This window comes from Typopeltis vanoorti, chromosome 12 (assembly GCF_054136105.1).
Source record: "Typopeltis vanoorti isolate ZY-2024b chromosome 12, IOZ_Tvanoo_1.0, whole genome shotgun sequence".
Classification (NCBI taxonomy): domain Eukaryota; kingdom Metazoa; phylum Arthropoda; class Arachnida; order Uropygi; family Thelyphonidae; genus Typopeltis; species Typopeltis vanoorti.
Window position 1 is genome coordinate 86,417,083 of NC_143560.1, and position 124,767 is coordinate 86,541,849.

Sequence of the window (124,767 nt, forward strand, 5' to 3'; positions counted from 1 at the left end):
AAAAGAGGTGTATTCCTGTGCATCTAGATTTACGCTCTCCCGAACAAATGGTAGGACTATAACGGAACCTATAACACACTACTGCTACTTGTAGGCAGAGATTCAGGAAGGAGAAGGAACGTATTGATTATCTCCTAAAATAGTTGGGACTGTAATCTTTGGAGAACAATTATTGAGAAAAGCTGTTTCAGAAAACACAGGTGGACTGAATAAAAGCAGAGAAAGACTGGCCCGTTGGATTTGTGTTGAGACTATCGATGAATGCTCAGATGCTGATGATGTGTTATTATAGGCTTTGAGAAAAATAAAGAAATAATTTATGTCAGTTCATTGCCAACAGAAGTACTTTTAAAACCGTAAAAGGCAGAAACAAACAGTCTAGGAATCCATGAGAGATGGATCATTAAATTGACCTAATTATCTTCTGGACAGTATCAAGGATTATTTTAGGGAGATTTTTTAAACAACACTCCAAACTGAAAATGTATAAAATCGGAAAGCATCTCTATATATGTAGAACTATTCTAGGTTTCAATCCTATTCGAGATTCCGGGATGTATTACTACCACGTGTTAATGCAACAAAGAATCTAAAGACTATAACTGCAAGAGGGGCTTCAAATTACACCTTTCAAACACCATCCGGTTCACTTCCGTCTGTAACTGAAGTATATTAATTTTATGATAGGCGATGTGTATAAGCATAATATAATGATTCTTTTAGCCATATGTTTCGGTGAATTATACTGTTCATTCTAAATTCAGATGGATGAATGTTTCTTCCTTTTGAGGGTGTATTTGTGTATTCTGACTGATTTGAGAATTTCCCTGTTTATCATTCCTTTACTTTTTGGTTTAGGAAAATTCTTATGCAAGTTCAAAAAAACCAAAATGAAATTGCATTTAATTTCATGGTTATTATAGCAAAATAATTGAAAAGTTCGATATTTGTCATAAATAACGAGACTTGGAGCCTCGAAGAAAAAAGACTTGAAAATAAAACCGAGTATGATATAGGATGCAGAATGTTTGCTTAAGCATATTTTCTTGATAAGGAAAGACTGTTCATTTATTTGCAAGATGGAATTAAATTCACTGCTTGCGTATGTTTACAGTGAGACATAGCACTCCATCTGTATCATATCTTGGCAATGACAATGATATTATCAATTAATTATATTCTTTGTTTAATCCTTTATCCAAGTGCAAGCAAACAAATTTTACGCATGAAGTATCTTCACGACTGGTCTACTTGTATATAGAGGATAAAGATTTCACATTAATTGTCTTCATATAAATATTATCCATATTACCTCTTTTTTCTTTCTTTTTTTTTTTTTTTTTCACATTTGACGTCCGTAGACATTATATGGTCTCTGCCGTACCTCACATGGTTTTGGTAATGGTGTCTTCTGCTAGAATAAGGGGTAGGGTTGCAGATCCCCTTTCCACACAAAGTTTGTAGGACAATCACAAACATTCATGCCCACGGCGAGATTCGAGCCCGCAGCCTCCTGGCTACAAAGCGGACACGCTAACCACTCGGCCTATGGTACCGCCGGAATATTACCTCTTATGGGTATATATGATTTCTGCATTACTTCAACCTTAGTACCCCTCTGGGTCTGGCTTCCACTGATAAGACCTCAATAAAGGTCGAAACCGATCTGGATAGTGGCCCTTCCCATAATGCATAGCATTATACATTGAAATGAATGTGTGCTTTGCATTACGGGATACTAAAGCAATTGATGTGGTCAGTAAGTAGTTGGATGAAGCTACTAAAATACTTGGATGAAGCTACTAAAATACTTGGATAAAGGATTAAACCAAGCATATAATTTCTTAGTATCTTTAATTAATAGTATAACCAAGTGAAAAAACTTTCGAGTGGTATTATCAAGTTAGATATTAGTCTGGAAATAGTCCTGAGGTCAATCCATGTGAAATCTGCGACTATCTTCATTAGTTGTAGAAGAATCTTCTGTATAAGATGGCATAAAGTTTTATTAATACTTATGCCTATATTATCCTCTGAAATAGTTAATTTTCCACTGGGAAAATATTCATCAAAAGTGTATGAAAGATTTATTTATTGTGTTGCACATTGTTAATTGGAAGAACTAATATGACACTGATATTATTAATTCAAATGAAATATCAGATTATATGGGGGAAGTGGAAAAATTAACAGCATATTTACATAGTTTCCCTTTATTAAAAATGTAAATAAATAAATAAAACACTGCTAGGAGCAAAATGATATGCTTTTTTTTTAAATGGATGAGATAGAAGATGCTGAAAAAGTTTAAATCTGGAGTAAAAGTTTAACAATAAATCTAATAATGTTTGAATACACATATTTGTTAATTATTTATATGTTTATTTTTTCTGCTACACTTGTTTTGTTTTATTTATTTATATTTTTTGGGGGGATAATACTTTATTTTTAATTGAAAATATGTTAGGTGAATCAAACAGTGTAATATGCGACATTTTAAATATATTTATAGAATTATGTGACGAGCAAAACGCTATTAGAATAAATAATATTTAAAATTTGATTTACCGGATTGACTAACAAGTTAAAGAGATGTGATTAACGACGACAATAAACATTTGAATTTCGGCGCGTTTAATCAAGAGCGCGTGTTTGCATATTTACAACGAACGATTTTAATGCGTTCTTATTTGTAACAAGAAGCTTACAGTAGCTTTGTTCCGTTTGAAAAGATTATCATCATCGCCGTTATTAAGTGTTGTTTTTTTGTACGATTCATACATTTTCCCACATGAATCATGCAAGTAGTGGAATGGTGGCCAACAAAGGCAATAAATGTAAGTTTGATTCTTTGGTATTTAGAAGTTTTAAAAGTAAGTAACTTATATGACAACCGATATACTTAAAATGGTTCAGTTCAATATGCGTGCTCCTATTTGTTTCGATCGTGCTACTGAAATATATGCAAACCTGTTAATCAAAAAGGATGATTATGTTTATTTTTATGTGATTTTTCTTTTCGTGATTATTTATTTATATACAAGTACAAATCACAAGTAACCGTGATTTGCATTTATTAGTGTCAAGATAAACCACATAATTAAATTGTCACTTTAAATAACAATAGAATTATTTCCGAAAAAGACTCTAGTTTCAAGAATTGTATTTACTAAATAATGACTGAATGAAAAAGTATCTATTTTGTGGAATTGTTCTTATATAAGTGCAGTTATTTATTTATTGAATATTAACAAAATAAAACATTTCTGGACTTTACTTCTCTTAGTGCATTAATGTATTTTTTAAAATCACCATTGACATTCGATCATCTCAAGTTTGTAGCCATCCTAAGGATCTTGTTAGCTATGCTTCTATATCTTTGTATATGCATACATTATTTAATTCCTATTTTTTAAAAAAAAAAATTCCGCAGTCAAAAATTATTTTTGTAAGTTATACTAGAATAGTTTATAAACACTGTTAAAAGTTAAATGAATATATCATGCAACCCTGAGTGTGTTAAAGTGCTAAATCAGAAAGTAACCTCCAAAGTTAATTTAAATCCAAACAATTTAAATATCTAAAATATAATTATAGTTTTTTAGAATCGCAATGGCAGCTGGCTAAAAGGATGGCAATGTATTAGGTGCCATTTGTTGAAAGGCTATATTGTTAACAGCCATGCCCGCCATTACGATTTGTAAAACGTTTGCGTTGGTTTCTTGAGCGTTTTTTTTTTTTAAATTCTGAGCTTAAATAAATATATTAATATTGTATATTAGTATTATATTATTAGTTATTAGTATATATATATATATAATTTAAATGATGATTTTAGGTGAACTCACTCTGACAGCAGCCGATAGCAAACTTGAAGCGATTCTATGTAGACGGAAATCAGTTATTTGCAATTCGCCGTATGGCAATAGTGAGCATGAAGATGCATTTTGTTTCATAACAAAATGTGGAGGATAGTGAACCTAGTTTGCATGCTAAATAGTGCTTAATGATAATGCTTTCCGTGCAGACTTATTATATCATTTATCTTTATTATTATTTATTTCTTTATTGTTTATTTATTTATTTATTTTTGCAAGCAAAAATAAAATTGATTTTAAATTTTATTTTTATTTTTACTCGCTCAAATAAAATTAGATCGACAAATCGATTTAGATAATCGGTTAGTTGATCGAATAGAAAAGCGGGTATGAGGTTGTGTATTAGAGATGTATCTCTAAGGAAGAGAGTTCATTAGTGGAGTCCCACTGGTTCTGCCTTTGGATCTCTGCTATTAACTTGTATGTTAATGATACTGCTAGTGATTTTCAAGGGACATTCAGTTGAATGCAAAGGCGGGCAAACTTTACATTAGTGATGCTGATGAGTAGCGATTCAGTACATTTTGAACAGACTTGCTACATGAGTGGACTAGTGGGGATACCAGTTCTGCACTAAGAAACATAAGGGTTGCACATTGGAACTCAGAAAGATAACGCTGTAATATTGAATGTGTTGTACTACAGGATGGAGGAAGAAGAGAGATATTTACATAATGGTGGTGAGTGTACTAGTGGGGATACCAGTTCTGCACTAAGAAATATAAGGGTTGCACATTGGAACTCAGAAAGATAACGCTATAATATTGACTGTGTTGTACAACAGGAGGGAGGAAGAAGAGAGATATTTACATAACGGTGAAAAAAAAAGAACTGAAATTCAAAGCACATTTAGAAAGAAAAGCTGCTATAGTTCAATTGTAAAAGGCTTTGATTATATAGTTCAATTGTAAAAGGCTTTGATTATACCACATAAGAATCATTCACATCATATTATACCACATCAACATTAATGCGACAATAAAAGATGAGGGAAAAAGCATTTCGTAAGAAACCTTTTTGTAACTGTCAAGTTGATCTCAATGAAGTATTTTCAGGATTTATAGATCATTCTTTTTAACTTCAATTTATAATTTAGCACAAGTTAGTTTGCCTGTGGAAAAGCAGCTAGTAGATAAATTTACTTTAAACCACGACTATTCACTTGTACAGCAGCTAATCCTATAGAAATTTCAAATCTGCCCAACCTTAGAGTATTGTTCTTACATTTTGAGATGATGCACCATAATCCTCCCTAAAATGCTATATACTTTCCACAGGAGGGCGGCCAGTGAAATAATAAGCTCTCTCTCTTTTACACACACACACACACACACACATTCAGTCATTTTTTCACACTTTTGTGTTTCTTCCTTATATCTTTTTTACAAGCATATTTTCATAGGTACTGTTCTACTGGGTTTGCAAGATGTCCCCACTTTCTTCTAAGCCTGCACAAAAACCCAGTTGCGAGTCAACATTCATTTACACTCCAGCTTCAAACTTGTTGCGCTAACTAATCGCTTACTTCTCTTTCATTCTACCTGTGTCTGTTCTGTGGAACTGCTTTCATAACCTCGCATTTCCACCACACTACAACCTCCAGCTATTCAAGAATGACAACATAAAGAACTACGCTATCGTTTACTGAATCTATACATACTCGTATATGATGTTAATAAAAACCTTTTATAGCAAGCAAATTAAGTTGTAATACATAATGAAGATTATATCCAACAAAATCCTGTAGGCTATCCAGCTTATGCAATATAAAAAGAAAAGAATTTCGCATTCTGAAAAAAAAAATTACAGTGAAAAATTAAAAAAAAAATTATCTAAATCAAATGCGAGTCAAGTAATTACTCGTTGTGTGTGGTCTTTATATACACAGGGCTCTGTATATATAAAGATGCATAGATAAAAATCGAAAGAAGCATTTGTTTACATAATTCGTCTCGAAAATTAAGCGCCGTGCTTTGATAGACGCAAGAGGGAAATGAACAAGTTCTGTCGTGGAAGACTAGTAATCGGTTAGCAGGCAGTGAAACACAAGTACCATGTAACATATACTTGGAAAAAAATAAAATCAAACACACATACACCTTTTATCATATTTCATACTATGAATGAGTATTTTTTTTCCTGACCAGTATATTTAAAAGGTATTTCTGTAGCCCTATATATATATATATATATATAACATGACTCCACACTGAGTACTGCTATTCCACAAATGGGACAGCATTACTGATGGAACAATTTTGGCAAACAAATTTTCTAATAAGTAACAAGCGTAAATTAATTATATTTACTGATTCAACTTTACCTCTCCGTTATTCTAAATCATTAATAAAAGACATGTATATATTAAATACGGAGAGCAATATTCAGTACCCTTCCTCGTATCTAATGTACTTTGAGAGAAACTACTGTATTATACCGCATACCAAAACTACGCAGTAGAAAAGTAAAATATATAAAAAAAGAAAGAAAGCTCATTAAGTGAGAAAGTAATAAACTAGAAGCTACGAGGAGAGATAGGAAAGTAATGCCTGCTTCAGTGGCGGCTCGTACATAAGCACTGCACACCCCCAAGGAAAAAATGAAAAGATTAAATTTTGTTTGTGTTTATAAATAATAACAATGCTTACAACATTACATAAATGCAATACAACATGTTAAGGGTTACAGCTTATGTTTCGACATTGATTGAATAGTTAATAATTGGAATTGTTCAATTGACGCTTTAGATTATGAAACAAATGTACTGCGATCTAACGCAATGTCGGAATTATGACGTTCAGCCAATTGCAGCTAGACACGCCGATATTCGTTTGCGCTTGTGATTGCACGTTACAAGTGATTCCAACACTGCTCGTTTGGGCAGTGTCGCTTACGGATAAATTGTATGCTTGCGCGCGTTATTTCTGTTAGATATGAAACTTTTATTATTGGTGTTTGTTCGTGGTGAGGGTTAAATATTGTTAATAAAGCATTTTTTTAACATGTAAATTTATTTATTAATAAATTGGTCACTGATTAGGAAAAAAAAAGAATTTTTTTTTTTTTTAATTTTGTATATGCAGCACACCCCCACTTAAAATTTTCACCGGCCGCCACTGGCCTGCTTTCCTCCCCCGCTTCGAAACTCTATTTCTCACAGTAAGTAGAGCTGCAATCGTCACAAGAGCGCAATGTGCAAGTACAGTTCAGTACAGTAGTTCAAACGGTCAAGTCATAGCAAACATGTTCTGTGACGAAACCAGGATCCTGCTTGTGGAAGACAGGCACCGCAATCAATTCAGAATTGTATACGTGGAAATGTTACAAAAATCGGGTTTAAAAAAAAGCAGGAACAAAATTCTCCTTCTCCATGACAACGCTCGATCCCACACCAGTTTGCGCACAAGGGTTGCAACTGCAACATTATTACGAAGTACAGAAACGTAAGAGGAAGATATATTTACGTAGAAATTGCAACATTTGGCTGGACTGATTTTTCCCATCCCGCATAGCCTAGATCTGGTACTATCCTCTGAATGTACAGTATATCACCTGTTTGGTCCTCTGAAGGGTGTACTTCGAGTACGATATTTTGCAGCTGAAACAAGCTGTTCGTGAAGAGCTCCGACATCGGAGTTAACTCTTTCGTGAGGTGTGCTTACAGTGTCTTCATGTACCCATTTGTTAGAGAATTAAACTATTTATTTACACCGCATACCAAACTTTTGTGGCTGTTTCTTTCACATCTCATATCATATTGCTTTTCATCGAATTGCATAAAAATTCATCAATAGTTTTTGAGTTATCTTGACTTTTCTCTTTGTTTCTTAATTTAAAAAAATCAATGTAGTAGACCTTTTAATTTTTTTTGTCTTATTCTTTAACGTAATAACCTTCGGTAAGATTTAGGTGATCTTCTCTTTTTTTTTTTTTTTTGGTTTATAAATGTTTTATCCCAGGGATTCTCAACCTATGGTTCGCGTACCACTGGTGGTACGTGAGCCACTGCCTTACTGGTACATCTAATATCTTGAATTAAATATAGTGGTGCGCCACTGAAAAAGGTTGAGAACCCCTGTTCTATCCAGTTTTGTTTATATTTATCAATTATTCTACTGATTTTACTTTTAATTCTATTAATATATCTTCATTGCTCTCATAGTTGAATAATATATGTATATTCCACAGTTCTCATAAATTTCATTTCGCTTGTTTTTATTCTTTGTTTATTTTACTATGTTAATACCTATATTTCTCTTCCAAAGAATAATAATATAGATACTGCTAAGATACTGCATATTTTTAAACACGTATCCTCGTTTATTAAATTAGGATTAACACACCAATTTATTAAATTTATAACTAGTAAAAGTTTAGAGTCCGCGTGGTTAGCCTAGTGGCTTTGCGCTTCGCAACCATATGCCTGGCGAAGGAGTGTCCTAGGTTCGATTCCCGTCTACGACGTGAGGAGCTTAAGGATCTTCCTCAGCCATAGCCAAGTTAGCCGGTCTTGGGCGTGGGCAGCAGGGTTTTTTCCGCCAGTTTATCTGGGGTTTTTCATCCCGCAAGCAGGCAAACCGGCCCCGTGAACACACAGGTTACAGGTTAAGTTACTTACAGCAAGGAAGACAACGGGAAACCACTTTGCTCATAATCATCTCTCCATAGAATGATAGCATATAGCTACCCTCCCGCGGCCGTATGGCAGATTGGAACCAGAAGAAGAAAAGTTTAGATAGTAGTTAATATCCATTCATATAATATTTTGTATTCCTAGGTAAATAAAAAGTATTATCTTGTATATTGTTTAAGATAAAATTCTGTCTTACTTATTTTTAAATGAAGCAAGAAATGGAAACTACATATATTAGTACCGTAGGTGACCTTTTTTTTTTTTGTTGTTGTTAATATTTTTTAAATATATTTTTCTTTTACATATTCGGGGAACCCTATTCTAAATATAAACAGTGGATGAAATATTGGAAGCCTGAAGTGACTTTTTCAAGCCACTTCAGACCTCTAGTAAGCGGGATGTACTCTTACACCGGACTAGGAACTTCATCTGCTGTCTAAAGACAACCACAAACATCCATACCCGTAATGGGATTCGGACTCAAGGTTCCACTTTTATGAAAATGGCGAAATTGCAATTTTCATAAAAAATCGTTACGATCTCAGCTTTTCTTTTATTTTCTACACGATAATCAACAACAGAAGACAAAATCAGAACCGGCCTTATGATCCAGCAACTTAGACGATGCTTGGGACAGCTCAGGGCGTTGGACACGTCCCACTCACAGTAGCTTGACAGACACCACAACAAATGTACCACAAACTTATCGATCATTGCTGACAAAAAAGTTGATTGTCAAGGAAAGAATCTTGAGAGAGAGAGAGAGGGGGGGGGAGACGCCATTTGGTCTGTATACAAGGGAAAGGAAATGGGGAAAAGAGGAAGAAACTGTATTCCACTATACGCAAAAATGACGCAGTAGTGCTATTTGGCATGGGTTTCTTCCGAAAAACTAAAACATTATTATGGAATTCAGTTGCTACTTTAGAAAAAAAAAAAAAAACTACTAGAAAATCTATCAAATGGTTCCTTGCTCCGAGTGGCGAAACACTCCGTAAAACACGCTTTACGTACTGAAAAGCAGCTGGTTAAAATTTAGATGAGCTACGTGGCTAGACTTTTTATTGCCGGTCCGGTTAGCCTAGTGGTCGGCGTATTCCTTTTCTAACAGGCTGTGGGTTCGAATCCCGCCATGGGCATGTACGTTTGTGATTGTATTTAGGTGGGAGATGAATTTCGTTGTCCAGTGTGAGACTATAGTCATTACTGGAGGTAGGCCTAAAGTGACACAGTTCTATGTTTGGTCTCTAGAGCAGGGTTTCCGAACTGATGTAAAAAATAAATAAATAAACAAATAATGCAAAAATATATAAAACTAAAAAAAAAACCAAAACAACCTTAGCCCGCCCATGGAACTAAGGCTTAATAAAACCTTTCGTGGGTAGAAGCTACATAAATAATAATAATAATAAAAAAAAGGCATTGTTGGCTGGAATTTCTGAAAGACGTTTATTTTTCCAATAGTGAAAACCACACTATCGAAGTAAATACTTCTGAAATGCTGCCACCGTCTTGCTTGTACTTGGTTGCATTAGGAAAAGGTTAAAAATGGTATTTAATTCTTCCAGTATTTCGTTTCAGTTATAGAGACATCACCAGGGAGTACAATATTGTAATATTGGAAGAATTAAATACTATTTTTAATCCTTTCCTAGTGCTGTTTCATTTCATTAAACTTCTAACATGAGTTTTTCCCAGCACTTAAGCCTTAAAACACAGACAGAGAAGTAACCTATGTCAAATAAGACTTAAAAATAAGACTCATACAAGACTTAGGTCAGATAATTGTTTAAGTATTATATTACATTATCCTTCGAAGATGCCTTTCCGTTGGAAAGAACTGGGCTCGAATCCAGTCTGGGAGAAGAACCTTTATCAGACTTTTAGTTGAAGATGAGTTAGCCAGTCTCATACGGTGATAGCAAGGTTCCCCCCCCCCCCGCCTTCTGGAAACTGTTTTTTTTTTTTTAATCTATCGCAAAATTGTCAAACCGGTCAGAAGAAGAAGGACACACACAATATACAGACAGAAGAGATTATGGGAATAAGAATCAACCAACCAACCTATTCCGTCGAATTTAGATTCGAATTCCCACATACACAAGCATAAAACAGATTAGAGTTCATTATCTAAGAATATTTAATGTATTTTCGTCAAAAGCTGTTTTCTTTTGCTTTGATGTTTAAATGATTTTAAATGTTTTATTTTTGTACACATCTTAATATTGTTAAAACTGATATATTTAATTAACATTAATGGTATTTCGGTTCTCACACACACACACACACACACACACACACACACACACACACACACACACACACACACACACACACACACACGCACGCACGCACGCACACACTTCTTTATCGTATTATAATTTTTTTTGCAATATCTACAAATATCATACGCTTTTTCTAAATTGTTTTTAATTGTTTTCTTCAGAGAATTAGAATCTGTTTCTTTTAGTTAATTTGAGAATTATTAGTTTTCCTTTCTAATATTAGACCTTTAGCCCGTTATAATTTCTGACAATCCTCTCATATTCCCTTGTCTCTTACCGCTTAACTTATATTGAACAATTTCACGTGGATATATAATCTCTCCAATTCTCTTCAGATGGCACATTCAGTTAATTTGATGTGTTTATTAAGTCCACAGCGGGCTTCGTGTTCTCAGTTTTTTTTTTTTTTGTATGTTTGAAATTATCTTTTTATGCGGGGAAGATTTTTCTCATGAATTTCATCTTAGTTGCAATAATTGATTATTTGTTCCTTTTTCCTGTGACCGACTAATGAGGAATTCAATTTTGAGCCCTCATCTCAAACGTTGCTTAAGAGTACGTATGTTTAAATAGCATCCTATACAAATAGTTAGTATCTGTCAGTCAAGAACCACTTAAAACATTTTAGAAAGAATATATAGTTTCGTACATCATACCATGTTTTCAGATTGAATACAAATAGAAAAAGAGGTATTACCATAGATAATTCTAAATTAATAACTGTTGTACTTTGAGTAAACACAAGCCAGACCTTGAATGTAAGTAGCATGATGTCAGACGCGTGGCTCATTGTTGGGATGTGCTGTGTAAATTCTCTCATAGCCTAATTCAGGGCTGTCGAACCTTAGGTAATCCGAGGTCCGCATTAAAAAAAATTATCCGAGGGCCGCATCCCATGTGTATCTAGTAATTTAGTGAACAGCAGCGACACAACCTCGATAGTTGAACAAACGAACAACACTAATCGCGCTCTCGTTTCCCGTGAGAGCCCGGAGCATGCGCATTAGAAGAAAACACTGTAAGAATTCTACTTTGACACATCTAATATTTGAAAAACACGTGGGCATATAGTGATGTAAAAACACCAATTAAAATTACCAACATCGAGATTATCGATGAGTGATAGAATTAAAATATCTAATACGCATTCGGTTCAAATTGTTATTTTATTTTTTCGCTCGTGAAAATCAAAACCCACAGGCGGGCGGCACAGAATCTCACCGCAGGTCGCGTTTTGAACAGCTCTGACCTAATTCATAATACGTAGGTCTTTGATATATGCTGACTAAATCTGATTTGAGATGAAACCTTGGTTTTATTACATTGGATTTGATATCGTATCATTTCGCTAGTTTTATAAATCTGAGAACATAGTTGCTGAATTCTGTATGGTATTTTTGTGAGTTGCCCAAGTGCATGATTTTTTTTTTTGTGTGTGTGGGGGGGGGTTGGAATGCCTTATGTGCCCATTTCATCTTCATATCTTGAACTGTTATTACTGCAGCAACGTACCAAAATCTAGGCGGAAGCCTTTTTTTAGAAGATTGAAGGCTGTTATAGAAGCAAAGGATGGACCACTCCATATTGCTTCCATATTAGAATGAAAGTTGGGATGAACAGGCCTACGGATATTTTTGATCAGATAGTGTAGCTTGAGCTTCCTATAAGTGATGGCTGAGTCCATGACCTGCCAAGTATCCTTTGCCTTTTGGAAACATAATTCTATGATAATGCGGTTGGTGTTTTGGCTAAATATACACAATACGGGCGACTGAATTAGAAGCGTGTGTTGTATCAGTAATGTTGATCACAATGGGAAAAACAAAGGATCTTTCAGAGTTCGATAAAGAGCTTATTGTGGGTTCTCGTCTGGCCGGAGAACCCACGATTTTGAAAATAACAGGGCTGACTGTTTCTCAAAAGCTGAGATATCCGTGGTGTTTAATCAGTGTAAAAATAACATATTTTGCTTGTCTATGAGGCGTAACTGTGGTTCTAAGACAATCTGTCAGGAAGAGATCGCCGTCCTCTGAGAAGACTTCTATGGACAAACAGAACTTCTCTGTTTGATCGAAGCATTTAATGAAGGCCGTTCCCGACCCATATCTCAAGAACTATGCGCATGGAATTGAAGAGGACCGATATTGGAAGTCGAATGCTTTTACAGAAACGACTGATTTCTAAGAAGAACCAGAAAGTTTGTCTACAATGGTTTCGGGAACACCGTGACTGGACACTGAAAGACTGAAAAAAAAAAGTCAGTTGGTCCGATGAGTAACGGCACACCTTGTTCTGCACCGACGGTAGGCAGAGAGTTTGGTGGGACTGTCATGAAGCAATGAGCACAGCTTGCCTTGTAAACAAAACTCAAGGTTCTGGAGGTTGTGTCATGATGTTGGACATGATTTGTTGGTACGGAACAGCCTCCCCCCCCGATATTGCTGGAAGGTAGGATGCTCTCCAAGAAATATCTGAACATTGTTGCCGATCAATCCCATCCTGCAATGTTGACTTTTTATCCACCAGGTGACAGTTGTTTTATGGACGACAATGCTACTGTCCAACGCACAATTGTTAAGCACTGTTTCAGCGAGCATTACAGCGACTTTAATCTTTTTCCTGGCAACCACAAAGCTTGGGTATGAACCCCATTAAGAATGTATAGGACATGTTAGAAAAACAGATCCGGAACAAAGTCCCCTTGTTCAAATCTGAGCTAGTTAAAGGACTGTCTAATGAACGCCTGGTGTGTTTGGCGCAATCCAACATCTTGTGGAATCTATGCTAAACCGCATATGTGCTGTAATTTGGGCCAAACACGTATTAAATACCGGCCTGGTTGGTCGAGTGATTAGCGTATCCGCTCTCCAGCCAAAAGGCTGCGGGTTCGAATCCCGCCGTGGGCATAGATGTTTGTGATTGTCTGTGAAATTAATAGTGGTGATGATGGACAGTAGATGGCGTTGGTGTAGATGAGGCGGTTTGTGGATGAGGTTCAGTGGTGGAGACGGAGAGTTGTAAGTAGGTGCCCTCCCTCGATGAGTCTTAGGACTCCCTGGAGGTGTCAAATAATAATAATAATAATAAAAAATAATAAATAAAAGTTTCTAATTCAGTGGCTAGTATGTGTATATTTTGGATTTAAGTTGCGTATGTTCTATTAGCTATCTTGCCTGGTTGTAGAATGAAGAAACCTGAGTTTCTAAAAAAAAAAAAAGAAAAGAAAACTTTCCATATTCATATGGAACTTGCTAACTAATTTTCAATTGATAAGCACTAATAGATTCTTTGTTGCATCCTGGACTGGATTCAAACTCTGATCTTTCCAACAGGGTTTCATCAAAACCATCTGAGCTACAGAGCTCCATAAAAGGATTAAAAAATTAAATAAAATCATAAAACAAAACAAAGTAAGTATATAATCTACAGACTTTTATCAAAGTAGAGTAGATAGCTCTGTTGAAGACCAAATTTTTCAAAAATTGGCATATCGCAATGGCTTGACAACAAATCTATATCATCACAAAAACTACATTAAAACTCACAAAGGCCAAGTCTAAATCCGATTCTCAAAAGATCAAATGCAGTAAAAGCGATTCTTATTCAAAGTGCAGTCAAGCCGCTGGACTCGCCACGGCCATTAGATATAACTTTTGAACATTCATCTTCATGTTCCTACTCCACTAACAAGCTAATAGTAGTACAGAAGAGAAATCAGAAGAATCCTGAATAGCACAGACACTATGAGTCATCTAGTCCTGATGGGTATCCCTCCTGTCATGTTTAAAACCTTGCTCGCGAATCAGCACCTGTCTCATACAGAGTTTTCAGTCTTTTCTACACAACTATAATGTATCCTACAGCATGGAAAACAAATTCTATATTCAGCAGGGGGAAAAAAATTATATATATATATAATTCTACTAGAAAACCATTCTCCAATTTCTTTTACTTCTATTCTCTCAAAAATCATGGAAAGGGTTACTAGAGCCAATTTCTTCACTGCAATAAGGTTACCAGCTGATCGGTAACCAGCAGTGCTCATCTCACCACTTACGACTCAAGTCATGGAAAGGATTGGAGAAACTCACGTGATCGCTCTTGACGTTGCTAGAATATTTAATTGAGTATGAAACGGAGACAAAAATAATACCCCTTGGGATCTTAACTTATACCTTATGAAATTGGGTAGCTAGCTTCATTTGTGGTCGTTCATTACATGTCATGGTTGATAGTCTCCTCAGATTACCAATAATGCTGGAGTAGCACAGGACTGTAATTTTACCAACTCTCTTCCTTCTGTATATAAATAACGTTCTCTCAATTGCTTGAAGTCTTATCTACAGCTCAGCTGACAACATACATTCCATTCCTCTTCTGCATTTTATAAACGCTGTAGTAAATAATTATCAGAAGCTTCAAAATTGTTTATGCCTTATTCAGTGGAACAAGCATAACCCCTGTGAAACTTAGTGCTACTGAAACAGTCCTGCTTCATTTATTACAAAAAAGATCTTTCACTTAGCACTACATCAGCAGTCTTGATAATACCCAGATCTTCAAACACAACCAGATTTCCCTTCTTCAGCTGAATTTTATAACTATGCTTTTTGATATACATACAACGTAGCAATAGCTTCATCATCCTCCCAAGAGCTGTGTATACTTTTCGCACTCAAGACACTAATCCTAACCTGTGTAACTACTATGTATAAATCCCAAATCCACCCAACCTTGGAATAGTGTACACACATTAGGGGTTATACACTTATTCCCGCCCCCATTTAGATTGTTTGATACTTATTCAGAAGAGAGTAGTCTTATTAACTAATGCAATAGCGCAGTGTTTCTCAAACTTCAGATATCTGTGTACCTCTTCTTAAATTTTCATTATCATCAAGTACCCCCTTATCAAAAAAAATAATAATAATAAATACGGTAATAAATAAATAAATAAATAAATATATTTCATTGTAAAAGTGTATTTTATTTTAATTTAGGTGTACGTGTAAAAAATATGATTTATTTTTAATAGAACAAAATGTATAAAGATACTATACATTTTTACTTAATTTAAATAATTTATCATCAACGAGAGTAGTGAAATTACTTATGGTGGGATAAAATATCAACAAAATTTGACTCTATAGTTGTTAATTTCAATCTCAGATGCGGTTCGACATCTATAATATGGTTCATCTTTTTAATTTTAATATCTACAAGGGCCGAAAATCTAACTTCGCACAGATATGAACTTGGAAATGGAAAAATGAACCTTAGAGCTTTATTTGTTAATTCTGGAAATTAATTCTGTATTTGTCGCCAAAATGATGATAATATTCTCGTTGTATTTATTTTTTAGGAAACCATCAGAAGCTAGTTCTAAAAGTTGTTTTTCTCCTATTGGCGACAGACCCTTTGGAATAGATTTGTTGATATTGAAAGGGTAACTTATCCACTCAATATTAATGTCCAGTTCAGAGAAATACTTTTCTTGATTCATTTGTAAGCTTTGTAAATGTTGCATGATAGCCATTTTAATATCATCATCAATTTGTTCATTTGAACTTGCGAGCAATTCATGAAGAGATGGAAACGCGTCAAATTCTCCATTACCAACCTGCTTTCATAACTTAATTTTTGCCAATGTGGCGTTCACTTTATCTTGGACAGGAAATATAGAAATTTCCTTGCCTTGTAAAGAAAAAGTAAGATTATTTAATACAGTAAATATATCTGCCAGATATACTAATTGACTGAGCCTTTCCAATTATGTAAAGGATTTTATCAATTCAAATTTTTCATCAAGAAAAACTTGTTCATTCCGAAGTTCAAATAAATGAGTAAGGACTTTTCCACGAGAAAGCCATCGACGTTGATATGGAAAAGAAGTTGTATATGATTACTTCCCATTTCTTCGCAAAGATGAGAGAAAAGTCTGGCATTTAGAGGACAGCCTTTAATATAATTTATGATTTTTACTGCTTCATTCAGAACTTTTCTTAGGTCTGTAGATATATTATGTGTAGCCAAAGCCTTCCTGTGTATGCAGCAGTGTGTCAACTTTGCATCTGCTGCAATAGCTTGAATCCTTGAAACAAGAACTTTTTTTAGATCCGACCATGGATTTCGCTCAGTCAATGCTTATTCCAACACAACTTTTCCAATCAAGATTGTTTTGATGCATAAATGTATTTCTATTGTTGAATATTTCTTCTCCTGTTGTATGTTCTGGCTAGGATTTGCAAAATAAAAGGTCGTCATGTTGTTTTGATTTTTTTTTCGTACCTAGTGAACACTAGAAGATTTGCAAAATTTGTAATGTCGGTAGATTCATCAACCTGCGACGCATAATAACGACTCTTATGTATATCGGATAATAATATTTGTTTTATATTTTCAGTCATTTCAGTGATTTTTCGATGAACAGTACTATTTGAAAGGCAAAATCCAATAAAAAGACCTTTTTTCATTATTTCCAATCTTAATTTCTGCTTTAATAAATCCAGTCTTTAACCAATGATCCATAATTAAGAATTTGAAAGCTAAAAAAATTAAAATATTTAGTGTAGGTGTTATAATTTCCGTACATTATTAAAGAAATTATATCGCCGGCCTGGTTGGTCTAGTGGTTAGCGTGTCCGCTTTCCAGCGAAAAGGCTATGGGTTCGAATCCTGCACTGGGCATGCATGTTTGTGTGAAAATAGTGGTGACCGGCGGAAGATGGCGTTGGTAGAAATGATGAAGGTTGGTGGAAATGTAGAGTAAGTGCCCTCCCTCAATGAGTCTTCGGACACCCTGGAGGTGTTAAGTAGTTTAGTACACACCTAATAATCGTTATTTTAACTAACAACAAATTTTTAATGCTCGTATGATCAAATAATGAAGCACATTGATTACTATTTGTTTAACTGTCTTAATTACATTACATCTAATGATTCATATAATTACTTTTTTTTTATCAGTCGCTGTCGTAACCTGTTTGCGTTGTTGCAGGCTCGCAATGTACATTCATATATGAAGTTGAACGAAGATTCACGAGTGATCGCCCTCGAATTTGCAAGCCATTCAAATGAAGCCGTTATCACAATTTGATTAGGAGAATTCATACATAATATATAATTTATTGAGAAATATATACGTTTAAAATAATTCTATTTTTTTTTTCTTAATAATGATTCCATGCGTTAATGATGCATAGCCGAAAATTGCCACGTACCCCCTGAAGAGTTTCATGCACCCCCGAGGGTACGCGTACCACACTTTGAGAAACACTGCAGTAGTGGATTATGTTCTTTTGAGGCCCTAGGAGTAATTTTGTTATAAGGCCCTTTATGTAAAAGTTTTTTTTTTATATATATTAAAAAGACACTAAAACCTTAAATAATAACATGTTTTTTCTTTATTTAAAATTATTTATTTAATTTGTCTAGCTAATATTACAACTTACAATATTACCTTACGTGTTTTTAAATCTGCAAATTGATCGGTAATGTTATCATAATTTAACATATTAACTATATCATTTTCTATAACATTACAAATAAATAATTTAAACGAGTCTGCCCTAAACTATTTCTTAAATAATTTTTTATTCTTTTTAAGACCGAAAAAGAACGTTTGCCACTTTTTTGCTATGTAATTTTTGAAGCCTCCCTCGACACGACGAAGCCCTAGGCGCGCTCCTGTTAGGTAATCTGCCACTTAACTGAGCTATTTCACATTCACATTAATCGCTTTCTCACTCACGTTTTGTTTTTACCTTATTATTCTTCTATAGATATTTCCATTGGCATCGTCTTACTGAATTGGCCACCATCATTCTTTCACTCTCTTTCAAATTGTAAGAATATAACAGAACACAACCGGCTGTTGATCAGCATCTATTTACTTACATCAAACTTTCAGAATCAACTTCTCATCTTCTTGTTCTTCTTTGGAACAGCCTTCCTCACTCTGTCTTCCCCAAAAACTACAGCATTCAGCTGTTTCAAGAAGTACGACAGGAGATTCCTTTTCTTTCCCTCTTACTTTCATGCTTCTTCCCAGGCACTGATGTCCTATATGTTGACAACCTTTCATGTGGAAGCATATAATCAACTCTAAGGTTAGATGTATTCCCAGTGAGCTAGGTAAAATGCCATGTTCATATTTCTAAATAGTATTAATTTGAATGTACTTTTTGGTGTGTGTGTGTGTGTGTGTGTGTGTGTGTGTGTGTGTGTGTGTGTGTGTGTGTGTGTGTGTGTGTGTGTGTGTGTGTGTGTGTGTGTGTGTGTGTCAAAGACTAACCCTGGAATCAGCTATAAAAACAATAATAAATAATGAATACTTTTTTTGTAGTTGGTGACAGAATCCAACCTATCAGGTCCTTCTTCTTCCAAGGAACTGAAGCCCTCTACAAAAATAAATAAATCATCTAACACCCTTTTCCCCCAACGGAAGTAGGAAGAACTGCTTAAGCTATAACTAATTTTTTGAAGCCTAGTTAGCAACCAGTCTCCATCCTTCTAGCATTGAACTGATAGTGAGTCCGAACTATCAATAAATCAAAGTTTTTCAGGAGAGAGAGAGAGTGAGAAAGAGAGAGAGAGAGAGAGAGAGAGAGAGTACAGAAGACAAATGCTACCATCTCATGGTGATAAATCCCGACACCGGCATTATTCTCTGTAATAGTATGAGTGTTATGGTCAATTTTTTGAACTGCCAATTTTTAGCCTGCACCTTAAGAAAAACCCGGTTTTCTGGGAGGGGAAACACTGCCTGTCTTTGCCAGATCGACTAACTAGAGAACCTGTCTAAGAAAAGCTCAGAAAAGCCCCTCTTTACTCCGCAACTAGAATCGAACTTGTAAAGGTCTTTCATGCTGCGCTATGGATAAAAATGCTAGTTTTATAAAAATGAATTTTCTGTACGTTTTTCATATGAATAAAATATTCATTTTCATAAAACTAGTATCTTAGCAGAATCATGCTATGAAAAATGCCTAAACATTTCTATTTTTCACATTCGGAATTTTAACTCAAGTCGCTTTTTTCCTACAAAATGGTGTGAGGGACAAATTCAAATGTCTTTATGTCGCTTAATTTTATTTAATAATATGATCTTTTTTTACCAGATATATTTTAATTGTTTTTATGAAACAGTTAAACTACTTAAATCTTTTTAAATCACTATGATAAAATTCTGTTAATGCGAGATATGAGACATTAATGGGTTTCTTTGATGTCCTAGTTAAAGATTAGCGATTTTGTTTTTACATTCTAATCCTGTCACTTTCGGATATTTCAGAAGCTATCCAGATTATGATTGAATGCCCCTGAGTCCTGTCTAAGCATTGCAACGATACCGTTCGTGTCTCGCCGTTGGAAGGCAGCGCTAGCCGGAGTTGCTTTCGTACTGTTACGGCGCGATCGTTCTGGCGATGAAGCCACTAGAACGGAAGCATTATTATTATTATTATTATTATTATTATTATATATGCTTAATAGGCTACAAGATATGTTCAAAAAAGTATTGAAACTATATTTACGCAGTTCGGGATTAATTCCATTCAAACTAGGCTGTTTTCATATACGCATTGCTTTTAGCCTTACTACCACCACAATTTGCGCTTGGAGGTTCTGAAAAACATGGTCAGGGAGAGATCGAAATGGAGAGTGTATATATATATATATATATAGGAGCCGGGGGGAAAACCCTCCTTTCGAGTCATCAGAATTCAAGGAGAACAGGCCTACCAGTCCGGAACACGGGGGGAGGAGTTGCCGTAGGCCCCCCTATATAATAAAATAAAGGTTATTATACCAGTAATAAAATATCCCCACATAATAAAATAAAGGTTATTTTACCAGTAATGGACTGTTAGACAAAATTTGTACTAAGTACAAGTTAGGGTGATGTGAGGAACGTTGAGGCAATCATTCACTGGATTTTCACTTTTGGAATTGGTTCATGGGGTTGAATACTGCATCGAAAGATGTGTCAAAATGTTCACAAATATTAGTTAGTCGTGAAGAGCTTGTTATAATGTATAACCCTTTTTTTTTTCATAAAGTTTCCGTAACTCAGTCGGCAGTGACGATGCCCTATGGGTGGAAAGTCCTGAGTTGTTCGAATTCCGTCTAGGACGCGAAGAATATTTATTAATATTATTATTATTATTATTGTTATTAAGAAAGACCTCCAGGGAGTCAGGGACTCACCGAGGCAGGCCACATACTACACGCACCAGCTATCATACTTATTCTTAAATTCATTCACACTGCTTGCACTCACAACATCCAATGGCAATCCATTCCAATCACACACCACCCTTTGAGAGAAAAATCTAGCCCTCACCCCCTTCTAAACGTTTCAAATTAAGGTGCGATAATCGGTATATTATTATTATTATTATTATTATTACGGGCAACTCCAGGGAGTCATTAGACTCATCGAGGGAGGCCCCAAATCATATTCATAACAACTATTCGACATTCATACAGTATCTATCTTACCTCGCCTTAAACTCATTCACTGTCACACCATCCACCACAGACTGGCAACCCATTCCACTCATTCACACTCTAAAAGTAAAGAACCCAGCTCTAGCACCTTTACTAACCACACTTTTGCAAAGTTTCCATGGATGTCCCCTAGTCCTCCCACAACCAGCCCTGTTCTCAAAAATATCTTCTGAATTAATTTTATAGAAACCCTTCAGTAATTTGAATGTCTCAATCATATCTCGCTTCCTCCGCCTATCAACCAATTTTTGCAACCCGCAAATCCTCAACCTGTTCTCATAAGGTTCATTTCACAGACCTGCTATCATCTTGGTCACTCGCCTCTGGATCCTCTCAACCTCATCCCCATCAAGAAGAAACCTAGGTGACCAAATCTGGGCACAGTAGTCGAGATGGTCGAGTATATGTGGAGATGCAAGGCCGTACTTATGCACAGGCACACGAGGCTCTAGCCCCGACAAATCAGGGTCCAAAACAATGAGAGAGGGGCCCACAGAGCGCTCTCGTGTCTCGGGGACCACCCACCTCTGGGAAAAGTGTAAGCATAAGCACGGCCCTAGGAGATGGCAAGATTTTTCCACAATTAGCAGACAAAAAATAAAAGGCTTTATTAATCTCAAACAAGATCACCTTTCGTCATATAGCAAAATAACCACCATCACTTTGTTTTTGATGAGCACTTAGCAAGCGCCATGACGCAGAATTTTGCTTTGAAAAAAGCAGATTATGGGTTCAACTAACAATACTTTCATTATTATTATTTTTTTTTTCCTCAGGAAATTCTAGGAAATGCTATTCCCAACTTCCCAACAAATTTGTTTTAGTCAATTCCCCATCAAGTGTGGTTAATCAAAAAAAGTCGGTCGTACTTTTGATTTTTGTTATACACTCTACTTAACTGTATATACAAATATGTAACTGTATGTACAAGCATATGTGTATGGGCCGCATCGCTATTTTTCAGACTTCTTGACGTTATAATTTTTGGAATATTTTGTTCATTTTTTTCTCTTAGAAAAGTTTGTTTTCTTGAACTCTTTCTGCATTCTTTTGAGGCACGTCATGCACATTTCTTTTAGCGGGGGGGTATTTATCATATCCTTTTATTTCTTTAGTTTGTCTTATTTTGGTCAATCTTGAAAACTGCAGCTTTTCACGACAAACAGAAAAATCATATCAAGTAGCATGAGCTACAAGTGCTGTAACGAGGATGGTACAAGTGGGGAGAACGTGCACCGAGAGTAAAAATAGCAAATGCGAAAAATGTTAAAGGTCTAGATGGATAGTAGTCTGAGACGGAAAACGCTAGAAAGCAATTAACATAGATTATATCATATACTAAAAATTTATTTAATTACATATAATAGCAAGGACTAGAAGTTGCAAGAGGTTAGCAAGGACTAACCGCAAGGACTAGAAGTTGATAGTGCATGGGAGGTAGTTAAGAAGTGCTTGCATGAAGCAATGGCTGACTGTATACCTAGAGTCCGAATAATAAATCATGTAGGGGTTAAATGGATGAATAACACCATTAAGCTTGAGCTGCAAAAAAAGAAACAACTATGGAGGGAATTTAAGGAGAAAGGTGACCGGCAGGCACATGAACGGTATAAAGCGCAGGCCAGAAGGGTGACGAGTGTGGTAAGAAAAGCAAAAAAGGATTACGAAAGAACATTGGCCATGCAGGCTAAAGAGAATCCTAAACAGTTTTTAGATATGTAGCAAGTAAAAGGAAAAATGTACATGGCAGAATGATTTTAAAGAATGCCGATGGTAGGGAGGTAACTGAATCAGTTGAGATAGTTGAGTTACTGAGTGAGCACTTTGCAAGAATATATCATCCAGGTGGTGACATTGCAGAAACGAATAAACCAGTAGATTATACGGGAATTGTGGTGAATGAAGTGGAGGTGAGTAGTCTATTGCATAACCTCAATGTCAATACATCTGTGGGATTGGATGGTATACCAGCTCGTGTAGTACAAGAAGCAGCTAAAGAATTGTCAGTACCCTTGACCATTTTGTTTAATTTGAGTCTCGGGTCTGGGTTAGTCCCGAGCGGGTGGAAGGAGGGGAAAATAGTTCCACTGCATAAAGGCGGTTCCAAGACTGCTGTTGTAAATTACCGACCGATTAGCATATCAGGAATCATTGTCAAGGTCTTAGAGAAATTAGTCAAGAAAAGAATACAGGATTGGATAGATGAAAATGGGATATTGTATGGGGGACAACATGGTTTTGTGAAGGGTATATCATGCCTCAGTAACTTGCTCACGTTTTATAACACAGTGACGACTGAACTGGATAGGGGTAGTGGGTTTAGAGTGATACTACTGGACCTTGCCAAGGCCTTTGATAGGATACCACATGGAACCCTAATCAGTAAACTGGAGCAGATGGGGATGGATATAGGTTTGGTGAGATGGATAGGAGGGTGGTTGATGGAGAGATACCAAAGAGTGGTTTATTCAGGAGTGGAGTCAAAAAGACGTCTTGTGACTAGTGGAGTGACGCAGGGCTCTGTTCTTGGACCACTGCTTTTCAATTTGTTCATCAATGATATTGGAAAGGATTTGAGAGGATGTGTTCACTTGTTTGCTGATGATGCAAAGTTGGGTAGAGCAATTGTGAGTGCACAGGATGTCAAAATTTTACAGGATGATTTGGATAGTTTGGAGGACTTGGCTAGGAAAAATTGGTGTCAGTTTAATGTGGCAAAGTGTAAGGTTATGCACTTTGGGGTGAAAAGAATAGCAGCAGTATATCGCATTGGTGGAACCGTACTCCAGGAGATTGATGAGGCCAGGGATTTGGAAGTGCTGGTGGATAGGGAGTTGAAGTTTAGGGGGCACATTGCAAAAGTGACTAAAACAGCTCACCAAATCACTTGGCTTCTGAAAAATACTTTAACATGCAGAGACAAATAAGTTGTTGTTCCTCTGTATCGAGCCTTGATAAGACCCCATCTGGACTTCTGTGCCAGTTATGGGCACCAGGGTTTCTTCGTGATGGGGAGGAAGTGGAGAGGGTCCAGAGACGATTGACCAAGATGATAGCAGGTCTGTGGAATGAACCTTATGAGAATAGGTTGAAGATTTGTGGGTTGCAGAAATTGGACGATAGGCGAAGGAGGGGTGATATGATTGAGACATTCAAATTACTGAAGGGTTTTTGATAAGATTGATCCAGAAGATATTTTTGAAAATATGACTGGTGGTGGGAGGACTAGGGGACATGCATGGAATCTGGGCAAGAGCGTGGTTGACAAGGGTGTTAGAGCTAGGTTTTTTACTTGGAGAGTGGTGAATGAGTGGAATAAGCTTCCAGAGTGTGTTGTGGGTGCTACGACCGTGAATGAGTTCAAGGCAAGATATGATAGATACTGTGTGAATGTTGAATAGTTGTTCCAGACATGATGTTAGGGCCTCCCCTGATGAGTCTGTCGACTCCTTGGAGTTTCCCGGAACAATAATAATAATAATAATAATAATAATATAATAACATTCTTGGAATACAGTTAACTAAAAAAAAATACATGTTGTTATAGTATTTCAGCCACTGTAAGGATCCCAGTTCTACCAATTACGGGAACGGGGGAAGTTTTGTTTCAGAGATCGTGGGGCACTTTTTTCCCTTACTGAACATTGTCATATCCAAGTACACTTTTCTGGCAAACTACTACTTTCCTACGCAAGAGCAATAACCTCACGAAAAGACACATAAAGAAGCATTTATTGTTAACAAATCTGATGGATTGCTTTATTACCATTGTGGGAAATAGTGCTCCTGAATACTGCCCGGCAATTTTTTTTCTATCTCTCTCTCTTCTTCTTCCTGTGTGTGTGTGTGTGTGTGTGTGTGTGTGTGTGTGTGTGTGCGCGTGCGTGTGTGCGTGTGTGCAGTAGCGCACTCAGGATTTAATCTTGGGGGGGGGGAGTTGAGTAGACGATTTGAGAATACACACTACGCATTGCATACGACCGAGCATCTGCAACGATCGCTTATTCATTGCCAGCAAATGTTGGTCGATTGGTAGAGCTTCTGCTACTAATGGCTCAGGAAAAAGTTAAGCAAGTTTGAGCCTGGTTAGTAGTTGGAAGGGAAAAATCGTTTGATGCTGTTGGCACATCTCCCTTTATGAGTCGTTGGACTCCCTGGAAGTGTCACATAATAATAAGTAGTATAGAAATAGAAGACCCGACACAAATAAAAAAAAAAATCAATTTTAATTAGGAAAAGATTTTTGGAGAATTTTCTAGTGTTTTTTCCTTTTTGTTTGGGGGGAGGAAGGGCCCCGTGACCCCTCTCTGGGTGCACCACTGTGTGTGTGTGTGTGTGTGTGTGTGAGAGAGAGAGAGAGAGAGAGAGAGAGAGCGCTAGGAGGGCACTAAGCAACTAGTTCTATTTAAAGTCATGATTTCATTGGGATTATTAAATTTTCCGTTAGATATGCTTGCGCAGGCATTCTTGTTAGGTTTATACTGAAGATATCTGAAACATAGGCGAAACATTTATGCCAGATGCCAGAAAAAAAAAAAGAAAAAAAAAGTGCAGCTTTGATTGTAGTTGCCCACTAGAGCAGTGATTTTCAAAGTGTGTGGGGAACATCCCCTGGGGGAGAAAAACCATTTCTAAGATGCGCAAAGAGCTGTGCTCAGTATTATTGTTTATTTCAAAGCACAACTCCCAACATTTACTCGATATTCCATCCACTTATTTCAATACAATATAGCATTAAAAACACTTGCCATTAATATATATACTAAGCTAGCAATTTAAAAGTTCTAATTTTTAAAATAATTATCTTTGTGTGCCATTTTACTTTTAGTTTGGTTTGAAGTATAATTGTGCATTATCAAAAACTGTAAGAACATCTTAGTTTTACTAGAATTATTATTATTATTATTATTATTATTATTATTATTATTATTATTATTATTGATTACTCCATGGAGGCCTTAGATTCATTGAGGGTGGCCCTAAACATCATGCCAAGCACTATTCAACATTTGTGCAATATCTATCATACTTTGTTTCTTTGAACTCATTCACAGTCATGGCACCCATAACATACTCTGGCAACCCATTTCACTCATTCACCACTCTCCAATCAAAAATATAGGCCTGACACAATATAACCATCTTCCCACATGATCACTCTTACCGGTTGGTAGCAATATGGTCATATTGGTCATAGACAGTTTTTCTCTGATGCAATTACTAGATTTAGCACTCTGAAACCCCTAGTACATTCCATCACATGCTGACTCAGGTAATTATTTCTTAGTGACTGCATAAATTTCATTTCCATCCTCCATGTATCTTCTCCTTCTTCCAATCTATGTTCCCATAGTTGAAGTCCCCATAATCAGTACCGTCAATCAACAGGGTGTAGCATAGAGGCAGCCTGCCTCACGGCATGGCTTAATAAGGGTGCACGTTTGGCCATATTGCGGTAGGTGGGTGCTGTCGTTATGCTAACAATTCCTGTTAGCGTAGCAAGCGTGGAAAGAAGTTTTTCCAAGCTTAAACTGATTAAAAATACTCACAAACAGTAATGACCCCAAGAAAGATTGGTTGAGCTGGCAATTTAAAATTAGAAGAGCTTATAAACAGCTTTATTGTGTAATATCCCCCCCCCCCCCTAGAGCAAACATTTAATTAATATTATTATGTAATTGTATTGCATTAATGTTTCTCTTGTAATAAAAACAAAATAGCAATTAGAGATTTTCTTATATTTTTGTCTTATAATCCATCAGGGGCGATATTTAGTTGTTTGCCTCAGGGCATGATCTAATTTGGCAGTGGCCCTGCCCATAATAATTACCTGCCGTCCACTCATTGAGCTTATATGCTGATGCACACTATCTCCATCATCCTTAATGTTCCCTAGTCTATAAAAGTATCCAACTGTATGTTTTGTTCTGTTGGTCACCATCTCACACCAGATGGCCTCAAATGTGCTATTTTCACTGGTCTGCAGTTGAACTTCTAAAATTCTCTTTAGTTGCAGTTCTTTGGCTATCACCAATAATACTCCTCGCTCCTATTCTTGTCTCTCTTTATCCTCCCTGAACACACTATACCCTTCACATTCTATCCCGCTAACTTGTTCCAAATGATCCTAGCATTAGCGTACCTAAAGCGCAAACGCCCCTTAGGCCCACCACTGTCCTGAAACTTTATAGTATAAACAGGAGTGTAGTCCTAAAAGAAATAGTTCCAGGGATCTCTACCTTGGAAACAAAAATCCAGAGCACGAAGTGTGGCATTATTATTATTATTATTATTATTATTATTATTGCGACGGCTGTATCGCAGAGAGATTGCCTTGTTTTCTGAAACGAAAATGACAAGAGCAGCAAGCTGTATTTTTTGACTGAAAGCTGGAAATGCATTATAAGTCTCATTATTATAATTCTTATAATTTATTATAATGAATTTAAAAAGTTTGATAGTTTTAAAAAAGTAACAGGGTGTCGCCCTGTCACACCCTGGGCCCGACTACACCCCTGAGTATAAATGCATAAAATAATATATAATACATAAAATAGAATAAAATATATGCTAAGAAAACTTAGGTCAGTATTGTTTTATGAAAAGTTTAGGAGAGGCACAAGAATATTTTTACAAAAAAGGGGGAGTTTCTTTAAAAAAAAGTTTGAAACCATTGGACTAGAGAATTTTTTTTTTTTTTTGCCACTTTCTGCTGTTTACTAAGTTAGTTCATCCCTGATCTGAGAGACAAGTAGAGTTTTTCCCCTCCACTTAAAAACTTGAAACTTTGGTTTTTAATCTTGCATTTCAGAAACATTGACCATAGAACTTGCACTATTTCAAACAGCAGTATAAGTGTTAGGAATTAGGATCATGAGATGGCAGTAGTTGTCTACTGTTTTCTTCCCATTGTTTGGAAAATCATCAAATAGACATATTCAGCTACTGCTGATGGCTAAGGATGGAGACCAGCTGCTCACCAGTTGCTAAAAGTTAGTTAGGGCTACTTTTAGCCCTAAACAATTTTGGGAAATGAAGTGGGTTCCATCATTCCTATACTTATCTTTGGGCTGGTACATACAATACAAAAGCAACTTTGGGTCAATGTTCATTCACGATTGAACTTCAAGCTTACTGAGTCACCTTCATGTTCTTATTTTCCATCTGACTTTGTCTTCTGGAACAATCTTTTTCCTCATCCCTTCTCAGCCACTTTCTTATATACATTCTTAATGTGCAAAATCCATTGCACATTAAGAATGTATATAACAACCTCTTATTGTTATATTATTATTATTATTATTATTATTATTATTACGTGACACCTTCAAGGAGTCCAAAGACTCATTGAGGGAGGGCACCGACTCTACAACTCTCTGCCTCCACCACTCAATAAACCAAATAGAGCAAACCGCATCATCTACACCAATGCCATCTGCTGCCCACCACCACTAGTATTTTCACAGACAATCACAAACTTTCATGCCCATGGCAGGATTCAAACCCACAGCCTTTTGGCTGGAGAGCAGATATGCTAACCACTCAGCCAACCAGGCTGGTGATATTATGCAAAGTGGGAGGGTATGCTACTCCACTATACAACTCACCATCAACTCTATTTAATCCTCCTACTGCACACTCAGTGGTGTAGCTAGAGCTTCTGTTGCCCAGGGCGGTCCATGAGTTTGCCGCCCATCTCAATACACACCAAAAATACTACAAAAAGTTAAAACGACGTATAGGGAAATAAATTGAAACGCTATGTTTATTTTTGAAGTAAAACTTTAATTTCAACATTCTAAAATGTTATATTTCTTGCTTGCTGTTAGCAAAATCATCTATGACATTGGCAAAGTCTATTTCATAGTAATGTAGGTAATTCTTAATAATTTTATTTAGAAAAACTCCTCTCAACTAGCATCACTTACAGCAATTATGAGGAAAATTTGCAATATTTGGAACTGAGTTCTCGAGACTGTATTTTAGAATTAACTATAAAAGTTCAAAAAGGTTCAAAGTGCCTCCCCCTCTTCCCCCCCCAGCTACAGCTATGCCACTGTGCACACTACAACACCACTACGATCAACGCACAACTCCATCTACTGCTCACCACCACCAACAGCATTTTGTGTCTGTAAATTGCACATGTCCTGTTATTATGTAGTTAGTTATTCAGAGAAGACAATTTTGAATATTAGACTGGACATACATATTTATAAAGCACATTCAAGTAATTTGGGGTACCTTTTTAGTTGAACATGCACTCTTAAAATTGTATCATATTTTTCATCCATATATAGTAAATTCAGTTCAATGCTCCAAAGTCATTATGATGCTTTTTTTGTTTAAAACAACATGTCCTATCAGATGTTTCTGTTTTGTTCTAATAACTAAGGAAGTTGGTGGGGAAGATAAAATAAATGATAACAACAAAGAGTGGTTGATATGTCCATCTCTTGGACTATCTTGACTGTGAATGAGCAAGTTATATCAATCAGCGATGTCATGAAGAGCAGGCCAATGGAAATACCCTTTACCAATGTTCCTATGGTAGGTGTTTAAGATGATTCCGATCCTCTTTGGACATAAATGTGTATAAGCAGCTGATGACCATTTCACTGCAGTTTGTTTCTGATACTTTAACTTAGTATTGTTGTTAGTGTATACAGCACTGTAGCTTGCATATTGCTAATATTTCATGTGAAAGTATCGATTTACTTGTGTTATGTTTGATAGCATAACACAAGTAAATGTGATAACACATTCTTTAAAAGGCCTAATTTAATTTTTAAAAAAATTCAAAGTCAATGATGAAATTGGATCTTGAACCCATGAAATACTTTCAAAGCATCAAGATACTGCAGCCAGTAGCATTATAAATTGTCTGAATGGAAGCGTGACAGAATGTGTATGAGCACAACGCATCTGTAACTCTATCAAGCTTCTGAACTTCAGTGTCCCAATGAAATTGATTTCTTCTTTGATTCAAATGGTTACTGGCTACATTTATGACGATCTTTATGATGCTAAGGCTTTTTACAGCACTTCTGAACTTTCAGTCTCTCATGAAGCATTTTCGGATAGGCTTATAAGTTATCATTAGCCTAATGTTTCTAATATCACTAGGGAACTACTATGCTGTATTTACATGTGAAATATTACAGATTTAACAGGTGTGTAAAGCTCATACTTCTGGCCACTGGATCATTTTTCCAGAAAGATATCAACAAAATGAGTACAAAGAAATCATTGTACAAGAAATGCATTTTTGAAAATTATGGAGACAACTACCATGTTTGAATAAAAACTTTAGTTTAATATAACTAAAATCTATAAAATCCTAATGAAGGTAACACAGAGGATTGCTGCAATTATCAGAAGGACACTGACCTGCAGAGATAAAAGGGTTATCATTCGGTTGTATAAGTCTCTGATCAGACCACACTTGGACTATTGTTCTCAGATTTGGTCCCCAGGATTTGAAGGGGATAAATTAACTGTGGAAAGGGTACAAAGACGGATGACAAAGATGGTTTCAGGACTGTACAATTTTGGTTATGAGGATCGGCTGAGGGAATGTGGAATGCAGAGTTTGGTGGATAGCAGAAGGAGAGGTGATATGCATTGAGACTTTTAAACTGTTTAGAGGTGGTTACAGGGTTGACACTGGGGAGTTCTTTCGCTTGGTTGAACAGCGGGAAGGAGTGATGACAAGAGGCCATCCCTGGAAGTTATGAAAGGAAACTGTGAGCAAGAGAGTGAGGAGTGGTTTCTTTGCATGGAGGGTGGTTGAACCATGGAATGCATTGCCTGATGGAGTGGTGAGAGCGAGAACGGTCAATGAGTTTAAGGAGTGGTATGATAGACTTTGTGTTTCTTGGGGGGGGGGGGACCTCCCCTCGATGAGTCTTGACAGACTTTATGTTCTTAGGAAGGACCTCCCACAATGAGTCTTTTGACTCCATGGAGGTCTTAATAATAATAATAATAATAATAGTAATGATGGCTCTGTGTTTATTGATTTATTTTACTTTTGAGTTGGATCAGGAGATGTGATTGTGAAAAATTATTTGTAGTTTAGTGATAAGAATGAACAAAATTATTACTATTCAGGATCTTCATGAAGTCACAAGACTCATCCTGAGAGGCTCATCTTAACCATGTTACCGGCCAAGACGTCTATAGATGTCAAGGTTATCATGGATGCGAAGTGCATATTAAAATTTTAATACAGATGAGTCTTTGACTCAATGAGGTCTTGGGGTAATAATAATAATAATAATAGTAATATGATGGATACGAAGTGTATGCGGATGAGCATTTGATCCATAATGGCCGGTAAGGTGGTTAAACAAATCTTATACCACTACTTACATGCATTCACTGTCTGCACTCTTACCACCTTCTCAGACAATGCATTCCATGGTTCTGCCATTCTATATATAAAACGCTACTTATGACCCTCTTATTGATTACATCCTTTCACAACTTCCAGGGATGGCTCTCTTCTCTTTGTTCTGTCATACAAAAAAAAAAAAAATCTCCCTAATGTCAATCTGGTAAATACCTCTCAACAGTTTAAATGTGTAAGATGACTGTTAATTATATGTAGCCTAGCAAGAACAACTCCCTCTGTTCACTTTCTACATTGACTGGACTGCCAGTGCTTAATTTCTTAATTTAAGGCTCAATGCCAATGCTTAATCTTGTGCAGTTTGTTTGTTAGCAGGAGCGCGCCAGCCATATGTGCAATGTGTGTGACACACACAGGTGCCAGGATAGTAAAGGCGCCAAAGAGGAGGAAATACTCCTGTTTTTTTATTGGGGGGGATTGGGGTGCCAACTAAAGTTTTGCACACAGGCGCCGGACACTACTGGCATGCCCCTGTTTGTCAGCACTTCCTGTCATGATGACTGCCATCGGGTAAAGTAATCTTTGATCTTATAAACTGTATGTAGTCTGTATATGGGACTGTCAAACAGTATGTGGAAAAAGAATGAGATGATCTAGCAGCTGCGGCTGCAGTCTCATTTCCATTAATTCCAATGTGGCTGGGAATCGAGCACAACCAAGCATCAAAATTAAGGGTCTTCATTTGGTACAATAGTTGTAAAACCTCAAAAAGTTATCAACATAAATAGCATTGTCTACTCTGCGAGGAAGCTGTTCAATGAGTGACTTAACTTTGACAGCAAAAAGTGTTATACCTGAGACAGAGCCTTGAGGAACACCCTCTTCTTGAAGATATGATAGACATAACATGCTTACCACTCAGACTTTAGAAGGTTCAGTTGGACAGAAAGTTTATAATAATCCTTGAGACCAATATTAAAGAAATCATTTAATATATCATATATCCAAGTTGTGTCATAAGCATTTTCCTTGTCAAAGAAGACTGAAACCATGTTCTCCTTTCAGGGACAGTCTTTTTTACATGTTTCTAAACAAACCAAATGGTCCAAATTTGAATGGTGTCTACAAAGCCACATTGTGTGTGTGTTGGAAAGAAGTTCATTGCTTTCCAGGTGCCAAAGAAGTCTGGCATTTACCATTTTCTCCGATATTTTACAAAAACAACTTGTCTGGGTGACAGGTCAATAATTGTTTGCTTGAGTTGGATCCTTTCCTATTTTTGGAATGGCAATGACAATTGACTTATGCTAAAAATCCAGAAACTTCCTCTGTAGCATTTGTTTGTGCGTGTGTGTGTGCATATGGAGTTGATATATATATATATACTAGGGGCTCCGACCCCCTGGCTCCTACCCCCCCCCCAAGTTCTGAGCCGGTAAGGGCTCGTAAGCTGGTAAGACAAAAAACGTGACATAAAAACGTTTCAAATTTCGGCTTATCTTTTTATATATATAGAGTAGATATAAATGAGGCTATCAAAAGTGTGTCTACACTCAGTAATTGCAGTTTTAGCATATGAAACTGCAGATATCAGTGGGTACAGAACGAACGTGCATTGGAATTTGCAGTCTATATTGTGACAATAGTGAGAGCTATAATATTTGTGAAGAAATCTTGGGATATACTATTATTATTATTATTATTATTATTATTATTATTATTGCTCAAGAACCATCACAGAGTTCATTGATTCATTGTAGGAGGAGACCAACACTATCCACACGATATCTGTCATGCTTCTTATTGAACACGTTCACTGACCAAGCACTTGCAACAGCCTCTGGCAACCCATTCCACTCATTCACCACTCTCCAAGCACAAAATCTAATCTTCACACTCCCTGCTAACTACACTCTTACTCAATTTCCAGTAAGAGTGTAGTTAGCAGGTTAGTTAATTCTATAATGTCCTTTTTTTAAAAAAAAGGAAGATTTTTTTAGAAAAAACCTTCGAAATTTCTATCATATCCTCCCTCTTTTCTTCCTGTGAACCAAATTCTGCAACGCACAAACCATCAATCTGTCTTTGCAGGCAGCATCCTACAAACCATTCACCTTCTTGATCACTTACCTCTGGATCTCTCCATCAGTACTTCATCACCTAGAAACCTAGATGTGCTCTCCGAACTTTGTACAATGCGAACAAGTTTTGTATTGTAGATGTCTGTGACTGAGGCTAGTTGTCTGTGACTGAGATGAAATATTGTAAGAATTACCGTATTTTTCCGTGTATAAGACGACACTTTTTTTCTAAAATTTTTTTGACCAATCATAGGGGGTCGTCTTACACATGGGTGGGGGGGAGTAACCAGTTGAGAGCCCTGCAGTTGCCATGGCAAAACCGCTGGTACCTTGTCTCCGCGAACAAGCTTCTGACAATCACTAGCCTTTGTTAACTCTGTCAATTGATGTCATTAATGGCTGATTTTCTGAATAAACCAATCAGAACTCTGAAAGCATTCATACATCTGCAACTCATTGGCAGGGTAAGTTAATGCATGAACAATATTTTGAGCACTAGCCCATAAAAATGTCTGAAAATAAAAAAAAACGATTGTCATATTCTTCAACATTCAAGTTAAAAGTCATCAGTTATGCAAAAGAATGGAAAGAAAGCTTCAGAGAGACAGTTTGGACTTCCCCCCACTGAGTGTATGATTAGACAGTGGAAAAAACAGGAAGAACAACTACTCCAGATGATAAAAAAGAAGAGGACCTTAAGAGGAAAACCAGCAAAATGGCCAAACTTGGAGCAGAGACTTAAGACTTGGATTATGGAGCAGCGCTAGAGTGGGATGTGTGTGTGTGTGTCAACCAAGCTTATTCTATATGAGGCAAAAAGCTTTGCAAGAGAAATGAACGTTGTTGATTTCACAGGAAAGTCAAAATAGTTCTTCAACTTCATGAGGAGAGAAAGGTTGGCCATGAGAAAAATGAATCAAGTTAGTCCAGAAAATGCCTTCATGAAGTCCTTCAAGAAATGTGGAATCAGCAATGCCATGGATGGAACTGATGAATGATTTCATATATATAGACAGTGACTCAGAGTAGAGGTTGAAGAAAGTGATATGTCTGGAACTGAGAGTGATACATAATTTCTTAGTATGTATCTTAAAAATATTACCTAATTACTAAATATACTTTGAATATTTAAAAAAAATATCAAATGTGTTCTGTTTTATGTTTATCATATTGATTTCTTAATTATGGGTTCAAAAAAGTAGAGTTCGTCTTATACATGGGAGCGTCTTATACACGGAAAAATACGGTAAATATTGTGTCTAATCCTTTCCCAGTGCTGTTTTACTTCATTCAGCCTTCAACACAATAACTTATATGTGTATTAAGCACTTAAGGCTTAATACACGTATAAAAACTGATCAGCAAATATGCAGTTAATAGACAGACAATCAGAACCAGAAATCAGTATCTTTTGGCATAAATTTAACATAGCATAATTGTTATCCTATATAATAATGCATAGGATAATTATTATTAACACCAGACCTCCATGGAGTTAAAAGATTCATTGCCCACTGTTGTACACAAAGATCATCAAACTGTGCTTTAAACTTATTCAACAGATCAGCATTCACCAATCTTTCAGAAATGCATCCTATTCACCAAACATTCTCCATGCAAAGACCTAACTCATCACTTCCTTGCTCACACCTTCCTTATACTATTGCAAATTACTGCTAGATTCCAAATGCTGCAGATGGAGAATTCTAACAGATCTCTTGATTTATAAGTGCTTCCATAGTTCAATTGGAAGAACAATGGAACATTGCACCCTTCAGTTGGAAAACTATTATTATTATTAAGTGACACCTCCAAGGAGTCCAATGACTCATTGAGGGAGGGCACCTACTCTACAACTGTCTTCACCACTCGATCCACCAACTACAGTGAACTGCAAATACACCAACATCATCTACACCAACAGCATGTATTGCCCACCACAACCACTAGTATTTTCACAGACAATCACAAACATCCATGCCCATGGTGGGATTCGAACCTGCAGCCTTTTGGCTGGAGAGCAGATATGCTAACCACTCAGCCAACCAGGCTGGCTAAGTTTGGTTCTCGTAGTGATGAGATGAGTCTTTATATGGTCTTTTTTTAATTGAAAGTGAGCTAGCTGGTCTCAAGCAGGGATAGCAGGGTTTTTCTTCTGGAAACTTGTGTTTTACATTCCATGTTCAGGCAAACTGACCAAGAGAACACATGATTTACAGACAAAAATAGTGTAGGTGGTGGTGGTGGTGGTGGGCAGTAGATGGTAATGATGGTAGTATTATTATTGTGTGAAGTTGGAGAATTAAGTAGTAGGGAAGATGGTGGGATATATGTAGTGGAGTAGAGTAGAACATTGTCCCATGATGAGTCATTGGATTCCTTGGAGGTATCACATTGTAATAATAATAATAATAATAATAATAATATACAGTTTACAGGGATGGCATCTTGTTTTACACTGTTTCCCATTCTATGAAAAATTTTTCTACATTAATCCAGTAACATCCCCATACAAACTTTGCACTTAAGCTGGAAAGCTGGCCATTAGTAACAGTGCTGATGTTTTGGCATGAGAATTTGAATAAGCTGGAAAGGTAGGCAAATGAATGAGAATTTCAGTTTAATGCAACTAAATATAAGATTTTTAAAATTTGGGATCCACAAATGGAATGCTTCATCCTCCCTTATGCTGGAACAAGTAGAGGAGGCAATGGATCTTGATAAGATTGTGGATAGAGATTTGAAGCTCCAGGACATATTGCAAACATCTCAGAGAACTGAAACAATATCGAGGAGAACATTGACCATGAGACATAAAAATGTGATGCTAACCTTGTATAAAGCTTTAATCAGACCACATTTGGATTTCTGTGCTAGGATCTAGTCATTGAGATTTGAAGGAGATGAAGTAGCCTTGGAGAGACTGCAGAGACAGATAACAAAAATTATGTCAGGACTGTACAACATTGATTATGAGGATAGATTGAGGGCATGCAGACTGCCGAGTTTGGTGGAGAGGGCAAAGGGAGGGGGTGACTGAGACATTTAAGCTGTTGAAGGATTTATTATCATATTAACTCTACAAAGATTTTTTTTATATGCTAGAACTAGGGAAACGAACAAGGACAAGGGATCACCCCTGGAAGTTGCAAAAGAAAGTGGTGAGTAAAAAGGTAAGAAGTACGTTTTTAACATAGAGAGTGGTAGAAACATGGCATGCATTTCCTGAGAGAGAGAGAGAGAGTGGTGAATGTGCAGACTGTGGATGACTTTAAGGAGTGGTATGATAGACTTTATTTTGACTGGTGTTGATGACCTCACATGATGAGTCTTGTGACTCCATGGAGGTCAGGAAAATAATAATAATAATTTCAGAATAAATGATTTATCTTTCATTTTTCAGGTGATATATCAGGTCACTATTCAGGACTCCCTGCTTCAAATTCTCAACTTTCAACATCGCAAAATTATAACGAAGGCAGTCATAATGATGAAGACCAGTCAGGTATTAAAATTCGACGCCCACCAAATGCTTTCATGATATTTGCCCAGGAGTATCGTAAAAAGCTATCAAAAGAGTATCCAAATGAATCTAATAAGATGATAAGTACCCGTCTAGGAAACATGTGGCGAGAACTTTCCAAAGACTTAAAGGAGGACTACTATGTAAAATCTAAACTTGCAGATAAGGAACACAAAAGAAAATATCCAGGTATTTGAATTTATGACATAATGAATTGGAAATCAATTCTACTTTAAGCGACTTATAAACATCTTGGGGGTGGGGAAAAGAAAGAATTTATAATATATTTAAATATAAAGACCAGGAAAGGAATGATTTTTTTTTAATGTGGTTCTCACTCACGAAAGGTTATTAGTAAGCCTATAGTACCAGTCTTCTACAGCCCTTATGCAGCGGCACTATCTTATCTTCCTTCCATTCCTTGGGTACCTTTCCCGCAGCCAGACGTTTATTGAAAAGCCAGGTCAATGGAGCTGTCAGTTCTTTAGCACATTCTCTCAAAATCTGTGGTGAAATACCATCCGGTCCAACAGTTTACAGGTATCCAGAGTACTCAGTATTTGGAACACGCTCTCCTCCTGCACCTCTAAACCTTGAACCTGCCCTATCCCTCTAATATTAAAACCTCTCCCAGGATGAAATACTCCAATAAAGTGCTCATTGAACAACTCCACTATGTCCTCTGCATCAGTCACTCTATTCCCATTTTTATCCCGCAATGTCATTCTTCCACAATCGTTTCTCCACCTACTGACCACATAGCTAAAAAATTGCCTAGGATTTTCTTTGGATCTTAGTGCCAATCTCTTTTCATATTCAGAGTTTTGCCTTCCTCACTATTCTGGTCACTCTCCTGGCCTGCATCTTATATTCTTCGTGTATCTGTCCTCCACCCCTCTCCTTATATCTCTTCCACAATCTCTTTTTCAATTTCTTTAGCTTTGCTGATAATAAAGTACTGGAAAAGTTGGTTAAAAAGAGAATTTCAGAAACAGGTGGATAAGAATATAATACTCTATGCAGGGAAACATGGCTTTATGAAAAGTCAGTCAAGTAATATACTAACTTTTTTTATAGAGTGACAGCTGAGTTGGATAAAGGGAATGGCTACATGATGATAATGCTGAATTTTGCAAAGTTCTTTGGTTGTTTGATAGGATACCACACGGAATTTTATTTAATTTGTAACAAATGGGGATGGATATGAAACTAGTGATATGGATAAAAGGGTGGCTGATGGACAGACCAAAAACTAGTACATGGAAGAGCAGAATCCAGGTGAAGGCAGGTGACTAACAGTGTACTGCAGGGCTCTATTCTTGGAACTACTACTGTTTAATTTGTACATAAATGATATAGAAATAATTTGAAGGGAGATTCAGTTGTTTGCTGATGATGCAAAGTAGGGTAAGGAAATTATTCAGGGTGAACGTAGACAGCTCTCGCAGGATGATTTGGATAGGCTGACAGTATGGGCAAATGATAATCGATGTCAGTTCAATGTGGAAAAGTATCAAGTTATACAGGGTGTCCCAAAATTCATGCAAGAAGTAATTTTGATAGAAAACACAGGTTTTTAATTAAAAATTGTAATTTCTTATTGATTCATAAAGTATACAGTATAGGGTTATGCATGGAATAGCATATCAGGTAAATGGCCTCCACGGCTTTGCTGGCACATACGCAATCTTTTGTCAAAATTTTCCATGACCGTTTTGCATAAATGTGGCTGAATTTCATTGATACAGCACTCAATTTCCTCCTGCAAGGCATGGGTGGTCATGGGCTTGTTGGCATAAACCTTAGACTTCAAAAAACCCCCAAAGAAAAAAGTCCAACAGCGTTAAGTCACATGATCTGGGCGGCCAATTCTGATCACCAAAACGGGAAATTACACGACCAGGAAATGACTCATGCAGTAATTGAATTGTTTCTCGGGCTGTATGGCATGTGGCACCGTCTTGTTGAAACCACATGTCGTCCACATCCATATCTTGCAATTTAGGAACAAAAAACTGGATTATCATGTCGCGATAGCGAGCACCATTAACTGTTATTACCTTACCAGCCACATTTTCGAAGAAGAATGGACCGATGATGCCTCCAGCCCAAAATCCGCACCAAACAGTGACACGTTGTGGATGCATTTGTTTCTCAACAATCACTCGTGGATTTTCTGAACCCCAAATGCGACAATTTTGTCGATTAATGGAGCCATCAAGATGAAAATGAGCCTCATCGCTGAAGATAATTTTGTTCGAAAAATAAGCATCCACTTGTTGTTGTTCCATAATCCATTCAACAAACTCTCTTCGCTGTGTGTGTGGTCAGTAGGCTTCAGTTCTTGAGTCAATTGAACTTTGTAAGCATAAAGATTCAAATCTTTCATGAGAATACGCTGTAGAGAGCTTCTCGAAATGCCCAATTCAAGACCATGGTGCCGAATTGATGTTCCTGGATTTTCAGCAACACTCTCACAAACTGCTTCGATGTTTTCTGTTGAACAACTTGTTGAAGGACGGCTAGAGTGTATAAGATCACTAATTGATCCAGTTTCCTTGAATTTTTTAATTAATCTTTTCACAGTTGATGAAGTTAAATCACTATTCTGACCATATTTTATATGAAAATTGCGAACTGTAGCTGCCAAACCTTCATTATTTTTAAAATATTGCTCAACAATGAAAATGCATTGTTCTTTCATGTAGCGCTCCATTTTTAATAACCCTGAGCTGTCAGCTGTCACGCTGTCTTTTTTTTCTCGTTGGCACACTTTACCGCACAAATGGCGCTAAATTTAAATGTTGCGTGAATTTTAGGACACCCTGTACATTTTGCGATACAAAGATTACAAGCTGTGTACCATATTGAGCTAAATGTACTCCAGGAAATTGATGAAGCCAGGGATTTGGGAGAAGTAGTAGATAGAGAGTTGAGGTTTAGAGGATGTATTGCTACAGTAGCTAGGGTAGCTCACAGGATTACTTGGTTATTGAAGAACACACTAACAAGAAGATAACAAGGGAGTTGGAAGTTTTTTCCCACTTGGTTAGATTATAATAAATAACCAAGGTGAAGGGCCATTAAGGGAAGGGCCACAACCCAGACCGGATTTGACCTTAATAAGGTGAGACACCTTTTGGCAACTCGTATGGGTAAATATGACTTTTCCACTGCTTCCACCTTAGTATCACCGCCTCTGGGTCTGGCTCCCACTGACGAGACTTCAATAAAGGTCGAAACCAGTCTGGGTATGAGAGAGAGGTATGGGAGTGCTAGAAGAGGAGAAAATGGAAACAGTAGGAGAGAGGGAATGAGAGAGAGGTATGGGAATGAAACAAGAGGAGAGAATGAAAACAGTAGGAGAGACGGAATGAGAGAGAGGCATGGGAGTGCTAGAGGAGGAGAAAATGGAAACAGTAGGAGAGAGGGAATGAGAGAGAGGTATGGGAATGAAAGAAGAGGAGAAAATGGAAACAATAGGAGAGAGGGAATGGTAAGAGGTATAATGTATGGGGACTCAATGATCCGTGGTGTTCAAGATAGGATGCGTGAGGAGTGTTTGCCAGGAGGAACAATAGAAAGGGTGGCTTTGGCAGTTAAGAGAGAGGTGAATGGGTGGATGAGATGATTTGATGGTGGGATTAAATGACTCGAGTGGTGGTGTAAATAGGGCAGCGAGAGATATGAGATTCTTGCTTGAGATGGTACGAAAGAAGACACAGAGAGGAAAGATAGTGTGTATGTTGCCTAGGTATGATAATGACGAACTGAGCAGAAGAGTGGTAATATTGAATGACATAATAGCTAGAATGTGTGACAAGAGAGGACTGGAATATGTGGATGCTTGGAGTGCGTTTGAAGACAGAGAGGAATTGTATGCAAGAGGCCACTTACATTTGAATGAGGAAGGACGTAGGCATCTGGAGAGATTGCTGTTCTGAAAAAGTCAGTGTGTCCCAGGGAGGATGGTAGAAGGGGGTGGCCTCTTGTGGGAATGGGTATTTGGGAGAAGGGGGATGACATCAGGTAACACTGAGCCCAGTGGAGTCTAGAGAGGATAATGCTGGGTATAGAAACAACAGCATTTATATGCTATATACTAATGCCAGGAGCATCCGGAATAAGGGAGAGGAATTGGTGGCGCAGATAGCATCAGCCCGGCCAAAAATTATTGGGATCACTGAGACGTGGTTGACAGAAGAGGATATAATAACAGGAATAGAAATCGCTGGGTACAGCATTTTTTGGCAGGATAGGAAGGGAAAGCATGGTGGTGGAGTACTGCTTATGATAAGTGACAACTTATGTCCTCTAAGAGTGAAGACTATTGAAGGCAGTGACACTAATGATTTTGAAAGCATATGGTGTGAGGTAGAAATGGGCAAGACAGGATATTTAGTGGGGTGTTGCTACAGACCCAGGAGTACAGAGGGTGGGGACCAGGAAATGTTTAGACAGTTGAGTTTGGCAAGTGCAAGAAGAATGATTATTATGGGAGATTTTAACTACAGTAGTATAAACTGGGGAGAGAAAGATGCATGCAGCAATAAGGGAATGGAATTTCTAGAATTCTTGAGGGACAAATATCTTAGGCAACATGTAATAGAGGGAACAAGAGGTTCAAGAGTTTTGGATTTGGTTATAGCATCAGAAGAGTTGATAATAACTGAGATGACATCTCTCCCACCAGTTGGAGAGTGACCATATAGAAAAAGGGCATTGTGGAGGCAGCATAAGAGAAGTGGAAGTAACCAATTTCATGAGTTCTACAAAGACCAGGCAAGGAGAGTGACTTGGTTGGTGAGAGTAGCTAAAGAGAGGTATGAACAGCAGTTAGCTAATGAAGCTAAAAAGAATCCTAGGGAGTTCTTTCGATATGTAGCCAGCAAAAGAAAGAATGATTATGGAAGGATGACATTGATTGGAGGAAATGGTATAAAGACAGCTGTTGCAGAATGTGTGGTGGAGATACTTAATGAGCAGTTCATAAAGATCTTTCAATCTTGTGAATGTGACTTCATGGAGAGATTAAGAGCAGTTGATGATGGGGAGGAGAGACTGACTGTAAGTGAGCAAGAGGTGTTTGGGGAGTTGAGTAAACTAGAGGTAAATAAGGCTGTGGGACTTGATAATATATCACCGCGTATTCTGAAGGAATGTGCCAGAGAGTTGACACCTGCCTTGACATATTTTTTTAATAAGAGTCTTGCACTTGGTCAAGTCCCTAAAGAGTGGAAGGAGGGCAAGATTGTGCCACTTCATAAAGGAGGTGATCGAACTCAAGCATCAAACTATAGGCCTATCTGTGTGTCAGGTGTTGTGGTTAAGTTGTTGGAGAAGCTTGTGAGAACTAGGATCCAGAGTTGGGTTGACAACAATGGTATAATCTTTGATGGACAGCATGGATTTGCTAAAGGGAGGTCGTGTTTTAGTAATCTACTTACTTATTACAATAAAGTGACTGCTTCCTTGGACAGAGGAGAAGGATACACAGTAATATACTTGGATTTTGCAAAAGCTTTTGATAGAGTACCTCATGATAAGTTGACAGTCAAACTAGAGCAGATGGGGTTGGATATTAGATTAGTGCATTGGATTGGAGACTGGCTATCTGATAGGTATCAACAAGTTGTGTATGGGGGTGCAATATCCAGGAAAAGGAAAGTCACTAGTGGAGTGCCTCAGGGATCTGTTTTAGGGCCATTACTATTTAACTTGTATATTAATGATATTGGCGAAGATTTGGATGGAGATATTCAGTTGTTTGCAGATGATGCAAAGTTGGGACGAACCATAAAGAGTAGTGAAGATGTTGTGGCCTTGCAAGAAGACTTGAATAAATTGAGTTATTGGGCTAGCAAATGGGGATGCGAGTTCAATGTTGCAAAATGTAAGGTTTTAAAATTTGGAAAACAAAGATGGGATGCAGAATTTATGCTTGGTGAGAATATATTGTTGGAAGTAGAGGAAATAAGAGATCTGGGAGTGATAGTGGATAAGGATCTAAAATTTAGGGGACACATCTCCAAAATTGTGAAGACAACACAAAGACTTCTGGGAATGATGAGGAAGACACTGACGTGTAGAAGTAGGGAGATTCTTGTTCCATTGTATAAGGCTTTGATTAGGCCACACATGGACTATTGTGCCCAGATTTGGTCACCTGGTTTTCAGAAGGATGAAGAGATGTTGGAAAGGGTGCAAAGGCGACTGACTAAGGTAGTTTCTGACCTCTGGAATGTCGAGTATGAGGAAAGATTGAAAAGATGTAATTTGCAGAGTCTAGTGGAGAGAAGGAAGAGGGGAGATATGATAGAGACCTACAAGTTGGTAAGGGGTTGTTATAGGATCAATGGTGGAGAAGTTCTACAGAGAATAGTGGGAGATCAGGGGAGAACCAGAGGTCATACCTGGAAACTGTATAAAGAGGGTGTGAGTAGGGGAGTGAGAGGCAGGTTTTTTTCGTGCAGAGTTGTGAATGATTGGAATGCCTTACCTGAGAGTGTGGTGTCTGCAAGGAGTTTGAATGTGTTTAAGACCCGGTATGATGAGATGTGTGTTAGATAAAAGGAACCTCCTAGATGAGTCTTTGAGTCCATGAGGTCTTGTTTTAATAATAATAATAATAATAATAATATATGGTTTTGACTTGGAAAATGAATAGGCATGCAGGAGTATCAAAGAGACGGGAACGTATGTGGAATTATAAGGCAGGTGATTATAATAGTCTAAGACATCAACTTGGGGAAGTTTCATGAAGGGTGGAATTGGAAGACCGGGATATCATTAGTGTGTGGGAAATTATGAAAGAATATTTGTTAGCAGCAATGGTAAGTTGTATACCACGAGTGAACAAGAGGACACAATTTGGAGTAAAGTGGATGACAAACAATATTAAACAGGAATTTCATGCGAAAAAGAGCCTATGGAAGAGATATAAGGAGACAGGTGAAGAGAAGATGCATGAAGAATATAAGACACAGGCCAGAAGAGTGACTAGTATGGTAAGGAAGGCGAAACTGGAATATGAGAGGAGATTGGCCCTAAGATCTAAAGAAAATCCTAAGGAATTTTTAGCTATGTGGCCAGTATGAGGAGAAATGACTGTGGAAGAATGGGATAAAAATGGGAATAGAGTGACTGATGCAGACGACATAGCAGAATTGTTCAATGAACACTTTATTGGAGTATTTCATCCTGGAGGAGTCAGTTTTAATACTAGAGGGATAGGGCAGGTTCAAGGTTTAGAGGTACAGGAGGAGAGTGTGTTTCAAATACTGAGTACTCTGGATATCAGTAAAGCTGTGGGACTGGATGGTATTTCATCACGAGTTTGAGAGAATGTGCTAGGGAATTGATAGCGCCTTTGACCTGGCTTTTCAATGAAAGTCTGGCTGCTGGAAAGGTGCCCATGGAATGGAAGGAAGGTAAGATAGTGGCATTGCATAAGGGCGGTAGCAGACTGGAAGTGTCTAATTATAGACCAGTTTGTGTGTCATCAGTAGTTAGTAAGATCTTGGAGAAAGTAGTGAAGGACCATATACAGCATTGGGCAGATAAGGGTAATGTTATCTGTGAGAGTCAACATGGATTTGTGAAGGGGTGTTCTTGTTTTAGCAATATGCTTGCCTTTTATGATAAAGTTACAAGAGCATTTAGATGAGGGAAGGGCATATACTGCCATTTTCCTAGACTTGGCGAAGGCATTTGACAGGGCGCCACATGATAAGCTGATATTTAAGTTGCAGCACATGGGTCTGGATGTCAAATTGGTCAACTGGATTCAGGATTGGCTATCCGATAGGTATCAGAGAGTCGTGTATGGTGGGGCAGTTTCAAGGAAGCAGAAGGTTACAAGTGGGGTCCACAGGCCTCAGCAATGGGGCCTATATTGTTTAACCTTTATATCAATGACATTGTCAGTGGATTGCAAGGGGATATTCAGTTGTTTGCAGATGATGCAAAGCTGGGAAGGATTATTAGTAATAGCAGATGCGGTAGCCCTGCAAGAGGATTTGAATAAGCTAGACAGATGGGCAAATGAATGAAGGTGTCAGTTTAATGCAGCAAAATGTAAGGTCTCGAGGTTTGGGAAACATCGATGGGACACTGCATATTCTATGGGAGGAGTTATACTGCAGGAAGTAGGGGAGACAAGAGATCTGGGGTTGATAATTGATAGAAACACCTGAAATTTAGGGGACATATTGCAAAGGTGGTGAAGGTAACACAGAGGATTGCTGCAATAATGAGAAGGACACTGACCTGCAGAGATAAAACAGTTATCATTCCATTGTATAAGATCCTGATCAGACCACACTTGGACTATTGTTCTCAGATTTGGTCCCCAGGATTTGAAGGGGATAAATTAACTGTGGAAAGGGTACAAAGGCAGATAGCAAAGATGGTTTCAGGACTGTACAATGATAGTTATGAGGATCGGCTGAGGGAATGCGGGCTGCAGAATTTGGTGGATAGAAGATGGAGAGGTGATATGATTGAGACATTTAAACTGTTGAGAGGTGGTTACAGGGTTGACACTGGGGAGTTCTTTCGCTTGGTCGAAATGACAAGAGGCCATCCCTGGAAGTTACGAAAGGAAACTGTGAGCAAGAGGGTGAGGAGTGGTTTCTTTGCATGGAGGGTGATTGAACCATGGAATGCATTGCCTGATGGAGTGGTGAGAGTAAGAATAGTCAATGAGTTCAAGGAGTGGTATGATAGACTTTGTGTTTGGGGGAGGGGGTCCTCCCCTCGCTGAGTCTTGATAGATAGACTTTGTGTTTCTTAGGAAGGACCTCCCACGATGAGTTTTTTGACTCCATGGAGACCTGAATAATAATAATAATAATAATAATATTTTTATTGTTTATTACGTAGCTATTATTTTCATTAGATGTTTGAAAAAGCAGATGAAATGTTATAGATATTAAAGATATTGTAAGAGCTCGATGAAAATAGCAGTGGGATTTGATGAGACGTAGCTAAAGGAAAATGCAAGACAATTAACACTGCTCAAGCGAATTAGCAATCAGTGGAAAAATGGCAATTGTTCCATTACACATAGGTTGTGCCAGGACAGATTCAGGCCATTATTATAGACTAATCGGGATCCCTGAGATGATAATTAACATATTGGAGAAGCTATATCTAGAAATGAGTGAATAAGCATATGATAATCCTCTATAGAAGATAGTATACCTTTCTTAAGGATGGACCTTGCTCTATCCATTGCTCTATAGAGCAATGGATATCAACTCTCTATCTGCTACTTCCCCTAAATCCCTGATTTCATCAATTTTATTATTTATTATTATTATTATTGCACAAGCACATCCATGAAGTTCCAAGATTCATTGTAGGAGACCCAAACTATCAACACGATATCTAACATACCTCTACTTGAAACCATTAACAGACAAAGCACTTACAACTGACTCAGGCAATCTGTTCCATTCATTCACCACTCTCCAAGTGAAAAAATCTAGTCCTCTAGTCTAGCCGTTACTAATCACATTCTTACCCAACTACCACTCTGTTTACATTACTTTGTTTGCTTACACTTGGATAAAGGATGAAACCAAGAACATAGTTTCTTAGCATCTTCAATTTATAGTACAACCAAGTGAAAAAACTTTCAACATGATTATGGAAGGATGATACTGGTTGGAGAAAATGGCAGAATGATAACCACCGAGAAGGATATAGTAGAGATGTTGAATGAGCAGTTCATAAAGGTATTTCATCCTCATGAAAGTAACATTTTTTTCAGAATTTGAGAGCAGCAGGAAGGGAATTTTCATCAATTGTGGAAGTGTAAGAGTGTGGTTAACAGGGATGTGCAGACCAGATTTTTTGCATGGAGAGTGGTGAATGAGTGGAATGGATTGCCAGAATTTGATGTGAGTTCCCTGATAGTGAATGAGTTTAAGGAGAGGTAGGTTTTGTGTGTAAAATAGTTAGCTTGGGTTTCCCATGATGAGTCTACGGACTCCATAGAGATACTGTATAATAATAAAATAGGCAAACTGACTGGAACACATGCAGTTACTAGATATAATACACTGGCCTTAAAACTTTAGTTATTTTGGCTGTAAATCAAAACAACCAAACCCAAAAAGTTTTTCTAAGCTGTCATATAAAAATTCTTTTGGTTGCTTTTGGAACGATCTCTTCATCTCTGCTCTGACCTATTCATCATTTTCAAAATGGATATTGAGATGTGTCCTCAGTTTAAGAAAGTAGCCAATTTAGGAAAGTCTGATGGAGCTAAGTCCAACCTTTAGAGAGGATGTGCTACAATTTCAAATCTAGTCTTTTCAGTAGCTTTCTTGAGTGAACACATTCATGTGCAGCTTCATGGCATGTAGAAGTAATGATTGTTTCTCAGCAGGAATGCGAATTCATTCATTCTTCAAACTTTCTCAAGGTCTTTAACACACCTTTGCAATAAAATAAATGCTATCTTTTGAGACATCTTTGCTGTCTCAATAGATCATCAACATACACCTTCTAGTAGAAGGTTGCATTTTGAAATTTTTTGGCCCTCAGTGATGCAGGATAGTAGCAGTATTCCAAAAATTGAATTTGAATTTAAGGTCATAAGATGGACCTAATTTTTAAAATAAAAGAAAAGCATTGGCTTTCCTTTTTGTAATGTTGAAACAATTGGTAACAAACTTTCATTCCTGTCTGTTTCATTTTGCTAGTTAACTGCATTGCTTAATGTGCACACATTTTATTGCAGCAAAATTCTGTAATTATTTGAAACAACTTGTACTAATTCAATATTCAGTGTTTTTTTTCTCTTTCTCTCTCTCTCTCTCTCTCTCTCTCTCTTATTTACCAATTTTCTCTTATCAATTGCTCAGCTTTCTGCTAATGAAAATCATTAGTTGCAGTTTTTTGCTATTCACTTTATGATCAAGCATTAATATCTGGTTTAGAAATCTATAACATTCCTTTCTTGTTCTTCCTATCCAACAATGTGCATTACTCACATCACAAAGATGGACCTAATTTTTGTCTCCAGTCATGATTTTGTGAAGAAAAGCATTGGCTTCCCATTTGTAATGTTGAAACAATTGGTAACAAACTTTCATTCTTGTCTGTTTCATTTTGCTAGTCAACTGCAGTGCCCAATGTGCACACATTTTATTGCAGCCCATTTCTGTAATTATTTGAACAAGTAGTACTAATTCAATGTTCAGTTCTCCCCCCCCCCTTCTCTCTCTCTCTTATTTACCAATTTTCTCTCATCAGCTGTCTGCTAATGAAAATCATTGGTTGTAGTTTTTTGCTATTTACTTTATGATCAATTATTAATGTCTGGTTTAGAACTCTCTATCATTGCTGTTTCTTATTCTTCATATCCAACAATTTGCATTATTCTCATCAACAGTTACTTCATCCTAAAAAAAAACCCTTGTAATTGGTGGTGAATTTCCATAGCACTCACATATTCATATGAGAAAAATTCAATTATGATGTGCTTTTTTCACACAGCATAATTGAAAAAAGACTTGTCCATTTTGGAAGTGATAACACAAGAAGTACAACTTCGATTGCATACCACTGTATACTAAATTGTATATCTGAAGATCAAAAAACAAACCAAGACTAGACGTTGTTTCAAGGCCTCTCACACTCCATTTACAGTGCTTGAGTACAGACTACTTTCAGAATGCCCCTCATATCTTTGTTTTGTACTCTTGAATTCAGTATATTGGTAGCAGATAATTTCTGTCACTGTTGAGTTATTGAAAATTGTTGAAAAATGAAAACTGTAGTTGAAAAGTGGCGTGTGTGTACACACGCCACTTTTCAACTATAGTTTCATCGATAACTCAACAACAGATTGTATATACAGTAATCCCTCAATTAATGCGTCCTCGATTAGTGCGTCATTTTTTTTCGATACCCAAATTCGATTAGTGCGCCTCTAAAATTCGATTAGTGTGCTTTTTTACATCTTAAAATTAAAAATTAAATGTTACAGATTTTAAAAATTTTCTATCTATACATTTTTTATGGCTAACTATTTTAAGAAATCATTCACCAGAACGAAATAATTTAATTACCGATTTAAAACATTTTACAAAGTTATTTTTAATGGCATACTACACTACTTCCATGTATACTATGTTCCAAATTTTTACAATCAAATACAACTTCTCTCCTACAACCTAATGGACCAGGGAATTATCGCAACCTTTAAGGCATACTGCCTGAGAAGAACATTTAAACAGGGAATAGAAGCAACATCTGGTGAGAATTCTATGACATTAGTAGAATTCTGGAAGAAATTTAATGCTAAATCTGCTATTGAAAATATTCATCAATCTTGGAATGAAATTACTGCTAGCAATGTGCGAGCTGTTTGTAAGCACATTCTTCCACATTGTGCAAATGATTTTGGAAGCTTTTCAAATGAAATGGATAATGTTGTTGAGGAAATTGCCAACATCGAGCATGAACTGGATTTTCATGAGATTGACAATGATTATTATTATTTGTGACACCTCCAAGGAGTCCGAAGACTCATCGCAGGAGGACACCTACTGTACAACTCTCTGTCTTCACTACTACACAGAACCTCTACTACCAATCACCTATATCAATGCCATCTACTGCCCACAATCACCACAGCTAGTATTTTTTGTCTGTAAATTGCATATGTTCTGAAGGGCTGATTTGTCTGTATGCGGGATGAAAAACCTGAGTTTCCGGGAGAAAAAACCCTGCTAACGTCCAAGAGTTAATTAAATCTCTTTCTGAAGAATTGAGTAATTCCGACACCTGCTAAATTTAGATGCACAGCGGGAAGATCCTGAAGAATGTGAAGAAAATTTAACTATGACAGTTAGCCAAAAGAGATTTCACAGAAACAATTTGAAAATATTTTTCGTACAATTGAAGTTTTTAATCAGCAATGCTTAGAGGCTGACCCTGATGAAGAGAGAGAGAGAGAGAGAAGCAGTAAAATTTGCAGAAGAGTAGAAGAGGCAATAGGGCCATACCGTCAGTTGTGTGAAAAAAAGAAACAAATGCCTGCCAAACTACGTTAGCTCAATTCTTTGTTAAGAAGTAGAATAATAAAATTTATATTTTGAATACGTTTTATTGTCTTTCAGCTTCATGATTTTTTTTTAACTAGGCCCTGAGACATACCTTAATTCTTTTGTAAAAAAATTAAAGTTTTTCAAAAAAGAAATTTCAGAAACAAATTATACTTTTCTCATAGGTTATTATATTCGATTAGTGTGTTTTCAATTAATACGCCTGTTTTAAAGAATGCATTAGCCTCATTAATCGAGGGATTGTACAGCAATTAATTGTACAGCATTAATCGAGTCACATTTGGTATCTTACAAAGACATTGTCTATGTAAGAATTCCACTGACAAGCAACTGTAAGCTTCTGAAATGTATTAGCATTGGTTGAGGGAGATATAAGCCAGGAAATGGTTTATATCCTTTCTTATATCTTATATAAAGTGAAAACATGGTCTTTTTTTTTGTACCACTTTAAGCCTTCAGCAAGTGTAGTGGTAGTCACTCAGTGAACAATGAAAATCACACCTGATGACCTTCACAAATATCTGTGATGCAGAAATTTGCAAACACATCCTTGGTTGCAAAGCAGAGATACTGTCCATTTCAAAGGAACATTATAACAAAAATGAGTTATATAATATATTTCAATTCTTATTTCCACCAAATTTACATTGAGACATCATGGGAGATCTGAAATTGCTATTATTATTATTATTATTATTATTATTATTATTATTATTATGTGACACTTCCAGGGATTCCAAAGACTCATCAAGGGAGAGTGTGCCAACAGCATCAAATGATTGAACCCCTTCCAACTACTAATGGCGCTCAAACTTGCTTAACTTTTTGCGAGCCATTAGTAGCAGAGGCTCTACCAATCGACAAACCTTTGCTGGCAATTATATCTTTCATATTTGACTGCTTACATGGACAGAGGAGAAGGATACACAATAATATATACTTAGATTTTGCAGAGGCCTTGGATAGATTACCACATGATAAGTTGATAGTCAAACTGGAGTGGATGGGATTGGATATTATATTGGTGCATTGGATTGGAGACTGGCTATCTGATAGGTATCAACAAGTTGTGTATGAAGGAGTGATATCCAGGAAAAAGGAAAGTTATTAGTGGTGTGCCTCAGGGGTCTGTTTTAGGGCCATTGCTATTTAACTTGTATATTAATAATATTGGTGAAGATTTGAATGGAGATATTCAGTTGTTTGCAGATGATGCAAAGTTGGGACAAACCATGAAGAGTAGACTGGATGTTGTGGCCTTACAAGAAGACTTAAATAAATTGAGTGATTGGGCACGGGAATGAGCATGTGAGTTCAATGTTGCAAAATGTAAGGTTTTAAAATTTGGAAAACAAAAATGGGATGCAGAATTTATGCTTGGTGAGGATATATTGTCAGAAGTGGAGGAAATAACAGATCTGGGGGTGATAGTGGATAAGGATCTGAAATTTAGGGGACACAGCCAAAATTGTGAAGACAACACAAAGGCTTCTGGGAATGATGCAGAGGACACTGACTTGTAGAAGTAGGGAGATTCTTGTTCCATTGTATAGGCTTTGATTAGGCCACACATGGACTATTGTACCCAGGTGGTCACCTGGTTTTCAGAAGGATGAAGAAAGAGATGTTGGAGAGGGTCCAGAGGCAACTGACTAAGGTAGTTTCTGACTTCTGGAATGTCGAGTAGGAGGAAAGATTGAGAAGATGTAACTTGCAGAGTTTGGTGGACAGGAGGAGGGGAGATATGATAGAGACCTACAAGTTATTAAGGGGTTGTTATAGGATCAGTGCTGGAGAGGTTCTACAGAAAATAGTGGGAGATGAGGGGAGAACCAGAGGTCATCCCTGGAAGCTGTATAAGGAGGGTGTAAGTAGAGGAGTGAGAAGCAGGCTTTTTTTCATGCAGAGTTGTGAATGATTAGAATGCCTTGCCTGAGAGTGTGGTGTCTGCAGAGAATTTCAGTGTGTTTAAAGCAGGGTATGATGAGCTGTGTGTTTGATAAAAGGACCTCCTAGATGAGTCTTTGACTCCATGGGGTCTTGGGTAATAATAATAATAATAATATTATTATTATTATTATTATTATTATTTCTTCATGTTGGAGGCTTAATGGATTGTATACAGTACTCAGAAAGGATTAAAACAGAATTTAATACTTCTCATATTTTGTCTCAGTCACTGAGACATCTTCAGAGATTACAAAAAAAACTAATGTAACATATACACAAATCACATACAATATTAAGCCAATCACGTGGGTGACTCCAGAGTCCTATCTAGGTGGAGCGCCCTCTATGGGTGATTGTACATAGCCTGGAATGCAAGGCGGGATCTCTGATGATAAGTGTTTCCCAAATCTTAGGAAGCTTAATGCAACTGTATTTGTTTAGATTTGGTTGGTTCCTGAGAGCTGCAGCAGGATGGCAGTATTCCAAAGATTGACTTTTAATTTAAGGTCATAAGATGGACCTAATTTTTGTCTCCAGTCATGATTTTGTGAAAAAAAGCATAGGCTCCCCTTTTGTAATGTTGAAACAATTGGTAACAAACTTTCATTTTCCTGTCTGTTTCATTTTGCTAGTTAACTGCATTGCTCAATGTGCACACATTTTAATTCAGCAAAATTCTGTAGTTATTTGAAACAACTTGTACTAGTTCAATGTTCAGTGTGTTTTTTTTCTCTCTCTCTTATTTGCCAATTTTCTTTTATCAATTGCACAGCTTTCTGCTAATGAAAATCATTAGTTGCAGTTTTTTTGCTATTCACTTTATGATTAAAAAAGAGAGACTAAAAATAGTCTGTTTTTTCTTCTTTTTTTTTCTCTTTTTTGAATTTGCTGTGGTGGAGCATTTGGTTTTTTCTTCTCCAACATGATGTCCTCACAGCACTTAAGCCTCAACACATGTATTATTATTATTATTATTATTATTAACATCTGACCACCATGGAGTGAGAGACTAATCGTGGGAGGCATACACTATTGCACACATTGTTCATCCAACCATGCTTTAAACTGATTCAATGTGTCTACATTCACAACACACTCAAGCAATGCATTCCACTCAGCAACCACTCTCCTTCCAAAGAACCTGATACTCACCCCACTGCTCACACCCTCCTTATATAATTTCCAGGGATGGCCTCTTGTTCTATCCCCCCTCTTCCATTCTATGAAAAATCACTTCCATGTCAACCTGATAACTTCTGACTAGTTTATATGTCTCAATCATATCCCTCCCCTTCCTCCATTCATGAGGCTTTGCAATTTACATTCTCTCAATCTATCCTCATACTCCATTCCAAAGACCCCTGACCATCTTTGTGAGTCTTCTCTGGACCCTTTCCAACATATCCTCATCACCATGAAAACCTGGCAATCAAATCTATGCATAATAATCCATATGAGGCCTCATCAAGGCTTATACAATGGAATCGTAACCCCTTTATTTCTACATCTCAGGGTCTTCTGCATCATTGCCATTATCCAATGTGATGTCTTCACAACTTGTGCAATGTGGCCCATGAATTTCAGGTCCTTGTCCACCATCACTCCCCGATCTCTCATCTCCTCTACTTCCTTTAAAGTTTCCCCCACCAAGTGTATACTTTGCATCCCATCGTTACTTACCAAATTTCAAACCATACATTTACAACATCGAACTGAAAATTCAAGTTACTGCCCATTCATGCAATCTATTCAAGTCCTCTTGTAAGGCCATAACATCTGCTTGACTCTGCATTGCTCTCCCCAATTTTGCATCATCTACAAATGGCTGCAAATCACTAGTTAAACCCATCCCAATATCATTAACATACAAATTGAACAACAATGGTCCCAAAACTGATCCCTGCAGTACACCACTAGTGGCCGTCCTCTTTTCGGATACTGCACCCCCCATATATAACTCTCTGATACCTGTCTGACAGCCAGTTACTGATCCCACTCAGAAGTCTGTTATCCAATCCAATCTGTTTCAATTTTTCAAACAGCTTGTTTACAGCAGTCTGTCAAAAGCTTTTGCAAAATCCAAGTACACCACTGTATATGAATCTCATATCTTATACAAAAAATCTACTATTTGTTACATATCTTTACACACTTTCCAGAAACAAGCATCTGTCTCTTATGTGAAAAATCTCCATAGCATCTATCTGAGAAACTCCTCTTCAACATATGCATTTTAACTTCTTATATTTGTAGGAATATATGTCCTTATATTTACTAGCTATGAAAATTACATTTAATCCATCCTCATAATTCACATCCCATAATCTGATATTACAATAATATTTAATATTTGCATAAGTTAATAAATAAAACGCATGATTGCAATTTTCCAGATTATGTCTATAATCCAAAGGAAGCAAGAAAGCGCAAAGAAGAAGGAAAGATCATCAGAATGGTAGCTAAGGGTGCCAGTCATTCTAGAACTAAATCTGCTACTACTTCAAATTCTGCATCTGTTTCAGCAAGTCAACAGAAACAAAAGCAGGAACTGCAATATGAGATGCCACAAGTAGTACTTCAGATACTTCCTCACACTGGAAATTCACAATCATCAAACACCTTATTAATGAAACCTGCTGTAAGTAATGTCTTGAAACATATTATTATTATTATTATGTAATTATAATTAAATTAAACCTAAAAGACCTAATTTTTCTATTGAACATTATACTATCATAATGAAGTGCCAAGAGTTTATGAAGTGCTCTGTTCTTGTGACTTAGCTTATTATGGACAGACAGGAAGAACTGTTGACTTGTGCCTTGGTGAACATAAAAAATACATCTGATGCTATCGTTATAGCAAGTCAGGTCTAGCAGACCATGCCTTGGATACCACTTCACACAGGATCAATTGGAAGAAAATAAAAGTGCTACACAGAAGTCATTATAATTCAGAGAGATTGCTTTTGGAATCAACAGAAGCTTTAAAACATACTCCAAACCTCAATAAGTAAGACTGTATAAATTTACCAAAAATCTGGGGGACAGTCATTTTAAGATCTAATTGATATTTGTTTTCTCTCTTTTTCTAACATGGATGACACCTAATTTGGATTTTAGTTCGTTGTATTGTCCATTACAAAATTTTCTTTTTTAAACTAGTCTCAATGTTATACTAAATTGTTGTTGTTTCACATACTGCGACAAATTGTTTTTGTGCTCTGAAGATGCTGGATATAATACCAGCAAATAAGTTAATAAGTACTGGCCTAGTTGGCCGAGTGGTTAATGTATCTGCTCTCCAGCCAAAAGGCTGTGAGTTCGAATCCTGCTGTGGGCATGGATGTTGGTGATTGCCTGTGAAAATACCAGTAGTGGTGGTGGTGGTGGGCAGTAGATGGCATTGTCGTATATGATGATAGTAGTTGCAGTTCATTGTAGTTGGTGGATTGAGTGGTGGAGACACAGAGCTGTGTCTCCACCAGAACTCTGTCGTTGCTTACCAAATCTCAAAACCTTACACTTGGCAACATTGAACTGACAGGTCTGCTTACCTGCACATTCATGCAATCTATTCAAGTCCTCTTGTAAAGCATTAATATCAGCCTGACTGTGCATTGCTCTTTTGCATCATCTGCAAACAGCTGGATATCACTAGTTAAACCCAATATCATTACCATACAAATTTAACAACAATGGCCCCAAAACTGACCCCTGCAGCACACCACTGGTGATCTTTCTCTTTCGAGATACTGCACCTCCATATACAACTTTCTGATACCTATCCGATAGCCAGTCACTGATCCAACACAGACATCTGTTATCCAATCTCATCTGTTTCAATTTATTTAAGAGCTTGCCATGTGGCAGTCTATCAAAATCCTTTGCGGAATACAAGTACATCACTGTATATGCATCTCGCTAAGAGGAGATCAAGTTTGTTAAGAGGAGATCAAGTTAGTGAAACATGATCTCCTCTTAACAAACCCATGCTGATAACCACAGAGAATACTTCTGTTATCAACCCATTTCTGTATCCTACTTCTCACCAGTCTCTCCAGAACCTTCACCACAACTCCAGATATACAGACTGGCCTATAATTTGAAGCTACTGCCTTATCACTGCCTTTATGCAGTGGAACAATTTTATCCTCCTTCCACTCCCTTGGAACCTGTGCTGTTTCAAAACTCTTATTAAACAGGCATGCCAATGCCACTTCCAGTTCCCTGGAACATTCCCTTAAGATGTGTGGCGATATGTCATCAAATCCTATCACCTTATTGACATCACGGTTATTTATTTCCTCAAATACCTCCTGCTCACTCACAATTAAGCTATCCTCTCCTATGTCCTCTACACTTAAGTTCCTCATGATTCCACCGTGATCAGGATGAAATACCCTTATAAATTCATCACTGAATACCTCAACAATGTCTTCTGCAGCAGTTACCATTCTACCACTTTCATCTCTTAACTTTATCTTTCCATGATCATTCTTCCTTCTACTTGCCACATATCTAAACACTCTCTAGGGTTTTTCCTTAGCCTGATTTGCCAACTTCTGCTCATACTCTACTTTTGTTTTCCTTACTAACTGGGTCACTCTCCTGGCTTGTTCTTTATATTCTTCATGTGACTGATTACCGTTATTCATCTTGTACTTCCTCCAAAGTACTTTCTTTTTCCAAATTTCATGCTTAAGCTCCACATTCATCCATTTTACACCTACTTTATTCAGCCTTTTGGCCTTTTGGATACATTCGTACATTGATGCTATTATGTATTTCTTTGTAAGTTCCTATGCAGCATTTATTTCCTTACCGTTCAACTCCTCGTTCCATGTTATAGCTCGAAGTTGGCTCCTAAGCTTGTCATAATCACCATCCTTATAATTTCACATATATCCTTTCCTCGCAATGGATCAAATTTAACATGATATCCCATGATGAGGGACTCATCATGGGAGAGTCCACATTTCTTTGTTTACCATGCACCTTTACACAACTTCCAGGGATGACCTCTTGTTCTTCTGCTTTTCTTTGCCCTTCACTCTATGTATAATTGTCACCGTATTAAAAAAAAGGAAGGAAATCCACTGGTTACTTCCTTTTCTTTGATGTTCTCTGACCTCCAAAATATATAGCTCAATGGCATTATTATTATTATTATTATTATTATTATTATTATTATATGGGTATCTCTATGGAGATAGAAGACTAGTTGAAAGATATCCATTATTCACACAATACCTAATCTCTTACCAACTAGAAAAGACAAACTTTCATCATCTCTCTCTCTCTCTCTCTCTCTTTCCAGGTGGGATTTACCAGATTTTTTGTGAATGTATGAGAGATAGGCCATTCTATGGAAAAAAAGGCTAGCAAACAGTACTGCATTGAATGCTTAAACTTCAAACTATCTGTCATTGCACAAGATGATAGTGAGACCAAACATTGTATCTTTTGAAACAAGACTCGCCTTCTCCACAGAAGCAGTTTTAAATATGAACATATTTTCAGAAGTTGTAAGTCCAGTTATGCCTAATTTAAGCCAGAATGATTTCCCCTCCCCTCTTCCACCCCAAAAAATATTTTGGGAAGTTTCATCCAATGTAATTATCAGAAGTGATTTATTATATATTTGATATAATCCTTCCAACATGGCACTTATGGTTATTGGTTAACCGATTGTTGTATTTGCCTTATATTCCATCTCTTTAAATATCTTGGTAGTTCCACACTGTGAGTCTGCTGACTCCATGGAGAGTGCAATAATAAAAAATAATAAAATATTATTATTACTATTATTATATGACACCTCCAATGAGTTCAAGGACTCACCGGGAGGATACTCTACTCCACTCCACACATCAAACCATCTCCCCTACTACTTAATCCACCTATTACACACAACTACCATCAATGCCATTGTTGGATCCTGCTTCTTCTAAATCTTTATCTTGGATCCGACATGATTACTATTACGATGTTCTTAACTAATTGATATGTTGTAAGTTGATTTCTAATTCAAATATAAAGAAAATTTATATTTAAAGACTGCACCACTTTATATATGAATTAGTTCAAGAATTGAAGATAAACCAACTCTCAATTACCCTTCCTTTACATGTTATTATTATAAATACTGGCCGAGTATATTTAACCTTTTTATCACTCCCGCTTTGGTTTGAATATTTTATGAATGGTGCAGTAAAAGAGATTCAGGCAAAATACAACTTTAGATAAACAAAAACAAACATTTAATTTTAAAATCACAAATTTTACACTTAAGTTTAAATCAGTAATTAAGACATCACAAACATTTTAACTCCTCAGGTAAATTCAATCATTCAACTCATACAATGGTAAATCTGTTGTCTCTATAATACAGTCTTCTCACAGTTCCTTAAGTTCCAAATACAACAAAAATTGCAGTAATACCTCTTCACAAACAAACACTTTTAAATATACACTTTAGCTAACTTCCTCAATAGTTACTGTTGATATAAGGAAATTCTAGGATGAAACTCACACACTTCTCTGTATAGAAATATTAATGGTTGGAATAATCTTAGCGATAATCTTCTATCTTCATCTACTTATACATATACACTTTTTATAACTGTAAACACTTTAAACAGTAAACGGCACTGATTAAATAAATCTTCTAAGCAGTAACTGAATTAATCATCGGTCACAATACACATAAACAAACGTTGTTGCATGAAGTACTACTGATCACTCATGAAATAGGGCAACACAATAATTCCTTAACTTTAGGTTTTATATGCACAGTTGTTCACTCTTCTGGCATTCAATTAATTCTTAGACACTACAATTCTAAACACAGCTATCGATATACTTCAACTTTACAGCTCTACTATTCTTTAATAACTTCATGCTTTGCTTCAAGGTTCTGTGTGTGTGTCCTTGAAAGGTCGGCCCTGAAATTAAATCTCAATTCAAGTATTGATAGTCTATTTAGTAGTCACTCAGCTGTCTTCCGTAGCTATAATTGTTATTCTACAACTTATTAGCTAACTGCCTCTCGACTAGTAGACTTTATTAGCTGCTTGAGTGACTTGCCGACTCGCTATTATCGCACTGTGATTCCCGAATGCTCCGATTCCAACCTAATGCTAATCCTCTCTCTCTCTGTTTCCTTATTATTCTTATTTTCAGCGTTCTTCCCTTTTTATATCCATCCTTCCCGCCTAAATTGTTCTCGTGATCTAAAACGCTTTTCAATAAACCTTCTCCTCACGTGGTGTTCCAAAACATGCTTGCTCACTTACATACGTCTCCATGACAACCAAACAAAATATAATAAAATTGAGGTATTGCATAATGCTAAACTTCTACAAATAGGAATAAATAAGGAATATTTACATTTCAATTAATGTGCAGTTAAATTATCAAATACAAGTTCTTATAATATTAATATAGTAATGAATAAAATAGCTTAATAATATTTAATACAGTATTTTCATTATTAATATATATATCTTTGATTAATTAATTAAATATTAGACAAAATTAAAGTAGTTATATGAATATTAAATTGTAAAATAAGTTGTTTACATTAAATAATATTTACAAGTCTAGCCTTTGTGATGGAAGATCATGTTGGATTCTGAATCAGATAATAATTACTCTAATCTCTACATAATCAGAATCCAACACCATCTACTGCCCATTGCTACCATGAACAGTATTTATTATTATTATTATTCAGGACTCCATGGAGTCAAGAGACTCATTGTGGGAAGTCCTTCCTAAATCTATCATATCACTCCTTGAACTCATTGACTGTTCTTGCTTTCACAACTCTATCAGGCAATGCATTCCACAGGTCAACTACCCTCCACGCAAATGAAACCACTCCTCACCCTCTTGCTAACAGCTTCCTTTCATAACTTCCAGGGATGGCCCCTTGTCATTGCTCCTTCTCACTGTTCTGCCAAGTGAAAGAACTCCCCAGTGTCAACCCTGTAACTATCTCTCAACAGTTTAAAAGTCTCGATCATATCACCTCTCCTTCTTCTATCCACCAAACTCTGCAGTCCACATTCCCTCAGCCAATCCTCATAATTAACATTGTACAGTCCTGAAACCATCTTTGTTATCTGTCTCTGTACCCTTTCCACAGTTAATTTATCCCCTTCAAATACATGACCAAATTTGAGAACAGTAGTCTAAGTCAAGGACCAGTAATCATGAAATGCGAAATAGAGAATGCTATACGAACAATTAAAATAGGAAAAGCCAGTGGACCAGATGGTGTGCAAATAGAACTTTTAAAATTAATAGCACCAGATAACATCAAACTTCTTGAAAAACTATTTAATAAAATATATGAAAGTGATGAATTTCCATCAGATTGCCTCAAATCTATATTTATCACTATTTCGCATTTATAGAAAAAGTGAAGAAACTCTAAGTGAAACACAATTCGGCTTTCAGAATGGTTTTGGTACTAGAGAGGCTCTTTTCTGTCCCAAATATTGATACAAAAATGCATAGAAAAACAGAAATCTGTCTTTATGTGTTTCATAGATTTTGAATAAGCATTCAACAAAGTCAGACACACTAACTTAATAGAAATCCTTCAACAAATAAGGCTAGATGAACAAGACATAAGACTAATAACAAATCTGTATTGGAATCAGTCAGTTACCGTTCAATTAGACAACATTACCAACAGTGATATTAACATCAAAAGAGGAGTGAGACAAGGATGTGTGCTCTCACCACTCCTGTTCAACATATACGCAGAGGTATTCAAAAAAAGCATTGGAAAAATGTCCAGAGGGAATCACAATAAATGGAAAGATTGTTAACAGCCTACGATATGCAGATGACACCGTACTAATTGCAGATAACATTATGGATCTCCAAAAACTCATTGACAGAGTATACATAGAAAGCCAAAGAATGGGAATAAATATAAACATCAACAAGACAAAATACATGATCATCAGCAAACATCCAGCCTCATCAATGAAACTGATACCCAATGGGAAAAATATCGATCAAGTGTCAAGATATAAATATCTTGTTGCTGGCTTAATGACCAGTGGGATCCAGAAATAGATATAAAGATAAGGATTGAAGTTGCATGGCAGTCCTTCATGAAAATGAGAATACTATTCTGCAATAAAGACTTAAACATGGAAGTCAGATGCCAAATGCTGAAATGCTTCGTGTGGTCTATTTTGCTCTATGGAGTTGAAACATGGACATTGAAGGTGACAACCATCAAGAAAATCGAAGCCTTTGAGATATGGCTATACAGAAGAATGCTAAAGATATCATGGACAGAAAAAATTACCAATGAAGATGTCTTAAAATCCATTGGCAAAGCTAAACATCTTGTACAAATAATCAAGAAACAAAAAACATCATATCTTAGCCACATCATGAGAAACAGTAAATACCAACTTCTACAAACTATTTTAGTAGGAAGAATTGATGGCAAAGGAACTAGAGGAAGAAAAAGAATATCATGGTTTGACAACATAAAGATGTGGACAGGAAAGAGCAGTGCACAACTGCTCAGATTAGCATAAGAGTGCAGTTTGTTTGCCAAGATGGTCGCTGACCTTTGATAGAAGATAGCACAATAAGAAGAAGAAGTCTAAGTGTGGTCTGATCAGGGTCTTATACAACAGAACGATAACACTTTTAACTCTGCAGGTCAGCATCCTTCTCAGTATTGCAGCAATCCTCTGGGTTACCTTCACTGCCTTTGCAATATGCTCCCTGAATTTCAGTTTTCTATCAATCATCACCCCAAGATCTCTTGTCTCCCCCTACTTCCTCCTGTACAGCTCCTCCAATCGAGTGCAGCCTCGTATCAATGGATCCCAAACTTCAAGACTTTACATTTTGCCGTATAAAACTAATATTCCCATTCATTTGCCCATCTCTCGAGTTTATTCAAATACTCTTGCAGGGCTGCCACATCTGCACTATTACTAATAACCCTTTCCAGATTCACTTCATATGCAAACAACTGAATATCCCCCTGCAATCCATTGACAATGTCATTGATATAAAGGTTAAACAATACAGGTCCCAGCACTGAGCCCTGTGGAATTGCACTTGTAAATTTCTGCCTCCTTGATATTGCCCCATCATACACAACTCTCTAATACCTTTCAGACAGCCAATCCTGAATCCAGTTGACTAAACCAACATCTAAACCCATGTGCGGCAACTTAAATATCAGCTTATCATGTGGCTCCCTGTCAAATACCTTTGCAAACTCAAAGAAAAAAATGGCAGTATATGCCTTTCTCCCATCAACTGCTCTTGTCACTTTATTATAAAAGCCAATGATATTACTAAAGCAAGAGCACCCTTTAACAAATCCATGTTGATTCTCACAGATAACATTATCCTCATCTTCCCAACACTGTATAATGTCCCTCACTAATTTCTGCAAGATCTTAACAACCTACTGATGAAACACAAACTGGCTTATAATTAGACACTTCCAGTCTGCTACCGTCATGCAATGCCACTATCTTACCTTCCTTTCTTTCCTTTGGTACCTTTCCTGTTGCTAGACTTTCATTGAAAAGTCAGGTCAATGGAGTTTTCAGTTCTTTAGCACATTCTCTCAAAACCTGTGGTCAAATACCATCCAGCCCCACAGCTTTACTGACATCCAGAGTACTCAGTATTTGGGACCCACTCTCCTCTTGCACCTCTAAATCTTGAACCTGCCCTATCCCTCTAGTATTAAAACCTACTTCTTCAATAAAATGTTCATTGAACAACTCCACTATGTCCTCTGCATTAATCACTCTATTCCCTTTCTTATCCCATAATGTCATTCTTCCACAATCATTTTTTCTTCTACTGGCCACATAAATAAAAAATTCCAAAGGATTTTCTTTGGATCTTAGTGCCAATCTCTTCTTGTATTCCAATTTTGCCTTCCTCACCAAATTAGTCACTCTCCTGACCTGAGTCTTATATTCTTCATGCATCTGCTATCCACCCCGCTCTTTATATCTCTTCCATAACCTCTTTTTCACCTGCAGTTCCTGTTTGATACTGTTTGTCATCCACTTCACACCAAATTGTTTCCTCTTCTTCACTCGTGGAATGCAGCTTACTATTGCTGCTAACAAATTTTTTGTCTGTAAATTGCATGTGTTATGAATGCCAATTTGTCTGTACCTGGGATAAAAAAAACCCAAGTTTCTGGAGTAGCAAACCCTGTTACCTCTATTTTTTTAAAAATATTTAGATTATCTATCTCAAAATAATCCTTTTGAGATAGATAATTTTATGTTTCCTAAACAAGTTGCTAAAACTAATAATTAATGAAATAATTATATTTCATTGCAGTTTGTTATTAGGTTGTTTTTTTTTTCCTGAAAATTTACAGAAAAATTAGATGGATATCTAGTTAATATTACACAGGATCCTTCAGTGAGTGCAAGGACTGATGTAGGAGTGACTCACTGTTACAACTACATGTTATTCCTTGCTTTAAATTCATTCAGTATGCCCACTGCTTTCATTGACAACCTACCACTCATGTATTGATTGTTAAAAAAAAAAAAAAATCCTTTCATATTCTTACTTAACGTCTTAGACCTCCAGTTGCTTTCCCCCTTTTGCCACATGTATTGAAAGATTTCATCTGCTTTCATCATATAAAATCATTTTATTTGCTTGTTTGTCTCTCTAATCATATCATCTCTCCACTCTATCTGTTCACTGGGGTTTGCAGTCCACATTCTTTTAATATGTTCTAAACATACTGCAGTTCTGTTATCATCAGAGTTATTTATGTACTGTTTCTACTGTTTCCTCATCTTTCTTGGAATCCTGAAAATTTGAATTTTCAGGATTCCAAGATTTGAATACACTAATCTATATGTGGTTGTAAAGAAGCACCATGATTTCTTTTATAAGTTCTTTCCCAGCACTGCTCTTATTCTTCTGGTTTTTCTTACCACCCCTACAGCATGTGTGTCATCACATCAATATCCCTTACTCTCTTAGTTCTTGAGGCAAAATTCCTTCAATGCAATATGCCTTCCAGAATACAGAATGCATACTTTTCCATTTAATTAATTTTCCCATAGTACCAGTGCTCAAATTCTCCTGCATACACTTCATCTTAGAATGCTTTTTTCATAATTGTCATTTGGTGATGATATAACAGAATAATTTGAGTTTAACATGTTATGTTCTTAAGTACATCTTTACTTTTGTGAAGACATTTCTTTGAGAGGAAAAAATTTTAAATGTGGATATAGTAACCTGAAAGTAGTGTACACTTGACAAATTCTATTTACTATTATCTCATCTCATCTCATCTCATCTTCCTTCCTTTTACCCTCTTTTACTTTGCAGTGTCGAGGGTTTATTAATCATCGGACCTCAAACCGTTCACAGGACGAGGTGGTCAGCCCTACGCCTCGGTGTATCCTATGTCCGTAGTGTTGAGTTCTCAAGGCCGGTTTGCATGCTTTGCAGGATGAAAAACCCCAGGATAAACTGGGAAAAAACCCTACTGTCCATGCCCAAGACTGGCTAACTTGGCTATGGCTGAGGAAGATCTTTCAGCTCCTCACATCTTCGACGGGAATTGAACTTAGGACACTCCTATCCCAGGCATGTGGTTGCAACATGCACAGCCACTAGGCTAACCGCGTGGACTTTATTATTATTATTACGGGCAACTCCAGGGAGGCCTTAGACTCATCGAGGGAGGCCCCAAATCATGTTCATAACAACTATTCGACATTCACACAGTATCTATCATACCTTGCCTTAAACTCATTCACTGTCACAGCACCCACCACAGACTCTGGCAGCCCATTCCACTCATTCACCACTCTAAAAGTAAAGAACCCAGCTCTAACACCCTTGCTAACCACACTCTTGCCCAGCTTCCATGGATGTCCCCTAGTCCTCCCACAACCAGCCCTGTTCTCAAAAATATCTTCTGAATTAATTTTATAGAAACCCTTCAGTAATTTGAATGTCTCAATCATATCTACCCTCCTCTGCCTATCAACCAATTTCTGCAACCCACAAATCATCAACCTGTTCTGATAAGGTTCATTCCACAGACCTGCTATCATCTTGGTCACTCGCCTCTGGATCCCCTCAACCTCCTCTCCATCAAGAAGAAACCTAGGTGACCAAATCTGGGCACAGTAGTCAAGATGAGGTCTTATCAAAGCTCGGTACAGAGGAACAATAACTTGCTTGTCTCTGCTCGTCAACACATTCTTCAGCAACCAAGTGATTTGATGAGCTGATTTGGCCACTTTTGCAATGTGTCCCCCTAAACTTCAACTCCTTATCCACCAACACTCCTAAATCTCTTGCCTCATCAATTTCCTGGAGTACAGTTCCACCAATGTAGTAAACTGCTGCTAATCTTTTCACCCCAAAATGTATAACCTTACATTTTGCCACATTAAATTGACATCCATTCTTCTTAGCCCATGCCTCCAATCTATCCAAATCATCCCGCAAAATTTTGACATCATCTGCATTCACTATTGCCCTACCCAACTTTGCATCAACCGCGAACAAATGAACTGTTCCTCTCAGATCCTTTCCTATATCATTAATGAACAAATAATTAAACAGCAGTGGTCCAAGAACAGATCATTGTGGCACACCACTGGTCACAGGCCGTCTTTTGGACTCTACTCCTGAATAAACCACTCTCTGATATCTCTCCGTCAGCCACTCTCCTATCCATTTCACCAACCCTATATCCATCCCCATATAATTTATTATTATTATTATTATTACACCCTCCATGGAGTCGATAGACTCATCGTGGATGTTCATTCAACTGACAACATATTTATCATATAGAATCTTAAAGTCCTTAACACTCCTTGCATTAACAACACATTTTGGTAATGCATTACATTCACTGACAATTCTTCATGTAAAAACCTCTCTTCCTCCTATCCACCAAACTCTGCAATCCACATCTCTTCAACCTCTTTCCATAGTCAGCATTCAAAATTCCTGATATTGTCTTAGTCACTTGTCTCTAGACCCTCTCAAATGTCTCCACATCACATTGAAAACCAGGTGAACAGATCTGAGCACAATAGTCCAAGTGTGATCTGAGTGCCTTATACAGTGGCACAACCACTTTCTTATCCTTGCATGTTAGAGTACTTCTTATCATAGCAGCACTGAGTTGTGCAACCTTTGCAACACTAGCAATATGCCCTCTAAACTTCAGTCTACTATCAACCATCACTCTCAAATCTCTAATCTCATCCATTTTTTGCAGAACGGCACCATCGATATAGTACACAGCCTTATATTTCTGCACTCCAAAATGCAACACCTTGCACTTGTTGATATTAAAATTATAACCCCACTCTTTTGTCCAAGTAAACTCCTAGGAGCAGTGGCATAGCTAGAGCTGTTGCCGCCCGGGGCGGTCCTTGAGTTTGCCGCCCCTCTCAATACACACCAAAAATACTACAAAAAGTCAAAACGATATATAGGGAAATAAATTAAAACACTCTGTTTATTTGCGAAGTAAAACTTTAATTTCAACATTCTAAAATATTATTCTCTTGCTTTTCTGTTAGCAAAATCATCGATGACATTGGCAAAGTCTATTTCATAGTAATGAAGGTAATTCTTAATCAAATTTTATTTAGAAAAACTCCTCTGACAACTAGCAACACTTACAACAATTGTGAGGAAAATTTGCAGTAGTATTACAAGATTTGGAAATGAGTTCTCGAGACTGTATTTTTGAATTAACTGCAAAAGTTCAAAAGGGTTCAAAGTTCTGCCTGGGGTGGAATGCCCCCTCTGCACCCCCCCCTAGCTATGCCACTGCCTAGGAGTTTACTTGAACTGGTATCATTCAGAGTGCCAAGTAAAAGGTATATTCAAATCTTCCTGAAAGGATTCAGCATCAGCAATGCTAATTATAATTCTTCCCAACTTTGCATCATCAGCAAATAAGTGAAGATCCCCAGTCAGTCCACATGATATATCATTTACAAACAAGTTAAACAGCAGGGGTCCAAAGAATAGAACCCTAGGGCATGCCACTGGTTACCCTTCTTTTTTGAGACTACTCCATCATACACAACCTGCTGGTATCGATGTTGAGAGTTTATTTTTCACTTGGTTAGACTATAATAAGTTTAGTTTAATCCTTTATCCAAATGTGAGCAAACAAAGTTTGTGCCTGAAAGTATCTTCAGGACTGGGTAAGGTAGTACAACACCAAGGCAACTCATTGCAAAGGTGGGGAAAGCTCTCATCACTCCTATCTCAGTATCTCCCATAATGCAAAGCACATCTCCTTGGGGATATGTGTAATGCTATGCATTAAGGCAAGGGCCACTACCCATACCGGTTTCGACCTTTATTGAAGTCTCGTCAGTGGGAGCCAGGCCCAGTAGTGGAGACACCAAGGCAGAAGCAATGAGAGGTCATTCCAACCTATAGGAGTTGCCAAAGGGTGTACAACCTTATTATTAAATTACTCCGGATTCAGAGAAAGATGTTGAGAGTTTATTTTTCACTTGGTTAGACAATAATAAGTTTAGTTTAATCCTTTATCCAAGTGTGAGCAAACAAAGTTTGTGCCTGAAAGTATCTTCTGGACTGGGGTAAGGTAGTACAACACCAAGGCAACTCGTTGCAAAGGTGGGAAAAGCTCTCATCATCTGCTGGTATCATTCAGAGAGTCAATCTCTGATCCATTTAACCAATATACTGTCTATTCCCATCCTCTGCAGCTTGTACATCAATTTTCATGTGGTAATCTATCAAAAGCTTTTGCAAAGTCTAAGAATATCATAGTATATGATTCTCCCTTATCTAACACACTTGTCACCTTATCATAAAATGCAAGTAAATTACTGAAATAGGACCCTTTACAAATCCATGCTGACCATCATAAAGAATGCCATGTCCATCAACCCAGTTCTGTATTCTATTTCTTACCAGTCTCTCCAACACCTTGACCACAATCACAGTTAAACAGACTGGCCTATAGTTGGAGACTTCTATCTTAGAACCATGCCTGTGGAGTGGTACTATTTTGCATTCTTTCCACTCCTTAGGAACCCTACCCACTACAAGACTTTCATTAAATAACCTTGTCAAGGGCATAACCAACTGTGGTGCACTTTACTTAAGCATACGTGGTGATATATCATCCATTCCCACAGCCTTATTCACATCAAACCCAACCAACATCTGATATACCTCTGTTTCTTTCACTTCCAATTCTCCTAATACCTGCCTCTCTTCTATATATTGTACTGGATAATTTATACCACTATGATATGTGCTAATAAAGTGCTCGTTCAAGAATTCCACTATAATTCTTTGCAGCTATTAGTTTGCTGCCATGACTATCCACTAATGTTGGTCTGCCATAATTATTCTTCCTCTTGCTTGCCATGTAGCAGAAAAATTCCTTTGAGTTAACCTTGGTCTGACCAGCCAATCTCCTCTCATATTGCACCTTTTCTTTCTTTACCATGCTCGTCTCCTTTCTAGCCTGCACCTTATACTCTTCATGGATCTGATCACCACTACCTGTCTTGTACCTCCTCCATAACATTTTCTTTTCCAGCACAGCTTGCTTGATTTCACTGTTCATCCATTTCACTCCCACTCTATATACTCGCTTAAGCCTTGGTATGCAGTCATGCATTGCTTTTGTCAGATACTGCCTTATGAGTTTCCATGCATTGGCGACATCTTTTCTGCTCAGCTCATCTGCCCAACGTACTGATGCTAACTGACTACAGCACTTCCTATAATCACCTGCTTTATACTTCCACATGTATCCATTTTTGGCAATGACCTTTTCTTGTTTCATCACTTCCCAAACAAGTACCTCATGATCACTCTCACCAACTGGTAGCAGTGTAAACACCTCATTAACAACTACATCTTGTGAAGTTATCACCAAATCCAAAACATTAAAGCATCTAGTTGCTTCAATCACTTGCTGCTTAAGATACTTATCTCTCAGAAATTCCACAAACTTGCTTGTTCTCCTTGTTCCCATACACTATCTCCTCCTTCCGATCTATATTCCTGTAATTAAAGTCTCCCATCAGGATCACCTTCTTTTTACATGCCCACTAATTTGCCTAAACATGTCACAATCAGTATTCTCTGCATTTCTTTTCTGCATGGCCCATAACAGCATCTTATCAGATATACTAACCTGATTATTTCACCTTCGCATCACGGCGATTTAAAATCTGTGCATGCACCATCAACTTCCATACTTTGAAGACACAATTCTTCTGCAATCATTAACAGCACTCCCTCTCCTCTTTTCACATCTCTATCCTTCCGGAAAATTATATCCTTCGAATTCTAGTCCCGACATCACATCCTCCTCAGACAACCAAGTTTCACTTATTCCATTTACTTTTGAGCATATTGTCTCAATCAATGCCACAAACTCAGCTCTCTTGTTTTGAATACTCCTTACGTTTGTGTATAAACATAATCGTTGTGTGTTTGAGGCCAACCTACCAACATTTTCTATTCTAGCTGCTATACTATACCTCTCTCTTTGGTTTGACCACTCTCGTTTTCCTGATCCTGACTGTGATTTCCATTCCTACCTGTCTCATCCTCACCTTTATGCATTCCATTACCTTGTGCTGCTGCATTTTCAACCTCATATCCGTCTTCCTCCTGCTGTACAATCTATTGATTTGTGCTCTAATCCAGTGTTTCTCAACCTGTGGTCTGCGGACCACATGTGGTCCTTGACGATGGAACAGGTGGTCAGCAGGCAGACTTAAATTAATTAAAGAAATATATATTTTTTAATTATTCAAACAAAACAAATTAAAACTGAATAAGCAAGTAAAAATTATTGAAAAAAAAAAAACTTTGTGGTCATGGTCCGTAAAATTGTTTTAGGCATTTTACTGGTCCTTGGGCTTAGAAAGATTGAGAAACGCTGCTCTAATCTATCCAAATACTTTTCACATACGTTAACACTTTCCTTCTTCTTGTTTACATAAACAGTCCACAGATCGTTCACATTTTTCATTGCATACATATAGCAGTTTTTGCAATGCATCCACTGCGAAAAATCCAAGGCAAAGCCCGACTTTCGTACTGAAGCCTTCCATGCCGCTGATGTACATTCTGTTATGGATGGCATCTTTAGAAGCTGAAGTAGTACAACAAACAAGTAGTAAATGCAATATAAACAACAAAAAAATTTCAACAACAACACAACTGAAGGACACTTGTATCCACACTGAAAAAAATGCAGTATAATTTGCGACAAAAAGCCACACTATACACTAATTAAAAACACTTTTTATCACAGCTCAAAACTACTGCTATACTAACTTGTGACACTAGCCCCACATGGAGTCAAAGACTCATCAAGGAGGTTCTTTTGTTTCATACGCACACCTTATCATACCTTGCCTTAAACACATTCAAATTCTCTGCAGACACCACTCTCAGGCAAGGCATTCCAATCATCGACAACTCTGCATGCAAAAAACCTGCTTGTCACTCTCTTGTTCACACCCTCCTTATGCAGCCTCCAGGGATGACCTTTTGTTCTCTCCTGATCTCCCACCATTTTATGAAAAACCTCTTCAATGTTGATCCTATAACAACCCCTTACCAACATGTATGTTGCTATCATATCACCCCTTTCCCCCTATCCATCCTATCCACTAGACTCTGTAAATTGAATTTTCTCAAATTCAACATTCCAGAGAACAGAAACTACATTAGTCAACTGCCTCTAAACTCTTTCCAACATCTCTTCTTCTTCTTCTTTTTAAACCAGATGGACAAATCTGTGCACAGTGGTCCATATGTAGTTTAATCAAGGCCTTATACAAAAAACAAGAATCTCCTTACTTGTGTCCTTTGCATCATTTCCAGAATTTGTTATATTGTCCTGAGGCAATACAACAAATTCTGACAATATGTCCTCTAAATTTTAGATCCTTATCCACCATCACCCCAAGATATCTTATTTCCTCCACTTCCAACAATATATCCCTACCAAGTGTAAATTCTATGTCCCATCTTTGTTTTCCAAATTTTAAAACCTTATATTTTGCAACATTGAACTGGCATCCCCACTCACCCCTGTGCCCATTCACTCAGTCTCTACTCATCTGAGTTCATTCCAACTTTGTATCATCTGCAAACAACTATATATTCCCATTCAAATCTTCTCCAGTATTATTAACATACAGGTTAAACAGCAATGGCTCTAAAACAGATCCCTGAGACACACCATTAGTGAACCTTCCTCTTCTGAGATATTGCTCCCCTATACACAACTTGTTGATACTTATCAGACAGCCAATCTCCAATCCAATGCACTAGTCTAATATCCAACTCCATCTGCTCTAGTTTGACTATCAACTTATCATGTGATAATCTGTCAAAATCCTTTGCAAATCTAAGTATAGTACCATGTATCCATCTCTTTTGTCCAATGAAGCTATCATGTTATTGTAATAAGTAAGTAGATTACTAAAACATGACCTCCCTTTAGCAAATCCATGCTGTCCATCAAAGATAATATCACTGTTGTCAACCCAATTCCGGATCCTGGTTCTCACCAGCCTTTCCAACACTTTAACCATTTAACCACAACAACTGACACACAGATAGGCCTATAATTTGGTGCTTGAGTTCTGTCACCTCCCTTATAAAGCAGCATGATCTTACTTTCCTTCCACTAGTTTGTAACTTGACCCATTGCAAGACTCATTCTTTTAAAAATTGAGATGGGAGATGAAGAATTCATCACAAAATATTATTACCAGAATCACATTTAATTTTAATGTCTTTTTTTGTAAAATTTTTCAGCCAAGTTTCATAGCTATTATCAATTATAGGAAAACACAGAAAGAGAACAACAATTCATTTGAAACCATATAATATTATGTGCACTATCAGCTAAAGGAGAACAGCTCTATCTGCATTAATAGATATTCAAAATAAATTACTATACAATAATTTAATTCATAAATTATTTTCATTTATAATAATAAATTAATAATATATAATATATTTATAAAAATTTATAATAATAAATTAAATATAAAAAAATTTAATTAGAAATCAAGGACACATGAATGGTGAGTATTAGTCAATATAACTTCCCAAAATTTAGAAAGTTTTAGACAATTGTGTTTGTTCAGGTTTGAGTTGTGAATTTCTGCTTCACAGCTTTCTTTGTAGAATCTTCAGAGGACATATGCATAAGTAAGGTGTCCTCATTACCTCCAATTGGTGAGAGCGATCATGTGGTATTGACTTGGGAGGTTGCAAAATTTGTGGATTTCTCTCTTAAGAAGGGGGTATAGATACGGAACTACAGGTTAGGTAATTATAACAAGCTTTGGAGTGAGCTTACAGCCATCCCATGGCAGAACATATTACAGGGGAAAGCTGTTAGCAGTGCATGGGATAAAATCAGCAGGTATCTGAGGAAGGCAATATCAGAATGTATCCCCATAGATCAGGAAGGTCAGGTAGGATAGGTCAGGAAGACAAACAAGGTAGGCATTAGATGGATAAGTAGTAGTATCAAGCTTGATCTGCAAAAAAAGAAAATGTTATGGAGAATTTACAAGGAGAAAGGTGATCGGTACACCCATGAGCAGTATAAGGCTCAAGCTAGGAAGATTACCAGCATAGTAAGAAAAGCTAAATCAGATTATGAGAAGACCTTAGCCAAGGAGATCAAGGGTAATCCCAAACAGTTCTTCTGCTATGTGGCAAGTAAAAGGAAGAATGACTTCAGAAGGATAACTTTTGTGGGTGCTGATGGTATTGAGGTGACCAATTCAGATGTAATAGTAGAGTTACTTGGTGATCACTTTTCTAAAGTCTATTACCAGTGAGGATATCTCTGTACCTGTAGTAGCAATAACTAATATGAGAATTGAAGTTAATAAATCAGGTGTACTTAGTATATTGCAGAATTTAAATGCATACACTGCTGTAGGTTTAGATGGAATATCAGCTCAGTGTTGCATGAATGTGCAAAGGAATTGTCAACGCCTCTTACTTGGTTATTTAACTTAAGTTTGAACTCTGGTATGGTCCCTAGGGAGTGGAAGGAAGCCAAATAGTTCCTTTGCATAAAGGTGGCTCTAAAACTGTGTTAGTTAATTACAGACATCGCCATCTCGGTGGTAGTAAAAGTATTGGAAAAGTTGGTTAAAAACAGAATTCAAGAACAGGTGGATCAGAATATGATACTCTATAGGGCCCAAAATGGTTTGGTTAAAGGTTGATCCTGCCTTAGCAATTTATTAACTTTTTTAATAAATTTAGTTTAATCCTTTATCCAAGTGTGAGCAAACAAAGTTGGTGTCTGAAAATATCTTCAGAACTGGGGTAAGGTAGTACAACACTGGGAAACTCGTAGCAAAGGTGGACCAAGCTAACATCACTCCTATCTCAGTATCTCCCATAATGCAAAACACATCTCCTTGCTACTCTGGAATTAGTAATACTTTGGATTTAGAGAATGATGTTGAAAGTTTATTTTTCACTTGGTTAGACTATAATAAATTTAGTTTAATCCTTTATCCAAGTGTGAGCAAACAAAGTTGGTGTCTGAAAATATCTTCAGGACTGTGGTAAGGTAGTACAACACCGGGCAACTCGTAGTAAAGGTGGACCAAGCTAACATCACTCCTATCTCAGTATATCCCATAATGCAAAACACATATCCTTGCAGATATGTATAATGTTATGCATTAAGGAAAGGGCCACTACCCAGACTAGTTTTGACCTTTATTGAGGTGTATTTAAGTCAAGACCTCTCTAAAAATTAGATGATCCCGAAAGATTGCCCAACTCAGCTTTGTTCCACTCAGTGACAGACTCATCTGTCACCAAGAAGAACTTCTCAGCGTTGGCTCTACCCAGTGGCAGGCTCACCCCACCACCAGACAGAGCTATAATCTCAGCAGTGGCTCTACTCAGACATCTTCACTGGGAGCCAGGCCTAGATGTGGAGATACCAGACAGAAGCAATGGCGAGGTCATCTTTACCTATAGGAGTTGCTAAAAGGTGTGCCACCTTTTTATTAAATTACTCTGCATTTAGAGAAAGATGTTGAAAGTTTATTTTTCACTTGGTTAGACTATAATAAATTTAGTTTAATCCTTTATCCATGTTTGAGCAAACAAAGTTTGCGCCTGAAAATATCTTCAGGACTGGGGTAGGGTAGTACAACACAGGGCAACCCGTAGCAAAGGTGGACCAAGCTAACATCACTCCTATCTCAGTATCTCCCATAATGCAAAACACATCTCCTTGCAGATATGTATAATGTTATGCATTAAGGGAAGGGCCACTACCCAGACTACTTTCGACCTTTATTGAGGTCTCTTCGGTGGAAGCCAGTCCCAGAAGTACCTTACCCCAGTCCTGAAGATATTTTCATGTGCAAATTTTGTTTGCTCACACTTAGATAAAGGATTAAACTAAATTTATTATAGTCTGCCCAAGTGAAAAATAAACTTTCAACATCTTTCTCTAAATCCAGAGTAATTTAATAAAAAGGTGGCACTGGCCTTTTGGCAACTCCTGTAGGTAAAGATGACCTCGCCATTGCTTTTGCCGGTATCTCCACTTCTGGGCCTGGCTCCCACCGAAGAGACCTCAATAAAAGTCGAAACTAGTCTGGGTAGTGGCCTTTCCCTTAATGCATAACATTATACATATCCGCAAGAAGATGTGTTTTGCATTATGGGAGATACTGAGATAGGAGTGATGTTATTAACTTTTTATAATAGAATGATATCTGAGTTGGACAAAGGAAATGGCTACACAGTGGTACTTCTGGATTTTGCTAAGGCTTTTGACAGGATACTCCCCATGGAATACTGTTGTGCAAATTGGAACAGATGGGGATGGATACTAAACTGGTGATATATGGATAAGAGAATGGCTCAGGGAGAGATACCAGAAAGTGTTGTATGGAGGAGCAGAGTCCAGGATGAGCAGGTGACCAGTGATGTGCCTCAGAGCTCTGTACTTGGGCCATTATTGTTTAATTTGTACATAAATGATATAGGAAATGGCTTAAAGGAAGATATTCAATTGTTTGCTGATGATGCAAAGTTGGTTAGTGCAATAAAAAATCAAGCCAATGTTGAGAGTTTGTAGGATGATTTAAATAAGCTGGCAAAATTGGAAAAACATAATGGATGCCAGTTCAATGTGGAAAAGTGTAAAGTTATGCATTTTGGGATTAAAAGATTACCAGCTGTGTACTACATTGATGGAACAGTACTCCAAGAGATTGATGAGGCTAGGAACTTGGGGGTGTTGGTGGATAGGAAGATGAAGTTCAGAGGACACATTGCCAAGGTGTCCAAGATTGGTTATTGAAGAACACACTAACATCCAGAGATAAAGAGGTTATTATTCCCCTTTATAAGGCATTGATACTTCCACATATGGATTACTGTGCTCAAGTCTGGTCACCTGGATTCCTTGGAGATGAGGAGAGTGACTTATAGAGAGTGACTTATTAGAGAGTGACTAAGTTGGTAAGTGATGTAAAAAATGCTCCCTACATTGATAAATTGAGAGCTTGTGGATTGCAGAGGTTGGTTGATAGGCGGAGAAGAGGGGATATGATAGAAATTTAAATTACTAAAAGGTTTTTATAAGATTGATGCAGGGGAAATATTTCAGCTGTGTGTGATAGTGATGGAAGAACAAGAGGTCATTACTGTAAATTAAGGAAAAATGTGGTTAACAAGGGTGTGAGAACAAGGTTTTTCTCCTGGAGGGTGGTGAATGAGTGCAATGCATTGCCTGACTCAGTTGTGAGTTCTTCGTCTGTAAATGAATTCAAGAAGAGATATGATAGATATCGTTTTCATAGTTTGGGTCTCTCGCGATGAGTCTACTGACTCCACCGAGATACCTGTAATAATAATAATAATAAAATAATAATAAAAGAAAGTAACTTTGGCATAACATTTTGGTTTTGTTCCACTGAATCCTGTGTTTTGTAGATAATGTGTGACTTGGTAAACTGGAATTGTTGGGTTCTTTTAAGTGAAATGTATTCCTGATGTTCTTCAAGATGAATTTGTGCAGATTGACCAGTTTTTATTATTATTCCTGATACCTCCAAGGAGTCCGAAGACTCATCGCGGGAGGACATCTTCAACTGTCTCTACATCTTACCTCTACTACGAATCAACGCCATCTACCGCCCACCTCCAACACTACCACAACTAGTAATTTTTGTCTGTAAATTGCGTGTGTTCTGAAGGGCCGATTTGTATGTATGCGGGATGAAAAACCCGAGTTTCCGGGAGAAAAAACCCTGCTACCTCCGTATGAGATCGGCTAACTCACCATCGATTGAAATCGACCAGATAAAGATTCCTCCCGTCGTGACGAGAATCGAACTTAGGCCTATTCCAATCGAAGGGCGCAATGTACCGTCGTTCTTCCAATTGCGCTACGGAGGCGCTTAAGGCGCTTTTTCCATAATAGCAAAAGAGCAGGGGATTCTCTCAACTCCAGAATAAGAAAGAGGAGGATATTTGTCTTTAGGTGAGTTGAAGAAGGTATTAAGTTTGTGAACTGGATGGAAAGCAACAGTTCTTTGTTTAGAAGAGAATCTCTAGAACATATTTTATGAGCTCTGTTGACTAAAGCTTTCATTACACCATATTTCTGATAAGGGTAATTATGTAAGTTAGAATCAATGAATTTACCATTATGAGTTGGTTATTATCTATACACTGAGAACTGTAGACTACCATTTGGTTGATGATGAATGAGAACATCTAGAAAAGGAAGACAATTGTTATCTTCTACTTCCAGAGTAAATCTGATTCTTTGGTTTATTGAATTAATTTTTTCAAGAAATTCATTTAGATTGAACAAGAAGTTCCATACAGCAAACACATCATCAACATCCGTGTGCTGAGACTTATCCCCCTCCCCCTTAGACCTATAGTAGATGCCACTGATACGCCTTGCTACAAACCGTCAAAGCAGCTGGCTAACTAACTGGTTCCCCCCCCCCCCCTCACTGGTCTTGCCACACATATATAAAAAAATTCTGCCCATTTTAAAACCTTGATTGAAAATCTAAATTTAAATAATATTGATATATTGGTAAGCTTTGACATCACCTCATTGTTTACCACTATTCCCATAAATACTACCTTAACACTCAAAAAAAGTTTTTCCTTCTTAGATCTCTTTCCCTTTGCCATCAATTCTGGTTATTTTTCTTGGAAGAGCAAAATTTACAGATAGAGGGAACCGCTATGGGTTCCCCCCCTTATCACTCCTCTTGCCAATTTTTACATGGAAAATTTTGAAAAACAAGCCATAGACTCGGCCCTCTCAAACCTTCTATCTGTTAAAATATGTAAATGATGTGTTCTCTGTTTGGCCTCATGGCCCAGACACACACATTAGATTCCTTCCTCAATCACTTTAATAGCCTACATCCAAGAATTCAGTTTACGATGGAAAAGGAAAATAACAATAGCTTAACCTTCCTAGACATCTTAGTAACTTGCCTTCCTAATAGTAACCTTTCCTTCTCTGTTGTGGTTAAATTCTAAACGAATAAGCTCCTGGGGCCTTAAAGTAAGGATCATAAATGTAAGGCTATTGCCAGATTGTCGCAACATTTTTTAAAATTTTATTTATTTATTCTGGTGGAATTAAAGCCATCAGGCCTTCTCTTCCACACCACCAGAAACATTAAATACAAATATAATGTATTAATATTATCGCATTCAACTGACGTGAATCCTGCATTTCTGTGGATTCATTACAGACTTCTTTCTCTTCAGAAACTACACACAAACTGTCATTACAAACTCATTTTGTATTATTATTATTATCACGAGTTCTGATAAACAACTGCTAATCTGTTGTTCTATTGTTGGTTACTGATTGTCGCCAACCAGAAAAGAATTCTGCTACACTACACTGCAATAATATTTGCTTGTCAATCGCTGCTAGATAATGCATTACAGGAAGCTTCAAACCTCCCCGTCCCTTTCATCACACATTTGTAATCAGATGACTGTTGATATTGTCTTTATATACCCATTCAAAACTGTAAACAGCTGTTGAATAATAACACAGTAACGTAGGCATAATTACTGTAAAGGGAGAAATGTCACAAAACAGAAAAATGTTCCAGATCCTGTTTCGGTGCATAAAAAAGTTCTGGGGCCAGGCCCCGGAGGGCCCAGCTGAATTTAACCACTGCTTCTCTGTATATAGAAAACCTACTTACACAGGCTGATACATTCACAAACTTTCCCACCACCACCACCACCCCTCTCAACAATATGGAATTATTAAAACTCTAACCAATAGAGCCCACAATCTTAATTCCAGTGGAACCTCCCTTTTGACTGAACTCAATCACATACACAACAACTTCCTTTCCAATGACTACAGCAATTAAAAAAAATTAATTCCTCCCCCATTCCTTGGCCATCTCTAAAGAAAGATTTCAGAAATGCCATCACCATACCCTACATCTGTAGCACATCAGAAAAAATAGCCAGGTCCTTAAAAATTTACAACCTCCACACAGCGTTTAAGCCCCACCATAAACATATTTGCATTATCTGTTCTACCAAAGATCAGCTCCCTCCTCTCTCAGTGTCTGGAGAATATAGAGTACCCTGTTCCTGCAAGCTGTCTTACTTCAGACAGACAGGTGGATCAGCAACCATCTGTTTAGAAGAACACAAATCATACATCTGCAATCATGACTACGGTCAACTGGCCTGGCAGACCATGTTTTGGATACAACCCACAGGCTCTTCTGGAGAAAAACCACCATATTCCACCATAGTAAATTCAAAAACGAAAGAAAATACTGTTTTTAGAATGTGCAGCGGCACTTAGAAATTAACTGAATATACATGGGTGGTCTGAAAACTTCTCGGCCTCGACCATAAATGGCAACACTATCAGCAAGATTTTTTTTCTAAGTTGGTACATCTGTCATAAGCATCCATGTGAAATTGCAAGTCATTATATCAAGTAGTTTATTTTATACAGCTGTCAGAAGCAAAAGTGATGTCTGTATCCCTTGAAATGGATAAAATTGAGTAGCGTGCAGTTATAAAAGGCTTTGTAAAAGAAGGTTTAACACCAAAAGAAATTCATTTGAAGTTCATAAGTGTTTATTATTATTATTATTATTATTACGGGCAACTCCAAGGAATCACAAGACTCATCGAGGGAGGCCCTAACATCATGTCAAGAACAACTATTCGTCTTTCACACAGTATCTATCATACCTTGCCTTAAACTCATTCACGGTCATAGCATCCACAACAGACTGGCAGCTTATTCCACTCATTTGCCACTCTCCAAGTAAAGAACCTAGCTCTAACACCCGCCAGTTAACCACGTTTTTGCCCAGCTTCCATGTGTGGCCCCTAGTCCTCCCACCACCAGCCCTATTCTCAAAAATATCTTCTGGATTAATCTTATAGAAACCCTTCAATAATTTGAATGTCTCAATCATATCACCCCTTTTCTGCCTATCAACCAATTTTTGCAACCCAAAATCTTCAATCTGTTCTCATAAGGTTCACTTCACAAACCTGCCACCATCTTGGTCATTGTCTCTGGATCCTCCCCATCAAGAAGAAACCCTGGTGCCCATATCTGGGCACAGTAGTCCAGATGGGCTATCAGGGCTCAATATAGAGGAACAATAACTTGTTTGTCTCTGCTAGTTAAAGTATTTTTCAGTAACCAAGTGATTTGATGAACTGTTTTAGCCACTTTTACAATGTGCCCCCTAGACTTCAACTCCCTATCCACCAACACTCCCAAATCCCTGGCCTCATCAATCTCCTGGAGTACGGTTCCACCAATGTGATATACTGCTGCTAATCTTTTCACTCCAAAATGCATAACCTTACACTTTGCCACATTAAATTGACATCCATTTTCCTTAGCCCAGTCCTCTAAACTATCCAAATCATCCTGCAAAATTTTGACATCCTGTGCACTCACAATTGCTCTACCCAACTTTGCATCACCAGCAAACAAGTGAGCACTTCCTCTCAGATCCTTTCCTATATCATTAATGAACAAATTGAAAAGTAGTGGTCCAAGAACAGAATGTTGCGGCACACCACTAGTCACAAGCTGTCTTTTGGACTCCACTCCTGAATAAACCACTCTTTGGTATCTCTCCATCAACCACCCTCCTATCCGTCTCACCAACCCCATCTGCTCCAGTTTACTGATTAGGGTTCCATGTGGTATCCTGTCAAAGGCCTTGGCAAGGTCCAGTAGAATCACTGAAAACCCATTACCCTTATCCAGTTCAGTCGTTACTGTGTTATAAAACGTGAGCAAATTACTGAGGGATGATCTACCCTTCACAAAACCATGTTGTCCCCCATACAGTACCCCATTTTCATCTATCCAATCCTGTATTCTTCTCTTGACTAGTTTCTCCAAGACCTTGACAACGATTCCTGATATGCTAATCGGTCGGTAATTTACAACAGCAGTCTTGGAACCTCCTTTATGCAGTGGAACTATTTTCCCCTCTTTCCACCCCTTCGGGACTAACCGAGACCCGAGACTCAGATTAAACAGAAAGGTCAAGGATGCTGACAATTCTTTAGCAGCTTCATGTACAACACGACATTATGGGCACTCTTCTCCTTCGTTTTCAACAATTAAGAAATGGATCATTGATCAGTGCACAATATGGTATTAGATGACCGGCCAATCGAAGTGTGTGAAATTGCTGAGACTATAGACATTTCAAAACAATGTGTAGAAATTTTGCATGAAGAATTGTAAATGAAAGAGCTTTGCACAAGATGGATGCTGAACTGATCAAAAACACATTCACATGAAAATCTCTGAACAGTGCTTGGAGCATCTTAACAAGAATAAAACTGATTTTATGCTTCCATTTATTGCTATAGATGAGACTTGGATTCTCCAGTACACACCAGAAGAAGACAAAGTGGGTTCCATCAACAGGAAAGATCATGGCATCAGTGTTTTGGGATGCTAAAGGTATTTTGTTTATTAATTATCTTGAAAAGGGTAAAACAATAACCAGGGAATATTATTCCGATCTTTTAACCAGACTAAACGAAAAACTTCTTGAGAAAAGACCCAGTTTGCAGAAAAAAAAATCATCTTTCATCAGGACAATGCACCTGCCCACAAAGGTGTTTTGGCAATGGAAAAATTAAGGGATCTGCACTATGAATTGTTGGAACATCCACCCTATTCCCTAGATTTGGCTCCCTCTGACTTCTATCTCTTCCCAAAACTGAAACTCCTCTTTGCTGGTCAGCATTTTTCTTTGAATCAAGAGGTGATTACAGCTGTAGAGGAGTATTTTGCAGATCTTACTGAGAACCACTACAGGGATGGGATAATGGCGCTGGAGCATCACTGGAATAAATGTATTAGTCTTAATGGAGATTATGTTGAAAAATAAAAATAATTTTGAAATTATAAATTTGATTTTTCATTGTTAGGCCGAGAATGTTTCAGAACACCCGCATAAATAAATACAGTTGCATAAAACTTCCCAAAATTTGGGAAACATTAATTATCAGAGATCCCTCTTTGCATCCTATACTACCTACAAATGCCTCTATAGCACACCACCCAGATAGGAGTTTAGAATCACCCATGTGTTTCACTTTGTATTGTATTGTATTGTATTTCAGTGTGTTGTTACAAAAGTTATTTATAATCCCTGAAGATGTCTCAGTGACTAAGCACAAAATACTGGAAGCATTAAAATTAGTTTTAATCCTTTCCCAGTGCTGTAAATATTCCATTAAACTTCCAACATGACATCATCAACATATCTGTGCCAAACCAATGGTTTAGGTGAAAAATCATTCAGAATATGTTGTTCGAAATGTTTCAGAAAGTAATTAGCTAGAGTTGGGGAGACCCCATAGAATAGTTTTCCTCTATCTGTTTATATAGTTTGTACTGGCATCTTAAGTATCCTGAATTAATGACAAAGTCAAATAATTTTACAATATTAGGAGGAAAGTCTTTATGAAACAATTCAATCACATGTGTCAGAGGAATATTTGTAAAAAGTGAGACTACATCAAACCTTACTAGAAGATCTGTGGGTTGTAAGGATAATCCTGAAATTTTATTCTTAAAAATTTTACAAATGATGACATTAAAATTAAATGTAAGTGATTCTGGTAATAATACTTTATGATGCAAAACTCATATTAAACAAATATGTCACGGCAGATGCTAACTCCTGGCACATTCCTTTGAAATAAATGGTGATATAGTATGAAGTCCCACAGCCTATCACTTTTGCTCACTTACAGTCAGTCTCTCTTCCTCATCACTGCTCTCAAACTCTCTATGATGTCACATTCACAAGAATGAAAAACCTTTATGAACTGCTCATTAAATATCTCAACTACATCCTCTGATCCACCTGTTCTTATACCATTTTCTCCAGTCAATCTCATCCTACTATAATCACTCTTTTTTTGCTAGCTATATCGAAAGATTTTGTTAGGAATTTTTTTGGATTCATTAGCTAACTGCTGCTCATACTTCATTATTGCTACCTTTACCAAGTCCTTGCTTGTTCTTTGTAATCCTCATGTAATCGATTATTACCACTCCTCTTATGTTGCCTCCATAATGACTTTTTCCTCTATATCACATGCTTATTCATTCATCCATTTCACACCTACCTTATTTAATTGTCTGACCATTGGAATACATTTAGACATTGCTTCTACTAGATAGTTCTTGAATTTCACCCAAGCAGCATTGATCTCCTTTCCGGCCCACTCCTCATTCCAATGCTACACCATTCCAGTCATTCCAGCCTCATAGTTCCACATATAACCTTTCCTCATGGAGGTCCTCACACTGCTGCCAACTGCCCAACTTCATGATCACTCTCACCAACTGGAGGGTGATTTGACACCTGATTTTTAATAACATACTCTGATCAAATCCAAGATCCTCAATCCTGGTATGCCCTCTGTTACATACTGTTTGAGGCAGTTGTCCCTCAAAAACTTGAGAAATTCATTTTCTTACTTCCAGTTGCTATTTCATCATCCCATTCTATATTTCCATAATTAAAATCGTCCATAATGATCACGCTTTTCTTATTTGCTTGGCTGATTTGATTATATAAGCCTCCATAGCTCAATCAATATAGATGAAGCTCTTTGATCAGAAAGACCTGGGTTCAATTCCCGTCAGTGATGTGAGGATCCTTTATCTAGTCTCTTTCGATGAAAGGTGAGTTAGCCAGTCTCATATGGCAGTAGGTTTTGTTTTTTTTTTCACCTGGAAACTTGGGTTTTCATCCTGCAGAACATGCAAACCAGCCTCATGAACACACATCTACAGATATAGGACACACTGGGAGGCATGGGGCTAACCACTTTAACCTTGAGTTACAGTTGCAGTTGCGAGGTCCAAGTATAGTTGGAAGGTCATGGGCACTTAAGTGCCTGTTCATGGTCACTACCATCCACCTTACCAAGTCTGTAACAACATCTGACTAAGCATTTCATTCTATTCACCTCTATCTCACACCATACTGCCGCACTATTTCCCTGTTGCACCTCTCTACCTTATATGGGCATAACTCTTTCTCTATCATCAAGAGCACCCCCTCCCTCCCCTTTTCACCCTTTCTATCTTCATGAAACACATCATACCCTTCCATTTCTATTCCTATCAGGATGTCATCCTAACCCAACCATGTCTCATTTATTCCAACAATTTTTGAGTGAACAGACTCAATCAATGCAACCAATTAATTTGGCTTGTTTCTTAGACTTCTAGCATTTGTATACAAACATAAAAGCTCATTCCTGGATCTATAACAAGTTTCACAGATACCACTTATTAGATGTGACTTTTCCTACTTAACTTGAGTGATTTCTTTTTCTCGTTATTCATATTAAAACTTTCTTCAAATCCAACTGTTTTTCCTTTGATCCCAGGTTATCCCTTTCCCTTTTTGTCTGCACATGCATTCACATCCTCTTGGAGCATCAACCTTTCTCATGCTGTGTTCCCCTGTCCACCCTGACACTCCCTGTTTCCCTGTTTGTCTTGCTCACTTGTTCTCTATACTCATGCTACCCACTTCTTTATTCATAACCACCATTTCATTCAATCTCTTCTTCTTACTCTACAGCACTTTCACATCGTTTCTTACTTGATCAGATTCATTCTCTACACTAATTTCTCTACCTTCCAGCAGCAGTCTCTCCAAATGACTTGTACCATTTTGTTGGATGAAATTCCTGCATCATTTTTGAAAAAAAAGTTCAGTTCAGGAATAAGGCTGAAGATCTCCATTTAACCGAATAAAGCTAAAATAGAAAAAATTTAGAAAGGAGCTCTGTGCTTTGGTGAGTAATGAATTCTTTTTTCTAAAATATGCATAAGTCTAATAAAATATTGCTATTACATTTAATCAGCAGAAACACATTTAAGATTCTGAATAAAAACCACTTTTTATTGGGAATCTCTATTATACAATTTTCATGATCATTTAATTTTTTTATTTATTTTTTCTCATAGGTATCACAGCTGCAAGTATCAACAAGTGATACAACTGCAATAGCAGAGAAAAGGAGAGATGCAATACGTCAACAGGTTTTACATGGAATGGAACTCACTGCACCTGCTGAACAAACTGTTAATACTAACTCTGCCCAAATTTCCACTACTCAGAAACAAGAGCAATATTCTTTCGAGGGTAATTTATTTTATCTTCTTTATGATGACATTAAGCAGTTGTGAAATCATTTATAATACACCTATCCTATTCACTGGATAAATGTGGTGAATTATACTGTAATGTTTCTGTATTTTTTTATTATTATCCCCAGACCTCCATAGAGTCAAAGACTCACTTAGCAAGTTAGTATTTACTACAAATTAAGCAAAGCAAAGCAGAGATAGACTGGATAATGGTAGATTGGAGGGATGACTGATCTTTTGATCAGTATCATTCACTCTATGTTAAAAATATTATGAATGGTTTGGGGAGAGAGAGAGAGAGAGAGAGAGAAAGATTCATTTGTCAAAGAATCCGGATATTGCCCAGTTACTTGTCTTGATCTCCTTCAGAGTTTTCTCATCACAGCAGAATACGAGCAAATTACAAATCTGTCAAATAAATTTTGAGCAAATTGATTACATCATATCCAAACAGTGTACAGATTTTGGCTTTCACCAAACATGAAATGAAAGCAACGAAAAGGATAAAATAGGCTAAATGACTGGTAAAGGATTTTTCATATTTTTTCATTTCATCTGTTCCATCTTCATAGATGTGTTTAAACGGCCTAAACATATATTAGATTTGTTTTGTTCTGTCCATATATAAAGTATTCTGGGACATTGGCCAGACCAATTTTATTGAAAAGTAGTTGGAATTTGAACAAAAATAAATACATAAATATAACAATAATAATAATGTCAACCATCGCAGTTTTTTTGTTTCTTTGTTTGTTTTAATCTGACCATTTGCTGATGCAAAACATGTTGAAATTATATTTTGCAATAATTCTATTTTGGATGGCTGAAATTTAATAGAATTTAGTACCCAGAATATATACAAGAATATTTCCATCGGGATTCAATTTTAATTTTAATTGTCATGATAATGGGAAAATGATAAACACTGAGGAGGATATACAAGGGGGGGGGGGATCTGAAAGTTCTAGGTGTTTATCAGAACTCACATAATCACAAGAAAGAACATATTATAAAACCCTTTGTTTCATCAAATTGTAATAATTTGTTCTTTTTCTTTTAAAATATATATAAGAAGACAAAATTAATTAGTTTTTGTTCTAGATATTTATCAGAACTTTCCAGACCCCCCCCCCTCATAGTAGAGGTATTAAATGAGCAGTTCATTAAAATATTCCATCCTTGTGATTGTAACATACTTCAGAACTTGAGAGCAGTGGGAAAGGGAGAGGAACCACTAATGGTGAGTGAGCAGGAGGTATATGGGGAATTGAGTAAACGATGTCAACAAGGTCATGGTCCTTGATGGTATATCACTGCATATCTTGAGGAAATATTCCAGGGAGTTATATTCCTTACATTTGTAACATGATTCTCATATTAGCCCAAGTCCCAAAGGAATGGAAAGATGGCAAAATTGTTTCACTTCACAAAGGAGGTGATAAGATTAAGGCTTTAAATTATAGATCAATCTGCTTGTCTGGAGTTGTGGTCAAGGTGTTGGAGAAGCCAGTGAAGAAAAGGATTCAGAACTGGGTGGATAGCATTAGAAGGGATAGCATGGGTTTGCTGGAGAAAGATCATGTTTTAGCAATCTGCTTACTTATTATAACAAGGTGACGAATGCATTGGACAAGGGGGGATACATATACAGTAGTATATTTAGATTGTGCAAAGGCTTTCAATAGATTGCCACATGACAAACCGGAACAATGGATTGAATAGTAGATTAGTGTGTTGGATTGGAGACTGGCTGTCTGATAGGTATCAACAGGTTTTGTATGGGGAAGTGGTATCCCAAAATAGGAAAGTCACTAGTGGCATGCACCAGAGATCTGTTTTGGGGTCATTGTTGTTTAATTTGTATGTAAATGACATTGCAAAGGGCTTAAATGGTGATATACGGTACTAGTTTGCAGATGATGCAAAGCTTGGGAGAGTTATGAGAAGTGAGCAGATGTTGTAGCTTTGCAAGAGGACCTAAATATACTGTCTGAATGGGCAAGTGTAAGGGGATGTCAGTTTAATGTTGCAAAGTGTAAGGTTTTAAAATTTGGGAAGCAAAGATGGGATGCAGAGTATTGGATTGGTGGGGATATTTTGGAGGAGGAGGTGGAGGAGATGAAGGATTGTGGTGGATAGGAACTTGAAATTTGGTGGACATTTTGCTAAAATTGTGAGGATGACACAGCAGATTATGGGAATGATGTGGAGAACACTGACATGTAGAATTAAGGATGTTTTGATTCCTTTGTACAAGACTTTGATCAGGCTGCATATGGATCAAAGATGATTGACTAAATTGGTTTATAGTTTCTGGAATGCAGAATATGAGGACAGATTGAGAGAATGTAAATTACAGAGCCTAGTGGATAGAAGGAAGAGGGGAGGGGAGACATGTTCAAGATGAATAAGTTGGTAAGGGGAAATTACCAGATTAGCGTGAATGAGATTTTTCATAGAATATCTGGAGACAGGGTTTTATTATCTATTTTTGATAACGAAGTGTGTATTCATGATTTTTGATGTGAATTCTACCAGATTTATTAGTCTAAATTGCCTTTTTAAGTATAACACAATGGCAGTCACGAGGTCAACCATGCAGGCTTCGACCGCTGTGAAAGTCAAATGCCATTGGTGACACAGACTTTGAAACTGATTTGATGTTGTGAGTGCAATATGTATGCATGGCAGAGTGTAAGAGATGTGTTTGTGGAGATGGAGAGAGAGAATGAATGAGAGACAAGAGAAAGTACGGATTTGTCGGAAGTGGGATACATTGTTAGACCACGATGCAAAGAATGCTAGAGAAACTGAGGGAATGAAAGAATGCAAGGATGCAGAAGTGAAAGTTATGGAAAAAGTTACCAAAGATGGAAATGAAACAAAAGGTAGAGAAATCGAGGGAGTGAAAGAATGCAAAGATGTAGAAGCAAAAGTTAGTGATAAGGGAGCAAATGAAAGTATGAATGAGGAACCAGAAGTAAGGTACAGCAGAACGAGAGGTAGTGAGATTGCGGGAGTGATAGAGAGTGAAACTGTCGGGGGATGAGATTTAATGCAAGATTTAATGAAACAGTTATTGGAAATGAAAAATGAAATAAGCAATATGTGGGGTAATGTTAGATGTCTAATGGAAACTAATGAAAGTGTGCAAGAGAACAGAATGAAAGAAAAAAGAGTAAAAGAGGTGATGAATGATTCCAGGATAGCAGTGTAGAGATTCCATAATTAGAGGGCTAGTTACTGAGAGAGTCCATAAGGTCTGCTATCCAGGTGGGAGAATGAGTAGGATAATTAAGGCATGAAGAAGAAACGAGCAAGAAAGTTAGTTATGACTGTAGGGACGAATGATCTAAGTGGACATAAGAAGGATGTGAGGACGAATATCAGGAGACTATTGAGAAGAGTGAAAGATAACAGTGTAGCAGGAAAGGTTGTCAGTGTTGCCGAGGTATCATGCATATATATGCAAACATAACAGTTTTATTATAGCATCAGACACTGTATCTAACTAAATATATTTGTCCTAATGTCATCTTTCAAATTTTCAGTCTCCACAAACATATATTTGTGTACAGCACTAGACATATTCACAGAAACTTACACATGTAAAAAAAAAAAATAGAATCATCATCTACACCTATGCATCTACTGCCCATCACTACCACTAGTATTTTCACAGATAATCACAAACATCCATGCCCATGGTAGGATCCAAACCTTTTGGTTGGATAGTGGATATGCTAACCACTTGGCCAACCAGGCCGGTATTATTCTGATAAGGATCTGAGATCTGAAAGCTGGATTAGAAATAAAACGTGATCAAAGACTGGAGATCACAGATATAGTTCTGGGGAGAAAACAGTAGTATCATTGGCCAAATCATATTAAAAATTTAGATAATAGGAAGGAATGTGATATTGTTAGCATTTAGGAATGTGTAATGTGCAAGTAGAACTAATATAAGGTGGCATGGTCACTTAAAAATGAATGGAAGAGGAAAAGTAAGCAAAAAAGAAATGGACATGAAAAAGAGTCAAAGGAAAACCAAGATTTAAGTGGATTGATACAGTAAGAAGTGCCTTAGAAATCTGAAATATAAGATACATATTGGAGTCTGACAGATAACAGATTAATTCAGAGAAAAATTAATAGGAAGTTGGTAATGATGTAAACTTTCAGGCAGTATTATCATAAATATCCTGTACTTCCCTCCTCTGATAAAATATCAGAATTTGATGATGATGATCATGGATTTATATATAAGCAATTGGAAGTAGAAGATTTTTTTGATGTTATTAAATATAAATCACCATGGAACTTATGGTGAGTTTGTAGCTCTAATTGGCAGAAGAAAGAGGGTTACAGGTTCAGTTCTGTTTAACTGCTAGAATAACTTGTTCTAGTCCATTTTTCAGCTGGTTACCACATTAATCAATCTTTGGCATAGATAACTGAAGTTCCTCTCCTGCTGAAAACTCAGGTTATTTAGTCTGCAACTCATAAAAATCAACTGTAGTATTCTCAGTGTTTCAGATAGTAATTAGTTACAATGAGAAATCAGCAGTTGTCTATCTTACTCTGGTTAGCTGGAAGACTATAAATTGAAAATGAATTATACATAAAAAGCATACATAGAAATTACATAATATGTATTATATATAATTATATAAAACTTATATACCAAAATATCAAAGTGCTGTTGATTCATTGACTATAATTTTATGTTTCGTGATGGCAGTCTTTACATTTAGTTTTAAAATAAACATTTTTATTATATTGATCTTTTTTAGCTCCCACTAAAAGTGAAACTGTAAACAGATCACAAGGTCCAGATATACTTCTTATGCCAATATTATCAACTCAGAATTCAGATCCTATGTTTGCAGGAAGAACAGTGTCTTCATCATCAAATACTATGGAAAATTATGTCCAAAAATGTAATACAGTTATAGTCAATAGTCAAAACAAGAATGAGCAGATGCTCCAATCTAAAAATATGCAGCCTGAGTCTGATATGATGGTTCCAGATAATATGACTGAACATTCAGACTTTCATATGGAGTCCAAATTTAAATTCATATCAGTTAGGGCTCCAGCTCCAGCTCCAGTGTATGTAAATTATAACAGACAGCAACAAAATATCACCAGTTTTGGAACACACAGACCTTCGATACTTCCCATTTGGCCAATGAGAGGCCAAGAATATCGGCATCAGATTTCTCAACCTTCTCCTAATACACCGAGATACATCCTTCTACCCTATAAAGGTTCATCAAGCTTTTGCCCACAACCTCTGATAAAAAGTGAACCTCGAGACACTTCAGATAATGTGGAAAGAGAAACAAATGGTTCTCAAAGTTCATCGCAGAAAAATACCAGCAGCAAAGATGAAAATCAGCCAGGTGTTAGTGAAGGTATGACTGTCTCATATAAATCAGTTATATTTGTTACTTTTTCCTAAAAATTCATTTTATAAATGTTTTCATATTTACAAAGGACTGCAAAAATTATCTATCTAAATGCCATCCTTTTTCTAGCATACACCCTTAAGGTGTATATCAGATATTATATTGTAACAATATATCATGAATAGTTTCCAGTTAACAGCCTTCTTTCAAATTGATAAAATTTGGCAGATCTTAAGAGTTCACTGGCTCTTACATTTCAATCTTCTAAAGCACTCTTAACTTCATTAACCAGTCCACATCTTTGTTTTTCTCTAGATCTTTTTTTTCCTTCTATTTTTGTTCCAAATACTTATTTTTCTAATTTGAACATTAATGAGATGGAAATAATTAGGAAGGTCCATCCTAAATGCAATAATATCTATCAAACAAACAATTTCATTTGCTCACCACTCTCCACTCTGCCACAGATGACCTCCAACGGACCCTGTATAGGTTTATAGCTGTTTGTGCAGAAGTCGGGATGAAGATCAGTGTGGGCAAAACGGAAACATTTGTGGTCTAAAGACAACCATCCCAGTGCACTCTACATGTCAGTGGAGTCACACTGAGGCAGGTGGAGAAGTTTAAATACCTTGGATCCATATTCGAATTAGATACTCGAATTGGCTCAGAAGTGCAATATTGTGGGAGCTTAGCTGTTTGGTAGTATTGAAGTGGGAGTTAAGCCAGAAGACAAAGCTGTATGACCTCAATACAGTCTATGTCCCCATCCTCACCTATGGTCACGAGAGCTGGGTAATGACTGAAAGAATGCAGACACGAATTCCAGCGGCTGAAATGAGGTTCCTTCGAGGGGTTGCACGGCTGACAAGACTGAATAGGATCAGAAGCTCTGGAATTTGGGAACCCCTCAATACTCAACCGTTAACAACTTCTTCGTGTAGAGATCACAGTTACAATAGTACAAGCATCTGGTCAGAATGCCACAAGAGAGGCTCTCCCAGCAGGCCCTCTTTGCCAAGCTAGAGGGTGGGAGGCCACATGAAAGGCCGAGGACTCGCTAGATAGACTGTATCCAAAACCTTGGGTGGACACATCTGGGAGTCCCACCAGAACATCTGAACTTGGTTGGGGAGGATCGTGACCATTGGAAGTCTCTCTTGCAGCTGCTGCCCCCCCACAACCCAATTAAGAAAGGTGGACCTTGAAGATGGATGAATGGATGGATGGATGGAAAAAGAAAAGAAGAAGAAAAAATGCTTGCTCTCAATCCTCATTTCATCTCGATACAACTTACACCAGTGATTTTTAGTTCTGATCTCTTCGTGATGCATTTCCATATGAGATATTAAGAGTGGTTTAATTTAGAGCAGCATTATACATCATATCCCTCTTTTCCTTCTGTTCACAATACATTTGAACATTTCATTCTTGGAAGATTAGGCTTGTTAAAATTATTTGATATATGTAAGTTGGTAAGAGGGGTTGTTACCACTTATATGTGGAAGAGATGGTGGAGAGAGATATAACATCCCTGAATGTTGTAAGGAGGGCATGAGCAGGGGAATGAGGAGAAGGCTTTTTTGCATAGAGAGCAGTTTGTAAGTATAATGCATTTCTGAGCATTTGCAAGCATTGATTGAGTTTATGGTTTGATGAGCTCTGTTTGTCTTAGAAGGCACATCCTGTGATAAGTCATTTGACTTCATGGAAGTTTAATGTTAATAAAATAATAAAATTCTATTAATGTTAATAACATAAATCCTATACAAGTCTGCAGACTTGTACTGATTTACTTAAGAGAATAATAACATCATACTACATAAAGTAAAAAGCTAAGATTAACATGTCCAATTTTTTGATTGTAGGTTAGGTGCCACTCTCTTTTATAATGTGGTGCATATTATAAAAGATATTATATTATGCACTGCTGAGACCTCAATCTTCCAGGTCTGATTCCTACAATCCCACTGATAACATTTATTAATGCTTATCATTGGGTTGCTTAATTCCTGTGGAGTAGAGAGGGTCTACTCGCTGGCAAGTTTTTGCCAATCGCTGGGTGGAACCACCACTGAACCTCCTTTCCTGGAGTGATTTAGGTCAGGAATAATGAGTTTAGTCACTCAATGAGATTTAGAGTGATCATATAGATCACTCAGAGTTTATGGAGAGGTATCCTGCACTTAAACATACCTCAATAAAGTTGAAACCAGTCTGAGTAGTGGTCCTTCCCATAATGCACAGTATTATACATGTCTGTAAGGATATGTGCATTGCATAATGGAATACTAAGGCAACTGATGTGAAGTTATCAGCCTCTATACAAGTAGTCCAGTTGTGAAGTTACTTCACATGCAAAGCTTGTTTGCTTACACTTGGATAAAGGATTAAACCAAGAATATAACATCTTGGCATCTTTATTTTATAGTATAACCATGTGAAAAAACTTTCAACTGTTCATCTTAAAGTGAAAATATGATTGTGACAACCTCTGTTCAGCCTGAACCCAGCTTGTTCTTTTCCGAGTTTGTCTTCCAAAATTTTTCTAAGCGTCTTCTCAAGTATGCTTGATCAAAACACTCGTTAGGGATATTCCTCTGTAATTTGTATGTTTAGTTTTATTTTCATTTTTTCCATTCATCTGTGATTCAACATTCTGACCAGACCTTTTGAATATACATGAACTCACTGATACCCAGGGGCAAATGCTGGTCTTGAAATTCACGTTTGCTCTTTATCATTGAGGGAGTGAGAGGTGTGATCGAAGTCTGATTAGCAGAATAATGAATTACTGACCATTTAATACTATATATTTAGAAATTTATGTACATTTAATAATACAAATACAACATTTATTTTACAAATGATATTCTACTTGAATACAAATTCTACTCTACGGTTCTTCTTTATGAACTGGTCAATAGCATCGTCATACAACTTTTATTAATTTTACAACCAACAAGCTTAATTTTACAACCAACACGCACACTTGTAAAGGCTGGCTGAAGCTCACTGGCTAGAGCTACTTTGACTACGTATGGCCTGTGTTTAAGTTGATGTGTAGGGAGCGGAAATGGCTATTTCGCACGAATGAAATCACAGTGCTGCAGCAAGAACCTGGAAGCTCCTACAACCGAGCAAGCCAAGGTAGCTTTGACTAGAAGAGCAAGCATTGGCCTTAGATACACAACACAAAGCTCAATTATTGCTGCACAGGTTTAAGATGTCTTCTGTCTACAAAAATAAAAGCCTAAATGGAATGCTTATAAATGCATGCATTTATTAACAAATAAATATTACTTCTTTCTCAACTAATGAGTTTGTGCAACAAGCATAGCAAGCATGGAGAATTCGCCCCTGCTAATACCTCTTCACTGGATGAAGAGGTATCAGCAGGGGCGAATGATATCAGGATTGAAGAAACTCAGGTGAATGAGGTGGAGGAATTACAGCTCTTGCACAAACTGAATAATAAGAATTCGGCAATAACTGATGGGATATCAGCACAGGTGCTAAAAGATTGTTCAGCTGAACTGGCTATTACTTTGATATCAGATGATATAATTTGCAGATTTTGAAAAGGTTTGTAAGGGCTCACATTCAGAAATGGATTGACAGGGAATCGCTAAATAATCTATAATAATGAGTTAGAAAAGGGAAATGAATACACCATGATACTTTTGGATTTTGCTAAAGCTTTTGACAGATACAGCATGGAAGACTGGTGCATAAATTGGAAAATATGGGATTGGATTATAAAATATTAGCATGGATAAAAGGATGGCTGACTGACAGATATCCAAGAGTGGTATATGGTATATATATATATATATATATAGTGGTATATCCAAAAGTGAGTCTGAAAGATTCAAGGTAACCAGTGGTGTGAAACAAGGATCAGTTCTTGTGTCAGGAAAATATCGCTGATATGCAGTACTTGCAGAATGATTTGAATAGGCTGGAATTGTGAACATGTGAAAATGGCTATCATTTCAATGTTAGTACATGCAAAGTCATGCACTTCAGTGTTCTGAGATATCCAGTGTCATATTATATTGGTGGGAGCATGCTAGAAGAAACTGATCAAGCTGTCTTGGAGTTTTAGTAGATAGGAAGTTGAAGTTCAAGGGCAATATAGCAAAGATTGGAAATATAACTCAGAGGATAATTGCAATGCTGAAATGAAGTTTGACGTGTAAAGATAAGGAAGTCATTTTGCCTCTTTACAAGGCTTTGATAAGATCTTACTTGGACAATTGTGCATAAGTCTGGTTTTTGTGGCAATTCTGATACAGTGAAGAGAGTGAAAGAAGCGTGTTAAAAATGATATCAGGATTGTGGAATACTGATTAAGAAGACAGATTATAAACTGCAGACACTAGAAAACAGGAGAAAGTGGAACAATATGATTGAGAGGTGGTTATCCTTGGAAGTTGAGAATGAATGCCATCAAGAAGGGAGTAACAGCTAGATTTTTGGAGTGTGCATGATTGGAACGGACTGCCATTGGATGTCGTGTGCGCAAGCAACGTGAATGAATTCAGTGTGTGTAGTATGTAGCCTTCCTCGATGACTCCCTGGAGGGCTCTTTTAATAATAATAATAATAATAATAATAATAATATTTGAACCATTCAAATATCACCTACTCCAGCTGCCTTTCTAGGTTTTGTATTTTAGATATGGGACCTATATTGCTTAACCTTTATATCAATGACATTGTCAGTGGATTGCAGGGGGATATTCAGTGGTTTGCAGATGTGAAGCTGGGAAGGGTTATTAGTAATAGTGCAGATGTGGTAGCCCTGCAAGAGGATTTGAATAAGCTAGACAGATGAACAAATGAATGGGGGTGTCGGTTTAATGCAGTAAAATGTAGGGTCTTGAGGTTTGGGACACATCAATGGGACACTGCATACTCTATTGGAGAAGCTATACTGGAGGAAGTAGGGGAGACAAGAGATCTGGGGTTGATGATTGATAGAAACCTGAAATTTAGGGGACATATTGCAAAGGTGGTGAAGGTAACACAGATGATTGTTGCAATAATGAGAAGGACGCTGACCTGCAGAGACAAAAGAGTTATCATTCCATTCTATAAGACCCTGATCAAACCACACTTAGACTATTGTTCTCAGATTTGGTCCCCAAGATTTGAAGGGAATAAATTAACTGTGGAAAGGGTACAAAGGCAGATACCAAAGATGGTTTCAGGACTGTACAATGTTAGTTATGAGGATCGGCTGAGAGAGTGTGGACTGCAGAGTTTGGTGGATAGAAGGAGGAGAGGTGATATGATTGAGACTTTTAAACAGTTGAAAGGTAGTTACAGGGTGGACACTGGGGAGTTCTTTCGCTTGGTTGAACAGCGAGGAGTGATGGCAAGGGGCCATCCCTGGAAGTTACAGAAGGAAACTGTGAGCAAGAGAGTGAGGAGTGGTTTCTTTGCATGGAGGGTGGTTGAACCATGAAATGCATTGCCTGATAGAGTGGTGAGAGTGAGAATGGTCAATGAGTTTAAGGAGTGGTATGATAGACTTTGTGTTTCCTAGGAGGGACCTCCCATGATGAGTCTTGATAAACTTTATGTTTCCTAGGAAGGATCTCCCGTGATGAGTCTTTTGACTCCATGGAGGCCTGAATAATAATAATAAAAAAAATACCATCTATAACATTTTGTTTTATTTGCAACTCCTCATTAATGATACAACCCATCTATCTAACTTCTGAACTGATTTATCTTCTTGTTGAGTGTACTGTCTGATATTCCAGTGCTTTTTTTTTTAATATATATATATTAAAAAAAAAAGTGTCGGCACTTTCATGCTTTGCTAGCAGGAAAAATTGAAATTTAAAGGAACTAAAAAGAAACTAAAAATTATTTACTGATATTGCTACTTTATAATGTGATATTTTTGGAATATGAAGAAATTAAGTATATTTGTTATTAAGTATACACATTAAGTATAAATTAAACTAAACTGAACTGTTCATGTTTGAATCCCACCATGGGCATGGATGTTTGTGATTGTCTGTGAAAATGCTAGTAATGATAGTGGTAGTGGGTATTAGATGGCATTGGAATAGATGATGCAGTTCACTGTAGTTGGTGGATTGAGTGGTGGAGACAAAGAGCTATAGAGTAGGTGTCCTCCCTTGATGAGTCTTTGGACTCCTTGGAGGTGTCATGTAATAATAATAATAATAATATTATTATTTCAGAGGTTTGATGGCTTTTCTATTTTAAGCAATTATATATGGTCCTGATGAATTTCTCTTCAATATTTTCTACTACTGTTCTTCCACTTCTTGAGTCTTCATACACACACATACTTCATTCCTTTATTCTTTAATTAACTTGTTTTTATCACCACTAAAAAAAAATCTCCTATAAAAAATGCCAAAAATTATAAAAAATCTAAACAAAAAATACTCAAGAAAATTCAATCCAAATTTCACTCTGGCTCTATGATTTCTTATAACAAATCTGATGCCTGTGATTATTTCAGAAAAAAGAAATCCATAAAAGCAAGCACTACTTTCACATTCATTCCAACCATTTATATTTATTTATTTCAATCATTCATACTATACTCTGAATGAGTCCTTTATCACAAGGACAATATTGTGCATATGTCAGATGGCTTCCCTCTGATACAAAGCCAAACCTAGAATCTTTTTGAACTGCTCTGCCTTAAAATTTCCTCACTGCATTTTGTTTCTTCAGTATAGCTCTCCAAATTTTAATAAACTCTGATACCTTTAACTGTTCACTGAAGTTTGATGTTCTATAGTTGAAATACCCAGATAGTGAGGTCATCTTCCTTGGCAATTTCAATGTTCACAATTCAAAGTTTTCTTTCTTTAATTCCACTGATAAATCTGGAAGAAGTGTTTAGATATTTGCTGTCAATAATGAGCTAAACTGAACTGTCCATGTATTCACCAGAATATCTAGCAACTCGCACCATCTTCCCAACAAACATCTTGAACCTTTTCTTAACCAGTTTGCCTCTTGATAACTCAGACCACAACCCAACCTATGTTTACTTTCCTGTGTAACATCCTTCACTCAGCCATTTTCAGTCTCATATTCTTTGGCAAATGACATAACTGTTCTATTTTTATTCTTCTTCTTCTTTTCGATGATCTGAATGCTTCCTCTTCTTCCCTGATTTAACCACTCAAATGACCACACAGATAAAATATATCAAAAAATATCCAAAGGTTATATTGATTTCAATGGCCACTTCACATCCATGAAATTATGGGCATATATAGGCAAGTCAAGGCTGGTACGGTGATTAAACATTTCCTCTCATTGAAACTGAAATATTCATTGCCAGAGCAAAGAAATCTGATTATGCAATAGATTGCATAGTCAGATTTATTAGGCTTTGGCTTAATAAGTAGATTTATTAAGCTTTGGCTCATAGTCTTTGTATGACTCTAGATCTAGCACAACCAAAAGAACAGGCAGGCTTTTGAAGTGGCTTTAGTACAATGGACCATATTCAAGTTGTACAGCAGATTATTGAAGGGTGTAATGAATATCAGTTACCATTATGTCTTGGTTTTATTGATTATGAGAAAGCCTTTGATTGATTAAAAAATTTGCAATACTTAAAGCATTACGAAACCAACAAGTGGAGGAGCCATGCATCAGATCAAATCAGCATACACCAATTCCACAGCAGCAATTCATTTCAATGGAAACAACTCTACTATGTTTAGAGATGTTTCCATTCATTGTAGTGGAAACATCTCTATCCTGTCTTATACATAGAGGTATAAGACAGGGTGACACAATCTCTCCAAAATTATTCACAGCATGCCTAGAAGAAATATTTAAACTTCTGGATTGGGAAGGAGAAAGGTCTGAAAATAAATGGAAGATATTTAAGCCACTTATGCTTTGCAGATGACATGGTTATCTTTACTTCAACTGCACATGAATTACAGACTTGTATCCATGAACTCCAAATTGCTAGCAAAACAGCTGGCCTAAAGAAGACCCAAGTTGTGTTCAATAGCTATGTCCAACCAGAAATAATAAAAATCAATAATGAGGAAATTAAACAAGTAGACCATTACATATACTTAGCACCAGGGGTGGCTCGTGCACAGGCACTGCAGAACTGCAGCACCCCCAATTTTTCTCGATATAATATATTTATTAATTTATTTATATTTGCTTGTAATATTTAATTTTATCATCAACAATCCTATACAATTCTCTTATTTTGTATAAAAAATAATAAAAATTCATCTTGTAGCACTTAGAAGGGCGAAGGACGCTAGCAGCACTGTGTTTTAGCACAGTTCATATTGCTACGTGCACAAGCATATGCACGTCATAGTGAGATGCTAGCTATTAGTGTAACGAGGCACTGTCCGTCATGCAGTTCCACTGTTATTTATATGCAGTTTGCGCCAGTAGTAGTATTTGTAGTACTTATTGTGTTTACTCCGTCTCTTTAAATATTTGGACATTACAATTAAAGGATTTAATTATAATGTCCAAAAATTTAAAGAGACGGAGTAAACACAATAAGTACTACATCAAATCCATTCCTTTAAATACAATTAAAGGAATGGATTTTATTTTTAAGTAATTTTGAATTATACCAAACTATAATTTTATCGATAATAAACAATATTTTTTCATGAAACAAAACAAGAAGAATATATTTTATTTTTAAGTAATTTTGAATTATACGAAACTGAATAATTTTATTGATAATAAACAATATTTTTTCATGTTTAATTTTTTTTTTAAATTTTTACCATAATTTTGATATTTTATCCAAACACATATACACTGTACTTACAGTGTGTATGTATATTTCAAAAGTTGCAGCACCCCCACGATTTCAAGCCACGTGCCATCACTACTTGGGACAACAGATATCAATGGAACAAAATATCATGGAGGAAATTAAAAGACGCACGATGCTTGGGTGGAAAGCATTTGGAAAATTACATTCAGTATTCAAAAGCCAACTAACGCCTGAAGAGAAAACATTTTAACCAATATATTTTCCTATATTGACATATGCTGCGAAACATGAACGCTAAATGCAAAGGAAATTCAGAAATTAAGAACAACACAATTTAGTATGGAAAGAAGTATGCTTGGTATCACAAGACTGGATCACAAAAGGAATACGTGGATAAGAAACCAAACCACAGTCTCTGACATCATAGGAAGGGTGAAACATCTGAAGTGGCAATGGGCTGGGCATATTGCACAAAGACAAGCTCAACAATGGATAAAAGAAGTACTGGATTGGATTCCACGAGAGGAAAAATGACCACAACGCCGACCTAAATCATGGTGGATTGATGATATCATCAGATTTGCAGGAGTGACATGGAAATGGAGAGCCATGAGCAGACAGTTTTGGAGTAATCTTGGAAACGCCTTCATCCAGCAGCAGATCGACAATTGCTGATGATGATGATGATATATATATATATATATATATATAAAATTAAAGAAATTTAATTACTGGAAGCCAAGAGATAACAAAATAGAAAAAAAAAATTATATATTTACTGCTGACTCTATATTTATAAATATAGAGTCAGCAGACTCATCGTGGGAAGTTCATTCAACTGATAATATATATTTATCATACTGAATCTTAAAATCCTTAACACTCCTTGCATTAACAACATATCTGGTAATGTGTTCCATTCACTGACAGTTTTCCATGTAAAAAATCTACTCCTCACATCCCTCTTCACTATCTCTTTTCCTCCTATCCACCAAACTCTGTAATCCACATCTCTTCAACCTGTCTCCATATTCCAAAGTCCTGATATTGTCTTAGTCACTCATCTCTGGACCCTCCCCAATGTTTCCACATCACAGTGAAAACGAGGTGACCAAACTAAGCACAATAGTCCAAGTGTGGTCTGATCAGTGCTTTATACAGTGGCACCACTGCTTCCTTATCTCTACATGTCAGAGTACTTCGTATCATAGTGGTGTGATGATGTACAGTCTTTGCAATATATCCTCTAAATTTTAGTGTACGGTCAACCATCCCTCTCAAATCTTATCCACTTCTTGCAGTACATCACCATTAATATAGTAGACAGCCTTATATTTCCACTCCAAAATGCAACACCTTGCACTTGTTGATATTAAAATTATAACCCCACTCTTTTGTCCAAGTAAAAAGTCGATTCATATCTTCCTGAAGGGAATTAACACAGCAGTGCTATATATAATTCTTATTGGGTAGAATTATAAGTAGCACTGCTCATCATCATCAGCAAACAACTGAAGATCCCCATTCAGTCCACATGATATATCATTTACAAACAAGTTAAACAGCAGGGGGCCCAAAAGCAGAACCCTGGGACATTCCACTGGTTACCCTCCTTTTTGAGATACTGCTCCATCATACACAACTTGTTGGTACACCAGTATAATATACACTGATAAACAGTTTATTCAATAATTCCACTATCCTTTGTCATTCTGCTGTTCTGCTGATATGACTATCTACGTGTCAACCTGCAATAATTATTCTTTCTCTTGCTTGCCATATAGTGGAAAAATAAGTTATCTTATATTATCATTATTATTATAAAGGTATCTCCATAAAGTCAGAAGACTCATCGCAGGAGATTCATTATTCACATGATACCTATCATATATCTCCTCGAACTCATTCACTGGAAAAGCACTCACAACAATCTATGGCAAATCCATTCATCACCCTCCAAGTTCATTGACCTAACCAGGTAATCTCCTCTCATACTGCATCTTTTCTTTCTTTACCATGTTTGTCACCTTCCTACCTGCACTTTATACACTTTATGAATCCGATCACCACCAACTGTCTTGTACCTCCTCCATAGCATTTTATTATTTGAATGCATAGCAAGTTTTGCTTAAAAGACTTCATCAGGCACATAACATGAAAAAGAGAAATACAAAAACATACATTACAAGAGAAACAACAATGAAAGAGTTTGAAAAAAAGAACCAGATTTTGGAGATTCCGTGGCAAATCCTGAAGAAAACATTGATTGATTTAGCCAGAGAGGCATGTGGTGAAGTTGTCTGTAAGGATAGAAAAATCAGAACACCATGGTGAACTCAGAAAGTTAAAGAGGCAGTGAAGGAAAAGAAAGTTCCTATCTAGTTTTACACAGTGAAGCACTGTGTAAAACTACATAAACAAGTCATGGGAAGACTTTGGTAAGAACATAGAAAAGAAATATCAGGAAGGTGGCAAAATATTCTGGAGGCAATTAAAAAAGCTTCATATTCCTATCCACCCGATCTTGAATTTTATCTTTCACCAATTTCTCCAATACCTTAACTAACACTCCTAACATGCTTATTGGCCTGTAATTTGCAACTGCTGTCTTGGAGCTTCCATTAGAAATGGAGAAAAAAGTACTGTAAAAGGAATCAGAGATGATAAAGGTGATATAAAAACTGAAGATAAAGATATTCTAGATGGCTGGAGTAATCGCTTTGAAAGACTGCTAAATGAAACAAGTAGTGTCAGCAGGGCTGGTGGAAGCGGGCATGTGGTGCATGCAGGCGCTGCTACGAAGGGGGCACCGTTCATAAGTTCATTTTTAAGAAACAAAATTTTTATCATGAAAACAAAAAAAAATCTTAGAATGATCAATATTAAAATAAATATTGGCCAGATACACCGAAAAAAATTTTAAAAAATTGTATATTGCCGCCTCTTTGATCAGCCGGCTGTTTACAATTTTGCAGCGAGAGCAGGCTAAATGCTTGCCTAAAGAATGTTGCGTCTACTGCAGTCTATCTAAAGTGAAATGGTGGACGGTTTTTATGCGCGGAAACGAATTTTCGTACAAAACATTTGTTGCTAGTTAACCATTCATATGGTACACATCTTAGTAGGCTACTGACAGTAGCACAGTGCAGACTATTATTTTGTCTCTGTGTCGTGTTGTGTAATAATTTCTTGTGGGTATAAAATAGAAATGAAATCAAAAATTAAACAAAAGTTATCCGGTGCACAAAATCATAAGTGTCATACTGCGAAAGAAGCAGATGTTAAGAAACAAACTGGGGATCTTAATAAATTTGTTAAAATATTAAAATATTCTGATGCAGATTATAACCAACTCGATACATCAGAAATCAGAGTTGAAGAACCGTGTACATCATCCAGTTTGCATGAAAGTACTATTGCAACTATTGAACAAGATAACATGATGCATGATTTAAGTAAAAAATAGTTAGAAGATTTAGTTGTAGTTGACCACGAAACTAACACATTGTTAGTCTCTGTAAATTTAAAAGATCCTGGTGAATGGGGAAATATTGATGAAAAATTACGAGTTGTTTTAATTGAAATTAGGCCTATTCAAAAGAAAAATATAATATATCCCAGAGATACATATGGTCATAAATTTGGCAACATGTATTATAATTGAAAAATGGAAACGGTGACCTCGTGCCAAGAACATGGCTCATTTATTCTGAAACTTTAAATTCTGTTTTTTTTGCTTTTGTTGCAAACCTTTTGCACCTACCGAATCAAGTAGTCTTGTAGAAGGCTATAATGATTGGAGAAATGTAAATACAACTTTGCATATACATGAGACTAGTTTAACTCACATGAAAAATTTCTTAAAATGGAAGGAAGTTGATAAAAATTTAAAAAACAAAACTACTATTGATTGAGAGACTCAATGGAAAAGAAACATTGGATGAGTGTTTTAGAACGCTTGATTGAAATTATAAAATTCCTTGGTAGCCAAAATTTAACTTTTCGTGGATCATCTGATAAATTATATGAAAGGAATAATGGCAATTTTTTAAAATTAGTCGAACTGTTTGCAAAATTCGATTCCGTTATGGAAAATCATGTTGAAAGGACCCTACAATGAAACAACAGAGTACACTATTTGAGTAAAGACAGTCAAAATGAAATATTGGAAACTTTAAGTAACGCAATCAGCGATAGAATTTTATTATCAATTCGAAAATCTAAATATTATTCCATAATTTTAGACTGCACACCTCATGTAAGTAAAACAGAACAAATGACCATTATTATTTGCTTTGTTTCCTGTGACAATGGAATTGTCAAGATCAGGGAAAACTTTTTAGGTTTTGCAGATATATCAGATTCCACAGGACGTGATTTATGCGCAACAATAATGGAACATTCCCATTGAAGACATGCGAGGTCAAGGGTATGACAAAGGGACAAATATGAAAGGGAAAAAATATGGGCTGCAAAATTTGCTTTTAAACAAAAATCCTCGAGCTTTTTACGTGCCATGTGCTGCTCATACTTTAAATTTAATCATTAACGATTCAGCCAAAGTGAATGCAGATACAATTAGTTTCTCTCCAATTATTCAAGAAATATACAATTTCTTTTCATTCTCTTACACACGTTGGGCAATCCTTTTAAAGTTCGTAAAAAAATTAACATTGAAACAGCCATCAGATACGCGATGAGAAAGTAAAATTAATGCAATCCGCCATCTACGATATCAGTTACGAGAAATTTACGATGCACTTTTTGAAATTTTAAATAATGAAGATTTTAATAAAGAAACTCAGCATGAAGCACGAATATTATGTGCTAAAATAAAGGACTACAAATTTATTTGCTCTCTTATAGCTGGGCATGATTTACTTAACAGAATAAACCCTGTGAGTAAAATGCTTCAAGACAAAAATATGAACATTACACTTGCTTTAGAATCTATTGAAAACTTAAAAATATTCTTACAAGAATCGATCAGATACAAATTTTAAAGAAGTTCTAAAACGGCAAAAGAACTGAGTGAAGAGGAGGACGGAGAACAAGAATTTAAAACTGGTACGGAAGTCCGACGACGAAAGAAGACATGGCAATTTGACTACAAGCATCATGACGAAACGCCACAATCGCCAGAAGATAAATTTAGAGTGAATGTGTTTTATACACTTCTAGATGTTGCAATGTGTTCGTTAATAGAATGTTTTGAACAACTAAAAACCTGTTATGATAATTTCAATTTCTTGTATAGATTACTACAAATTAATAACGAAGATTTACGAAAAAATTATGACGATTTAGAGATTCTCTAGAAGGACGGCGACAATAAAGACGTAAATGCAATAGAACTATTTCACGAGTTATGTACTTTCCAGGATATTTTTCGGAAGGATAATTTAAATATTCAAAACCCTTTCAATATTCTTAATTTTATTTTGTCCAATAATTTATCTTTCCCTAACTTTTCAATTGCTTTAAGAATGCTATTAACCTTATCTGTTAGTGTAGTGAGCGGTGTGCATTCCTTTTCCAAGTTGAAATTAAATTAAAAGTAGGTTTTAATTTAAAACCTACTTAAGAACAAGTATGTCACAAAAATAGGCTTGTTAGTTTGGTCTTAATAGCTATTGAAAATGATATGTGCGGAATTAGACGTTAAGACTATTATTTCTAATTTGGTGAATATGAAATCAAAAACATTAAAATTTTAATTTAAAAAATTTCAAGTATATTTATGTAATTTAATTTATTTTCTGTTATTCTGTAAAGATGTTATTTTTTGAATATTTATATTAAATGTTCTAATTATTTCTGAATTATTTTCTTATTTTCTCATCTATTTTGAGTTTCTTTGAATTTCCTAAAAGATAGTTCCACTTATAAAAATTATTACAAGTTACTAAGAATTTAGTAACTTGTAAAATGCAAGAATTTTTTAAACTTTAGTTCAAATAAATTTTAACTTTAATTAAAATTCATTTTAATTTTGTTAGCAATTCGGATCGGTGAGAAGGCTATAATGATAATCCCTGTATCATTATATTCAAAAATTAAAGTGAAGTGGCTTTATCAAAATTTGCTTTAACTTTTGATAATTGTTTTGAATATTCGGGTTTTTAACGATTATCCTGCCTAATCAACACCCCCGGTTCATTACATTTAGCAAACCAATGTGTGGCTGTTCTGTCAAAATTTATTTAAGAAATTTCAAATAATTAAAATTTTTATTACCATAAAAGAACCACACAAGCCCGGATCATTACAGGGGGCACTTAGATAGACATTGCATGCAGGCGGCAAAAACCCTAGCGCCAGTTGCTCTGAGTATCAGCATAACGGTAGAAAACTCCCAATAGGAATGCAGGCAGGAATACATATCCATACTTGAAGTAGAAAGTCATCAAAAACCTGGAAAGGCAGCTGGAGTAGAAATTCGGCTAGAAATGGTCAAATATGGAGGTATAAAAGTTTTACAGTGGCTGCACTGCATAATTCAGAAGGCCTGATTTAATTTGGATTATAAAATATTAGCATGGATAAGAGGATGGCTAACTGACAGATATCAAAAAGTGGTATACAGGGGATGTGAGTCTGCAAGATTTATGGTAATCAGTGTCATACTACAAGGATCAGTCCTTGGTCCACTGTTATTAAATCTGCACATTAATGTCATTGGGAAGGATTTGACAGGTGACATACAGCTATTTGCTGATGATGCAAAGATAGATAGGGTAATCAGGAATGCAGCTGATATGCAGTGCTTGCAGAATAATTGTAATAGGCTGGAATTGTGGGCATGGGAAAATGGATGTCAGTTCAACGTCAGTAAATGTAAACTCATGCACTTTGGTATGGTTAGATATCCAATGTCATATTACATTGGTGGGATTATGCTAAAAGAAACTGATCAGGCTAGTGATCTTAGAGTGTTCGCAGATAGGAAGTTGAAGTTCAGAGCCCACGTAGCAAATATTGCAAATACAACGAAAAAAATAACTGCAATGCTGTAAACGAACTTTCACGTGTAAAGAGAAGGATGTCATTTTAGCTGTTTATAAAGCTTTGATAAGATCTCACATGGATTATTGTATGCAGGTTTGGTCTTCTGGTTTCTGTTGCGATTCTGATACAGTGGAGAGAGAGTGTTAAATATGATATTAGGTTTGTGGAATACTGATTCTGAAGACAGATTGAGAATTTGTAGACTGCAGACACTAGCAAACAGGAGAAAGAAGGGTGATATGATTGAGACCTACAAACTTCTGAAATGGTCATACAAGATTTCAGTTGATGGAATTTTTATTTTATGGAGAATGGAGAAAAGAGTAGCCAATAATATTCTCTAATTTATGCAACGGTCTTCCATACTGTATTCTGTCAAAAGTGTTAGGAAAGTCTCAAGTATCATGGTATATTCATTCCCCTCATCTAACGCAACAGTAACATTATAAAATTAAGTTGCAGGAACATGACCTTCCCTAAGTAAACCTTATGTGATCTCTTATCGACTTTTCCAAAATCTTTACCACCACTTCCGAGATACTGATATGTCAATAGTTAGACACATTAGTCTTTGCACAACCTTTTTTGCAATTGAATTATCATGCATTCTTTCTACTCCAGTGGAATCTTCCCTGGATTATGAATAAAATTATGCAAACTAGGTCAAATGCATAGCTAGTTCAGCAGAACACACTTTAAGCATCCATGCTGATATCCCATCAGCTGTTATTATTGATTTGTTATTCAGTTCTGCAACAGCTCTATTACTGCCTCTTCATATGTCTAAGTTTCTTCACCCAGTGTAGAGGTAGGTAGGTAGCACTGAGCTTTATGTTGCATATATCAGATTGATAGCTTTTACAATCGGAACCCATTAGTTGAAAAATCTCCTCGTATCCATCATCTGCATATACTATTTGCATTCGGTAGTTATTCTTTCAAATTCATTCTTTCTTTTAATTGCAGCATTGCAATAGAATTCTTTGGGGGTTTTCTTTAGTTGCGGAGACAGTTTCTTTCCATATTCTGACTTACCCTTCTGTACAGTTGGAACTGCTAGCCTGCTCCTTACAATTTTTACAACTGATGTCATCCTTAAGCAGATCGTATTCCTTCCATATTATCTTTTTTTTCATAAATCTCTTGCTTAATAAGATTACACATCCATTTCACTCCTCAAACTATTCATTCTTCAAACTATACAGACACCTTCTAATATTACATCATTTAAGTATTTTTAAGTGTTTCCCATGCACTGCTGATATTGTTCCCATCTAGGAAACAATACCATGGGCCAAAATCTATTATACTCCACAGCTTGTTCTGCTTTGTAGTTCAGTATGTAACCTTTTCTGAATGGGATATTCATACACTTAGCCACTTCTCAAGTCAGTGCAGCATGATCACTGTCACCACCTGAAGGCAGATCATTCACTTCTTTAGCTAATCCCCTCCTCTTTGACTTCGAGTTCCATCACATGCTGCTTGAGGAAGTTATCTTGCAAGAGCTCAATAAACTTGGTTTCATTTCATTTGGCTCATGAGATTTCCCTGCTACCATTTAATGTTCAGATAATTAAAGTCACCTATAATGGTTACTCATTTCCCATCCATTATGTTGAAAACGAATGTCATCGTCACTAAGAACTGATCCACTAGTTCTGTAACGACACCCTAGTATGTATTTGGTTATCTCAGACTCCACCTTTGATGTGAGTAGCTGTGAGTTTGATGCCATCACACCAGATGGCATCAAACTCACAGCTACATAGAAAATTGTTACTAGTATTGTAGTCATAGCTTAACCTTAACTGGACTCAAATCGTTTAGTATTATTAGCAGCAGATCCCCTCCTCTCCTATCCTGTCCTGTCTATCCTTCCTAAAAATACTGTACCCTTTACACTTGATACCAGTTAGTATATCTTTTTCTGATAGCCAGGTCTCACCAATGTATAATCTGAGGCCCCAGTGTGCTCACCAAGGCAACAAACTATCCTCTTTTTTCTGATATTTCTGGCATTCATGTACAGACATAAGTTATCAGCATTCTTTTTTGTATACTCACTTCTGTAATCTGCATGACCCAGTTGGACAACTTGCAGATCTCTATTTTTATCTGTCTTGTTTATGCTGATTGGACTGGCTTAAATTACCATAAATGTTCTAGAGCAGCAAAAGAAAGAAAAAAGTTCATTTTACTTTCTTTTAGTGTTGCATGGTGGTCAGCGTTCATTTTAAAAATTATGGACTCTACAACCGTATTATAAATAACTATTTTAATTTCCCGACATTTCGATCTTCATATTAAGATCATCATCTGGAGTATATACAAATATACAAGGACAAGCTGAGTTACATTACACACAATAAACTAAAGAAACAATGATTTGATCATGGGTTATTCTACTGGCATGACCTCTAGTGAAAAAAAAAAAAAAATTTACAACTTAATTATTTAGAGACTACATCAAATCTAAATTCTATTTAACATAACATGAGAAAGACATTCTTTTTTATATAGATAGTCTTCTTTCAGTAACAATCATGTCCTATTTTTATCATTACAATTGTTATTTTTGAAAAAAAAAAGTTCTGTGACATGGTTGGCAACCTCCTTCTAGGGGATGACACTAGAAGAAGAAGAAGAAGTTTGTGTTGACATTCTTGCACTTGCTTAATAAGTCCAAACTGGACAAACCACAGTTTTTTCCTCATAATAATTTCCATGATAATGTCCATTCTTCCCATTAACATACATATGTTTGCTAGTGATTGAGTGAATTTCAGAAGACAACTAGATATGCTATAGTTCAAAATTTGATAATTGCAGACATTCCATGATTGCAACTTATGAAACATGGCAAATGATATTTAGAATAGCTTACAGTGTAGAACAAGCTGCAGCATTTTCTGGTAACAAAAGCAAATCCATTTCTAGCAAAAGAACTGACACTGATCTATTAGTTTCTAGAAGTATATGGTTATTTCTTTGCAACAAAAATTCTTACCCATGCCTTATAATTATAAGAAATGGGACCAAGGATGAAAAGATGATATTTATCTTAAACTTTTCTCAGATCTACAGCCATCATCATATTTAAGATCTTTGACTCTCAATAACTAACTTTTAAAGTCAGCAAACATACTGTTACTCTCAGAAATGAACTCAATGTATAAAATTGGAGTATTTCATCCTGGAGGAGTCAGTTTTAATGCTAGAGGGATAGGGCAGGTTCAAGGTTTACAGGTACAGGAGGAGAGTGTGTTTCAGATACTGAGAACTCTGGATGTCAATAAAGCTTTTGGACTGGATGGTATTTCACCATGAGTTTTGAGAGAATGTGCTAGGGAACTGACAGTGCCTTTAACCTGGCTTTTCAATGAAAGTCTGGCTTTGGCAAAGGTGCCCAGGGAATGGAAGGAAGGTAAAATAGTGCCATTGCATAAGGGTGGTAACAGACTGGAAGTGTCTAATTATAGACCAGTCTGTGTGTCATCAGTAGTTGTTAAGATCTTGGAAAAAGTAGTGAGGGACCGTATACAGCACTGGGCAGATGAGGGTAATGTTATCTGTGAGAGTCAACATGGATTTGTGAAAGGCCGCTCTTGTTTTAGCAATATGCTAGCCTTTTATAATAAAGTTACAAGAACATTAGATGAGGGAAAGGCATATACTGCAATTTTCTTAGACTTAGCAAAGGCATTTGACAGGGTTCCACATGATAAGCTGATATTTAAGTTGCAACACATGGGTCTGGATGTCAGATTGGTCAACTGGATTCAGGATTGGCTGTCTGATAGGTATCAGAGAGTTGTGTATGGTGGAGCAGTTTCAAGGAGACAGAAGGTTACAAGTGGGGTCCCACAGGGCTCAGTACTAGGACCTATACTGTTTAACCTTTATATCAATGACATTGCCAGTGGATTGCAAGGGGATATTCAGTTGTTTGCAGATGATGCAAAGTTGGGAAGGATTATTAGTAATAGTGCAGATGTGGTAGCCCTGCAAGAGGATTTGAATAAGCTAGATAGATGGGCAAATGATTGGGGGTATCAGTTTAATGCAGCAAAATGTAAGGTCTTGAGGTTTGGGAAACATCGATGGGATGCTGCATACTCTATGGGAGGAGTTATACTGGAGGAAGTAGGAGAGACAAGAGATCTGAGATTGATGATTGATAGAAACCTGAAATTTAGGGGACATATTGCAAAGGTGGTGAAGGTAACACAGAGGATTGCTGCAATTATGAGAAGGACACTGACCTGCAGAGATAAGAGGGTTATCATTCCGTTGTATAAGTCTCTGATCAGACCACACTTGGATTATTGTTCTCAGATTTGGTCTCCAGGATTTGAAGGGGATAAATTAACTGTGGAAAAGATACAAAGACGGATGACAAAGATGGTCTCAGGACTGTACAAGGATAGTTATGAGAATCGGCTGAGGGAATGTGGACTGCAGAGTTTGGCAGATAGAAGAAGGAGAGGTGATATGATTGAGACTTTTAAACTGTTGAGAGGTGGTTACAAGGTTGACACTGGGGAGTTCTTTCGCTTGGTTGAACAGCAGGAAGGAGTGATGAAAAGAGGCCATCCCTGGAAGTTACGAAAGGGAACTGTGAGCAAGAGGGTGAGGAGTGGTTTCTTTCCATGGAAAGTGGTTGAGCCGTGGAATGCATTGCCTGATAGAGTGGTGAGGGCGAGAACGGTCAATGAGTTTAAGGAGTGGTATGATAGACTTTGTGTTTCTTAGGGGGAACCTCCCATCGATGAGTCTTGACAGACTTTATGTTCTTAGGAAGGACCTCCCACGATGAGTCTTTTGACTCCATGGAGGCCTGAATAATAATAATAAGAAGAAGAAGAAGTGGAATTCAAACCTAAGCTTTTCTAGCCAATGGATATATCATTCTTCTGAATGCATTCAGAAGAATGAACATATAAAAAACAGAAAAGAAACAGGGAATACATTGCTTCATGCTCCATGCAAGAGCAACATGTGCAGAAGCTAAAAGGAAAGTAATAGCTTAAAACACTGATAGCTGAACACTAAAATTTCTCAGTCGACAGTCTACATTAACACGAACAGAACAGAAAACACACACACACACATATATATTAAGAAAATTAGGAATTATTATAAGAGTGAAGAGTAGCATAAAAAAAATCTACCAACATTAAAAGATTTCATAACTTGGCTGACACACTCATCACTATTTCCCACATCCTTCGTAATTTTTCCTCTTTTGATGCATTACTTACTAAGTAAGCACCTGATTATCTTATAATTTAATTTAGCTTAAAAACAAACAAACATTGTATTCAATTCAGCTATTAGTTATGACATTTTCAATGAACTTACAGAGATGGATAAGATATGGTTAAACTATTTAATTGTAAAATTTTTGCCTTGTTATCAAAGGCATCTTTGGTATAACTTAATCTATTATACTCAGCTTGTTCTGCTTTGTAGAATAATAAACAAAAGGATTTTATACATTTATAATAAAAAAAAAAGGATTTTAAATAGCAACACCACAGCTCTAATCAAGACAACAATAATTAAAAATTACATAATAAAAAAAAAATAAACTACACACACATTTTATATTAAAAAAATTAGGAATTGTCATAAGAGTGAAACAATATTTCTCATAGAGGAGATAACTGAGGGCTGTTGGTTTTATATTGTTTCACTCTTTTAATAATTCTCAATTTCCTTTATGTGTGTGCGCACGAGCTTTAATTACAAAATTTATTGACTATCATTGTCTTCACCTGGAAGTGTGATGTTGCTGCTTAAAATCATTTTGTTACTTTATGCATATTTACATCGTTTATTATTATTATTGTTATAAATTTTAATGACTGTCTTACTAGAGTTGTGGTTGTGCTTTTTAAAATTTACTAAAGCAAAAGTTTTATATCAGTTGAATATTTTAACCATGTAAGATGTCCATCTGAGTAATTTTTTGAAACTGTGTCTACTTACGTTTCTGTTCTTAGTCAGGTTTTCAGTGAACTCTTATTAGTAAGTGGTTAGATAAACTGTTTATGCATATTTTTATCTGAAGATATATTCAATGTTTTACAATATATTTTTAATAGATCATCAGGAACAAGCACCCCGTGACTCTAACATTTCTTATGGATATCCCAGATGTCATACAGGAAATCGTGGTTGGCCTTCTACTTATTGCAGCTGCATGTGGCACTATCCATATTCAGAACGGAATTATCCATATATATGGGGTTATGGAGGCTGTAGGCCACCTCCCATATCTCCAAGGATTCCATGGATGAGACCTGTATTTCCTAGAAAGGAGCCTTTCTGGGCAGATGAATGTCATGCAGAAAGTGGTCAGCAGAGTGACTCATACCTGCCTACATCAAATGGAAGAGATGCCTTACAAAGTAAACACCTTGAGCAGTATAACACTTACCATCCCACAAAAACAGTACCAACAGTGCCCTACATTCAGCATCCAACTTGGAGAAGAGACTACAGACCATGTCATCCTCCTTATGAAAGGTATCATCCTTATCAGAGAAATCAGGACTGGATGAGAAACATCAATCAAGATTATTTTCCTTATAGTGAAGCTACAAATACAATGAGTTATAATACCACTGAGCATCTGGATACTCTTCTTCCAGATCACACTGAAGCTGAAAGCTGTTGGGCTGAATCAAGGATAGAAAACTTTGGAAAACCAGTCATACCACTGAGTGGTGACATGACAAATGATGATGTAGAAATTGTTTCTATTGATAATCCCAGCACAGTGGTAGATGTTCAAAGCCAAGACTCTCCTTTTACCAGTCTTTCCTTATCAGGTGTCCCTAATGCAGTTACTAGTGCACTTCATGCTTTACATTCAGATCATGATCAGTATCCGCCAACTATACAAGAGCTACAGCCATTAGACCTCTCTTGCAATACAATATACAGCACTAACTAGCTACGAGTTGAAATAATGTTCTGGATTAGACAGAACTTATTAAAATAAAGTTCTAGACAAACTGTTTTGCCCATCTATTGCTGAGTCCAAGATTATTGTTATGAAAAAAAAAAAAATACTAATATCAATTTGTGAATGCTTGTCAAGTCATGATATAGTAAGAGGAGAAAAAATATTATTTCTCAGTTATTACTGCATACTTGACTCAAGAGTAACACAAATATTCTCTTCAATATTTCAAGAAGGAATTCCACTTTATTCAAGATAATAGTTGAAAACTTAACATGGCAGAATCTATGAGTTTGATATTATTCCTGAAAAATGCAAAATTGCAAAGTTTGTATACAGAAAACTGTTTTTATTGAAAAAATAAGTTCTCTCTTCTTTAAATTTAAAAAATAAATAAGTTATCATTTATAACTTATTACTTTAAAATAAGTAATAAGTTATAAATGTATGCTTCAGATTTTCAAATGTTTGTCCTATATGTTTTGGAATAATTATAAAAAATTAAAACTAGCCCTAAAGAAAAGAGGCTTATCTGTTTTGTTAAGTTAGTTGAATGCAACAATACTTTTATTAAGTTAGTTGAATGCAACAATACTTTTATTAAGTTAGTTGAATGCAACAATACTTTTATTAAGTTAGTTGAATGCAACAATACTTTTATTTATGAGCATGTTTCATTTCTTGCATGTTTAAAAAACTAAACATTAGTTTTTTATGGTATCAAATTGATAAACAGTTTAAGAAACTTATATAATCTAGTTTAAGTATTATTATTGCTGTATTTAAGTTGGATCAATTTTCTGCATTTTTTTTAAAAACAAGTAGGCCATTACAAATATTTTACTGCCTTTCTTTCAAAGTATTATAAGCAAAATAAATTGCATTTGCTTTCTACCCATATGTGCAACAACGTTAGTTCTAATCACCATTGTATAATATTGTAAAATTAAAAGCATTTACCTTTAAATAGGAGTCAGTTAACATATAACAACTTTGTTTGAGCATCCTTTACACAAACTGATACAACTCACACACACATATAGGTAGAATGCAATTTTAACTTTTATACTAAAGAAAATGTTTGATAGCTTTCCTAAATATTAAATGTATGCTTCAGATTTTCAAATGTTTGTCCTATATGTTTTGGAATAATTATAAAAAATTAAAACTAGCCCTAAAGAAAAGAGGCTTATCTGTTTTGTTAAGTTAGTTTAATGCAACAATACTTTTATTTATGAGTCAACTGAATTTGTTAAGTTTATGTTCTCTTTTTGTTTAAATCACATTAAAAAACAGCATTAAAGCATTTACTTCCATTATTTTGCTTATGCATGATTTATTAACTTCTGTACAATAGACTCCAGTAAGCTCTGCAGGTTTTAGTTGGTCATTAATCCCAGACATATGGATGAAAAATATCAAACAAATGATATTACGTATCCATGTTATTTGTTTCAATGGACACTTTGCCCATGTAATTATTGGCGTTAAACAAGGCAAGTACAGTTAATTCTTTTTTTTAAAACCCTGGTGTTCTTCCTCCCCTCCACCCCCTTAATACTACACTTGATACTGCCCCTTCTCTTTTGCCTCTTCTTTAAAAAGGCTTAAGTCAACCAAGCATTTATTATTCTTCCTTCTCCTGAAGAAGAAGAAAAAACACAAGAAGAAAATATAACTCCATATACAAAGTCATATCTAGATGTTGTTTAGGAGAAACTTGTGCCATGAGAGATTCTTTAAATTAGCATGATAAAACACAACACAAGAGATAAGTAATACTATTTATTTAAGGCCACATATTTCAGCCTGAATATTACAGGCCATCTTCAATGGCAACAACAGTTAATTACAAAACAGAATGTGAACAATAGATGATTTTAAAAAAAAAGTAAGAGTTGTGTGATGTTATACATAAAACAACGCAATGGTATAACTGAGGAAATATTGCAATACAGTGTATTAATAATTCATTAGCTCTAAAAAATATTGATGTGTGATTACAAGAAGACTTTTCCATATTTTAGAGAGAAACATTCATTCTGATTTAAGTTTGGATGGTGAAGTAAAGCCTCAGTACTTTCTTTGAACAAACATTCGAATTTATATCAACATCAATGAAGTAACATGTTTCAGACCATAGGATGTTGAGGTGTGTATCTATTCCATGCTGTACCAAGACAGATTTTTCAGATGTACTGTTGCTAACATAAGATTGGTGGTGTTCTTGTATTCTCTTTTCCACAGAGTATCCAGTTTGTCCCAAGTAAGAATGGTGACAGTCACAAGGAACATGGAGACATCAGGGAGAGCTAGATGAGACCATTTATCTTTAGAAGATGGAAACCATGTTGATAACTTGTTGATAGGAAGAAAAGTAGCCACTAAATTGTATTTCTTAAGAATTCTGGAAATGGGCTCTGAGATGCCAGAAATGTAAGGAATTGGATGTTGGCATACTGTTTCTTTGTTATTTGAGCTGGGATTATAGGAATTAACAAGCTGTTGGATGGTCCTTTCTGAGAAGCCATTGAGTTTCATACATCATTTAATGTTTAAGAGTTCCTGCTATAATAGTTGAGGTATAGAACAAAGTATGAGCATGTTGCAATCAAGTTTTTATAATTCCAGTGTTCTGTGATGGATGGTGAGCTGACAGCTGTTGAACGTAGCATCCAGTGAAAGTAGGCTTTCAAATAACTGAAGTGAATAATTCACCTGATGGTGTTCAAAGGAGTAGAATATCTAAAAAGGGCATTTTTTTGTTTTCTTCCATTTTCCATAGTAAATTTGATACGTGGATGTAGGTTGTTTATTTTCGATAAAAAAAAGTAGGCAATACGGGGGCAAATAGCAAAAGCATCATCTATATAACAAACCAAAAAGGAAGGTTGTATGGACAAGAAAAAGGATATATTCTATTTAATATTATTCTGTTATATTCTAAATAAATAGTATTACTTATCGCTTGTTGTTTCGTATTAATTCAAGAAATATCTAGACATAATATACAGGGTGTTTCAAAAAAAATGTCCCGATTTGAAAATTGTATATATCTGCAACCACAAATGAATGCAACTTGTACCATGTGAATGGCCTTGGCCCAGAGTTTGATATGATGACTGCTAGGCCTTACTTCGTACTTGATAATTTATTTTGTAACTGTACCACATTTTCATTATTAAATATAATTATTTGAAATCGGGTCATTCTTTTTGAAACACCCTGTATATATACACACACAGACACGCTGTTTGTTATGAGCCTCTGTAGCTCAGTCGGTATAAAAGAAGCCCTTTGGTCGGAAAGACCTGGGCTCAATTCTCGTCTATGATGTGTAGAATATCTCTTTCGCCTAAAAGTGAGTTAGCCGGTCTAATACTGAAGTAGAGGTTTTTTCATCCAGAAACTTGGGTCTTTCATCCCCTAGAACAGGCAAACCAGCCCCATGAACATACATGGATTTACAGTCAAAATATATACCTAATCCCTCAGTAGGAGGGCTCAATCCCCCACCCCAAGGAGAACCCCATATGAATAAATACTGTTGGTTTAAGTTAACATATTACTAAGGAATTTAAATTAACAAGGAAATAATTTCAGGCAATCATAAAAAAAAAAGATACATTTTGTAGTGGAATATGCTTGCAGTGACACTTATTGTAACAAATGAGCCTACAATTGTGTTTTGCATACAGAGTGTAGACAGTTTTGTTTTGCCATTAAAATGGTCCAATCCAAACAACAATTTTAGTAGTGATAGTAAATTTTATTCATTTCTACGAGCCAGGAAGGAATTATGATTTAGCATTCTGTGGGAAGTAGTTTGTTGTGAGTAAATGGCTTTTGAACAGGGGTTTTATAACTCCATACTTTTTTTTTTTTTTTTTTTTGGAAAGCAATATCCCAAGAAACATATTTTGCCTATTCCTTTTCCTACACGTTCATTATAATGAGAGCTAACATTAGTTCGCTAAATACAATGAACACATCATTTATCTACTGCAGATATATTGAGAGTTTGCAAGTCCCATAGAGCTTGCTGTCAGAAGATTCCGTTTATAAGTCAGCAAGTGTGTCAGCATAGCAGTGCTTTCAATTTATTTAACTTTTGTGATAAGCAAGGTAGGTGTGTAGAAATGTATAAATTCAAATAAGGCTAAAATATTTGGTGGCAATTTTGTTGTATAAGTTTTAAAATGGTTCTTTGAATGGGATATCCAAAGAAACATAAGAAAAAAAAGTGTACGCATTTCACCGAAAATTAGCGATAATGAAACTGAATGCATAATTATTGAAGTTGTTAGATTTTTGTAGTGAATTTTGTGTTATACATTGACAGTTAATGAAGGCAAAATGGCAGAAATAGAACAACTGGACACAGCACAAAAAATGTGATAAGTGGAGTGGATTTTTCTAAGATGGTTTGTTGTCAGGAGTGAATATGTATGTGTGAGCAAATGTGGAAGATGTGTTTATTGAGGGAACAAGAAAGTGAAGTGAAAGGGTGAGGGTCAGCAGAAAGTGTGATATTATAATCGATTGCAGTGATTTAAATGAAAGTCAAGAAATGGTAGAATATAATGATGTGCATTAGACTGAAAAAAGTATCGTCCAGAAAGGTGAGCAAGAGAATATGAGTGCAGAGAATGTGCTTGTGAAAATAGAAATGACTGAAAAAGCAAAAGTGATTGTGGGAATGGAAGCAAGCCTGACTGATGGAAAAGCAGGAGCAATTACCAGTATGAAAGAGACACAATTCCTAGAATACAAGAGTTGATGAATGAAATGATTAAATGAGAAATAAGATTAGATGTTTGGTGGATACAAATAGAAAAGTGCAAAAGAATAAAATGAAAGATAGTGGATAAAAAGGGGCAGCAAACGATTCAAGAATAGTGCAGTATGGAGATTCTATTATAAAAAAGTGTAGTGGACGAGAGAGTGCACAAGGTTTATTTTCCAGGCAGGAAGGATGAACAGGATGATTGATGTTCTGGACATGAGAAGCATACATGCAAGGGAGTCAGTGAAAGTGGTGGTAGGAATGAATGATTTAGTTGGCCATAGGAAGAATGTGAGGATGGATATCAGGAGATTAAGAAGAGTAAAGACAACAGTGTGGCAGGAGAAGTAGCCTGAACCCCCAAGGGGTGTTCAGGTTACTATGACAGTACTACATGATTAAGTTTACATTAATATTAATCTCCTATTAACAATTTTCTTCAAAATTAATCTATTACTTGTAAGCACTCCAAATACTGTCATATTTAACATTTCGTACTTCTAAGGCACTTTTGACTGAATCAATCCACCTAGACCTTGGTCTCCCTCTGGGTCTCTTTCCTGATATCTTGGCATGAAACACTTGTTTTGTTAACCTTTCTTCACCTATTCTATTTAAGTGGCGATACCACTTTAGATTAGCCATGCTGACACATTCATGAATGCTAATAATGTCAAGTACCTTTTTAATATGATTCTGCCACTGATGCCACTGGTTCACCCCCCCCCTAATTTTTCTCAGAACCCTCAATATCTGTGAATTCTAGTCTTTGATCAAGTGCTTTATTTCTAACCCAACTCTCAGATCCATAACTTAAAACTGGTTTAAACATGGTCTTGTAACTGCTAGTTTGGTGGTTTGGCTAATTTCTCGCTAATACCAGCTTTGCTTATTCTGTTGTCTATTTCCATATTAAACCTGACATCTTCACTAAAAACTGCCTAAATAGCTGAAATATTTTATTTGTTCTATAGAATCACCATTCAGAATGCAGCTGAAGTTTTCTATGCTAGTGAAAGAAAGTCATGCTTTAATCTGTTGGACGGTATTAGGCTAGTAATGTGAATGTTGATTTAAGGTAGACATATCCTCCTTCTCCACTTTTTGTTATTCTGCAGTAAATGATTTTTTCTTCTTTTTTATTGCTGATTTTCATGCTAAATTTGTTACAGCTGTTATTCAATTTAGTTAGTGAATCCTGGAGACTTGCAATGGATGTATTTAGGAATACAACAACATCGTCTGCATTTGACATCTCCAATTCTAATATCAGGCTTGATGGCACTTACTTTTATAATGTGATCCATAGAGATGATAAGAGTGGAGATAATGTTCATCCTTGCCTTACCCCTGATTTTTCATCAAACCATCTTCCTGTATTGCCTTCAATTCTAACTGACAACTTAAATATAGACTATGTATCGCAAAACTTAAGTACAGATACTTGTCATATTCCCACGATTTTTCAACTAGTTGTCTTAAAGTGAAAATCAGATCTTGAAGACTTCTATTTGGCCTGAACCAACTTTGTTCTTCTCCAAATTTCTCTTCCACAACCTCTTTTCAAGTATGCTTGCATAAATATCTTACCTGGAACACTTTGTAGAGAAATTTCTCTGTAATTCTCACATTCAGTTTTATTCCCTTTTTTATAGATGAGTACTATTAGAGCTCTACTCCAATCACTGGGAATTCGACATTCTGACTAGGCCCTCTGAGTTATGCAGTGAAGCCACTGCAAAACTTTTATACCTCCATACTTAAGTACTTCTGGTTGAATATCATCTCCTCCAGCTGCTTCTCCACATTTCAATTTTTTGACAGCTTTTTCTACCTCAAGTATTGACATACACCTCTTTGCATTCTTCTGGAAAATTTTCTAGTATGGTTCTGTCACTGCTTGCATCATTACTGATGAATGAAATGATAGATGGAATGAAAGAGGATGCAGTGAAGTTGGTTCGGTGAGTTTCAAGGTGGACTGTAAAAGATGGTTAGCAGTGGCTCTTATTTTAATGGTTTTGGAAGAGAGTGGAGGATTAATAGTGGCCAATTCAGCAAAGCACTATCCAAAAGTATATATAGCAAGGTGAAGTGGGGTGGAGGTTGATAAAATGAGATATTTGATTGGTTGTTGCTACAGGCTGGGGAATGTGGAGGGTGGTGACAAAGAAATGTACAAGACTTAGCTTAGTGAGCAAATGAAGAGTGATTGTTATGGATTCATTTTACTTATGTCAATATTGATTGGAATAAGGAGAATGAATTTCTTATGTTCTTAAGGGACAATAATCTTAGACAACATGTAAAGGAAAGCACATGGAGCATTGAGAGTTTTACACCTACCATATGTTCTGGCGTATAAGTCAACTTTTCAGCATTGAAAAAAAGTACTACATTTTTTAGGTTGACTTATATGCCAGGTCAAACAGAGATTGCTTTCCAAGAAAAAACTAGTACGTATCATACTCTGTTAAATTTATTAGCAATATACAAAACGGGTAAATAAGTAAAAATATTCCAACTTATATCAAATTTATTTACAGAAAAAATTATTTACATGTTATATAATTATTTATTTACAAAAGAAAATAGGTAGGTAACTACATAATTAAAATTTAATTTTCACTGTCTGAATGTATGAAAAGTTCATTGTACTCTGGTTCTGTAATTTCTTCCGGTATATCGTCATATAAATTGTATTCATTTTCTCCATCAGATTTAGCATCAATTTCGTCATCATTGTAAACAAAATCATCTTCCGAGCCATCTAATTTGTTAGATATAGCACAGTTTTTAAAAGATTTTATTACTGTATCTAGTTTTATTTCATCCCATGCTTTCGCTACCCCCATTCACACATAGTTACCAAAGATGCATGTTGCATTTGTCCTCCTTTTGTGCAACTCTTCTCTCCTTCTTGCATCCATGCATTCCACTGTTTTTGTAAACTGTCTTTAAATGGCTTGTTTATACAACATCCAACAGTTGCACTAGTGAAGTTAACTCACTTGGAATCACTGCCATATTGGTATTATTCTCTCTTAATAAAGATTTTGTGCTCTCCGTTAAATGGGATTTGAACATGTCCCACACTAGATTGTTTTGATTTTTTAATGCACCTTGTTGTGTATCGAAATATTTTTTATCCACAGCTTAACTCCTGCTTTGTCCATTCTCATGAACATGGACAAAAACGTTTCTTGGAATGTTGATCTTTGGCATTGTTTTTCTTTTAAAAATTATCATAGGTTTTAATTTACAACTGTGAAACGATTTTTTTCATGTCCAGTTGTTTTTAAAGAAATAGTTTTACTTCCTTTCAATTCTACTGTTCTATTCCCGATCATGTCAAACATAACTGGAGTTTCATCCATATTTCTGATTTGAGACAACAAATTTTTTTTTGCTTTCTTTTAGCAATTATAAATCTTTGAAAACTTAATAACATATCATCCAAATCCTTTGGCAGCTTCTGTGCGATTTTTGTTTTTAGTGAATTTTTCCTTTCCATAAATCGGCTACACCAACTCACTGTAGCTTTGAAGTTTTCGCTGTTCTTTTTATTTGCTTTGCCCCACTTCAAAGTAAATAAACGAATATTATTTCTCGTTATAATGAGTCCATTTTGGTGATTTTCTCAAACCCAATCCACAACATTATTTTCCAGAATAGGCCACTTACAAATTCCTTTCTGCACTTATTTTTTGGCATTTTTATTATTAAAGTTTCGTTTTTTCTCCGATCGCGAACTAGTTTTTCATTTACTCTGAACTGACATGCAGCAACACAGTATTTTCTTTTGCAAATTTAATCATTTTGCATTTAAAACTCACGCCATATTTCAGTCTTTTAAAAGGAGCCATTGCACTTTAGTTCACTATTGGTCAACACGAAATAAAATTTCTTTTGTCAACTAGGTATTTTATATCTTTTGCTAAAACGAAGAATGGAAGGACTAAAAAAGCAGTTATGATCCTAGTGGCTGATGCACGTATGAAAATTTTACTTGAAAACTGTTATAATTTTTATTTTTAAAGAAATTTTTCAAGTCGACTTATACGAGTATACTATAAAAACTCAACTAAACTCAAAAAATTCCAATATTGACTTATACGCCGGAATATAAGGTAATTACATAGAAACAACTAGGAGCTATAGCTTGGAAAGTGGAGTTGAGTGGAAAGGTGAGATATACTGTTTGGACATTGATCAAGAGTGGTTTAACCCCAGCAATGTCTGAGTGTATTTCAAAGGTGAAAAAGCTAAATAAGATAGGAATAAAATGGATAAAAGGTTTAAGCATGAAATCTGGATGAAGAAAAACGCACTACAGAAGTAGCACAAGCAGAATGCTAGTAATAATCAGTTGCATGAAGAATACAAAGAACAGACCAGTAAGTGAATCAATTGGTAAAGACAGCAAAAAGTGCAGTATGAACAGAAATTAGCCAATAAAGCCAAGAAAAATTTTAGTGAGTTCTTTTAATATGTGGCAAGTAAGAGAATTACTATGGGAGGATGACATTAGTTAATGACAATAGTAGACGGGTAACTAACATAGAGGATATAGTACAAGTATTCAACTGAACAGTTTATCAGGGTATTTCATCCTCATGAAGATAACATCCTGTACATCCTTGAGGGTACATGTCAGGAATTTGATGATGAAGGTAATATAATATCATGAGAACTAGTATATGGTGGAGGAAGGAGTGATGATGAATAAGTAGGAGGTATATGAGGAATTAAGTTCATTTGATGTTAATAAGGCAGTAAGACTTGAAAATATATTAGTGCATCTTGAATGAACACTAAGGAATTAATAGCACCATTGACACATGTTTAACATATGTTTGCAACAAGGGGAGTCCCAGAAGAGTGGAAAGTGTGAAAAATTGTTCCATTTCACAAGGGGGGGGGGTAGATAAGACTGAGGTTACAAATTATAGGCCAATATGTGTTAAGGTGTTAAAAAGGATGGCAAGGACTAGGAATCAGAATTGTATTGATAATAGTAGAATTCTCTACAATGGTCATAATAAATCTGTTGGGGGGGGGGATAATGCTTTAGCTATATATTAAAACAAGATGACAAATTTACTGGATAAGGGAGCTACATATACAGTGGTATACTTGAATTTTTCAAAGGCCTCTGCTAGACTGCCATATAAGCTGGTAGTTAAATTGAAACAGATGAGATTGGATAACAGACTAGCGATTTAGATAGCTGATTGGATGCCAGATATCAGCAGGTTCTGTATGAAGGAGTGGTATCTCAAAAGATGGTCACTAGTGGAATGCCACAAGGATCTGCTTTGGGCCATTATTGTTTAACTTGCATGTTAACAATATTGGGAGCAGCTTAACTGGAGATATGCAGCTGTTTGTTGACGATGCAAAGTTGGGAAGAACTTTTTTCTGAGAAGCAGAGCAAGCAAATATTGTAGCCTTGCACGAGAATCTCAATAAACTATGTGAGTAAGTGAATGAAGCTATCAATTTAACATTGCAAAGTGTAAGGTTTTAGAATTTTTTTGTAGGCAAGGTTGGAATAGAGAGTATGCAATAAATGATGAAATTTTGAAGGAGGTGGAAGAGATGAGAGAACTGGGACTGATGGTAGATACAGGCTTAAAGTTTGGAGGATCGCATTGCTAAAATTGTAAGAACAATGTCACAATGGACTATGATGACTAACGTGCAGAAACAAAGAGGTTTCCTTGTATAAAGCCTTGATCAGGATGTATATGGGCTACCATACAGATTTAGTTGCCTGGCTTTCAATGGAATGAGGATATAATAGAGAGGATCTAGAGAAGAGTTTACTAAGTCAGTGTCAGGTCTACAGAACGTGGGATATGAGGACAGATTGAGGGAATACAACTTGCAGAGCCTTGTTAATAGAAGGAGAGGGGATATGATTGAGACATATAAGTTGGTGAGGGATTGTTATCAGATTAACGTGGAAGAAATTTTTCATAGAGTAGAGGAAGACAAGGGTAGAACAGGAGGCCATTCTTGGAAGTTGAATAAGGAAACTGTTAAAGAGAGTAAGGAGAAGATTTTTGGCATGGAGAGTGTAATTGCCTGAAAGTGTAGTGAGTGCAGAAACTGTGAATGGGTTTGAGGCACTATTTGATAATATTTTTGCACGAGAGAGTGTGTGGAACTCTAGAAATGACTCAATGGAGGTCTGATGTTAACACGTCTTCCATGACTTCATGACTTCTTTTCTACTTCTATAATTTCTTGCATCCATCATGGAGTTTTGATTTTTTGGTTAACTAAGTCCCAAATTTCAGCCCATCCTTGTTTGTTTAGTATTCATCAGACAGCTACTAATGAGGCACACCATGAAGGTTGGATGTTGATGCCTCTTCTTGGTTATCTAAGTTTAGTGTTTCTTAAACTGTGTAGGCATTCCCAGAGCATACACGCATTTGTAACTTAGATGTAGTTTCTGAACAAAACCTTCTGTGAATGAGTTAAATACTTTGTGGAAATACAGTGTGTGTGTATGTGCACACGTGTGAGAGGACAATATTTATCATTGCTGAGATGTGACATTAAAAAATATATGTAAAAAAAAAAAAACAGAATTGCCCATAACAATTTTTTTTTTTTTTTACTAATTCATGTCTGTAACTAAGTTATTCATATTTGTAATAACTAGGTAAGCAGATTCAGGACTG

The 124,767-nt window shown here is 36.5% G+C and overlaps 1 protein-coding gene across 1 annotated transcript; it reads left to right on the forward strand.

Moving 5' to 3' along the window:
• The first annotated feature begins 2,713 nt into the window (after positions 1-2,713).
• LOC150100962 (uncharacterized) lies at positions 2,714-114,605 on the forward strand. The gene is made up of 6 exons (XM_090401559.1): positions 2,714-2,837; positions 37,144-37,452; positions 54,689-54,933; positions 84,930-85,107; positions 89,906-90,529; positions 112,424-114,605. The coding sequence occupies exons 1-6, from the start codon at positions 2,792-2,794 to the stop codon at positions 113,275-113,277; spliced, it is 2,256 nt and encodes a 751-aa protein (XP_090257685.1). The 5' UTR covers positions 2,714-2,791; the 3' UTR covers positions 113,278-114,605.
• The last annotated feature ends 10,162 nt before the right edge of the window (positions 114,606-124,767 follow it).

Bases quoted from the DNA above. Each gene is read 5' to 3' on its own strand.
- LOC150100962 (XM_090401559.1), top strand. From the start codon at position 2,792: ATGAATCATGCAAGTAGTGGAATGGTGGCCAACAAAGGCAATAAAT. The intron at 54,934-84,929 runs GTAAGTAATGTC...TTTTTCTCATAG, and splicing joins CCTTATTAATGAAACCTGCT to GTATCACAGCTGCAAGTATC. The intron at 85,108-89,905 runs GTAATTTATTTT...GATCTTTTTTAG, and splicing joins AGAGCAATATTCTTTCGAGG to CTCCCACTAAAAGTGAAACT.